Below are 144,179 nucleotides of genomic sequence, written 5' to 3' on the forward strand. Positions count from 1 at the left end.
AAGTTTCGGCTTCCAGAGGAGGTTCAGATGAACCTACAGTGCAGTTCAGATGAGGAGATCTTCTAGGCCACGCAAGTCAATCTTTACTTCTGCAGTTGCAGCTTCAGTTTCAACAGTTTCCGGCTTCAAACTAGGGCAGTCGATATCTTGCAAACCGTTCGTCGAATTGACTTCATTCCACCACCAAAAGTTGCGGCTTCCAAAGGAGGTTCAGATGAACCTACAGCGCAGTTCCAAAGAGGAGATATTCTAGGCCATGCAAGTCGATCTTTACTTCTGCAGTTGCAGCTTCAAATTTAACAGCTTCCGGCTTCACATGTGTGAGAGAGAGAGACCCATTTCAGCGCAGTAGAGAAGAGACTCATATCTGCGCAGTAGAGAGAGAGAGATGTGATGAGATGAGTGAGTCCAAATGAGGAAAAGTCCTCTTATATTTATACACAACGTTGGTGGGTGAATAGATGCGACTGTTGGGCTTCTGAGCCTACATGAGTTGTAGGTCGGCTTGATAATAATTGCATAATCAAAATAAATTCATATCTCCATGAATAATTATCGGAATTTGATGATCTTTATATCAATCCTATACCTCTCGATGAGAGGAATCTAATAAAAATATTATTAGCCATGAATAAGATGACCCACATGAAGTTTTGCCCTGGTTGCCAATTTTAACAGTGCATTTGTTTAATTGTTCCATCTAACCTTGCTCTATTGTCATTGGATAATTTGAAAAAGTGAAATTGTTAAATTGGACGCTATTGGATATTGTTGAAGTGATAGTTGCAGCATAGAACAAATTGATGAAAAATTAATGTGTGGGGGTGTCTGTGTGATGTGGAGCAAGAAAGTATATAAATTTAAACATACCATTGATGTATATATCAAACCACTAATTGAGTGGTACTACCCAAGAACCATGCTAGAAGGAGAAAACATAGAGCAAACAAATAATAGTAACACTATTTTGCTAGAAACCAACATGACTCACCCATCCTCTGTGTTGCATCTACATTGTCTAAGGTATCTTTTCGAGTCGACCATCCAAGACACAACAATTGTAGTCACTCACTACATAAATTAATATTATATATGAGATCACGAATAAACCACGAGAGCTTAAATAACAAATATACAAAACAATGAATTAACCATACACAAACCTGCCCTCCCTTAGCTAATATTATAACAATGGCAATCATGAATGATAAGCCCTGAAGATGTGAATCCCAATATAACTTTTCCATTTCTTTAATATCAGAGTTCTAGGAAAAAACTTGAATCTCACACCCATGAAAAACATCATACTACCACAAAACCATGACAAAATGATAAATCAGTGTGGAAACAAAATATTTCAGTGTATTAGAGAACAATTGTATTCATAGGAGAAAAGTATGGCTCACCCATTCTCTTTCCCACATTCATGGTATGCCTAGTGCATCAAAGAACAATTGTATTTTGTAGGAGAAAAGTATGGCTCACCCATCCTTTGTCCCACATTCATAGTATGTCTAGTGCATCTTCACCACTTGATCTTTGTTGGTTGTACAATTGTAGTTGTTCACTACATAAAGAAGATCAATATAGTTGATTATGAGAGCATATATAAAACATATAATAAATTGAATAGCAAACAAATGGAGCTACAAATTAGCAAAAGATACTAGGCATGTTGACTCACCTTCATTAATAGGTAATAACCTTCATTTTCTTTGTTTGTTTCCTTCATTCCTTTTCCACACCCAACAAACGAAACCAAGACCAATTTATAAAAAACGTGGAAAACAAAAAACAAAGGAGAACAAATAGAACAAATCCAATAAGCGAAACCAAGACCAAACTACAAAAAGTGAGGGAAAAATACAAAACAAAACAAAAGCAAAGGAAAACGAGTACAACAAAAAGCATGGCCATGCTGGACCTCAACAAAACAAAACATGTAGACAAGAACAAAGAAAAAATTCCAAACATCCCCTCTGCACATCATATCTTTTGCAATGTGTTGTCCTCCACTGAAAGGAAAAAAGTAGGTTGAATAAGGTAAAAATACACACACAGTTAGTAATGATAAGCGTATTTTAAAACCAATAATTATTTGTAACATGAAACACACCTTGCTAGAGTTTGTTTTATAATGATGGACATTCCCTTTTGTATTCCACTTGCTCGTGCTCACGAGAATAAGCCCTACCAGAGATACAAAATAAGATATTAGAATCATTATATAAGTTAAACTAGAGAGTTGAATGCAATAATTAATCGAATAAGAAACACACCTTTCTTTGAGATTATTATATAAAAAGGGAGAGTCCATTTTGTATTTCACAAATTCATGCTCTCTTGAACAAGCCATCTGCAACAGATACACAATAACATATTAGATTTATAACAAAAGTTAAATTGGAGAGTTTGAAGGCATGAACTTGTTATACAACTTAGTTCGAGTTGATTTATATTCCATGCTATATCTCAAAAAAATATAAATTTTCTAAACTAGATGTACTTCTACTCAGAATAATGCAAACATTGTTTTCATAAGAGGTCATTTTTTCGAAAAATGAATCTAAGCATATCTAAACATATTGAACACCCAAAATCCTTGGTTCCACAAGGCGGTAGCATTGTATGCTAGCACAATATTAGATTGATTGAAGGGTTAGTATGTTTGCTTGCTCAACCTTACCCACGCCCTCTACAGGGCACGTTGTGTGGGAGTGTCTTTATGATGTGAAGCAAGAAAACATGCAAATTTAAAGATACCATTTGATATATATGTCAAACCAATAATTGAGTAGCATTACCCAAGAACCATGTTAGAAGAAGAAATAGTCTTGCAAACAAATAATAATAATACTATTTTGTTGTAAAACCACATGACTCACCCATCATCTATGTTGCATCTGCATTGCTTAAGGTATCTTCTCCACTAGACCATCCCAAACACTACAATTGTAGTCACTCACTGCACAAAGCAATATTATATATGAGATCACCAATAAACCACAAGAGAAATTGAATAACAAATATACATAGTGATAAATTAGTCATACACATACCTACTTGCCCTTGACCCATTAACAAGATCATACTACCTTGAAGCTAAGACAAAACAATAAATTGTTGTGCAAACAACAAATATTTCAGCGGATTAAAACACTACTAATATGTAGGAAAAAAATATCCCTCACTGATCATCTGCATTGTGTTTGTAGAATCTCTAAAGTATCTTCACCACTTGACCTTCATTGACTATACAACTGTAGTCATTCAGTACACAAAGCAGATCAATATAGTTGAGTATGAAACGACATATAAAACATATCTTAAATTGAATAGCAAGCAAATGAAGACATGAATTAGCAAAAGATAATTATGAATGAAGTGCATTACATATAGTTAAGGTGATTCACTTTCATTTATGAATGATAATTATGAATGAAGTGTATTACATATAGTTAAGGTGATTCACTTTCATTTATGAATGATAACCTCCATCTCATCCAGAGTTCGTTTTATAATGATAGACGCTCCAATTTGTATTCCACTTACTCGTGCTCACTAGAACAAGCCATCTATAATAGATACATAAAAAGATATTAGAATCGTTATATAAGTTAAACTGGAAAGTTGCACGCAACAATCAATCATAATATGAAACATACCTATCTTTGACTTTTGTTATATGAGGGGGGATAATCCATTTTGAATTCCACATATTAATGCTCACTGGAATCAACACTCCATTTTGTATTCCACTTACTCGTGCTCACAAGAACAACCCATTTATAATAGATACATAAAAAGATATTATAATCGTTATATAAGTTAAACTGGAAAGTTGAACGCAACAATCAATCATAATATGAAACATACCTATCTTTCACTTTTGTTATATGATGGGGGATAATCCAATTTGAATTCCACATATTAATGCTCATTGGATTCAACCATCTGCAGTAGATACACAATAAAATATTAAAATTCTAACAAAATTTAAACTAGAGAGTTGAAGGCATGAACTTGTCATCCAACTTAATTCCCTTCGACTTATATTTCATGCCATATCTCAAAATATATAAATTTTCTAAACTAGATGTAATTATACTACGAATAATGCAATCAATGTTATCATAATAGAAATCATTCTTATTGTAAGAGGTATTCTAAGCATATTTAAACATATTGAACACCAACAATCCTAGGGGCCACAAGGCGGTAGTGTTGTTTATTAGCACAATGGTTGATTGGTTGAAGGGTAAGTATGCTTCCTTACTCAACCTTACCATCCTCCTCTCTAAGGCAAGTTTTGTCGGAGTGTGTGTGTGATGTGGAGCAAGAAAGCATATAAATCTAAAAATACCATTTGATGTATATGTCAAACCACTAATTGAGTGGTAATACTCGAGAATTATGTCAGTTGGAGAAAAAGTCAAACGAACGAATACTAATAACACAATTTTGTTGGAAAACAACACAACTCACCCATCCTCTTTTGAGATTGTTATATAAAAGGGGAGAGTCCATTTTGTATTTCACATATTCATGCTCTCTAGAATAAGCCATCTCCATGCTTCCTTACTCAACCTTACCATCCTCCTCTCTAAGGCAAGTTTTGTCAGTGTGTGCGTGTGATGTGGAGCAAGAAAGCATATCAATCTAAAAATACCATTTGATGTATATGCCAAACCACTAATTGAGTGGTAATACTCGAGAATTATGTCAATTGGAGAAAAAGTCAAACAAACAAATAATAATAACACTATTTTGTTGGAAAACAACACAACTCACCCATCCTCTTTTGAGATTGTTATATAAAAGGGGAGAGTCCATTTTGTATTTCACATATTCATGCTCTCTAGAAGAAGCCATCTCCACCTACAACAAATACAAAATGAGATTTTAGAATCATTATATAAGTTATACTAGAGAGTTGAATGCAATAATTAATTGTAATAAAAAACACACATTTCTTTGAGATTGTTATATAAAAGTGGAGAGTGCATTTTGTATTTCACATATTCATGCTCTCTGGAGCAAGCCATCTCCAATAGATACACTAAAATATTAGATTTCTAATAAAAGTTAAAACTAGAAAGTTTGAAGGCATGAACTTGTTATGCAACTTAGTTTGAGTCCATTTATATTCCATGCTATATCTCAAAAAAAATATAAATCCATCTCCAATAGATACACAATAAAATATTAGATTTCTAATAAAAGTTAAACTCTTAAACTAGAGAGTTTGAAGGCATGAACTTGTTATGCAACTTAGTTTGAGTCCATTTATATTCCATACTATATCTCAAAAAAATATAAATTTTCTAAACTCGTTGTACTTCTACTATAAGTCCATTTATATTCCATACTATATCTCAAAAAAATATAGATTTTCTAAACTCGTTGTACTTCTACTAGGAATAATAGAAGCATTGTTTTCATTATGCAACTTAGTTTGAGTCCATTTATTTTCCATTCTATATCTCAAAAAAATATTTATTTTCTAAACTCATTGTACTTATACTAGGAATAATACAAGAATTGTTTTCATAAGAGGTATTCTTTTTCATAAGAGGTATTCTTTTTCAGATTTATGAACAATGAAAATCCTAGGGTCTAAAAGGTGATAGTGTTGTATGTTATCACAATGGTTGATTGGTTGAAGGGTCAAGCATTGTTTTCATAAGAGGTATTCTTTTTCAGAATTATGAACACTGAAAATCCTAGGGTCTAAAAGGTGATAGTGTTGTATGTTATCACAATGGTTGATTGGTTGAAGGGTCAGCATGCTTTCTTGCTCAACTTTACCCACCTCCTCTATAGGGCACGTTGTGTGGGAGTGTGTGTGTGTGTGATGTGGAGCAAGAAAACATACAAATTTAAAGATACCATTTGACGTATATGTCAAACCACTAAATGAATAGTACTACCCAAAAACCATACTAAAAGGAGAAATAGTTGTGCAAACAAATAATAATAATAATAATAATCATACTTTGTTGAGAAACCACATGACTCACCCATTCTCTATGTTGCATCTATATTGCCTAAGGTATCTTCTCCACTCGACCATCCCAGACTACAACTATTGTCACTCGCTGCACAAAGTAAAATTATATATAAGATCATGTATAAACCATGAAAGAAATTGAATAACAAATATACAAAGCAATAAATTTATCATACACATACCTGCTTGCCCTTGACCCATTAACAAGATCATACTACCTTGAAGCCATAAATATGAGACCACATATAAAACATATAATAAATTGAATAGCAAGCAAATTGAGTCACATACCTTCCACATCCTCTTCTCTAGGGCGTGTTTCCTTCATTTAATTTTCCACACCCAACAAAGGAAAACCAAAACCAAACTACAAAAAAAATGGAAAAAACCAAAACAAAGAAAATCGAGTACAACACACCCAACAAACAAAACCAAGACCAAACTACAAAAAACAAGAGAAAAAAACAACAAAACAAAGGAAAAAGAATACAACAAAAAGCATGGCCATGCTCGAACTCAACAAAACAAAACATGTAGACAAGAATAAAGAAAAAATTGCAAACATCCCCTATGTTCATCATCTCTCCTGCAATGTGCACTCCTCCGCTGAAAGAAAGAAAAAAGTGTTTTAATAAGGTTAAAATACACACAATTAGTAATGGTAAGGATATTCAAAACCAATAATTATTCATAATTGGAAACACACCTCCCATAGAGTTCGTTTTATAACAATGGGCATTCTCTTGTTTTCCACTTTCTTGTGCTCATCAAAACAAGCCATTTATAACCGATAAAAAATAAGGTATTAGAATCGTTATATAAGTTAAACGCAATAATTAACGATATAGAATAGCTATAGAGTTGAACGCAAAAATTAATAATAATAAGAAACACACCTTTCTTTGAGATTATTATATAGAAGGGAATAGTCCATTTTGTATTTCACGTATTCATGCTCTCTAGAACAAGCCATCTACAATAGATACACAATAAAATATTAGATTTCTAATAAAAATTAAACCAAAGAGTTTGAAAGCATGAACTTGTTATGCAACTTAGTTTCAGTCGATTTATATTCCATGCTATATAACAAAAAAACATTAAATTCTAAACTAGATGTACTTCTACTAGGAATAATAGAAAATTCATTTTATGCTATATAACAAAAAAAACATTAAATGAGTCTCTGGTAAATATCTTTGATTCTAAATTGAATAGCAAGATATTGGGGGTTTCGAGCGATGGCGTTTATTCAAGTTTCAGAAGGTCAGGCCGCCGCTGCTGCTCTCAAAGATCCGCACTGCGCTGAATCGGAGGGATGCCGGGCAGAGGGACGCGCTGCGCAAGATCTCTCCCTGTGGAAGGGGGCCGGATCTACCATCGGAAAGCAGCTCCAAGAACTGGAACAGAGTATGCAAAAACTGGAGTATAACCACTCTTTCTTGGCTCAGGTTTTTTCATACATGACGGATCTGGGTAATTTTTATCACTGTTCTCGGTTGCTTGCAACAAATAAGCTGGATCTCAATCAATATCGAATGGAGGCGACAGCGATGGCGTTTCTCAGAGTTGCAGCAGATCTGGTTTGTGCCGCCCGATCCGGCCCAGATCTGGGGAATACAGGACTCCCACAGCCGACGAAGACAGCTGGAAAGCTCCTGAGAGGCATAAAGGGTTTAGAGGAGCAGAGGGAAAGTATTCAGAGTGAGCACTTAACAAGCAGCCCAAAGTCCGTAGCTGCTCGCGAGAAAATGCATGATAAGGGAGCGGCCTGGAGCAAGTATGGAGCCCTCCGCCTACACTATTCAAGGTATGAAGAAAATCTTCAGATCATGGCTTATCAAAGCATGGATCCGTATTGTTATGATACAGATCTAGAAAACAAAATGTCGTGGAACCCCAAAGGGGCATTAAATCCACCGATCCGCGATATGGAGAACAGGCAGCGTCCCAGACCCCTAGATACAGACCCTCTCGCGGTAGATCGGTCCTCTAACAGGCCAGATCGGGAAGCTACCACACCAAGCAAGCTGTATCAAGGCGAGGAAAAGGAGCAGAGCAGAACTACAGGGTTAGATCTGCCTGGAAACCTGGTAAGAGATCAAAGATTTCAAGTTTTTATAAAAAACCTAGAAGGAAAATCGCACTTAATCTGGGTAAAAGACACAGATACTGTAGAAGAAATGCAGGACATTATTATGCAACAGCTGGGTTATCCCATCGGAGCCCAAAGCTTGATACATGGGGGCAAAGTACTACAAGAAACAAAATACCTCTGGGAATATAGAATAATACCTCTGTCAACAATCATCCTCAACCTGAGGCTAAGAGGAGGAGCAGCTAACAACAACAAGAATTCAGACAGGGCGGGAGGAAGTGGCACTGGTTCAATTGGGAAAAAACCAGGCAACATTTCCTTCAAAAACGTCCTACAGGGGAAAAACACAGAAGGAACAGGACCGAACCAAACAGGTATGGACGCAAGGCCATACATAGTGGAACAGCTGGAACACACTCCCGAATACAACATAAATACACCAGAAATAGACCAGCAATGCACCATATACGAAAGACAGGCAATAATATGCAGATTTAACTGCTATTGGCCCAAACCAGCGGATCTATTCATTTGGATCTACACGAACTGGACCACGGAATGCGAAGTACACCTATGCTCCAAGGGATTTTTTATTGTGAAATTTTTATCAGCAGCAGACAGAGATATAATAATACAGGATGGGCCTTGGTTTTGGGGATCCACTGGACTCTTCATCACGCCATGCTTCCCAGGATTTGATGCAAACACAATGGTTGTCACAAAGATGCCAGTGTGGGTGAGGCTACACAACCTCCCAATACATCTCTGGAACCAGCAAGTACTCACTGGAATTGGAAACACAATTGGGCGCTACATTAAAATGGACACCCAGCGAATGGAGGAAAGAATATTCACTTTTGCACGAATATGTGTGGAAGTAGACCTTAGCAAAGGCCTACCAGACCAAATCCAGCTGAAGCATAGACAGAGCAGTTGGACACAAGTATTAGATTATGAAAAAACTGCATTTAGATGCCGAACATGTAGACAAACAGGACACTTACAAAGTACATGTCCAGCAGGCAAAAAAGACAGCCGCAGAAAAAAGAAAACGGAAAAACAAGCTCCACCACCTCCCCCGGATGATGAGGAGGAAGAGGAGATGGAATATGACAACCCAAAAGAGAACAATCAGATGAATCAAGAATCAGTTATAGAAGACACAGGTGCACAGGACAATATAGAGGCAGCTTTGGCAAGAAGAGCAGAAATGGACATGGGAAGAAATAAACGCATACACACATCAGACACATCAGATTCTGATAACCCACAACCTGTGGCTGAAAATGCATTAGCACTCATAACTCCCACAGAGCCACAGGGGATTTGGAGAAAGGTTGAGAAGAAAAAAGGGAGAAAAGTCTGACTTTTCCCCAACTATTTAACTTTTTGCATATACCAGCTTATTTCATGAAATCCATACACCCTGCGAGGTGTGCAAGGATCAATGCATCATTAGAGCAATTTTTTTTTACAGAATAACACCTTGAGGAGGTGAATTTTGTATGAACAAACCAGCAATGCCTCGGCATCTACTTATGTAATTTTCAATATTAATGAAAGTTACTGATTTTTCCAGTGGAAAAAAAAACAAAAAAGACATTAATTTTAAACTAGATGAAATTCTACTAGGAATAATAGAAAAATTATTTTCATAAGAGGCGATTTTTTTCGAAAAAAGGAATCTAAGCATATATAAACATATTGAACAACCAAAATCCTACGGTCCACAAGGCAATAGTGTTATATCTTAACAGGATGGTTGATTAGTTGAAGGGTCAATAGGGCACATTGTGTGGGGGTGTGCGTGTGATGTGAAGAAAAAAACATACAAATTTAAAGATACATATATGTCAAACCACTCATTGAGTAGTACTACCCTAGAACCATGTTAGAAGGACAAATAGTCATGCAAACAAAGAATAATAATGTTATTATGCTGGAAAACCACATGACTCACCCATCCTTTATGTTGCATCTACATTGCCTAAGATATCTTCTCCAATTGATCATCCAAAACACAATTATAATCACTCACTGCACAAAGTAATATTGTATATAAGATCATGAATAAACCACGGGACAAAATTAAAATTAAATAACAAATATACAAAGCGATAAATTAACCATACACATACTTACTTGCCCTTGACCCGTTAACAAGATCATACTACCATGAAAGCATTACAAACCAATAAATCGTTGCACAAACAACAAATATTTCAGTGGATTAAAGCACAATATTATTATGTAGGAAAAAAATATGGCTCACCAATCGTATGTGTTGTGTTTGTAGAATTTCTAGGGTGTATTCACCACTTGACCTTCATAGGCTATACAACTATAGTCACTTAGTACACAAAGCAGATCAATATAGTTAAGTATGAGGCCACATATAAAACATATAATAAATTGCATAACAAGCAAATGAAGTCACACATTAAAAAAAGATAGTTTTGAGTGAAGTGCATTGCTTATAGTTAAAGTGATTCACTTTCATTTATGAATGATTACCTCCATCTCATCCCTTTCATTTTCTCTCCCTGTTGTTGGCTTCCTTTCCTTTCGCACACCTAAAAAACAAAACCAAACCAAACTAAAAAAATGAGAAAAAATGCAAAACAAAGAAAAATGAATACAACACAAAGCACGGTCATGCTCAAACTCAACAAAAACAAAGCATGTAAACAACAACAAACAAAAAATTGCAAACTCCCACTTTGCACATTATCTCTACTGCAATGTCCTCTCCTCTGCTGAAAGGAAAAAAAGTGGGGTGCATCAGGTTAAAATGCAAACACAGATAGTAACGGTAAGCATATTTCAAAACCAATAATTATTCATAATAGGAAACATGGAAACATACCTCCTCTAGAGTTTGTTTTATAATGGTAAACACTGCATTTTGTATTCCACTTCCTCGTGCTCATTAAAACAAGCTATTTATAGTAGATACATAATAAGATATTAGAATCATTGTACAAGTTAAACTGGATAGTTGAATGTAATAATAAATCATAATATGAAACATACATGTGTTAAAACGAAATAATCCTTTATGTATTTCACGTATTCATGCTCACTAGAATCAACCACCTGTAATAGATACAAAATAAAATATTAGAAATTTAATAAAAGTTAAACTCAAGAGTTGAAGTTATGCACTTATTATCCAACATAACTCCAATCCATTTATTTTCCCTACTATATCTCAAAATATATAAATTTTCTAAACTAGATGTAATTCTACTAGAATAATGGAGTTAATGTCATCATAAGAGAAATAATTATTTTTCTAAGAGGTATCTAAGCATATTTAAACATATTGAACACCCAAAATCCTAGGGGCCATCGGGCAGTAGTGTTGTCTATTAGCACAATGGTTGATTGGTTGAAGGGTCAATATCCTTGCTTTCCCCCTAGGGAACATTGTGTGCGGGTGTGCGTGTTTGAACACCAAAAATCCTAGGGGCCACCGGGCAGTAGTGTTGTCTATTAGCACAATAGTTGATTGGTTAAGGGTCAATATGCTTGCTTGCTCCCTAGGGAACATTGTGTGCAGGTGTGCGTGTGATGTGGTGCAAGAAAGAATATAAATATAAACATACCATTTGATGTATATATCAAGCCACTAATTGAGTGGTACTCCCTGAGAACCATGCTAAAAGGAGAAAACCAGTGTTACAGGAGTCTCCGATCACTCGCGAGTACTCACGATTCCGACTCTGATCTTCAACCAAACGAGCCGATTTGAATCTCGGCGAGTCAAACTCATGTTGACCAAGTTTGACTCATGGTTAACATGAGTTTGACTCGCGATTTCAGCGATTTGTAGAGGACTCAACGAGCCACTCAGATTCATAGGTTAAAAGTCCGCAGGGTTTTATTTTGTGGTTTCAATTTCACTTCTTCTTGCCACCTGTCGCGCTTGGAGGTCACTTTCATTTCTTCTTGTTGCCTGCCTATCCAGATACGTCGTGGATCAAACGACGCCCATCACGTTCTTTCTTCACTAAGTGCAATTTGGCTTCAATAAACATGAACCCTTTCTCTAATTCATCAAGATCGCAATGGGTTTTGCTGGTCGACTTCATGTATTAGGCAAAAACTTTAGCATTGGTTGGATCGCTCGTCTTACTAGACTACGCTGCTTTCCAGGTTTTCTATGCCTTAGGTCCAGCCACGCCGCCTTCACCCCGCCCAAAGAGTCACCTAAGTGAATTATGGGTCTACTTATCAAACACGACTTACTTGCCTCGATGCTCATGCAAGTAACTATTGACTTGGTTCAATGGTTGGTATACGTACATATTTGTGGCTACTCCCCAATGGTCGAGCAACGTTCTTTTCCTTTAAAAATGTCATTTTGAATAAAAGAAACTAGTTGGAGTATGTTAAAGCTCTATATCATTTTGAATAAAAGCAAATCGTTGCAGAATGTTGGAACTTTACAAGGACCTATAATAATGAAACAATTCCTTAAATTCATTTGTTGTCGTCGAGTGTATAAGTGATCTACCAATGGGTATAATGCACTACCAATGCAAACTTAACCCAATTTAGAAGTCATGCTACTGTAACCCCAAGTAAGATTTTAGTAGGTCAGTGGTGTTGGTTGACAAAAACTTGGAAGTTGCTTGTGTCGTTTGAATCTTTGTACCTGTTTTTAAATGTTTTCCAATAATAAATATATTTTATACTTGAAGTATACACATTGCCCTCATGATTTTTTGGACATCTGTTGATATCATGCATTGTTTGGACATGGCTTTATTGAATATCAATGAAATATGTTTTTTTTTAATTCAATATATGTGTATATATTTATTTATTGTATCCACCGATTTTTTTCTCGATTCTTTCCCTAGGGAACATTGTGTGCAGGTGTGCGTGTTTGAACACCAAAAATCCTAGGGGCCACCGGGGAGTAGTGTTGTCTATTAGCACAATAGTTGATTGGTTAAGGGTCAATATGCTTGCTTGTTCCCTAGGGAACATTGTGTGCAGGTGTGCGTGTGATGTGGTGCAAGAAAGAATATAAATATAAACATACCATTTGATGTATATATCAAGCCACTAATTGAGTGGTACTACCTGAGAACCATGCTAAAAGGAGAAAACATTAAGCAAACAAATAATAGTAACACTATTTTGTTGGAAAACAACATGGCTCACCCATCCTTTGTGTTGCATCTACTTTGTCTAAGGTATCTTTTCCACTCGACCATCCAAGACACAACAATTATAGTCACTCACTACATAAAGTAATATTATATATGAGATCACAAATAAACCACAAGAGCTTAAATAACAAATATACAAAATGATGTATCTGCCCTCCCTTAGCTAATATTATAGCAGTGGGAATCATGAACAATAAGCCCTGAAGATGTGAACCCTAATATAACTTTTTCATTTCTTTCATATCAAAATTCTAGGAAAAAACTTGAATCTCACACCAATGAAAAACATCATACTACCGCAAAATATTCAATGTATTAAAGAATAGTCATGAACAATAAGCCCTGAAGATGTGAACCCCAATATAACATTTTCATTTCTTTCATATCAAAGTTCTAGGAAAAAACTTGAATCTCACACCAATGAAAAACATCATACTACCACAAAATATTTCAGTGTATTAAAGAACAATTGTATTCATAGGAGGAAAGTATGGCTCACTGTTAAAATTGGCAACTAGGGCCAAACTCCATGTGGGTCATCTTATTTATGGCAGCTGATATTTTTCTTGGATTCCTCTCTTCAAGAAGTGTAGGATTGATCTAAAGATCATCCGATTCTGACATGTATTTATGGAGATATGAATTTATTTGTATTATTGACAATTTGTCAAGGTCGGTCAGCAACCAAATTACCCCAGCTCAACCTCAACATGGCATTATAAATAGAGGAGGCCTCAAGTCATTTGTCACACACACTTCTCTCATGATCTCTCTCCACTCGTTTCGGTTTGGTGGCAAGAGAGGTCAAGAGGGAGAAGCCCTAGCCGCAGGTGAAGAGGAGACTAAGGGAGAAGCCCTAGCCGCAATTCAGATGTGCCCTAGCCGCAGTCAAGGGAAGGCTCCTTTCCGTTGTCTAGAGGAGCTCCAATCTGTTGTCCAAAGGGAGCCCTAATCTGCTGTTAAGTAATGCCCTAATCCGTTGTCTAAGAAGGCTCTTAGACGCAACTAAAGGAGACTCTAATTCGTTGTTAAGGAGAGGCCTAATCCGCAATAAAGGGAGGCCTGATACGCAGCAAAGGAGGCTCTCATCCGCATCAACAAGAAGGCCCTAATCCATAGCTTGAAGAAGGCCCTATCCGCAGTTCAAGGGGCCTAATTCGCAACTAATGAGAGATTCTAACCACAGCAAAAGAAGGCTCTTATACACAGCATAAAGATGCCAATAAGGACAGCATTGAATTTCGGTTGTTGTAGATGATATCATGGTGAAAGAAGCATGGTGACAACACAGTGATAAGGGTTGTTCCTTAGGACTGTTTTCAAGCTTGATAAACCACAATCATAATCTGCCCTAGACTAAGATCAGATCAGCATATGTATACAGTTGGGTGTTAGAAAGTGCTGACAGTAACGCTGAGTCCTTGTAGGACTAAATACTGTTGTGTTGATATTATTGGTTGCTGCTTGTTTGAGGATCATAGGCCTAACCTGTTGCTGGGCTATTCCGCATGCCATAGCCAGTAGCATACGTTGTTCTATCAGTCTTGGACAGCATGGGACATTGCTGCCTTGAAGGCCTACATTATTGACTATGTGAAGGATAAGGACTAAAGCAGTGACAGCTAGTGCAGCAAGAAGACAACAGCATTCTGGGAGTCAAGGTTAACCATGTTTGGTGCCATATGAATGATCTTCAAAGGAAGATTCAGTCATGTGTGACCAACATTGTCTTCTCTGGTCCAGTCTTTACTACTGCTGTCATAAATATCAGTCTTGTATATTTGTACTATCTCTCTCTCTGCTGAACTATTGAAGAATATAAGAATAATTGATCAAAGGTTTCCCCACATTGGGGTTTGTCCCTGGCTGGTGCCACATCTTGTGCCCTCTTGTCTTGGCTTGTCTTCTACTGGTTATGTTTATGTTCTATTTGCATTTTACTGTCATGTTGATGTGATTGCTAATCTGGATATTGATATTGAACTAATACGAAAATTGAAGTAAATTGCTCCAAGCATAGAACATACCAAAATTTAACATGGTATCAAAGTTGAGGTGAAGACAAAGCCCAAGCAAGAGTGAAAGAGCATCACCGAAGACAGTTGGAAAGATCAAAGGCTCAATGGGTTCCTCATCCCACTTCTTCATGAAAAGTCTCACTATCACGGGTGGAAGATGTCTCTTGATCTGACATTGGAAGAACAAGAAGTGTTGGATTATGTGAAGGGTAAAATCCCTGAGCCTCCATCAAATGCACCCGCTGCTACAAAGAACAAGTACACCAAGGGTGAAGTCAAAGCGAAGAAGATTATCAGAGATTCCATTGACAAGCGTCTAGTGGCTTACATCTTTGATCTAAACACCTCCAAGGAAATCTACGACAAATTGGTAAGCATGTTCAAGGTTAGTGATGCAAATCAAATTTTGTTCCTCAAAAATAAGCTGAAGGATATTAAGAAGGGCAAGGACGAGGATATTCAATCCTACTTCTTAAGGATCACTGAGATCAAGAATGATCTTCTATCGATTGGAGAAGGCATTCCTGACAAGGAACTTACTATCACTACTCTTGGAGGGCTCCCACCCGAGTGGTATATATTTAGAACCACTATTCTCAATAATGATCGAATTCTGGGGTTTGAAGAATTGATGTCGAGATGCATTCAAGAAGAAACTAGGATGGTGGAGCAAGAAATGCCTTCTAATAGAGGCAACCCTACTGCTTTCTCTGCTCATGCCAAAAGGAGAAATAATGCAGGGTCTAAAGGTCATTTCAATGGAAAGCCTGGATCTAAGGGTGGAAGGAAAGGCAGGTGCTTTGCTTCCAATAAGTTTGGCCACTATGCGAGGGAGTGTCCAAATAGAAGGGACACGTCACATGATGATGATCACAATCATTCCAAGGGCAACTTCAATAACAATGATCGAAGGAATGACAGGTACAATGGCAAAGGAAAAAGGAATGCGGGACATCAAGGAAATGGTCAACCCTCCAAGAAAGTAAGGAACTCCAGGTATGAAGAATCAAATGTTGTTTCTGACAAGCAAAAGGAGTATTATCTTATTTCGGCACTCTCCACTACCTCTCTTCCGGACACTGGGAAATTGGCTTATTGATAGTGGTGCTTCAAGGCACTTCACCGGATTCAAGGAAACTCTCTCTAATCTGATAGAGAAGGAAACAAACTTGGAGATTATTCTTGGAGACGATGCCACCTATCCCATAAAGGGTGTAGGGAATGTTACCTTTCAATTGAATCAAGGTAACACGATTCATTTACAAGAAGTTCTATATGTACCTGATCTCAAGAACCTGTTCTCCATTTCGGCAATGGAAGACAAAGGTTACAAGGTGGCATTCATCGATGGAAAGGTACGTGCTTGGAAAAGGAATTTTAAAGATGCTTTTACTCTTGGGTTCAGTGTTGGCACTTTGTATCAAGTTGCAGGAAGTCCATTGGGGACCATGTCGTGTGACTCATCTCTTCAATGGCACCGGAGGTCTGCCCATCTTCATTGTAAGGCCCTACCCGATGTGAGACAGATGGTGACAAGGATGCCTGAGTTCAAAGAAGAGCATGAAGGTATATGTCCGGGATGTACCAAGGGAAAACTTACAAGTAATAGCAAGACCACAGATGTGGAACAACCCGAGAGGCTTGAGGTTCATGATCAGGAATCTCATATAAGCCAGATGAAGAAAGCTCTCTATAGTTTGAAGCAAGCACCCCGGACTTGGTATGAGAGGATTGATAGCTATCTGATGAAGTTGGGACTCACTGGGAGTGAAGTCGATCCGAACCTTTACTTTAAGGTTAAAGGTGATAGATCTCTCATATTGGTGCTTTATATGGATGACCTCTTTCTGACAGGTGCAAACCCTCTCATTTACAAACGTAAGAGGGAGTTGGATTCTGAATTTGGAATGGTGGACTGCAAGCCTGTGACTACCCCGATGGAGCTTAACTTTAAGAAGTTATGCGGTAGTGTTTCCGGACCTGAATTGGGAAATGCATCTGAGTTTCGTCAACTCATAGTAGCATTGATGTTCTTGGTGAAATCCTGTCCAGATATATGTTTTACAGTGATCACATTGACCCAATATATGGTTAAGCCGCATCATTGGATTGGTGCCAAGAATCTTCTGAGGCTACATGGTTATTCTGATGTTGATTGGACAGGCAATGTGGTGGATCGCAAGAGCACTTTTGAGTGTTGTTTCTCTTTGGGTTTTGCTTTGATATCCTGGATGAGCAGGAAGCAGAAGTCAGTTGCTTTGAGCACCGCTAAGGCCGAATTCATAGCTGCGAGTATGGCCTCCTGTGAATTTGTCTGGTTGAGGAAGCTCTTCAGTAAGTTGTTTGGACACGTGCTAGATACCATCATGATCCTCTGTGACAACCAGAGTGGGATTCGATTGCCAGAGAATCTCGTGTTTCATGATCGCTCCAAGCTCATAGACATCAGGTACCACTTTATCCGAGATATGGTACAGCGAGGAGCAATAAGGCTCCTTCACATTGGGTCTGATGAGCAAGTCGCCGATATTCTGATGAAGCCCCTGGGAAAGGTCAAATTGTTGACTTTCCGAAAACGACTAGGAGTCTTGGAGAGACCCTCTCTTGAGGGTCCTGTATGATATGGATATTGAGCTCTAGGAGCTCCGGGGGGCATGGGGTACTTCTTGAAGCGATGAGAAACCATAGGTTGAGTGGTTCAGCCTTCCCCTAATGGTTTGCTACGTAGGTAGGATGAGTGGTTCATCCTTCTCCTGCTGAGACACAATCATAGGGTGAGTGGTCCATCCTTCCCCTAGTGATTTGTTGTGTACAGGGTGAGTGGTTTAGCCTTCCCCTGGGATACCCCATGGCAACATGTAGGCAGGATGAGTGGTTCATCCTTCTCCCGCTGAGACATCCTACCCATGCAGTCTTGGACTCATGGGAAGTACCTCTCATCTGGCAAATGAGCAGGGAAATGAGGATAGGGACCATAGTACTACCGATGGACACATCGTGTACTACCATACTCCCTATGCTAGGATGATATTGATCTAGGATCAATTGGAACTGACTTCGGGTCAGTAAGAGTGGTATGAGACACTCGCTTTATTTGGAACTGATTTCGGATCAGTAAGAGTGGTATGAGACACTCTCTTTATTCGGAACTGATTTCGGATCAGTAAGAGTGGTAAGAGACACTACTGTACTCCCTATGCTAGGATGATATTGATCTGGGATCAATTGGAACTGACTGCGGGTTAGTAAGAGTGGTATGAGACACTCACTTTATTTGGAACTAATTTCGGATCAGTAAGAGTGGTATGAGACACTCTCTTTATTTGGAATTGATTTCGGATCAGTAAGAGTGGTGTGAGACACTCTATTTGGGACTGACTTCGAGTCAGTAGAGAATGGTATGATACATTCTCGATCACTTCTTCTTCTTCATAGTTCAGCAGAGCAGAGTAGAGCAGAGCAGTGCATTGATGGCAGAGATAGTATCGACTGATAGATGGATTAGCCGATGGAGTTCTCCCTAGTTGAGAGCGAGTGTTAAAATTGGAAACTAGGGCCAAACTCCATGTGGGTCATCTTATTTATGGCAGTTGATATTTTTCTTGGATTCCTCTCTTCGAGAGGTGTAGGATTGATCTAAAGATCATCTGATTCCGACATGTATTTATGGAGATATGAATTTATTTGTATTATTGACAATTTATCAAGGTCGGCAAGCAACCAAATTACCTCCAGCTCAACCTCAACATGGCATTTGTCACACACACTTCTCTCATGATCTCTCTCCACTCATTTGGGTTTGTTGGCAAGAGAGGTCAAGAGGGAGAAGCCCTAGCCGCAGTTCAGATGTGCCCTAGCCGCAGTCAAGGGAAGGCTCCTATCCGTTGTCTAGAGGAGCTCCAATCTACTGTCCAAAGGGAGCCCTAATCTGCTGCCAAGTAATGTCCTAATCCGCTGTCCAAGGAGGCTCTTAGACACAGCTAAAGGAGACTCTAATTCGTTGTTAAGGAGAGGCCTAATCCGCAATAAAGGGAGGCCTGATACACAGCAGAGGAGGCTCTCATCCGCATCAACAAGAAGGCCCTAACTCGTAGCTTGAAGAAGGCTCTATCCACAGTTCAAGAAGAGGCCTAATTCGCATTTAAGGAGAGACTCTAACCACAGCAAAAGAAGGCTCTTATACACAGCATAAAGAGGCCAGTAAGGACAGTGTTGAATTTCGGTTGTTGTAGATGATATCATGGTAAAAGAAGCATGGTGACAACACAGTGATAAGGGTTGTTCCTTAGGACTGTTTTCAAGGTTGATAAACCACAGTCATAATCTGCCCTAGACTAAGTTCAGATCAGCATATGTATACAGTTCGGTGTTAGAGAGTGTAAAGTTGAGTCCTTGTAGGACTAAATACTGTTGTGTTGATATTATTGGTTGTTGCTTGTTTGAGGATCATAGGCCTAACCTGCTGCTGAGCTAGGTCGCAGGCCATAGCTAGCAGCATAAGTTGTTCTATCAGTCTTGGACAGCGTGGGACATTTTTGCCTTGAAGGCCTACATTATTGACTATGTGAAGGATAAGGACTGAAGCAGTGACAGTTAGTGCAACAAGAAGACAACAGCATTCTGGGAGTCAAGGTTGACCATGTTTGGCTCAGTTTGATGATCATCCTGTTGGCGCCATATGAATCATCTTCAGAGGAAGATTCTGTCCTATGTGACCAGCATTGTCTTCTCTGGTCCACTCTTTACTACTGATGTCATAAATATCAATCTTGTATATTTGTACTATCTCACTCTCTCTGCTGAACTATTGATGAATATAAGAAGAATTGAAAAAGGGTTCCCCACATTGGGGTTTGTCCCTGGCTGGTGCCACATCTTGTGTCCTCTTGTCTTGGCTTGTCTTCTACTGTTTATGTTTATGTTCTATCTGCATTTTACTATCGTGCTAATGTGATTGCTAATCTGGATATTGATATTGAGCCAATAAGAAAATTGAAGTAAATTGCTATAAGCATAGAACATACCAAAATTTAACACTCACCCATCCTCTTTCCCACATTCATAGTATGTCTAGTGCATCAAAGAACAATTGTATTTTGTAGGAGAAAAGTATGGCTCACTCATCCTCTGTCCCACATTCATAGTATCTCTAGTACATCTTCACCACTTGATCTTTGTTGGTTGTACAATTGTAGTTGTTCCCTACATAAAGAAGATCAATATAGTTGATTATGAGAGCATAGATAAAACATATAATAAATTGAATAGCAAACAAATGGAGCTACAAATTAACAAAAGATACTTTTAAGTGAAGTGCATTGCATATAGGTATGTTGACTCACCTTCATTAATAGGTACTAACTTTCATTTTCTCTGCTTGTTTCCTTCATTTCCTTTTCCACACCCAACGGACGAAACCAAGACCAAATTATAAAAAACAAGGGAGAACGAGTAGAACAAATCCAATAAGCGAAACCAAGACCAAACTACAAAAGTGAGGGGAAAATACAAAACAAAACAAAGCAAAGGAAAAAAAGTATAAAATGGCCATGCTTGAACTCAACAAACAAGAACCAAAGAAAAAATTCCAAACATCCCCTCTGCACATCATATCTCTTGCAATGTGTTGTCCTCCACTGAAAGGAAAAAAGTGGATTGAATAACGTCAAAATACACAGAGTTAGTAATGATAATCGTATTTCAAAACCAATAATTATTCATAACATGAAACACACCTCACTAGACTTTGTTTTATAAGATGGACATTCTCTTTTGTATTCCACTTGCTTGTGCTCATCAGAACAAGCCACCTACCACAGATACAAAATATAAGATATTAGAATCATTATATAAGTTAAACTAGAGAGTTGAATGAAATAATTAATCATAATAAGAAACACACCTTTCTTTGAGATTGTTATATAAAAGGGGAGAGTCCATTTTGTATTTCACATATTCATGCTCTCTGGAACAAACTATCTGCAATAGATACATAATAAAACATTAGATTTCTAATAAAAGTTAAATTAGAGAGTTTGAAGGCATGAACTTGTTATACAACTTAGTTCGAGTCGATTTATATTCCATTCTATATCTCAAAAAACAATAAAAAAATTTCTAAACTAGATGTACTTCTACTTGAAACAATGCAAACATTGTTTTCGTAAGAGGTACATTTTTTCGAAAAATGAATCTAAGCATATCTAAACATATTGAACACCCAAAATCCTAGGGTCCACAAAGCGGTAGTGTTGTATGTTAGCACGATGGTTGATTCATTAGAGAGTTAGTATGCTTGCTTGCTCAACCTTACCCGTGTCCTCTATAGGGCACGTTGTGTGGAAGTGTCTATATGATGTGGAGCAAGAAAACATACAAATTTAACGATACCATTTGATATATATGTCAAACCAATAATTGAGTAGCATTACCTAAGAACCATGCTAGAAGAAGAAACAGTGTTGCAAACAAATAAAAATAACACTTTTTTGTTGTAAAACCACATGAATCACCCATCATCTGTGTAGCATATACATTGCTTAAGGTATCTTCTCCACTCGGCCATCCCAGACACTACAATTGTAGTCTCTCACTGCACAAAGTAATATTATATATGAGATCACCGATAAACGACGAGAGAAATTGAATAACAAATATACATTGTGATAAATTAGTCGTACACATACCTACTTTCCCTTGACCCATTAACAAGATCATACTACCTTGAAGCTATGACAAAAGGATAAATCGTTGTGCAAACAACAAATATTTCAGTGGATTAAAACACAATATTAATATGTAGGAAAAAATTATGCCTCACTGATCATCTGCGTTGCGTTTGTAGAATCTCTAAGGTATCTTCACCACTTGACCTTCATTGACTATACAACTGTAGTCACTCAGTACACAAAATGGATCAATATAGTTGAATATGAGACCACATATAAAACATTTAATAAATTGAATAGCAAGCAAATGAAGTCGTGAATTAGCAAAGGATAATTATTAGTGAAGTGCATTGCATATAGTTAAGGTGATTCACCTTCATTTATGAATGATAACCTCCATCTCATCCCTTTCATTTTCTCTCCGTGTTGTCTTCCTTTCCCTTTCATTTTCTCTCCATGTTGCCTTCCTTTCCTTTGAAACACCCAACAAACAAAACGAAGAAGACCAAACTACAAAAAATGCAAAACAAAGGAAAACAAGTACAACACAAAGCATGGTCATGCTCAAACTCAAAAAAAACAAAACATGTAAACAGCAACAATAAAATATTACAAACTCCCCCTTTGCGCATTATCTTTACTACAGCGTCCTCGCCTCCGCTGAAAGGAAAAAAAGTGGGATGCATCAGGTTAAAATACAGACATAGATAGTAATGGTAAGCATATTTCAAAACTAATAATTATTCATAATAGGAAACATACCTACTCTAGAGTTTGTTATATAATGATAGACACTCCATTTTGTATTCCACTTACTCATGCTCACTAGAACAAGCCATCTATAGTAGATAAATAATAAGATATTAGAATCGTTATATAAGTTAAATTGGAAAGTTGAACAGAACAATCAATCAAATATGAAACATACCTATCTTTGAATTTTGTTATATGACGAGGGATAATCCATTTTGAATTTCACATATTTATGCTCACTGGAATCAACCATCTGCATTAGATACACAATAAAATATTAAAATTCTAACAAAATTTAAACTAAAGAGTTGAAGGCATGAACTTGTCACCCAACTTAATTCCAATCGACTTATATTTCATGTTATATCTCAAAACATATAAATTTTCTAAACTAGATGTAATTCTACTACAAATAATGCAATCAATGTTATCATAAGAGAAATCATTCTTTTTGTAAGACGTATCTAAGCATATTTAAACATATTGAACACTAAATATCCTAGGGGCCACAAGTCCGTAGTGTTGTATATTAACACAATGGTTGTTTGGTTGACCACAATGGTTGATTGGTTGAAGGGTCAGTATGCTTCCTTGCTCAACCTTACCATCCTCCTCTCTAAGGCAAGTTTTGTCGGAGTGTGCGTGTGATGTGGAGCAAAAAAGCATATAAATCTAAACATACCATTTGATGTATATGTCAAACACTAATTGAGTGGTACTAGTCGAAAATTATGTCAGAAGGAGAAATATTCAAACAAACGAATAATAATAACACTATTTTGTTGGAAAACAACATGACTCACCCATCCTCTGCGCTGCATCTACATTGCCTAAGATATCTTCTCCACTTGAATCTCTCAGACACAACAATTGTACTCACTCACTGCACATAATAATCTTATATATGAGATTACAAATAAACCAGGGGAGCTTAAATAACGAATATATAGAGCGATGAATTAACCACACACATACCTACGCTCCCTTGGCTAATATTATAGCAACAGCAATCATGAACAATAAGCCCTGAAGATGTGAACTCCAATATAATTTTTCCATTTCTTTCCTATCAAAGTTCTAGGAAAAATCTTGAATCTGATACCCATGAACAAGATCATACTACCTCGAAACCATGACAAAAGGATGAAACAAATATTTCAATGTATGCAAGGACAATTGTATTTTGCAGGAGAAAAGTATGGCCCACCCATTGTATTTTGTAGGAGAAAAGTATGGCCCACCCATTCTCTATGCCATGTTGATAGAATGTTTAGTGCATCATCACCACTTACCATTGTAGACTGTAAAATTGTAGTTGTTCACTACATAAAGAAGATCAATCTAGTTGATTATGAGAGCATAGATAAGACATATAATAAATTGAATAGCAAATAAATGGAGCCACAAATTAGCAAAAGATATTTTGACTCACCTTCATTTATGAACAATAACCTCCATTTCCTCTGTTTACTTCCTCCATTTCTTTTTCCGCGCCCAACAAATGAAACCAAGACATAGCTACAAAAAACGTGAAAAGAAAAGGCAAAACAAAGGAGAACAAGTACAACACACCCAACAAATGAAACCAAGACCAAACTACAAAAAACAAGGGAAAAAAAAGCAAAACAAAGGAAAACAATTTCAACACAAAGCATGGCCATGCTCAAACTCAACAAAACAAAACATGCAGACAAGAACAAAGAAAAGATTGCAAACATCCCCTCTGCACATCTTCTATCTAGCAATGTGTCGCTCTCCTCCGCTAAAAGGAAAAAAAAGTGGGTTGAACAAGGTTAAAATACACACAATTAGTAATTGTAAGCATATTTCAAAACCAATATTTATTCATAATAGGAAATGCACCTCTCCTAGAGTTTGTTTTATAAGATTTTGTATTCCACTCGCTCGTGCTCATCAGAAAAGCCATCTACAATAGATACCAAATAAAATATTAGAATTGTTATAAAAGTTAAACTACCAAATAAGATGTTAGAATTGTTATAAAAGTTAAACTATAGAGTTTAACACAATAACTAATCGTAATAAGAAACACACCTTTCTTTGAAACTGTTATATAAAAGGGGGGGTCCATTTTGTATTTCATGTATTCATGCACTCTAGAACAAGCCATTGACAATAAAGACATTAAAATATTAGATTTCAAATAAAAGTTAAATTAAAGAGTTTGAAGGCATGAACTTGTCATGCAACATAGTTCAAGTACATTTACATTCCATTCTATATCTCAAAATAATACAAATTTTCTAAATTGGATGTACTTCTACTAAAAATAATACAAATAAGATGTTAGAATTGTTATAAAAGTTAAACTATAGAGTTTAACACAATAACTAATCGTAATAAGAAACACACCTTTCTTTGAAACTGTTATATAAAAGGGGGTCCATTTTGTATTTCATGTATTCATGCTCTCTGGAACAAGCCATCTACAATAAAGACATTAAAATATTAGATTTCAAATAAAAGTTAAACTAAAGAGTTTGAACGCATGAACTTGTCATGCAACATAGTTCGAGTACATTTACATTCCATTCTATATCTCAAAATAATACAAATTTTCTAAATTGGTTGTACTTCTACTAAAAATAATACAAATAATGCTTTCACAAGCTAGGTAATTTTTTTTAGAAAAAGGAATCTAAGCATATCTAAACATATTAAACACCCAAAATCCTAGGCTCCACAAGGCGATAGTGTTGTATGTTATAATGATAGTTGATTGGTTGAAGGGTCAGTATGCTTTATTGCTCGACCTTACCCACCTCCTTTATAGGGCACATTGTGTGGGGGTGTGCTTGTGATGTGGACAATTCCCCACAATCTCAGATTAAAAGATAAGTACTTTATATCTTTCTTCCTTGATTATTGCTCATTTTTTAGACAACATCTTGTCTTTGTATCTTTTGCTTGGTTATAATCATTTCTTCCATGACTCCCTAATGAGGGTTGCAGGTACATCGTAAAGGCTACGAAGGCTCTGGCCGCAAATGGAAGCATCGGGAAAACGAAGCAAAGTTTGTGGCAAGAGGACTCTCCCAGGATTGAGCTATGCTACTAGAGTGATTTTTGTTCAAGAGGGAGAAATTGTACCAACATCTAGAACTAGGCTAGATGATTGAAAGAGCTCCTAGTTCAAAGGGAGTAGGCAGTACAACAAGTTTGAAGGATGTCATGATGGAGAAAATTGTGTTGAAGAGAATTCAGTGGTGACTTCCAAATAGATCTACAAGACCAAGTATGCGGTAGTTGGCAACATAGAGAAGTGCAAAGCGGGATTTGAGGATTCTCCCAGAAAGTGGGAGAGGACTATGAGGAGATATTTGATCCAGTTGTTAGGTACACTTCTATCAAAACTATTATTTCTATTGCTTCTATTGTGGGTTTGAAATTACATCAGGTAGATGTGGAGATTGCCATCCTTGATGGAGTAATTGAGGAGAAGAAGTGTACATAAAGCTTAAGGCTCTGAGGTACATGAAAGGAAATCACATGTCTGCAGACTAAAGAAAGCTTTGTTCGCACCTCAGGCATGGTATTCTTGGATTGATGGATATTTGACGATTCTAGGTTGATCTTGTTATCATATAACTTGTTTCTGACAAGAATAGAAGGAATCACGTGACAAAGGGAGTAGCATTGGCAGGAAGATTTGCTTCCATGATAAGAGGGGCCAAATTCCACTTTGGGAAAGCTCGTATGATGGAGATGATTATTGCATTGGTTACTTCTTTTCAAAAGGTCCAAGATTGATATAAATATCATCTCATTCGAATAAGCAAAATCCCAATAAATGTGTCTCTTCACCCACAACAAAGTGTATAAATAGAAGAGACCTCACACCTCATTTGGACATCATTCACTCACACATTCTTCTCTCTTCATCATATTGGTTCGTACAGCTTGGGCATCTTCTCTCTCTCACACGTGCAGCTAGGAGGACAATTTATGGGCTAAAACAAAACCGAATTTCACACTGTTTGACCAACGTTGACTGAGGTTGTTTTCACCGAATTTAACTGCGATTTTGGAGGCCAAATTTTGGTTTCACTAGGCCACATTCTCTGGCACAAAAAATGAGGAATTTGGGGTTGTTTGACCACAGGGTTGGTTGTTGTTTGACCGAGTTTGACCAGAGTTGTCGGGACTGTTTTGGGTTAACTTTGACCTTTGTTGGAGGTTGAATTGGACTGCCTTTAACCGAGTTGCAAATGGCGTGTTTTGTTGGGACTGTTTTGGGTTAACTTTGACCTTTGTTGGAGGTTGAATTGGACTGCCTTTAACCGAGTTGCAAATGGGGTGTTTTGATGTTGCTTTGACTAGTGTTAACTTTTTGGTTAGCGTTGAAGTTTGACTACAGTTGACTTCAGAATTTAACAGGGTTGATTTGACTTTGTATTAGGCTAGTCTATTTGACTTTTGTACTCTCTCTCTCTCTGCTGAACTATTGAATAATAATAAGAATATTTGATCATAGGGTTTTCCCCACATTGGGGTTTTTACTGGCATCTGCCAAATCTAGTGTTCGTTTGTCTTGGCTTGTCTTCTGCATTTGTTTTTATGTTCTATCTGTATTTACTGTCAATGTGAATAATGGTTGATGTGATTGCTACTGGATATAATTGGATATTGTTATTGGACTGTTAAAGGAACATTGAACTAAATTGTGCTAAGCATAGAACATACCATTGTTAACTAAAATTAACATGGTTTCAGAGCTCAGGTGAAGACAAAGCCCAAGCAAGAGTGAGAAAAGCAATTGCTAAGGGAAGCTATTGGACAAGAATTTAGAGCTAGCCTCAATGACGACGACATCTTACTTCAAATCTGAGGACAAGCTTAAGGACAAATTTGATTATCATGCATGGAAGATGTCTCTAGATTTGACTTTGGAAGAAAATGATGTTATGGACTATGTCAAAGGAAGAGTGGTGGAGCCTCCTTCAAATGCACCCGTTGCTGCAAAAACAAAGTACAAGAAAGGTGAGGTCAAAGCTAAGAAAAATATTGTTGATTCTATTCACAAGCCTTTGGTTGCCTATATTTCTAATTTGGAAACATCTAAGGAGATGTATGACAAGCTGGTTGGGATGTTCAAAGTAAATAATGCAAACCAAGTTCTCTTTCTCAAGAACAAGTTAAAAGACATCAAAATGAATAGAGGAGAGTTCTTTCAATCCTACTTCATGAGGATTACCAAAATCAAGAATGATCTCCTATCTATTGGAGAAGTTGTTGGTGACAGGGAGCTCACTCTTATTGCAATTGGAGGCCTTACAAGAGCATGGGATGTGTTTAACACTACCATCCTCAACAAGGACAGGATTCCGGGATTTGATGAATTGTTGGCTAGATGCACTCAAGAAGAAATAAGGATGATGGAAAGAGATAAGCCCTCAAATGGAAATAATCCTACCGCTTTCTCCACTCATGCTAAAAGAAAGAACAATGTTGGTCCAAGAAAACAAGGTCAAAGGTTTAAGCCAAGATTCAAAGAAGGAAGAAAAGGAAGATGCTTCAATTGCAACAGGTTTGGCCACTTTGCTAGAGAGTCTCCTCACAAGAAGGATACTCCAAGGGATGATGACAACAACAACCACAACAACTACAAAGGAAATGGCAATCAAAGGAACAATAATTTCATCAACAAAGGAAAGAGGAAAGGAATGCTCATGTTGCTCGATATGGAAATGGTCGTCCTCCCAAAAAGTCAAGAAACTCCAGGTATGAAGAAACTAATGTTGTAGATAAGCAAAAAGAATTTTATCTTATTTCTACCCTCACCGTCGCCTCTCCTCCGAATACATTGGATCATTGATTGATTAATAGTAGCCTTAAGGCACTTCACTAGGTGCAAGGAGGCCCTCTCAAACTTGGTTGAAAAGAAGACAAATTTGGAGATTATACTTGGGGACAATGCTACCTACCCCGTGAAAGGGATTGGGACTGTCACTCTTCACTTAAATCAAGGTCAAACCCTTCATCTACAAGAAGTATTATGTGTACCTGATTTGAAAAAGAACCTGGTATCTATTTTTGTGATGGAAGACAAAGATTTCAAGGTGACATTCGTTGATCGGAAGGTTCGTGTTTGGCAAACAAAAAAATCTAGATGCATCTAGGAAGAAAGGAATGTTTGTGGGCTATAGTGAAACTTCGAAGGCATATAGAATCTATGTATCTGGTCAAAGAGAAGTGGAAATAAGTCATGATGTCACCTTCAATGAAGATTATGCCCTTGGGAAAGTCCGAGATCTTCCTATCCCTGGGAAGGATAATGATGATGATGTAGGAAAGAAGGATGAATCTCCGACAGATGATCTGATGCCCGATGTTGAAGGTCCGATGGATCCCATTGATCCACCTCCTCGTGAGCCCTCTACTTCAAGAAAAAGACCCTTGTAGCTCAAAGATACTCTTGAAGATGTTGAGAGACATCTTGCACCAAGGGGGGCATTTTGTGAAAGCAAGAAGTCGAACAGGTACCAAGGGTACTTAGCTGCTATGAGTACCATAGTTCAATCTGAGCCATGCACATTCGAAGAAGCCATGAAGCACCAAGTTTGGAAAGATGTGATGAACGAGGAATATGAGTCGATCATGAAGAATGATGTCTGGGATGTGGTTCCTATACCCAAGGACAAGTCAGTGGTCACTTCAAAATGGCTTTACAAAATCAAACATGGAGCTGATGGAGTGTTAAAAAGCTCAAAGCCAGGTTCATTGCTCAAGGCTTCTCTCAAAAGGAAGGAGTAAACTATGATGAAATATTTGCACCGGTTGCTCGATATACCACTATCCGTTCAATTATAGCTCTTACTTCCTCTCAAGGATGGAGCCTACACCAAATGGATGTCAAAACTGCTTTCTTGCATGGCTCGCTTAAGGAGGAAGTTATGTAGAACAACCTGAGGGGTTCAAAGTTCAAAACTGAAAGACACATGTATGCAAGTTAAAGAAAGCCCTCTATGGGTTAAAGCAAGCAACCCCTCTATGGGTTGAAACAAGCAACCCCTCTATGGGTTGAAGCAAGCCCCTAAGGCTTGGTATGAGAGGATTGATAGTTATCTTATGAAGTTGAGTTTTACAAGGAGTGAAGTTGACCCCAACCTATACTTCAAGGTTGAAAAGCACAAGACCCTCATTCTGGTCCTTTATGTGGATGATCTCTTTCTGAGAGGTGATGACCCTCTCATTTATCAATGAGAGAGGGAATTGGCTTCCAAATTCAAGATGAAGGACCTAGGACTGACGCACTACTTCCTAGACCTTAAGATCTGGCAAAAGCCAGGTGAGATTTAAGTTGCTTGAGAGATGTGGGATGGTGGATTGCAAGTCCGCGTCTACTCCGATGGAACTCAACTTCAAGAAGCTATGTGGAAGTGTTGTTGGGCCCGGACTAGCGAACCCTTCCGAGTATCGACAACTTGTGGGGGGCTGATGTTCTTGGTAAACTTTCGTCCTGACATATGCTTCATTGCGAACACGTTGAGTCAATTTATGGTCGATCCCCATCACATACATTGGATTGTTGCCAAGAATCTCTTGAGATATCTTTGTGGCACAATCAACTATGGTTTGAGATACACTGCTAGGAATTTGTGGTTGCATGGATATACATGTGCTGACTGGGTTGGCAGTGTGGTGGATCGTAAGAGCACGTTTAGATGTTGCTTCTCATTGGAATCTGCTTCAATATCTTGGATGAGCAGGAAGAAGAAATCGGTTGCTTTAAGCACTGTCGAGGCCAAATACATTGTTGCTAGTATGCCCTGTTGTGAAGTTGTTTGGTTGAGGAAGCTCTTCAGGGAGCTATTTGAGCAAGTGCTATATACCATCGTGATATCCTGCGACAACCAAAGTGGGATTCGCCTTTCAGAGAATCCCATGCTCCACGACCGCTCCAAGCACATTGATATCAGGTACCACTTTATCTGGGATATGGTTCAATGAGGAGTAATAAGGCTCCAACACATCAAGATGGATGAGCAAGTCGCAGATATCCTCACGAAGTCTTTGGGAAAGGTCAAATTCTTAACATTCTGAGAGACTTGGAGTTGTGGAAAGACCCTCCTATGAGGGTCCTGCATGGGTTGGACACTGAGCTTTGGGTGCTCTTGGGGGCTTGGGGTACTTCTTGGAGCTATAAGCGACCATAGGGTGAATGGTTCACCTTCCCCTAGTGGTGCGCGATGTACAGGGTGAGTTGTTCACCTTCCCCTGTGATACCCCATGATGGTTGACATGTGTGTAGGGTGAGTGGTTCACCTTCCCCTACAATTGACATATGCATAGGATGAGTGGTTCACCTTCACCTATGGCATATAAGCAGGGTGAGTGGTTCACCTTCACCTATGGCATATGAGCAAGATGAGTGGTTCACCTTCTCCTGCCAATGCCCCAGCATACATCCTACCCATGGAGTCCGGGACTCATGGGAAGTACCTCTCATTTGACCCATGAGTTGGGAAAAGTGGTTAGGGACCATAGCACTACTGATGGACGCATCAAGTACTATTGTACTCCCTATGAATAGGATGCATGGTGTTCAACAACTTGATCTGGGATCATTTGAGGTTCTACCTCTGGACTGACAAAAAGTCAGTCGAGAGTGGTAAGGTCTTATGACTCACTCTCGATCACTTCTTCATTATTACTTCATGGTTCAGCAAAGCAAAGCAGAGATGACAGAGATGGTACATGACAATAGGATGGCATGATGATGACAGGTGGAATTATCCCTAGTTGAGAGGGAGTGTTAAAATTGGCAACTAGGGCCAAATTCCACCTTGGGACAACTCATATGATGGAAATGATTATTGCGTTGGATTCCTCTTTTCGAGAAGTCCAAGATTGATATAAAGATCATCTCATTCGAACAAGCAGAAGTGTGATTTTGAATTTATTCTCTCACATGTACAAATTGTTCAAGTTGGCCTCAACATAATGTAGGCTCAAGAAGCCCAATAGATGTGTCTCTTCGCCCACAACAAAGTGTATAAATAGAAGAGGCCTCACACCTCATTTGGACATCATTCACTCACACATTCTTCTCTCTCTTCATCAGATTAGTTCGTACAACTTGGGCATCTTCTCTCTCTCTCACACGTGCAGCTAGGACGACAAAATTTCTGGGCTAAAACAAAACCGAATTTCAGACTGTTTGACCAACGATGACCGAGGCTATTCTAACTGAATTTGACTGCGGTTTTGGAGGCAGAATTTCGGTTTCACTAGGCTGCATTCTCTAGCACAGAAATTGAGTTTGGGGTTGTTTGACCTGCACTGACCGCAGGTCTGTTTGACCATAGGGCTGATTGTTGTTTGACCAAGTTTGACTAGAGTTGTTGGGATTGTTTTGGGTTGACTTTGACCTTTGCTGGAGGCCGAATTCGATTGCCTTAAACCGAGATTCAAAGGGGGTGTTTTGCTGTTGCTTTGACCAGCGTTGACTTTCTGGTTAGGGCTGAAGTTTGACTATAGAATTTGACAGGGTTGATTTGTCTTTGTATTGGGCTAGCCTATTTGACTTTTGTACTCTCTCTCTCTACTAAACTATTGCATATTAATAAGAAGATTTGATCACAGGGTTTTCTCCACATTGGGGTTTTTCCCTGGCATCCGCCAAATCTGGTGTTCTCTTGTCTTCTGCGTTTGTTTTTATGTTCTATCTGCATTCACTGTCAATGTGAATAATGGTTGATGTGATTTCTAGTGGAAATAATTAGATATTGTTATTGGGCTGCTAAAGGAACATTGAAGTAAATTGTGCTAAGCATAGAACATACCATTGTTAACTAAAATTAACAGGGGAAATCAAGACCAACTTCAATGTCAGAGGGAGTTCACCTCTGAGTTCGAGATGAAGGATCTTGGTTGGATACATTACTTCTTAGGACTAGAAGTGTGGCAAAAGCCGAGAGAGATCTTCCTTGGTCAAAGGAAGCATATTATTACGATCCTTTAGAAATTTGGGATGATGGATAGCTAATCCATAGCCACTCCCATGGTAACTAATATGAAGAAGCTAAGTGGCAGAGGGAGCAACCAAAATTGCCACAACAGGATATGTTTTAATGTTAGAGGGAGCACCCAGTCAAGGTGACCAGAAAGTAGCTATGGCACAACATGTGTTGAGGTACCAGCATGGTACAGTTGGATATGGATTAAAATATGTCTCAAATAGTGAAGTACAGATGCAGGCATTCACTGATTTTGATTGGGCAAGAAGTACTAAAGACAAGAAGAGCACATGGGGATGTTGTTTCAGTTTGGGTTCTACTATGATATCCTGGATGGGCAGGAAGCAGACATTTGTCGCACTCAACACTGCTAAAGTTTAGCATACTACAGCTTGTTTAGCGAGTTGAGAAGTAGTGTGGCTTTGGTACAGTGTTTGGATTTAGAATTATTTGATCAGGTGCAAGAGATGATCGTGATGACAAGTCGAAGCACATCGAGATCATGGTACCACCACATCTAGTACATTGTACAGAAGGGAGTGGTGAGGCTCCAATGCATTTCTATGGATAGGCAAGTTGTTGACATTCTCACAAAGCCTCTATCACAAGATGAAGTTCGTATACTTCAAGGAAAAGCTTGGAGTGGTTGAGAATGCTTCCCTTGGTTAAAGGGAGTGTTGATGTTGTATCATCAAGTGGCATAGATTCTCCCTAGGTCAAGGGTATTGACCAGGTCATGGGTAGTGATCGGGAGCCATGTAATGTGGTTAGGGAGATTGGCCTAGTTGCTTGAGTGAGTGCCTTATAGCATCAAGCGAGTGTTTTACCATTCAATAGCATGTGACGACATGTGGGAATGGTAGATGGGCCCAGGGTTTCACCATTTTTTCAGGAGGCACCTGACATGGTTCCAAGTGACAATTTGGTGGGTTGGTGAAACAAGGACTAGTCTTGTGTCTCGGGGTACTTAACTAGCCAATGGGTAGTTGGCTTGTGGGTGACTAGATCCTTTGCAAAGGAGATGTGACTAGTGGGTGACAAGATCCCTTTGCACGATGTTGATGTTGGATGCTTTCCACATGTAGTGGATGGATACATCAACATAGCGGGCTCTTCCAATCTTTTTTCTTGGGATGGGGAAATTGTTTCATCAAAATGTACATCTGAGAAAGTCGAGAGAATACCTCCCTAGCTAAGAGGGAGTGTTGAATTTTGGTAGTTGTAATCGATATTCCTTACGTGTTGGCACTAAAGAAAAATGAAAAGAAATTTAAATTTTAAATTTTACCTCCAAAAGTAAGGTCGGCTCCAAATTGTTTAAGTCAACCTAACATAAGGTCAAGTTGGCCCAACCATAAAGACACACCTATTCGGGCACCTTAAACTACTATATATTCACACTCGACCTCCCTCACTTGGAGCAATTCAGATCTCACCAAAAAGCATTTGTTCTCTGTTCACACATGCAAAAGAGAGAGAGGAGAAGAATGTAGAAGTTTGACCTGCGTTGACTAAGACTATTTATGTTCTATTTGACCGAGATTTTGGGAAGTTGACCGAATTTGTTTTTGGGCAATTTGACTACAGTGGACTAGAGGCAATTGCTAGAGGCCAAAATTTTGCCCTGTTGAGCAAAGTTGACCAAATTTTCGAGGAGTTGCAAGAGGTCGAAAAAGTGGTCTATTTGACCAAGTCTGACCTATTGAATTTTGTGGTCAATCTGACAAATTTTGATTGGGAAAAACCAGATTATACTTTTGATGAATTGAATAATTTCTCCTAAGAAAAGATTGTTGGGTTTTTCCATAGTTAGGTTTTTCCTAGGGTAAAAATGTTGTCTCTCTTGTGTTTGGTTCTCTCTCCATGAGCTCGTTGTCATATTGCATTGTAGTTGAGATTTTCTATGTATAATTGCTTAATGATGAATGTGACATAGGATGAATAAATTAAGATATCATTGGAAAGTAATTATCAGATTAAAAAGTCATGAAAAATCAACATAGTGCCTGTGTGATTAGGCCAAAGAGCTTGTGTGGTAAAAGTTCAATGGGCCTAGCATTCTTATTATTGTTGTGGATCGAGGGACAAAAGGAGTATGGACAGTTGAAATTCCACAACAAGAAAAGCATCCTAATATGAAAGTATATTATAATATTATAATATATTATTATAATAAAAAGTAAGGGGACACCATGCTCAATGAAGGGACAGGTGTCCCTAAGTAAGAACGTGGAGGGTACCTAGAGACTCATGAGGCCAACAGGAACTCCTAGAACCACAGAGCTTTGGACGTCCCTAGCCATTAAAGATAAGGGCTAATGGGGGATGTAAACCTATTGGTTGCAGGCTATCGAGTTTGCACCGGGGCTTCACTGGGGGAGAAATACCATACCACATACATTCATATTGAGGGATATATATTGAGGGAAAAATGACATAATATATTGAGCATATAATAGGGGGTAAAGGGTTTTTATATTGGCGGGTATAAAAAATGAAGCTCAAAGTTAATGAAAAAATATAAAGGGCTATAAAAAATATTAATGAAAAAATGGATACCTACAATATCTAGTGAAAGTAGGGGTTTTTGAAATTGGGAAGGTGCATTGGGTTTGTATTGGTAGGGGGTTAAATAATGTGTCTTTTAGAGATATTTTTCAATATGTAGTAAAATTAAAGGTATTGTTTAGTATGCCACAAATGCACGTGATATGTCAGAGGTTCATTAAGTGAAGCCCCCTTGTGAGTTTGGTACCTTCGCTATGTGAGGGTCTGGAGGGTACCTGGAGACCCGTGAGGGTAGCAAGAACTCTTGGAGTCACAGGACTCTAGACATCCATGTCCAGCCGAGATAGACACAACTTGGGTGTGGGGCTAATAGGGGATGTGAGTCTACTAGTTGGAGGTTGTTGAGTTTGGTACCTTGGCCCTGTTATGTTTGGTATGAGGCATGTACCTAGCTTGAGAAGTCGAAGCCAAGTGGAGCCATTTCCCCAACTCGAGGGTGATCGGCTACCGAGAGAACAAGAGAAACATGGTCTACAGCTAGGAGGATCGTCCGAGGTCCATAGCTAGCCCACAAAGTTAACAGATAAGTTCTTGAAACATGTTATGTGCTTGTTTATGAATTATTGTGGCATGTCTTTTGCTATGTTCTTATACAATTTTTGTTATTATGGCTTCACTATGCACATGGTGAAATGTTCTGTTTAAATTATGCAACATTTTTCAATTATGTCTTGTTGATATATTTGTTGTTGATTTGGGGTAGCATTGGATGTGCTCTAGCCATGAAAATTGGTGGAGAGGCTAAAGCACATGAGATCTCCAAGACCCAGAAATGGTTTACGGAAATTATGCTCGGTGAAGGAGATATTAAAATAATTAATATTTTTAATGGGTTCCTAGGTCTAAACTTAGGAAAATAAAAATATTAATGGGTATTAATATAAAATTGGGTTAGAAGGTTCTAAATGACATGGATCAAGCCAAATCTAATCTTAGTCGTTGATTAGAGATGTAATCTCGGCCATTGAAGACTCAACAAGAAAAGTATAAGAGGAGGCTTGAGGGTCAGTTGGAGATACACCAGTGAACAGTGAGTTCGATTTTCTAGAGCGCGGTTTGCTAAGAGAAATCGAACCAGTGATTAGAGTTGCAGCGAGGGGCAATGAGTGCATAGCAAAGAGGCAGAGATAGTGTCGGAAGACAACGCAGAGGCAAAGAGGCAGACGCAGAGCCAGAAGGAGCCATGCAGAGGCCAGAGTCACTGCGCAGAGGGCCAGAGGGCCTGCGTGAGTGACACAGAGGCCTAGAGAAGCTGCACAGAGCCTCACAGGGCTGACGCAGAGGGTTTCAGGTTGACGCAGAGGCCAGGAGGGCTGACACTAAGCCTCAGAGAGGTGCTAGAGAGAGTTTCGTGGAGCAGACTTTCAGAATATCTGCTTCCGAAGAGAGGTATTACTGCCAGATTATTTTCTATGTCGGGTTAGCCAATTTGGCACCCAATGTACTCAAGAAAAGCTGCTAAATAGTAAAACCTTCAGAATTGTTGCACCAGTTTTCCCAAGTTGGGTTTTTTCAGGGACAATTGTCCAAAAAATAACGGTATCCCTTGTGTGTTTGTCTATTTCTTTCAGTTGTTGATCTGTAGATGGTTGAGACTGTATTGTGTTTATTTCAGTGTTTATATGGTTAAATAACTTGTTAGTAATTAAACAAGTAGGCGAAATAAACCAGAGAATACAGATAAAATTTCTAACGGCTAATACTTAGAAATTTCAACATGGTATCAGAGCATTGCAGATCACAGGAGAGTTGAAGGCATCAGCTGAATCAAAGAATTTGCAGCAGAAACAACTGTCCCGAGTGACAGAAGTTGTTCCTAGGCAAAAAGCAGCAGAGAAGGGTTGATGCAAAGGGCCTGCGTCATCAATTCGAGCCAGAGAGAGGCCAACGCAGAGGCAAAAGAAGGCAGAAGATGCTCACGAAGAGCCACGCAAAGACCAGGAGGGTTGACGCAGTTGGCCAGGGGAGCAAATCAGCCTTCCTGAAATTGCGCAGAGCCTAGAGGCTCAGTTCTTCAGTTGTTGAGGCATAGGGAGTTGTGGGCAGATTACGGAGAGTGAAGTTGGTGGGGTGTTGTTGCTGTCGAGGCAGAACAGTACCTAACGGGACAAAACCAAGGTAGAAGGGGAGTCGCTACCTAAGCGGATTTCTAGCTAAGAAATCCAGATTAGTGTTGCAGGAGCATAGGAGATCAGAGAGGTGCGATTCGACGGTTGGCAGGAGAACTTCCAGGAGGGAAGTAGAGACTCAGAGGGAGTCGAAGAGAGAACTTTCAGGAGGGAAGTAGAGACTCAGAGGAGTCGAAAGGAAGAGCAAAGAGATGGCCATGAATGAACTGAGGGATCAGGACAGACTGGACGGGGCGTCCAACTTTGTCATCTGGAAGGCCAAGATCATGTCCGTTCTAGATAGACATCGCATCAAGGCCTTCGCCTTGAGAACCGTGGCTATCCCAATCGACCCAGCTGATAACGAAAAGTATGAGGATGTGATGGCCAAGGCGAAATGCATAATCCTTGATGGGGTCAAGGATCATGTGGTTCAACATATTGTCGAGAAGAATACGACAAAGGAAATGTGGGACACCTTGACGACATTGTATTAGGGCACTTCCGTGCAAAGGAAGATGCTACTTGAGAATCAGCTGCAGTCGTATCAGATGCAGAAGGGGGAGCAGGTAGATCACTTCCTCAGCAGGTTGCAGGAGATCCGGGACCAACTGACTTCCATAGGGGCCGCGCCGAATCAGGAGTTAATGGTGAGGACCGCCCTGAAGAGTGGGATACATTCGTCCAAAGCATTTTGGGCAGAGCGAATCTTCCAGATTGGGAAGAACTGTGGGCAGCTCTTTGCCAAGAAGAGATCAGACAGTTGACCAAGGCAGGAAGTAGTGGCAAAGGAGCCCGAATGAAGAAAGAGGAGGAAGAGGATGCAGCTCTGGCATCTGCGAGGCAGCAAGGGAAGAGGAAGAAAAAGGACCTCTCCAAGATTAAGTGCTTCAACTGTGGGGAGTTGGGCCATTATGCAACCCAGTGTCCTAGGAAGAAGAATAAGGGAGAGGCATCCGACTCCAAGGCAACACCAGCGAAGGCGGAAAAGGAGGTAGAGGATGATGACGATTGTGCCATGAGTACTCATGTACCTCTAGAGAAGAGATGGGGAGACATCGAGTTGTAGTCAAGAGGACTACAGGAGATGAGAAGCAAGATCCTTGAGGTACCCAAACTCTTGGATCATACCTGGCTACAGGAGCCCCGAAGTGACAGTAACAGGATGGCAGATATCGGTAGAAGCGGATGCGGATGAAGCAGCAAAGAGTGCTAGAGTGCAGTAGTCCCAGGCAGCGCAGAGAGGGTTGCAGTAGTGCGAGAGGCACAAAGGAGGTAGCAGCAGTGCAAGAAGGCACAAAGGTGTTTGCAGCAGTGCGAGATGCATAGAGGTTGTTGCAGCAGTGCAGAAGCAGCAGAGGGAGCACAGGATAGCAACAGAGAGAGCTTCAGCATCAGGACGATTTCTAGCCTGGCAAGGATGTCAGTAGTTGGGTAGATCAGTTACCATCGTCTCGGTAACTGAGTTGCAATGCAACAGTAGCAGTGGTAGTGCTATGGGCAGCACGATGCAGCATGATGAGAGAGGGTTGCAGTGCAGATGCAGTGTTGGGAGGAAGGACCAGCAACAGCACAGATGTAGAGGAGCGGCCGTACAGATGTAGCAGTGGCAGTAGTAGAGCCATGGGCAGCAATACAGGATGCAAGAGTGCAGTGGATGTTTGGCAGGAAGGCCAAGCATTAGCACAGGTACCAGTGCTGGATGATCAGGGTGATGCTCAATGATGGAGTATTACTAGAGCACATTCCTCGCTAAGAGGGAGTGTTGATTTGGGGTAGCATCGGATGTGCTCTAGCCATGAAAATTGGTGGAGAGGCTAAAGCACATGAGATATCCAAGACCCAGAAATGGTTTGAGGGAATTCTGCCTGGTGAAGGAGATATTAAAATAATTAATATTTTTAACGGGTTCCTAAGTCTAAACTTAGGAAAATAAAAATATTAATAGGTATTAATATAAAATTGGGTTAGAAGGTTCTAAATGACATGGATCAAGCCAGATCTAATCTTAGCCATTGATTAGAGATGTAATCTCGATCGTTGAAGACTTAACAGGAAAAGTATAAGAGGAGGCTTAAGGGTCAATTGGAGATACACCAGAGTGATCAATCAATTCGATTTTCTAGAGCAGGGTTTGCTAAGAGAAATCGAACCAGTGATCAGAGTTGTAGCGAGCGGCAAGGAGTGCATAACAGAGAGGCAGAGATAGTGTCGGAAGACCAGTGCAGAGGCAGAGAGGCAGACGCAGAGCCAGAAGGAGCCACACAGAGGCCAGAGTGATTGCGCAGAGAGCCAGAGGGCTTGCGTGAGTGACGCAAAGGCCTAGAGAGGCTGCACAGAGCCTCAGAGGGCTGACGCAGAGGGTTTCAGGTTGACACTGAGCCTCAGAGAGGTGCTGGAGAGAGCTTTTTGGAGTAGAAATATCTGCTTTCGAAGAGAGGTATGACTGTCATATTATTTTCTATGTCAGGTGAGCCAATTTGGCACCCAATGTACTCAAAAAAAGTTGCTTAATAACAAAACCCCAAAACTGCTGCACCAGTTTTCCTAAGTTGCGTATTTTCGGGTACAATTGTCCAAAAATAACGTTGTCCCTTGTGTGTTTGTCTATTTCTTTCAGCTGTTGATCTGGAGATGGTTGAGATTGTATTATGTTTGTTTCAGTGTTTATATGGTTAAATAACTTGTTAGTAATTAAACAAGTAGGCGAAATAAACCAAAGAATACAGATAAAAATTATAACGGGTAATACTTAGAAATTTCAACATGTGTGAGTAGTTTTGCCTAGCAGGAGGGTTGGGGATGTCATAAGAATTGACTCAAGGATGCTCGAGTTATGACAATGTTCAAGCAAGGGGAGTGTACCCAAAGGAGTACATGGCTTATGAGGAGCAATGGAATTTGTGTAGGCTTGTGATGGAAATGTGTGGACACTCCATCTATAGCTACATCCTCTCGGAGTTGTTAATGTGTACATCACCTTAGAGCATCACATATGTAACCTTGGAGTGGAGCATTTCACTTGTGTGGGCCTACAAGTGTTTATTATAAGTTGCGTGTAAAGGCTTAGACCACATTGTATTGTTGGCATCCCTTACCTCTCATATATATAGAGGAATAAGATATTCATTTCATCATTATCATCATTATACTCTACTCTTTGTACTTGTCTTCTTGGAGTGGTTCAATAGAGTTCACGAAGAAACCCTAGGACAAGTGATACATGGGAGAAGGAAATCTTTATTGGAGATTGCACTTGTGAAGAAGATGTTGGAGACGATTATTATGTTCACTCTTATTTCACTATTGTGTAGATATGTGATCTAGAGCAGGAGCACACTAGTCATCTCCTCTCTCGTACCTATCCATTTATACTTGGTCTCTCTCTTGCTTCGAGTTGCTAGGGTTTTGTGATCTTCTTGAAGCATCTTGAAATCTAGTGTTAAGGTTTCATCCCTTCAAGGATAGAGATTAGGGTTTTGTGACGAAACCCTAGGCGTATTTCATCAAGAAGAAGAGAAGACATCTCGCTTTGAAGGACCTATTTGAACTCCTCGGTTAAGCCAAGGTTTTCATTGTTTTCCTCATCTAGGGTTTTGGGGTGTTAGTGGATTGTACTAGCCTTGTGATAAGGATATGGTATGTACTACATACAACATCTTATGTATACCAATGAAGTTTTCACTATCCAATTGTTATGTAAATTGCAGATTTGAATTTTAGCCATCTACGTTTTTCATGAATTGTTATTTACAACTATACTTTGTCTTGCTAGATTGACTTAAGTGATTTAACATCGTAATCAAAAATAAGAGTTGTTTTACTCCTATTATAACTATTGTAAAAATGGGTTTTCAAATATGGTTTGTGCATTATAAAATTGCCTTAAAGGGTTGAAACTTATCAAGTTACTTTGATATCTTTTCTCCCTTGAGTTGATTCAGCATACCTTTAAGTTTGGTTATGAGGAGTATCATCCTCCCCACCTAGGTTTAATTCCTGCAAGCGACATGTTAAGCAAGTATATTGTTGTAACAATCGTTACCCTTGTGTTGACAAAGCCTTGAGTTTCTACAAAATCAAGCTTACACTCAATAGCATCCTTGGAATAAGCAGATGTTGCCAGTGTTTTAAAAAACGAAACTAGTCTTCGAACCAACCACCCATCAATCCAGGTTTTGAATTAGAATAGAACCAAACCAGATTCAATGGACCGATTTAAAAAGAAAAACATAAAATGATTATTTTTTAATTGAAAAAATTAGTTTTAAGATTCCAAACCATTAGAGATGAAATACACAAAGTTTTCTCATCTAACATACCATGAAGGTGAATATATCAAAATGGCATCAAGTACAATACATATCAATGACAAAATGCATAATCAATGACCGTCTAAATGGCCTCTAGTCCAAAATCCATGCTACAAGCTATTAGATCACTAGCCTACTACAAATCACTTCAACTTGATTACTCATCAAATTCATCACCACTACTAGAAATGGGATCATCGATAAGAACAACATAGACATCATCTAGCTCAGAGTCTACAAACTTATTATTGTTGGAGGATCTTTATGTTATTTGCAAACTTTTCCACCTTCAAATAATAGATGAAACGGGCCGCATATACTATTTCAAACCCGATAATCAGCCAACAAATTGGACATTATCAAAAGGATTGATCTAATGATGCACCACTAGCACGTTTGGAATCAAGCTTGTTGTATAGAGGCAAATGTTGATCCAAACTAAAAAACAACACCCTCAACCACTTGTATCATAGCGTCAAAATTACAGAGAGTGCAATATGATTATAGGATTCAAAATAAGCATGTTTGGAATCAAGGCTTGTCGTATAGAGGCAAATGTTGATCCAAACTAAAAAACAACACCCTCAACCACTTGTATCATAGCGTCAAAATTACAGAGAGTGCAATATGACTATAGGATTCAAAGTAAGTGGCTCTCTCTCTCTCTACATTATATATATATATATATATATATGTGTGTGTGTGTGTGTGTGCGCGCGCACATGAACACACACAAATGTTGGAAAAACAATATTAGTCCAATAGACCTACTATATACTATAGGCCTTGGGTCAACCTATAAAATGCAATGGTATTGCAAGGTCGACTTAAGGTATAATATTTGAAGTAAAATGAATCCAAGTTGACAAACCTTTTAGAGCTCGACTTTTCAAGAAGTTTGATTAGAGTTGACCTTTATAGGTTTAGATATTAATATTGGTTTAAGGGGCACCCCTTTGAAAGGTTTTCTTTATCATCGTATCAAGGGGGTCATCCATCCTTTAGAGGTTTTATTTGAATAAATGATGAAAGATTGGCATGTTGCATCTCTTGGAGGCTTTGACACTTCATCTTGAAACCACACTTGATGAAGACTTGGGATTTTTCTTATAAAACGGGTGAAAGGACCAATCCCTTTTGGAAACCCCTCTAGATGATGCATTGGATGTTTTGGGGGCTTATGCACCCACATTTGAGGAAGACTAGAGGATTTTCGTGGCAGGTTGAAGGATTTTTCCAACATTGAAGGGCGGGCCTTTGGAGGCTAGATGTTGTGCTAAAGGCCCCTATAATCCCCTCATTTATGGAAATGGGTCACTTTTTGACGACTTTTTCCAACATTGAAGGGTGGGCCTTTGGAGGCTAGATGTTGTGCTAAATGCCCCTATAATCCCCTCATTTAAAGAGATGAGCCACTTTTTGACTGCTTGTGCCCCTTCACTTTGTACATGTGGCATGAATGCCCTTTAAATTATGTATTTTGGTTTAATTAATTGAATAATAAGGCCTTTTGCCCCTCCATAGGCTAGATTAGGAGCTTTTAGCCTAGGAAATTAATATTTTAATGTAGGGGAAGTTGAAAACCTCTATAAATAGTGGTGCACTTCCTCTCATTTTCTCATGGTTGGATGATGGCTGAAATCCCTACAAGTCTAAAAATTTTGAAATTTTCTCTTGTTTCTTAATTTTGGCTATGGATGGATGAGTTGAGCGACTTCTTGAGGAGTTTTTGCTGGCGTGGATAGTTTTCTTTCTTAATGGATATTGGTAGATCTTGATGAGGAAAGCCTTGTTGACGTGGATAGACTTCTTTTCATGGATGATTATAGGTGAATTTTGATGAATGCATGATAAATTGAGTAAGCTATTTTTCGTTATCTTGTTCAAGTTTATTGATAAGGGTTATTAAATATTCACCATATTTTTGCTGGTATATTATCTCATTCTTCCTTCAGCAAGATTTTTATCAACTTCCTTTGACGTAACCTAAATGAAGCTCTCTCTATTATTTATCCTTGAAAATTGTAAGGTTGTAAGGTCCTTATCCCAACTCTCTAGGGTACACGAACTAGTCTACTCAGTCCTTGAAACTAAATCTACTCCAAGCCTCTTTGGACTTCTCTTCAAGCTCTTGTGAGATGACCTCCCATCTTTGAAGATTGAAGGATGCCTAGGTCAAACCTCAAGGGCACACAAGTTAGTTTCTCTAGTCTTTGAACCTAAATTGACTTCATTTCAATTTGATTGTGTTGTTCATTGACCCCATACACTACAAAAAATATATTGGCAGTTTGACTGCATACACTCCAGAAAATATATTGGCAAGTTAAGGAATTTATCTTCTATCCTCCATCACCCTTTTTATCTCTAAACCATTTAAACTACTTTGTTGGTGTTTTACTCTCCTAGTGATTCCTTGGTCGTATGTGTTTGGGGACCTTTCCCTTTGAACTCAAATCTAGAAATTTCCCCAAAAAACCCTATCAATCCTATCCACCTTAAACCTTAATGGTTCAATCCTTTGATTGGTGGTATCTGAAGTAGAAGCCTTAGGGGGCTCTTGACATGGTTTGATCACAACATTAGGTCCCTAAGGTAAGTTAAGGAACTAATCTTCTATCCTCCATCACCTTTTTTATCCATAAACCATTTAAACTATTTTGTTGACGTTTTACTCTCCTAGTGATTCCTTGGTCGTATGTGTTTGGGGACCTTTCCCTTTGAACTCAAACCTAGAAATTTCCCCAAAAAACCTAGCAATCCTATCCACCTTAAACCTTAATGGTTCAATCCTTTGATTGGTGGTATCTGAAGTAGAAGCCTTAGGGGACTCTTGACATGGTTTGATCACAACATTAGATCCCTAATTTCTATTAGGGAGAAGCTCTAAGGGGGAGAAGCCTTAGGGGGCTCTTGACATGGTTTGATCACAACATTAGATCCCTAAGTTCTATTAGGGAGAAGCTCTAAGTCCCCCTTAGCGCTGGAGAAGTGACAAGAGGGTTGGTGAGGTGACACTTAATCCCATCTTGAGTACAAAAGATTCTAGACTTTATCTTTTGGACTATATGTCAAGAAGTGTGTGAGATTTTATTGTAATAGTTTATTGTCGTTGTTGGGGATAAAGTCCATTTCTTGGAAGAAGACATTGGATGAAGCTCAATCTTGAAAATCTTTCCATCTAGGTGACTCCATGGGAAGAATGAAGTCCTTATTCTTTGAAGACTTAGGTGACTCCACTGGAAGAATAAAGTCCTTTTTCTTTGAATACTTTGAAGACTTGCTTGTGAGGCAAGATAAGCATCATTGTGAAGGCATTTAACAACTCACCTTGCCAACGTCACTATGAAAAAGGTATAAAATTTCATTTACCATCAATTTTGAATTTGCATGGATGCAAGATGGCTCCTTAGGTTTTGTATGTTTTATTTTCAATTCTAAACATTGACAAGATACGCAAATAGGCCTCCCTAAAAATCGATGAGAGGCTTCCAAATTTTGATGGTGCCTATTTAGTTGTTGTCCCACATGCATTGGCATTCATGGGAAATATTTCAACATTCAAGGAAAACATGAAAATATCATGATAGATAATTTGTTCGTTCTTTGGGACAAGGAAATAATGATTGGTTTAGACACTCTTGCAGTCCAAAGATCATACCCTCGTTGGCAACCCTCGTTGAAAGTTTTCTCAAGTGTTGGGCACAAGATTGCCAAAGTTCTGAAGACAGTTACAGAGAGCTATTGGCATCCCTTAAGGAGGAAGATCTGTTGGTTTCTTTTGAAGGTCATAAAGGCATTTCTGAGTATGAAGATGAAGATGAAGCACCACAAGGGAGAGCTCTTTTTGTGCCCTTTGAAGAAATTGAATCACATGATAATATGTCTGTGACTCTGTTGTCCCAAAAGAACAATTTTGTGGCAGCAATAATAGAGATGAAGACATTGTTGAAGAGTTTGAAGAAGACAACACTACCGTTGTTATTGAAGAGTATGTTTTTCACAAAGAAAACTTGTTTACTGCTCCAGTTTATGACAGGTGGGTAGTTGATGAAAAAAAGCCAAATTTTGACCCATGTCATTTGCATGAATTCATCTCATCTCACGCAAGAGAAAAACCTTTCTTTGTATTCTTTAATGAGGACCCTGATTGTGATAAAGATAGTGAAGGTCATGGTGAATATACTAGTCTGTGGACTAAGCATCCTTGTGAAGACTATCCATTTGTCAATTTCCCTAGGCAGAAAATAAGAAGCAACAAGCTAATAAGAGTCCTAACTGTGAAGGAAAATAGATTAATCATGGCCTAACGTCGACAACCCTGGGTGCTGTAGTGATAGTGCTGCACAAACTTTTGGCGATACCCAGGCTATTACTAATTTTAATGTGTAAGAGGGTGATGTTAATAATAGTTCTCCAGTGGGAGTACCACAAATCTGGAAGAAGATTTCTTTTATAGGGAAATTTTATTTGCTGCCCCTAAAGACAGTCCATGTGACAACCATAATAGTCTGAAATATAACTAGCAACATAACCAGTATGACAGAAATTTTTGGCCAAATTATGGTAGCCCAGATCATAATGAAGAGGATGCCCATCCTTTTCAAGTGGTATCAAGCAATTTGTAGGTTGTTGATTCTGCACACTTTTAAAGCCAATACCTAGAGGTTACAGAAAAGGTAGGTTGAGAAAAGGCAACTTATAACATGGGAAAATCATGCTAATAACAACATTGGTGAAGTAAAACTACAACAAATCTCCGAGGTTGAAAGGGAAAATTCCAACCATAATGGTGAGCCACCACAAATCAAGCAGATCCCTGTAAATTGTGATGAGGACAGAACTAGGGTAAGAGATGAGCTGGAAACCACTGAGAAATGTGCTAAAACTAGAACAGATCTCTGAGGTTGAAAGGGAAAATTCCAGATCTTTGTGGGCTAAGCATCCTTGTGAAGACTATCTATTTGCCAATTTCCCTAGGCAGAAAATAAGAAGCTAATAAGAGTCCTAAATGTGAAGGAAAATAGATTAATCATGGCCTAAACGTGGACAACCCTGGGTGCTGTAGTGATAGCGCTGCACAAACTTTTGGTGATACTGAGGCTATCACTAATTTTGATGTGTAAGAGCATGATGTTAATAATAGCTCTCTGGTGGGAGTACCACAAATCTGGAAAAAGATTTCTTTTATAGGGAAATTTTATTCGTTGACCCTAAGGACAGTCCATGTGACAACCATAACAGTCTGAAATGTAACTAGCAACATAACCAGTATGACAGAAATTTTTGGCCAAATTATGGTAGCCCATATCATAATGAAGAGGATGCCCATCCTTTTCAAGTGGTATCAAGCAATTTGTAGGTTGTTGATTCTACACACTTTAAAGCCAATACCTAGAGGTTACAGAAAAGGTAGGTTGCAACCTATAACATGGGCAAAACATGCTAATAACAACATTGGTGAAGTAAAACTAGAACAGATCACTGAGCTTGAAAGGGCAAATTCCAACCATAATGGTGAGCCACCACAAATTAAGCAGATCCCTTAAAATTGTGATGAGGACAGAACTAGGGTAAGAGATGAGCTGGAAACCACTGAGAAATGTGCTATAAACCTAAAGCTTTGCAAAGGATACACTGAGGCCAGCCCTAGTAGTAGTAATGAGGATTATAACTTCATTCTCGATGAAATTAAAAAGGCTACACCTGTTGAAAAGGATTTCTTTTCCCAATTGGATGGAGAAGAAGATAACAAGATTCACTCGATAGAGCGAGTGCATGGGGCAGAGTTTGGGCATCCATTATATTCCAGCACTTTGCTTTTAACAATTGGCACTGCCTCTGTTGTGACCGACTGTGGTTCATGGGGCAGAGTTTGGGCATCCATTATATTCCAGCACTTTGCTTGTAACAATTGGCACTGCGTCTGTTGTGACCGACTGTGGTTCTACTACCAATGAGCCATTAGGGGTATAGATGATTAAATTAGTCCTCATTATGATGAAGTTATGGGCTTCATGAGAATTTATTCAAAACATCAGATTTGCAGCTCAATCACCCACATAGGAACCTTTTTGTCAAATCTTAACACATTCCAGGCTAATGATGGTTGTGATGAAGCTCATTCACGAGCTCAGTTCAAGGTCTGTGCCACTGCAGGAACTTTAAAAAAGAACTATGTGAATATATTATGCATGCTCTTCTGTTTTTGTTAAACATGGATGAATGTGAATATATTATGGATGCTCTTATGTTTTCGTTAAGCATGAAGTTCATCCTATTCTTTTTTAAAAGTCGCATATTCATTTCTACTTGGAGATCTTTTGCAAAGGCAACAAGGAAACTACCCAAAAAATAAAAACAAATGGATCTCATAAATTGTTCGGAAGGTTCATTGGCTCTGTGTCATCTCTAATGACATTCTTGAAAAAGTTGATATCACTGTTTTCATCCATGTATTTTGCAATCAGCACATATTAGATCAACTTAGTCAGATGATACCATTTGCCCTACTCCAGGCTGCAAAAGTCATCTGAAAAATGATTCTATGTTCTCTAATTGCCTTTAAGCATTGCACTTCAAGTTGATCTCATCAAGTTTAGAAGAGTTCAATGCACTAGATATTGTATCTTGAAGGCAAAACAATCCATTCAAACTTACTCAAGGAGACTGATCCCTACCAATTTTTGACCTTTAGCTGATTAAAGCAAGCTACTGGTATAAGCCAAACATGTCAAGGAAACAATTTGTATTCTTTTATGATGTCATCATTATTTTAGACAAATATTTAGTTGTCCCTTAAAAAACAAATACAAATGCCTCTTTGAGAGAGAAGCCAGCCTACAAGCAATCACATTTTGACATGGCTTTGTTTTCTTTAGCAATCAAACATGGGGAAAATGGTCATTACACCTTGGAGATCTTGAGGTGGCTTCACTGGATTACACCATTCATTTTAGCAACCACATGTTGAAGCAAGGATGAGATTTTGGGGTTCCCAAGTGTTCTCAAAAGGACCACTAGTCCCTAAAGTTGGAACCAGATGTTACCCATCATTTTGTTGGATAAGCATAAAGGGTCCTGGACCATACCCAACAAAAATGAAACATTTATTGTGGCTATGTGTAACAGAGCCGTGGGTAGGCAGACTTGAACATATATGCTATACATGGCCTCAAACTATAGATGCAACTATATATAAGGATGGAAGTGCCTATAGTAGATAAGGGACAGATGTTCATGCATAGGGACTATGTCAGATTTCTTGTTAATCTTGCAAATGGCAAAATGGAGTCAAATAGAAAGAGGGATGAGCATTTTTTAGAGTTTTCCATCATAACAAAATGACACATTGATGTTGGACCTTAAGCAGCTGGTTTGGAGGCATGTTTCTATTTCATCAATCAATGATTTTCTTTGGTATGAACTATTGTTAATGTAGTTGGAGATGACTTGATTATTATTGGTGGAGGATCCTTGGGACGAAGTTCAATGAGCCCCTTACACTAGGCTTAAGCTAATTGAGACTTTTAGAGCAGGAGCACGAGCATAATAGAAAGAAAGTAACTGCACATCATGTTGAAATTTTGCAAACAGGTGCCACAACAAAGAATGTAATAGCACAAGAAAGAAGACAGAAGACCCATAGTAAAATGGCAGCTATCCTATATGTTATTTACAGATCTTTCTACCTTCAAATAGCAAATGAAAGGGGCTGCATACACAGTTATCAAACCGGATAAGCAGCCAGCATATTGTACACTGTCAAATGGACTAATCCAATGATGCATCACCAACACATTTGAAGTCAAGGCGTGCTATATAGAGGTAATCATTGATCCAAACCACAGAACAACACCCTTAGGCACTTGTTACATAACATAAAAAATATAGAGGGTGTGAACTGACTGTAACAGGGTGCCTAGAACAATAATAATTGAATGAATTTGAAGACTACCTAGAACATTAGCTTGTTAGGGATTGAAATATTGCTCACTTGCCATTTTTGTTTTGTTCTATATACCATAATGACCCTGAAGCTAAAAATTCACAGGATTAGGATCTGGGTGAAATTTATGCTTTGCATTCCCCCGATGGGGGATCAGGGTGTTATGACAGAGGGAGCAGGGTTTGGGGCAATGTGTCCACTACCCTTGAGTTAGTAATTGTGCATTGATGAGGAAAGGATGCACTTGGCATCTTGCATGCATGAGCATGCAGTCCATCAATTGGCAGAGGTGCTATGTAATGGAGGGGATGGGTGGCAAAGTCTTTTGCGAAGGTTGGGTTTGGAGAGAGGCAAGTCCCATGATGCCATGGAATTGTCTGAATTCAAGGTCTACTTGTGGTGAGGTTCTAGTGCAGTGGGATGCGTCGTTATGGCCTGAGGGAAAGGGAATTCATCGAGCTGCTCCAATTTGGGAACCGTTAGTGAAAGTTTTATGCTTGGCATGGTCTTTCTGGAAGGCAGTGGCTTTCAATCAGAGGTATTTGTTGCGTCTGAAGTTGGTAAGCTCCAGGAACTCTTGTTGCTCTTGTCTTGGTTACATTTGAATTTCTTGCCTAGTTTTTTTTAGAGTGTTTGTTTTATGGGTTCAATGTCTCAGTCTCTAGGTGTGGGTTGTGTCCTTCGGGCTGGGGAAATTGTTGGGTCTGCGAAAGTGGTTTGGCATCAAGCATTGGGTCAGTCTCTTCTCTTGGGAGTGGTAGTTGGATTTCTTTGCAAAGTGTGGCCTAGTTAGTTTTAATTGTGGGGTTGGCCAAGTGAAGTGTGTTGGGTTTGGTTAATTGTTGCAGGCTCTAGGACGCGGAAGCTTCTGGGGTCTAAGGTGGCGTCGTGTGTGCTCAATGGTTAAGGGGATAGAGTCTCGAGCAAAGGAAGTGTTGTCCTCGGCCCTCTCTTGTGGTTCTTTGTCAAAAGTCGGGTCATTTGTCTAGTGCTTTTACGACGAGGTTATTTGTTGGTATCTTGGTTTTGTTGTGGAAGGGTCGAGTCAGTCTTTGTGTCCTTTTGCAAGAACACAGCCCATGTAGAGAAATTGAGGAACCATCATGTGACTCTACAATGTCACTAAGGCAGGAGGGAGAAGCAAGAGGGGAGGAGGCAGCAGATCCCAACCTGGGTAGCATGGGGCGAAGCTCTTTGCCCATGACTCTGTGGCGACTTATTTTAAAGTTCTGTAGAGAAATTGAGGAACCATCCTGTGACTCTACAATGTCGCTAAGGCAGGAGGGAGAAGCAAGAGGGGAGGAGGCAGCAGATCCCAACCTGGGTAGCATGGGGCGAAGCTCTTTGCCTGTGACTCTGTGGTGACTTATTTTAATGTTATTCCACCTGAGACTCGTCAAGAGATCTGTGAGCTTGAGATAAAAGTTGGGGAAGAGAGACAATCCCTATCGAACTCAGAACTGCTAGAAGACATGTCTGGTTGGGTGCTAGACGTTTGGCACACGAGGGGAAGGCGTAAACAATATCTAAATTCGGTAGCACTCCATTGGCAAATGATGGCAAATGAAGACGTTACTGGGTTTGGTCTTGAGAGATAAGGAGGTGGAAAAATATAATATTTCCACCTCCTTAGAGTACATGAAAAGAATGCTAAGGAACCTGAGGCTTGGATTGGATAAAATTGAGGCTCGACTAATGCACGTGGCGAGTCACATAGCATGTGACTCAAATGGTGGGGAGCAGTTGGCAGTTGGATCCCCTTGGCTCTAGCGCAAGGGTTTTTGCCAATATTTTCTCCTCAGACAATGAACAGTGAACAGCGCCAGTGGGTGGCGAGTTCCCGGTCTCTCCTGAAGCTTTTGGCTATCTCCTTTGGTGGTCTACTTCACTACAGATGACGACGATATAGTTGATTCGCAGTCGTGTGTTCATGAGGTTTACTTATGGCTTCCAGTTTCGGGCTTTGACATTTTCTTTTTATCTTTGGCTTTAAGTGTATGGTGCAATGCATATGCTATGAATTTTTGGTAAAATGGCTAGTTGTTGGGCCAATGACGGCAGTCTCTCCTGTCATGGTGTTTTGGCCATTTATTTGTGTGTTCCGAGGTGACTACGAGGGCAGGCATTAGTTTAAGGTTCTCTCTTGTAACTTGGTATCTTGTATCTGGTTTTAACTTGTATGTGGTGGCTTCCAGGCCTGTTATGGCAGTAGTGTATATGTTTTTTATTCTTGATAGTATTTGTAGATCTTCATGGCAACAGAGGTCGAGCTTTGTGTTCTATTTCTCCCTTTGGGTATCAGTTGTCTTCAATGTAATCTAGGTTTTTTGAAGTAATATAAAGTATTTTAATTCACCAAAAAAAAATGTTTTGCATTTAGTTAGTTTGCATTGGAAATTTCCACACTAACTGAATGGAATAACTCTATAGAGCATAATCATTTATACCTATAGGTATCCAAACTCAAGAAGGGTCCAAGGAATTGTAGAAAGTTTTTTCCTTCATCGATATTTACGACCCATATGGAGATAGAAAGGCATTCTAAGACAATTTCATATTGAAGAATGCGGTCAAAAAATGTCATCATAGGGGGTGATCTAAATATGGCAATGAAGGTTGGAAAGGTTTTTTTTTCTTTAGGGGAGGGTGGGACGAATACCAAACAAGACCAATGTTGATGTTTTAGGTAGCATTGGGAGTATTCTCACATGTGGGGAAAGTAGGCAAAGTGATGGGGCTTTGCACTGATAAACCCATGTTATTTTGATGACCCATGGTATTGGACCCTTTGGAAAAGTATAAGTACAGGGGTGAGTGATTCATTCTTGTTGTCGAAAAGAGAGCTTCTTGTGGAGTAGAGGATGTTAATTTTAGGCAAAATGGTATGTTCTATGCTTTAGAGCAATTTTACTTCAATTTCTTTAATAGCCCAGTATCAATATTTAGATTAGCAATCACATCAACATGATAGTAAAATGCAGATAGAACATAAATATAAACAATAGAAGACAAGCCAAGACAAGAGGACACAAGATGTGGCACCAGCCAAGGACAAACCCCAATGTGGGGAAACCCTTGATCAAATCTTCTTAGTCTTCAATAGTTCAGCAAAGAGAGATAGTACAATTTACAAATCTGATATTTTGTAACAGCAGTAAAAGAGCCCTAACCATAAAAGTCAACGTTGGTCAACAAAACAGTTTTGACCCTCAACAATTTGGTCAATTCAGTCAACTTCGGCCTCCAAACAGCAAGATGAATCAACCCTCAAAACAGTCCAATCAAACCTAGTCAAACAGTTAACCCTGCGGTCAGCCCTAGCTGCAGTCAATGCTGGTCAAAGTCAATGTTTGACCTCGATTTCTGTGCCCAAAAATGCGGCCTGCCCAAACAGAAATATCTCACCCAAAAACACAGTGAAACATGTCAACGTTGTTGGTCAACGTATGGTCAAACTGTCCAAAAATTCGGTCTCCTGAAATTTCGGCGTCTTGAAATTTCGCTCCTAAAATTTCAGACGTGTGGAGAGAGAGAGGCCTAGAAATCCACACCCAATCAATGAGGAGAAAGAGAGAGAAGTGTGAAGATGAGTGTGTCCAAATGAGGCTAAGGCATCATGTAGTTATAGCAAATGTTGAGGATGAATAGACGTGACTGTTGGGCTTCTGAGCCTACATAAGTTTGTTGGCCGACCTTGACAATTTGTCCATAATCAAAATAAATTCATAACTTCATTTGTACATGTCGGAATCGGATGATCTCTAGATCAATCCTACACCTCTCAGAGAGAAGAATCCAAGAAAATATCAGCTATCATAAATAAGATGACCCATGTGGAGTTTGGCCCTAGTTGCCAATTTTAAAACTCCCTCTCAACTAGGGAGAACTCCATCTGCTAATCCATCTGCCAATCTGTACTATCTCTGCCATCAATGCACTGCTCTACTCTGCTGAACTATGAAGAAAAAGAAGTGATCGAGAATGTATCATACCATTCTCTACTGACCTGAAGTCAGTCCCAAATAAAAGAGAGTGTCTCATACCACTCTTACTGACCCAAAGTCAATTCCAATCAAAAGAGAGTGTCTCATATCACTCTTACTGACCCGAAGTCAATTCCATTGATCCCAGATCAATATCATTCATCCTAGCATAGGGAGTATGGTAGTACTATGGTCCCTATCCTCATTTCCCTACTCATTGGCCAAATGAGAGGTACTTCCCATGAGTCCCAGACTGCATGGGTAGGATGTCTCAACAGGAGAAGGATGAACCACTCATCCTGCCTACATGTCGCCAAGGGATATCACAGGGGAAGGCTGAACCACTCACCCTGTACACAGCAAACCACTAGGGGAAGACTGAACCACTCACCCTATGGTTGCTCATCGCTCCAAGAAGTACCCCAAGCCCCCCAAAGCTCCCAGAGCTCAATGCCCATATCATGTAGGACCCTCATAAGAGGGTCTCTCCACGACTCCAAGTCGTTCTCGGAAGGCCAAGAACTTGACCTTCCCCAGGGGATTTGTCAAAATATTGGCGACCTACTCATCAGTCCCAATGTGATGGAGCCTTATTACTCCTCGTTGTACCATATCCCAGATAAAGTGGTACCTGATATCTATATGCTTGGAGGGATCATGAAACACATGATTCTCTGATAATCGGATCCCACTCTGGTTATCGCAAAGGATCACGATGGTATCTAGCACATGTCCAAACAGCTCACTGAAGAGCTTCCTCGACCAGACAGCTTCACAGGAGGCCATAATAGCAACTATGTATTCAGCCTCAGCGGTGCTCAAGGCAACCGATTTTTGCTTCCTGCTCATCCAGGATATCGAAGCAGAACCCAAAGAAAAACAGCATCCAGAAGTGCTCTTGCGATCCACCACACTACCAGCCTAATCAGCATTAGAATAACCATGCAGCCTCACATCTCCGGCAGTGTATCTCAGTCCATGAGTGATTGTGCCCCGAAGATATCTCAGAAGATTCTTGGCACCTGAAAATTTCACCTGCCTTTTGCCAGACCTCCAACCCTAGGAAGTAGTGCATCAGTCCTAGGTCCTTCATCTCAAATTCAGTAGCCAACTCCCTCTTACATTTGTGAATGAGAGGGTCTGCACCTGTCAAAAAGAGGTCGTCCACATAAAGTACCAAAATGAGAGGTTTATCATTTTCAACCTTAAAGTAAAGGTTCGGATCGGCTTCACTTCTAGTGAATCTCTGCTTCATCAAATAGCTATCGATCCTCTCATACCAAGCCCGAGGTGCTTGCTTCAATCCATAGAGAGCTTTTTTCAACCTGCATACATAAGATTCCCGATCATGAACCTCAAACCCCTCGGGTTGCTCCACATAGACTTCCTCTTTGATCGAGCCATGCAAGAAAGCGATCTTGACATCCATCTGATGTAGGTTCCATCCTTGTGAGGCAACAAGGGCTATGATCGAGCGGATGGTGGTGTATCGGGCAACAGGTGCAAATAGCTCATCGTAATCTACACCTTCCTTTTGAGAGAAGCCTTGAGCAACAAAGCGAACCTTGAACTTTTCTGCACTTCCATCAACTCCATGCTTGATTTTGTAGAGCCACTTAGAGGTGACAACCGATTTGTCCTGGAGTCTAGGGACCACATCCCAGACATCATTCTTCATAATTGACTCGTATTCTTCATTCATAGCATCCTTCCATACTCGCTGCTCCATGGCTTCTTCAAATGATGAAGGCTCATTTTGAATGATAGTGCTCATGACAGTCAAGTATCCTTGATACCTGTTCGACTTCTTGCTTTCACGGAAGGTCCCCCTTGGTGCAATATGTCTCTCGACATCTTCGAGAGTCTCCCTAAGCCATGAGCGTCTCCTCTTGGAGGAGGAGGGCTCTTGAGGAGGAGGATCAATAGGACCCATAGGTTCATCAACATTTGTCATTGTTTCATCTTCTTTTGCACCCTGTTTTCCGGTGTCAGCTTCTTTATCCTTCTTTGTCCTTCCTTGGGATAGGAAGGTTGTTGATCTTCCTGAGGGCCATATCTTTGTCGAAGGTGACATCATGACTTATCTCAACTTCCCTTTGACCAGCCACATAAATTCTATATCCCTTAGAATTTTCACTATAGCCCACAAAGATTCCTTTCTTCCCAGATGTACCCAATTTGCTTCTTTTCTCTTTCAGCACATGAAAATATACGGGGCTTCCAAAAATTCTAAAATGAGAGACATCGGGTTTATTACCAGTGAACATTTCCTTGGGAGTCTTGGAGTCCAATGCTTGATGAGGGCATCGGTTTTGAACATACACAGCGGTATTTGCAACTTCAGCCCATAGGAACTTTGGAAGCCCTTCATCATGAAGCATGGCACGAACAACTTCTACAATAGTGTGATTCTTCCTTTTAGCCACACCATTCTGCTCATGAGAGTATGGTGTTGTAGTCTCCCTCTTAATGCCAGCTTCTTTGTAATAATCTTGGAATTCATTGGATTCGTACTCTGTCCCATTATCAGTCCTCAATATCTTGATTTTCTTCTCGGATTGGTTTTCGATAAAGGCTTTGAAGTGTCGGAACCAGGTGAACACTTCATCCTTCTTCTTCAAGAAGTAGATCCAGGTTTTGTGAGAATAATCATCCGTAAAGGTGAAATAATATAAATATCCTCCCAAAGAGTTTACGGGCATCATACCAAAAATGTCGGAGTGGATCAATTGCAATATGTATGTGGTCTTGTTATTACTTGAGGGGAATGGTCCCCTTGTAAGTTTTCCTTCGGCACATCCTGGACATACACCTTCATGCTCTACTTTGAATTTGAGCATACATGTCACCATCTGTCTCACATCGGGTAGGGCCTTATAATAAAGATGGGCAAACCTCCAGTGCCATAGTTCAGATTGTAGAGATGTGTCGCAAGACATGGCTCCCAATGGACTTCCTCCAACTTTATACAAAGTGCCAACCCTAAACCCAAGAATAAAAGCATCTTTAAAATTTGTTTTCCAAACACGTACCTTTCCATCGATAAAAGCCACCTTGAATCCTTTATCTTCCATTGCCGAAATGGACACAAGGTTCTTCTTGAGATTGGGTACATATAGTACTTCTTGCAAATGAATAATGTTACCTTGATTCAATTGAAGGGTAACATTCCCTACTCCCTTCACGGGATAGGCGGCATCGTCTCCAAGGATGATCTCCAAGTTTGTCTCATTTTCTATCAAATTAGAGAGGGCTTCCTTGTATCCGATGAAGTGCCTTGAGGCACCACTATCAATCAGCCAATTTCCCAAAGTGTCCGGAGGAGAGACAGTGGAGAGGGCCAATATAAGATAGTACTCTTTTTGTTTATTATTAACAACATTGGATTCTTCATACCTGGAGTTCCTTGATCTCTTGGAGGGTCGACAATTTCCTTGATGTCCCGCATTCCTTTTTCCCTTGCCATTGGACCTGCCATTCCTTTGATCGTTGTTGTTGAAGTTGCCCCTGGAATGATTGTGATCATCATCATGTGATGTGTCCCTTCTATTTGGACACTCCCTTGCATAGTGGCCAAACTTATTGCAAACAAATCACCTGCCCTTCCTTCCTCCCTTAGATCTAGGCTTTCCATGGAAATGACCTTTAGACCCTGCATTATTTCTCCTTTTGGCATGAGCGGAGAATGCAGTGGGGTTGCTTCTAATAAAAGGCATTTCTTGCTCCACCATTCTTGTTTCTTCTTGAATGCATCTCGACATCAATTCTTCAAACCCTGGAATTCGATCATTGTTGAGTATAGTGGTTCTAAATACATACCACTCAGGTGGGAGTCCTCCAAGGGTGGTGAGAGTAAGTTCCCTGTCAGGAATGACTTCTCCAATCGAAAGTAGATCATTCTTGATCTTAGTGATCCTTAAGAAGTAGGATTGAATATCCTCGTCCTTACCCTTCTTAATATCTTTCAACTTATTCTTGAGATATAGAATTTGATTAGCATTACTAACCTTGAACACATTGATCAACCTGTCCTAGATCTCCTTGGAGGTCTTCAATTCGGAGATGCAGGCCACCAGATGCTTGTCAATGGAATCCCTGATAATCTTCTTTGCTTTGACTTCAACCCTATTGTACTTGGTCTTCACAGCATCTGATACATTTGAAAGAGGCTCAGAGATTTTACCCTGCACATAATCCATCACTTCTTGTTCTTCCAAGGTCAAATCAAGCGACATCTTCCATCCTTGATAGTCAGATTTATCATGGAGCTTATCTTCAATCGAGAAGTGGGATGATCCAGGGGCAAACCCCAATGTGGGTAAACCCTTGATCAAATTTTCTTATAGTCTTCAATAGTTCAACAGAGAGAGATAGTAGAATTTACAAATCTGATATTTTGTAACGGCAGTAAAAGAGCCCTAACCAGAAAAGTCAACGTTGGTCAACAGATAAGTTTGACCCTGTTATATACCTAGGGGGGATAATATGGGGTACCAAGGGAGGTACCCAAGGTAATAATGTAATAACGGGATGGGCCATAGTAATAAATAAGGTGGTTAACCCATGTCATGTAAGGGACCACAAGTAGTTAATAATAATGTAATGGGCCCATGGTATTAGTTGATGGTATGAGGGAACCATGGTAATGACCCATGGTATTGTATATATGAGGCCTATATAAGGGTTAGAGACTCCACATGGAGAGAGAGTGAATGATTATTGTATGAAGAGGCATATGGCTTGTGGAGTGTTCTCCTTCCTTAAGGAGTGAATGTATGGTGTTGCCCTACCTTAAGGGTCTTGATCAGTAAAGAAGCATTTCTATCTTATTTCTGGGTATATTGTGTTCTCTTATATTTTTAGATCAGATCTACAACAAGTGGTATCAAAGCACTTTCTTGGGCAAACCGTGGAGAAAATTTTTTTTTTGCAAGGTTTCGGGGGCGGCGAGTTTGCAGATCAGATCTGTAAGTTTTGGTGCAATATCTGTAAATTCTAATTGCAGATCTGGATTCTATGTGAAAAAATACCCGATTTGAAAAAAAAAAATCGGTCGAATCGGAGTCCGGATGAAGGAGATATCGCTGATTTAAAATCAGTGGGGTTGCAGACAATTTTTTAGGGCAGCGAGTTTGCGGTGCAGATCTGGATGTCCTGGTGGAAGATCTGAAAAATATAATTGTAGATCTGGATTTTTTGAGAAAAATCACTCAATTTCAAAAAAAAATCGGTCGAATCGGAGTCCGGATGAGGGAGATATCGCTGATTTAAAAGCATCTATTTTTGCAGAAATTTTGGTGACGGCGGGAGAGTTGCAGCGCAGATATGAAATTCTAGTGCCTGGATCAGGATTTCGATCACATGGGCAAGATGCAGAATGATTGTTCCATTTCTAAAAATAGGTTATAATAGCGATTCTGAGCAATATTGACGAAATTGTGACCATTTCAAATTTTCGCCAATATTTTTGTGATGGCGTACCTAGATCGGGCTTTGAGGGACTTGTATAAATTTGATGGCTCTCATCCAACTAGATGGATAGCGCAAATGGAGCAGTGTTTCAATCAGAATCGCATCTATGATAATGAGACTCAGCTTATGGTGGGAAGCATGTACTTGGACTATGAAAGACGACAATGGTGGCAAGAGCATCAATGTTCCAATAGAAAGTTTTGGACTTGGGACATGTTTACAAAAGCTATTATGGACCTCTTTGGCCGAAAAACTATTCTTGTTGATAAGCTCACACAGACAAACACTTTGCCCAGCAAAGAGCTTATTTTTACAGAAAAGAAGAAAACCATGGAACCTAAAGGGTTATTTTCTACTGATTCTTTCTTATTGCAGGTTCATGGATTGATTCAGAAGGAGAAAATCGTTGTGACTATAAATCCTAGTTGCAAGCAAGATCTTATAAGTGTTAATTTGGCAAGAAGATTGCAAGTTCCAGCAAAACACATTGAAACTGCACAAGTTGATAATGAGGATGTTTAAGTGTACAAGGATTTGAAGATTTCTATGGATAAATATGTGTTGCATGGTGATTTTTATGCTTCAGAAATGGATAATATGGATGTTGTTTTGGGATATCCTTGGATGGAATCCGTGGGTACTATCAATATTAATGTGCAGAAGAAATTCCTGAAGCTCTGGTATAAAAAGAAGAAAATTACATTACAGGATATTTCCATCAATAAGCAGGTAGAGCACATGGAGGCTGAAGCGGAAGATGTTCCAGGGACTGACATATCAGATGATGAGTCTTTGATGATCAACAATCAAACACAAACAGAGGCTGAAGAAGAAAAGGTTACAGGTGATGATACATCAGAGGAGGGCTCAGTGGTTGAAGTCATATTGAAAATGAAGACACCACAACAGGCACCACAGCAAGGTGAAGTAAAGAAAAAGCCATTGTGGGTTAAAACTTCAACATATCATCACCCACATCACCCCGTAAGACAACCATCAAGATGGAAACCAAGTAGTCACATGACGGATAGCGAGGAGAGAAGATCCACCTACTACACATCAACACAGAAGAGCTGCCACGGTCAACTTCCATCTCAAGCGAGCGAGGCACCAACGAGATCGAGGGTTCACCTTTCTCTTGGATGGCTAGATGCACGTGCATGGTATCAGTGGACTACTCTTTTGAGTAGATCTTATTATTTGTGTTCTTCCCATGTTTCGGGAATGAAACATGCTTAGGGGGGTGGAATGTTATATACCTAGGGGGGATAATATGGAGTACCAAGGGAGGTACCCAAGGTAATAATGTAATAACGGGATGGGCCATAATAATAAATAAGGTGGTTAACCCATGTCATGTAAGGGACCACAAGTAGTTAATAATAATGTAATGGGCCCATGGTATTAGTTGATGGTATGAGGGAACCATGGTAATGACCCATGGTATTGTATGTATGAGGCCTATATAAGGCTAGAGACTCCACATGGAGAGAGAGTGAAGGATTATTGTATGAAGAGGCATATGGCTTGTGGAGTGTTCTCCTTCCTTAAGGAGTGAATGTATGGTGTTGCCCTACCTTAAGGGTCTTGATCAGTAAAGAAGCATTTCTATCTTATTTCTGGGTATATTGTGTTCTCTTATATTTTTAGATCAGATCTACAACAAGTGGTATCAAAGCACTTTCTTGGGCAAACCGTGGAGAAATTTTTTTTTTGCAAGGTTTCGGGGGCGGCGAGTTTGCAGATCAGATCTGTAATTTTTGGTGCAATATCTGTAAATTCTAATTGCAGATCTGGATTCTATGTGAAAAAATACCCGATTTCAAAAAAAAAATCGGTTGAATCGGAGTCCGGATGAAGGAGATATCGCTGATTTAAAATCAGTGGGGTTGCAGACAATTTTTCAGGGCAGCGAGTTTGCGGTGCAGATCTGGACGTCCTGGTGGAAGATCTGAAAAATATAATTGTAGATCTGGATTGTTTGAGAAAAATCACTCAATTTCAAAAAAAAATCGGTCGAATCGGAGTCCGGATGAGGGAGATATCGCTGATTTAAAAGCATCTATTTTTGCAGAAATTTTGGTGACGGCGGGAGAGTTGCAGCGCAGATATGAAATTCTAGTGCCTGGATCAGGATTTCGATCACATGGGCAAGATGCAGAATGATTGTTCCATTTCTAAAAATAGGTTATAATAGCGATTCTGAGCAATATTGACGAAATTGTGACCATTTCAAATTTTCGCCAATATTTTTGTGATGGCGTACCTAGATCGGGCTTTGAGGGACTTGTATAAATTTGATGGCTCTCATCCAGCTAGATGGATAGCGCAAATGGAGCAGTGTTTCAATCGGAATCACATCTATGATAATGAGACTCAGCTTATGGTGGGAAGCATGTACTTGGACTATGAAAGACGACAATGGTGGCAAGAGCATCAATGTTCCAATAGAAAGTTTTGGAGTTGGGACATGTTTACAAAAGCTATTATGGACCTCTTTGGCCGAAAAACTATTCTTGTTGATAAGCTCACACAGACAAACACTTTGCCTAGCAAAGAGCTTATTTTTACAGAAAAGAAGAAAACCATGGAACCTAAAGGGTTATTTTCTACTGATGCTTTCTTATTGCAGGTTCATGGATTGATTCAGAAGGAGAAAATCGTTGTGACTATAAATCCTAGTTGCAAGCAAAATCTTATAAGTGTTAATTTGGCAAGAAGATTGCAAGTTCCAGCAAAACACATTGAAACTGCACAAGTTGATAATGAGGATGTTCAAGTGTACAAGGATTTGAAGATTTCTATGGATAAATATGTGTTGCATGGTGATTTTTATGCTTCAGAAATGGATAATATGGATGTTGTTTTGGGATATCCTTGGATGGAATCCGTGGGTACTATCAATATTAATGTGCAGAAGAAATTCCTGAAGCTCTGGTATAAAAAGAAGAAAATTACATTACAGGATATTTCCATCAATAAGCAGGTAGAGCACATGGAGGCTGAAGCGGAAGATGTTCCAGGGATTGACATATCAGATGATGAGCCTTTGATGATCAACAATCAAATACAAACAGAGGCTGAAGAAGAAAAGGTTACAGGTGATGATACATCAGAGGAGGGCTCAGTGGTTGAAGTCATATTGAAAAAGAAGACACCACAACAGGCACCACAGCAGGGTGAAGTAAAGAAAAAGCCATCGTGGGTTAAAACTTCAACATATCATCACCCACATCACCCCGCAAGACAACCATCAAGATGGAAACCAAGTAGTCACATGACGGATAGCGAGGAGAGAAGATCCACCTACTACACATCAACACAGAAGAGCTGCCACAGTCAACTTCCATCTCAAGCGAGCAAGGCACCAACGAGATCGAGAGTTCACCTTTCTCTTGGATGGCTAGATGCACGTGCATGGCATCAGTGGACTACTCTTTTGAGTAGATCTTATTATTTGTGTTCTTCCCATGTTTCGGGGACGAAACATGCTTAGGGGGGTGGAATGTTATATACCTAGGAGGGATAATATGGGGTACCAAGGAAGGTACCCAAGGTAATAATGTAATAACGGGATGGGCCATAGTAATAAATAAGGTGGTTAACCCATGTCATGTAAGGGACCACAAGTAGTTAATAATAATGTAATGGGCCCATGGTATTAGTTGATGGTATGAGGGAACCATGGTAATGACCCATGGTATTGTATGTATGAGGCCTATATAAGGGCTAGAGACTCCACATGGAGAGAGAGTGAAGGATTATTGTATGAAGAGGCATATGGCTTGTGGAGTGTTCTCCTTCCTTAAGGAGTGAATGTATGGTGTTGCCCTACCTTAAGGGTCTTGATCAGTAAAGAAGCATTTCTATCTTATTTCTAGGTATATTGTGTTCTCTTATATTTTTAGATCAGATCTACAACAAGTGGTATCAAAGCACTTTCTTGGGCAAACCGTGGAGAAATTTTTTTTTTGCAAGGTTTCGGGGGCGGCGAGTTTGCAGATCAGATCTGTAAGTTTTGGTGCAATATCTGTAAATTCTAATTGCAGATCTGGATTCTATGTGAAAAAATACCCGATTTCAAAAAAAAAATCGGTTGAATCGGAGTCCGGATGAAGGAGATATCGCTGATTTAAAATCAGTGGGGTTGCAGACAATTTTTCAGGGCAGCGAGTTTGCGGTGCAGATCTAGACGTCCTGGTGGAAGATCTGAAAAATATAATTGTAGATTTGGATTGTTTGAGAAAAATCACTCAATTTCAAAAAAAAATCGGTCGAATCGGAGTCCGGATGAGGGAGATATCGCTGATTTAAAAGCATCTCTTTTTGCAGAAATTTTGGTGACGGCGGGAGAGTTGCAGCGCAGATATGAAATTCTAGTGCCTGGATCAGGATTTCGATCACATGGGCAAGATGCAGAATGATTGTTCCATTTCTAAAAATAGGTTATAATAGCGATTCTGAGCAATATTGACGAAATTGTGACCATTTCAAATTTTCGCCAATATTTTTGTGATGGCGTACCTAGATCGGGCTTTGAGGGACTTGTATAAATTTGATGGCTCTCATCCAGCTAGATGGATAGCGCAAATGGAGCAGTGTTTCAATCGGAATCACATCTATGATAATGAGACTCAGCTTATGGTGGAAAGCATGTACTTGGACTATGAAAGACGACAATGGTGGCAAGAGCATCAATGTTCCAATAGAAAGTTTTGAACTTGGGACATGTTTACAAAAGCTATTATGGACCTCTTTGGCCGAAAAACTATTCTTGTTGATAAGCTCACACAGACAAACACTTTGCCTAGCAAAGAGCTTATTTTTACAGAAAAGAAGGAAACCATGGAACCTAAAGGGTTATTTTCTACTGATTCTTTCTTATTGCAGGTTCATGGATTGATTCAGAAGGAGAAAATCGTTGTGACTATAAATCCTAGTTGCAAGCAAAATCTTATAAGTGTTAATTTGGCAAAAAGATTGCAAGTTCCAGCAAAACACATTGAAACTGCACAAGTTGATAATGAGGATGTTCAAGTGTACAAGGATTTGAAGATTTCTATGGATAAATATGTGTTGCATGGTGATTTTTATGCTTCAGAAATGGATAATATGGATGTTGTTTTGGGATATCCTTGGATGGAATCCGTGGGTACTATCAATATTAATGTGCAGAAGAAATTCCTGAAGCTCTGGTATAAAAAGAAGAAAATTACATTACAGGATATTTCCATCAATAAGCAGGTAGAGCACATGGAGGCTGAAGCGGAAGATGTTCCAGGGACTGACATATCAGATGATGAGCCTTTGATGATCAACAATCAAACACAAACAGAGGCTGAAGAAGAAAAGGTTACAGGTGATGATACATCAGAGGAGGGCTCAGTGGTTGAAGTCATATTGAAAAAGAAGACACCACAACAGGCACCACAGCAGGGTGAAGTAAAGAAAAAGCCATCGTGGGTTAAAACTTCAACATATCATCACCCACATCACCCCGCAAGACAACCATCAAGATGGAAACCAAGTAGTCACATGACGGATAGCGAGGAGAGAAGATCCACCTACTACACATCAACACAGAAGAGCTGCCACGGTCAACTTCCATCTCAAGCGAGCGAGGCACCAACGAGATCGAGGGTTCACCTTTCTCTTGGATGGCTAGATGCACGTGCATGGTATCAGTGGACTACTCTTTTGAGTAGATCTTATTATTTGTGTTCTTCCCATGTTTCGGGGACGAAACATGCTTAGGGGGGTGGAATGTTATATACCTAGGGGGGATAATATGGGGTACCAAGGGAGGTACCCAAGGTAATAATGTAATAACGGGATGAGCCATAGTAATAAATAAAGTGGTTAACCCATGTCATGTAAGGGACCACAAGTAGTTAATAATAATGTAATGGGCCCATGGTATTAGTTGATGGTATGAGGAAACCATGGTAATGACCCATGGTATTGTATGTATGAGGCCTATATAAGGGCTAGAGACTCCACATGGAGAGAGAGTGAAGGATTATTGTATGAAGAGGCATATGGCTTGTGGAGTGTTCTCCTTCCTTAAGGAGTGAATGTATGGTGTTTCCCTACCTTAAGGGTCTTGATCAGTAAAGAAGCATTTCTATCTTATTTCTGAGTATATTGTGTTCTCTTATATTTTTAGATCAGATCTACAACAGACCCTCACAATTTGGTCAACTTTAGTCAACATCAACCTCCAAACAGCAAGATGAATCAGCCCTCAAAACAACCCAAAATAGTCCAATCAAACCTGGTCAAACAACCAACCTTGCAGTCAGCTCTAGTTGCAGTCAACGTTGGTCAAAGTCAATGTTTGAACTTTGACCTCGATTTTTGTGCCCAGAAATGCGGCCTGCCCAAATAGAAATATCTCACCCAAAAACACAGTCAAACATGTCAACGTTGTTGGTCAACGTATGGTCAAGCTGTCCAAAAATTCGGTCTCCTGAAATTTCGATCGTGTGGAGAGAGAGAGGCCCAAAAATCCGCACCCAATCAATGAGGAGAGAGAGAGAAGTGTGAAGATGAGTGTGTCCAAATGAGGCTAAGGCATCATGTATTTATAGCAAACGTTGAGGATGAATATACGTGATTGTTGGGCTTCTGAGCCTACGTAAGTTTGTTGGCCGACCTTGACCACTTGTCCATAATCAAAATAAATTCATAACTTCATTTATACATATCGGAATCGGATGATCTCTAGATCAATCCTACACCTCTCGGAAAGAGGAATCCAAGAAAAATATCAGCTATCATAAATAAGATGACCCATGGGGGGGGGGGGCGAATACCAAACAAGACCAATGTTGATGTTTTGGGTAGCATTGGGAGTATTCTCATGTGTGGGGAAAGTAGCCAAAGTGATGGGGCTTTGCACTGATAAACCCATGTTATTTTGATGAACCATGGTATTGCACCCTTTGGAAGTATAAGTACAAGGGTGAGTGATTCATTCTTGTTGTCGGCAAGAGAGCTTCTTGTGGAGTGGAGGAGAAGGTCGAGTAAGCCTCAAACCCCTTAAGACCAAGAGGGCCTGTGGAAGGTGGTTGACAAGAGAGCATCTTGTGGAGAAGTCGAGTAGGCCTCATACCTTTGGAGTGCTAAGAGGGCCCATGGAGGATAAGGTCCAGTAGGACTCAGACCCCTTTGAGGGCAAAGAGGGCCTATGGAAAGTGGTCAGCAAGAGAGCATCTTGTAGCGGGGTATGTTGAGTAGACCTCAAATGTTTCAAGGTCAAGAGGGCTTGTGGAAGGTGGTTGGCAAGAGAGCATCTTGTGGAGGAGAAAGTAGGCTAGGCCTCAAACTTGGAAGGATCCAGTTTTTTGAAGTAATATAAAGTATTTTAATTCAAAAACAAACAAACAAAAAATTATGTTTTGCATTAAGTTAGTTTGCATTGGAAATTTCCACACTAACCAAATGGAATAATTCTATAGAGCATAATCACTTATACCTACAGGTATCCAAACTCAACAAGGGTCAAGGAATTGTAGAAAGCCTTTTCCTTCATCGATATTTACGACCCATATGGAGATAGAAAAGTGTTTTAGGACAATTTTAGATTGTAGGCAGTGGTCAAAAAATGTCATCATAAGGGATGATCTAAATATGACAATGAAGGTTGGAAAGGGTTTTTTTTAGGGGAGGGTGGGGCGCATGCCAAACAAGACCAATGTTGATGTTTTGGGTAGCATCGGGAGTATTCTCACATGTGGGGAAAGTGAGCTAAGAGATGGGGCTTTACACCCATAGACCCACGATATTCCGATGACCCATGGTATTGCACCCTTTGGAAAAGTATAAGTACAAGGGTGAGTGATTCATTCTTGTTGTCAACAAGAGAGCCTCTTATAGAGGAGAAGGCCAAGTAGGCCTCAAACCTATGGAGGGGGTATGCGGTCAACAACAGAGCATCTTGTAGAGGAGAAGGCTGAGTAGGCCTCAAACCCCTTAAGGGCCAAGAGGGCGGGTGGAAGGTCGCTGACAAGAGAGCATCTTATGGAGAAGAAGGCTAAGTAGGCTTCATAGCTTTGGAGGGCTACGAGGGCCTATAGAGGAGAAGGCCCACTAGGACTCAGACCCCTTTGAGGGCAAAGAGGGCCTATGGAAGGTGGTTAGCAAGAGAGCATCTTGTGGAGGAGGATGTTGAGTAGGACTCGGACCTTTCCGGGCCGAGAGGGCCTGTGGAAGGTGGTTGGCAAGAGAGCATCTTGCAGAGGAGAAGGTCAAGTAGGCCTCAAACCTATGGAAGGTCGAGAGGGCCTGTGGCAGGTTGGAAAGATAACATCTTGTGGAGGAGAAGGTCGAGTAGGCCTCGAACCTGTGGAGGCCGAGAGGGCCTATAGAGGGCCAAGATGGCCTACAGAGGGTGAAGAGGCTCTAGTTGAAAAAAGAAGATTGAGGAGAAATTTCTAGGGGAGATTTATAGAGAAATTCAAGGGAAGTCGAACAGGAAGAGAAGGACCGAGCTGAGGGGTCTATTTGTTGTGGAGACCGAGTTATTTCCTTGGGCCAATTTGAGAAGTGCATAAGCCATACAATTGCCAAAGAGGTCGCGAGCAGGGAGAGAGGGTAGAAAGCACACCAAGGAGTCCAAGCTTGTCTTGGGGCTGATTCCAGTTCAACATTTGAGTTTCTAGGCAGCCATAATCTCCAGGGGAGCGAGTTACAAGTTCCCCTTCAACTGTTATTTCTCTGAGTAATTTTCTGTGGGTCAAAATAAGGGTTTTTATGTGTAAGTTTTCCCTTGTACTGAGCATTTTAGTGAGCATTGTAAAAGGGTCATTTTCCTTGGTATGGGAACCCTAGGTTCTTGTTGAAGGACTGATAAGAATTATGATTTTGCGCTGAAATTTTGTGTTCATTGTGCATGATCTAATTGTTGGTTTTGTGTGTGTGTGCGCACTAAGTCTAGTGCCCAAAATTCTAACAACTCATTGATAGATTACTTACCTTAGAGGTTTGAAGATTCAGGGCTTTAGGATGTGGAGCCTATTAGCTCGGTTCCAACATAAAGGAACTTTAGAAAAGGAAGGGAATGGGTATCAAGCAGATTAGAAAGGATTTTGGTGGAAAAAAAGATTTTGGAGGATGTGGAATGACTTGAGTCATGGGCAAGGTTAGGGAGACCTTTATACCATCTAGCCATATTGTTACAATTAGAAAAAAAATGAGAAGCATCAAAAACCCTTCAAATTTAAGCATAATTTGCTAAAACAAGGTTACAAAAATTTGATCACCTAGAATTGGAAGAAATATGAACCTTGTACAAGGGAGACAACTATTTATCTATCGGGAATAAATTTGATGAAAGTTTAAAACATAATAGCACAGTGGGAAAAGAAAAAAATCCTAGAATGCTCAACAAAAGCTTACTAAGACCAAGGAATAGATCAAGAAATTGTTTGAAGCATAAAAGGAACGAATCATTACAAAAAAGGAGAATATTAATCTAAAAAATTTAGAAGAAAGAATAGGGCTACTTGGTTTATAGAGGGAAACAAGAATACTAAATTCTTCCAAAACTACATGAAACATCAAAAGAACATCAAAAAATACATGGGAGATAAGTAAGAAAGATAGGAGGAAGCTAAGAAATTTCTCAAAGATGGCATTAAGAGGAGTAAAGCACTTCAAAAATTTATTCCAAGAATCTCGTAAGGCAAACATAACAGTGATTGAAGAACAACAAAATGAAGAACTTGAAGCTTAAGTAACGAAAGAGGGACTCAAATCAATTCTACAATCTTTTAAGAAACCAAATAGACTAAGTCCACATAGTTGGACAATAAAATTTTGTGTTTTTGTGACCTCCTAGAATAGGAGTAGGAGAGGGTGATAAAAAGTTAACATTAATAGCTCTTCCAAAGCAAAATGATCCATAAAATTTTGATGATTATAGCCCTATCTCACTATGCAATTTTGTGTACAAAATTCCAACAATAATTACAACAAATAGGCTTAAAAGAAAGAATTCCCCCACTTTGTCTCAAAAGAGTTGTTTGGTTTTCTTCACAATGTGGTGAGGAATAGCACAACGAGGACTACATATAAGAAAAAGTAAAAAAAATCGAACTATTATGATGAAATCAGACTTAGCTAAGGTTTATTACAAGGTGAGCTAGTTAGATCATGGGATTATTTTGATTCAGATTGGGATGAGATCTTAAGTAGTAAATTAGATTATGGGGTGCATTTTCTCAACTTCCTAAGGGTCTAAAGTGGGGATGCCCTATGTCTCCTTATTTATTAGTTTTGGTTGCAAAAGGTTTGAGCAAAATGGTGAATGCATCTAAAAGGGAAGGTACTATAAAGGGTATTAAAATGAGAACCTATTTCTCCTTGTCCTATTTACTATTTGTAAATGAAGAAAATTTGTTCCCCCTTTGAACAATTGTGGAAGTAGAAAAGTATAAAGAGATCCTTGAGTTGCACAATAATGAAAAATTGATGTATGTGAATGTTCATAAATCCTTTAATGTTATTCAATAGCCTAAAGGAAGGTAGAGAGACAGTTAGCTCAAATATTGATGCAAGGTTAAAATATCTAAGGTTTTTCCTCGAGCCTACTAACTACAGATTCAAGGATTGGAGTTGGCTCTATGAAAAAATTGAAGAGAGGATGACTAATTGGAGTTGGCTCTATGAAAAAATTGAAGAGAGGATGACTAATTCTTGCTACCGACAGTTATCCAAAAAAGGCAAGCTAACTTTGGTCAAATTAGTTTTGGAGGGGATACCTATTTATTGGCATTTTTTAGCTTAGATACCAAAAGGAATGTTGGGGAAAAATAGAAAAAGGTGCTTTAGCTTCCTATGGACAAGAAAAAGATAAAGGGAAGGAATACCATTTTTTAAGAGGAAAAAGATTGCAAAACCGTAAAGAGTATAGAGGAATTAAAGAATATTCATATATTTGAACAAGATTTAGCAACAAAAAATTTATGGAGAATGAAAAGGAATGAAGGCTTGTGGAGAAAAGTGATTATAGCTCTTGAATGGAGGATTGGATTAGAAGTAAAATGAAGGTTTTTCGAGCTCGCAATCACATTTTGACATGCCTTTGTTTGAGACAGGGGAGAAGGTCATTACACCTTGGAGATCTTGAAGGACTATGTCAGATTTCTTGTTAATCTTGCAAATGGCAAAATGGAGTCAAATGGAGTCAAATAGAAAGAGGGTTGAGCATTTTTCAGAGTTTTCGATCATAACAAAATGACACATTGATGTTGGACCTTAAGCAGCTGGTTTGGAGGCATATGTCTATTTCATCAATCAATGTTTTTCTTTGGTAAGAACTATTGTTGATGTAGTTGGAGATGACTTGATTATTATTGGTAGAGAATCCTTGGGATGAAGTTCAATGAGCCCCTTACATTAGGCTTAAGCTAAATTACAATCATGGAAATAATTACAGAGGTGAGATCTAAATCTGTAATTTTGAGGGACTGATCTCTCAAAAGAAAACTGCCATTGCAAGCAACGATGTTGAAACTAGTCAAAATCATTTTGGACTAATTTGCAAATCTGGTGGAAGAATTTATTGTATGAAGAAATAGTTTTCTTATTAAAGAAAGTTGAAACTTCCTAGAAGATAGTTGGTTTTTAATGTTTTGAGTATTATTTGTATTCATGCCAACAATTGTCTTTTGCCTTCGGAAGACTATTTACATGGGCCATTTTAATTAGTGTAAATTTAGTTGGTTAAGTCTGTTTGGAGTGGTAAAATTTGAGGAACAGACAAAAGTGGCAAAGTATATTGGGAGTGATGGAAGGAATCTATATATCTATATTTCGATTTCATCCTAAAATATCAAATATGCACTTGACTTCATGGAATATATATAGGGAAAGAAAGAGAGAAAAAAGACTTTAGGTAGAAATAAGTACATTTTGCAAAAACCAGAAACTATAAACCTTGAATAGCCCCTTTGAATTTCAAAACGGGCATCACATAATTATTTGATAAATTAAACAAGGCATACCTGCTCTTTAGCCTTTGCTGCACCCACTACACCCATGGAGCATTGGAACTTTCATTAGTTGAATTGTTTGGGTTAAGCCTTAATTTCCTGGCCCATTGAACACAACAAAAACAAAACCAGAAAAATATAATGAGAAATATTTTAAAAACACCAAGAAAACAAAAACTCATGAGAAATTTGGGAGCTTACCCTTCCTTCGATGCTTTCCCGATCGATGTGTTGGAATGTGTTTCCTTACTAATGTGTCGATCGAAGGTGTTCTTTCCTTACTAACCCTCTGTTACCCGTGCATTTCCCGAATGATTACTAATGCCGAATGTGTTCGGCGAGATAGCAGGATTTATTGCATCCACCTATCAATTCGATTTTTCTCGCACCACCCCCAAGGAATCGAAAGCCTAAAAGAAATTTTCTGAAAAAAAAAATGAGAGATATTAACCATAAATTGTAAATTACAAGAAAATATTTAACACAAATTACAGGTAGAATTAAGGACATCCTATGCAAAAACAGAAACTAGTAGACCCTACATATATTTCAGGAGAAAATGACGAGGCTTACAGGGGCTTTGATCCGGAAGAGGACTCGCACTCCACCCTTTGCCTCTCTGTGAAAGGCAGAGAGAAATTCAACAGTGCACCTCCACCTTTATTTACCTGCATTACAAGGCACATGAAATAAATTCTTAAAAATGCTTCTGATATAATTATGTAGAAGAATGGGAGTTAAATTTAACCGAAAATACCTCCTCCTCCTCCTCCTTCTTCCCCTGCCTCTACTGCACTTCCTCCTTCGCCTTCCCCTGCCTCCACTGCACCTCCTCCTTAACCTTCTCCTGGCCCCACTGCTAGGGCTAGAGATAATTTCCCACGCATTGAACCTAACAAAAATAAAACCAAAAATTCATGTAAAACAAATATTAAAAAAATAACAAAATTCTCTTAAAAAAGATTAAGGAGCCAGTAACATATTATAAAAATGTATTAAAAGAGACCAAAACAACCTGAGGGCAAGAAGAGATTAACTGTGCTTGTGCTTGAAATGAGGATGATCCATAGGTTTTGGACCAAAAGCTGATGGACCTTTCTCTTTCCTTCTCAGACCACCAAAATATTAAATGTCTCCTTCACATTGTTGGTTCTAAACTTTGGAAAAAATCACATTATAATTTGTGTCTAAAAATGAGAGAAATGAAGCAGTGCCCATTGCATCAGTGGAATCTGCATCGATTCTAAACTTTAAAACAAATCACATTATAATTTGAAGATTTCTAAACTTTAAAACAAATCACATTATAATTTGTATCTTCACCTGTGCCCATTGCATCAGTGGAATCTGCATCGGCTGTTTCGATTCAGATCGGATTGCCAAGCCCAGGCGTGAGATTCTGGCTATTCCTTAGGGCTTTATGCACTTAGATACCTGGCTAGTGACCGAAATAATACGAATCTTTCTGAAAAAAAAAAAAAAAAAAAAGACCGAAATAATACGAATCAGACGAAAAGGCGATGGCATCATTGATCCTTGCTTGGGACTCGGCTCGCACATCTCGATGAGGAAACTATACTTGCGAATGCTCCTTTCACGTGCAATCGGTGCTTCTCCTGCTTATGGAAGAGGTAGGGGAAGTTGTCACTAGCTCAGGTGCCCAGCAGCATCTCCATCCCGCTCGTCTGCTTTTTTGGGTCCGGGTTGGACCGTCTTCATTTCCCATTCATTAACCCCAATGGATAAAACTAGCATTTGCATCTTATGTTGCAAAGGAAACGCCGTAAGGCATAGAGTGGGGAAGAATAGGGACATGTGAATGGACATTGTTGAAAGCAATGGTGGATGATAATGGGTTACAATTGCAATAGCTAGTTATGTGTATTCTGAAAATGGATATTTTGTAAATAATAATAGGTTGTGGAAGAATAGCGACATGTGAATGGACGTTGTTGAAAGAAAGGGTGGATGATAATGAGTTACAGTTGAAAGTATTAGTTATGTGTATTTTAAAAAAGCACAGGGATATCCATAGGCATCATTGGCTGTTGATTCCTTCCTTGTCTGACTTTGGGATGTCATGGCTGAGCTAGCGCTTCATATAAACAAAGGATAGATTCGAAAAATTTATAAAACGGTTCCCTTTTGGAATCGAAAATCATTCGATTTTGCCATTTCCATATGGCCCAGATTGTTAACAAAGAAATGGGCCTCCACTTGCAGTACATGTTGCTCCGTGCTTTGGAAGCCTCATAGATAGAAGGAGCATTGACGATGACGAAACCAAAGTGAGTAGTTAAGTTCTACCAAATCAACTGGGATTGAGGACATTGTAGGAAAATATGCAAATTATTTTCAGAATTTGATCTACAAAGGGGGCATATGGCAGGCCCACACCATTTGCGCTTCTGGAGATTCTCCCAAGTGAGATTCCTGTCATGAAAAACCAGCCAAGAAAAAATAATGATTTTTAAAGGGCATCCAAATTTCCAAAACGCTGGGGGAAAAATATTATGACATGTATCGAACTCTGATAATAAAATTTGGAGATATATATGCTTTGCATATACAACCGATGCACCACTGAGACCTTTCCAAACGAGGCAATCCCTATCTGACGAGCGATACAATCCACGCGATTGCAATGAAATAGTGATAGCATTCCATTGGGATTCCAGAGCACCGGGTAATTGCATTTCTGTAGCAGTTTTCCAGATTGGAATAACACCATCCCATTTTTTTATTGCACTGGCCCAAAAGAAATATCCCCTGCTGTGTAAATTTCTCAAAAGTTGAGAGGAGATATAGATCTTTTCTCCCATACCTGCGAATTCATCAAATCCAATTATAATATTGGATCCGGATTGGAATTTCCAAATCAAATTTTTTCTAAAGAACGACTCCAATCTTTTAAAACCTCTCCATATATATGAGCCGTTGGTGGATCTAGTGGAGCGCTATCTATACCAATATGTCATGTCTTGCTCATCCATGTACTTAGCTCTAATGGTTTTGCTCTAGTTGGATTCATCCATAATCGCTTTCCACATTGATTTACATAGAAGGGCTCTTCTAAAGGAGTGTAAATCCAATATGCCCCAACCTCCCATTTTTTTTGGCCGTGTCAACTTCAAAAGCTTGCTGAGGTGATATTTTATCTTCTCCTTCTGTCCTCCCCATATGAAATTAGCTATCATTCTGTTTAAACTGTTAATAGTAGATGAAGGGATATAGAAAAGGTGTGCCCAATAAACCATGATTTGTAGCAGCAGGGATTGTGTGAGAATGGCGCGACCTCCAATTGATAAGCACCTGTATTCCCATGTAGATATTTTCTTATAGAACCGATTTGGAATACATGACCAGTCGGCCAATCTGTAACCCACAGGTTTCAAATTGAATCCCAGATGTTTGAAGCCCTTCAGGATAGGAAATGCTTTAATGTTGAAAAGATCTGTTAGAAATGTGATTATACCTTCATTCACATCAGCGACATAGAATGAAGATTTTAAATCGTCGATATACATGTCGGTGGCTTTTTGAAATCTCACAAAGATTTCATAGATACATATCCATGTTGATTTGCACAGTATGGCTGACGGAAGGATATCATCAACAAAAAGATTATGCGACATGAATATATCCCTGCAAATGGGGAGAGGCTTGTATATCTCTTGTTGGATCGCTTTCTTTATGTGTAGGCTCAGAGATTCCATAACTAGAATGAAAAGGAGTGGAGATAGGGAGCAACCCTGACGTAAGCCCCTGGCCGCTTTGAAGAAAGGAGTTGGGACACCGTTAATTAGGACTGCATAATTTACTACCACCACATAGGCCATGATCCATTTGATGCACCTAACATCTAGGCCAATCCTAGCTAGTAGGCATCGAATAAAGCCCCAGTTCACACAGTCGTATGCCTTTTTAAGGTCGATTTTAAAAGAGCAACTTCTATTTTCCTGCTATGCATTGAGTGTAAGCATTCTTGAGTGAGAGCCACCGCTTCTAAGATATTTCTGTCTTTAAGAAACCCGTGTTGCTCTGGAGATAGATGTAGAGATAGAGTGTTTCTAATTTGAATAGCTATAATCTTTGATATGACCTTGTATAATACGTTGCACAATGAGATTGGACGATAATCTGAAAATGTGGAGGAGAGATTTTTCTTTGGAATTAGAGCGATATATGTTGAGGAGATTTTTTGGCTTATGAAACCCTGTGTTCTCATTTCCTCGACCATCTTTAGGATATCTGTCTTGAATAATTTAAAGAAGTGGATGAAGAAATCGGTGGTCCACCCATCCGGCCCAAGGCACTTGTCTTTCTGGAATGATTTCATTGTTGCCAATAATTCTTCTTTTGAAACTTCACCAAATAGAGCTTTGCTTAGACTTTCATCAAACATAGTGGGGTATGGGTCTATTCCCCATAGAATATCCTCAATATCACAGACAGAATCCTCACTGTAAGCCCTTTTGTAAAATTTCACAGCTTCTCTAGAAATAGCCTCCTGTGAGGAGTGAGAATTTCCTTCCTCATCCTTGATCTCCCAAATAGCATTTGTATCCCTTCTCTTATTTGCAAACCTGTGAAAAAACTTGGTGTTTTTATCTTCCTCTCTGAGCCATAATGCTTGACTTTTGAGCCTCCAAGAGGCCTCTTCTTCTAATATCTTTTGTTTTCTTTTTTCTAAATCCCATATATGTTTTCTGATGGTGGACGTCATGGAGGGATTTTTAAAAAGTGTAGATAAGTACTCCAGTTTCCTACATATGTCCTTCGGCTCCTTTTTATTGGAGGTCGATTTCTCTTTTTGCCATTTTTTAACCTCCTTTTGAAGAAATTGCAGGCGATCAAGGAATTGCCGGGAAGAGTCATTTTCCTGCATGGGAGATAGCTTCCATGTATCATTTATAAATTTGTTGAATTGACCAACAGCAAGCCATGCACAATTGAACTTGAAAGGATATCCAAATCTGCATCCAGCATATTTCCATTGAAAAGAAATGGGGCGGTGATCAGATATCAAAGATGGTATGATGTTCATGGTAGGAGCCCATATCTTTCTGTCAGTCTTTCATGGCAGATAAATTTGTCTAATCTTTTCGCCAGGAAGGAATTGTTCGATCGCCCATTGTCCCAAGTTGGTCCCTGACCAATAGGCAAGATATCAATAAAATTATTTTGTATAATAGATTCCCGAATGAATCTCCCCATCGGATCATATTTCTTTCCATTGCCCCATATTTCGTCATTACAAAAGGTGCAATTAAAATCTCCACCAATTATCAAAGAGTCAATTTCAAGTAGTTCAGAAGAAAGAAGATAATTCCAGAAAGGGTATTGGTTTTTATATGGAGCATAAATATTCAATATGTGAATGGGGTCTGAAGATCCACAGAAATGGGCCAGCACAAGAATGCCAGCGAAACATTGAAAAGCAGCAGTCGTAATCCATTTAGGGTCCCATAATACAGCTAGTCCTCCAGACATGCCCACAGCATTTGAAGCGACCATATGCCATGTTGGTAACATCCGCCTGAAGTAAGAAATGGTTTGTGAGCTATCGTGCATGGTTTCCTGTATAAGAAGCATTTTAGATTTTGAAGAGACAAAAAGATTTTTTAAGGCCAGAAATTTGGGGTCAGCTCCAAGGCCCCGAATGTTCATTGATAGAATGTCGATCATTTGGGAAAATCATTAGGCCGACATGCTCTAAGAGGCCTTTTAAGAGGAATATCTTCAGCTGCAATTTCTGTAATAGGAATGTCAATTAAGGAAAGATCTCGGGTTGACGATTCCTGTCTTCCCTTCCTACCCCGAAAGTGTCTACTACCACGCTTCTCTTTGCGGCGGACAGTTATGTTTCTAGCTGAATTAGGGCTAATATTGGGCAAGGGGGAACGATTGGGTCGATGGACAGTTAATGGCTGAAATTTTAAAGACGCTTTTTTAAGGAGGTCAATATCCTGATCAAAAGAATTACGGGGAGAGGTTCGAGGGGATAGTGGAGGGGAAATAGGGATATATGGAGCCTTACCTTTATGGTCAGGTACATGTCCAAGGGATGGAGGTTTAGGGGAGTGAGCTATATATGGAGATTTATTATTTATATCAAAAGAGCGACCAAGTGAGGGGGAAGACGGGAATCTTTGGATGGGTGGAATGTGAGAGGAAGGGGATTGGGGTGATGAAGATATGTATTGAATATGGGCAGACGCAGGATCAATACATGGAGGCTTAGAAGATGCAGGAGGGAGGGGAATCTCAGGGTCTGGTTCCAATTCATGAGGTGGAGAAATATTGGAGAAGCCCGTTACTCTGGCCGATAGGTCAAAAAAGGACAGCGAGGGAGTCTTAGAAACAGTGGAAGAATGGGGTCGATCAGAAAAAACAGTTAGAATTACGATTTGTATGGTTCACAGATATAGATCGAGATTGCGGAACACTGGCAGATCAATCTAGGGAACGGCCTTTCGGCGAGGATAGGACGTCATTAGTTATGACTGGAGCCCGATAGACCTCCATGGTGTTAGGCCATTCATATGTCGAATTTTCTCTTTCATATGTCGAAACAGGAATATTTACAGCATGGAACTTTTTCTTCTGTTTACCATTGGGGCGATGAGGACAATTACGAAAAAGGTGTCTAGTTTTGTGACAATTTGAACACCTAAATGGGACGCCCCAATAATCTAATCGTTGTTGAATTTTGGACAGCTCCCAAGTTAAATCAATAGACTCTGGAAAACCCCCTTTGAATTCCTTTTCTATGAGAATCTAGGCCACCTGCTTGTCTTTTGCCCCAATACACCTAGGGTCGACGTATATGAATCGCCCAATAGCATTTCCTATTTTTTCCATAGATTCTTTGGTCCACAGTTCAAGAGGCAGGCCAGGCAATTTTGGCCAAATGTAATTGTTTTGGGGCGTGCAACGAAGCGGTTTAAAACCAATAAACCATCTGTGCAGAGCTAAAAAGCTCTTCTCTTTCACCCAGAGTTTCGAATAGATAATTTCCAAGTAACGTACCCAGAGGAAGTGGAAAGTAGATATTTTATTGAAAATGATTAATTAATTCTTTTAACTAACTTAACATTATTTGATAAGAGAGAAGTAGATTAATTAATTCTTTTAACTATTTATTGTATTGAAATATATTTTTTATAACCTAATATAAAAGAAATATATAATTCCTTCATAATTCTATATAAATAATAAAATAATTAAACATGTATAATTATTTTAATGTTAATATGAAATTTAAATAGAATATCTATAAATATTAATAAAAAAAATAGTAATAAAAAAATATTTTAATTTCTATTTTAATTAAAATATTTTTATTTCAACCTTTTATGTATAAAAATATATATTATGAAAATATAAATTTGATTTAAATTTTAATTTAAAATAATATCATAAAAAAATATTTCATTATTAAAAATAATTAAAAAAAAAATCATTATTAAAAATAATCAAAAAATATTTCATTATTAAAAATAATCAAAAAATATTTCATTATTAAAAATAATAAATTCTCTCAAAATTAAGATTAAATTGATCTATTAATTTTTCACTTACATACAGAAGAATCTCAAGTTATCATTGAGATAAATAAATCTCTATAGTACATACTTGTTATATCTATATATATATATGAATGAAGATCTTTGCTATGATTTATATTACTGTAGCAATGCCATTTTTCCACAACAAATTCTTTTATTAGTATTTAATACATGACCCTTAAATTTTTCATATACTCAATCTTGACTTAAATACACATGAGTGCATTACAGTTCACTTTAGTTACATTTAGAATTAATAACATCATATCAATCCCATGATTATTTTTCATATACTCAATCTTGACTTAAATACACATGAGTGCATTACAATTCACTTTAGTTACATTTAGAATTAATAACATCACATCAATCACATGATTTATCCATGGAAATGGTACATATGATAATTAGATTGCCACCAGGAGGATCTAAATAATTAATTTCCAATGTACTAAGTTAATGTAGGTTCTCCACAAAACATGTATATTGGGAAATGAAATTACAATGAATGATTCTCTATGCAACACACTAGGAATTGGAAATGATAATAATTCTAATAATTCTTTGAATGTATGGTTTTAATCCCATACTGACTCACTAACGTACTGCTCAATCTCCTTGACCTATGTGATACACTAGACTTTGGTTTTTTTTCGAAACTCCTTTGCTTTCTTGATCTCCCATAATCCTCTACCTCTCCTTCCTGGCACAATGTTCTTTAATTTCATGTACCATGTTAACATGTGGTCTAATAGTGGTATACAATTCTGCCACCTTTTTCTATTCATCTAGTACCTATTTAACATTCCAAACTTTCTCACATACAAAAATATTTTGTTTGGGATCCTCCGATCCAACACAGTGAAAGAACGTAATTCGCATAGAAGGATCAACGTCCATTACCATTCTCTACGTAGTTCCACACTATGAAACTTTTGATTGATTTGTTTGGCATCTTAGATCTTGATTGACTACTTCCACTATTCTAATTATTATCACTATTCCCTTCACTATTTGGATTTAATTATAATAACTTACTGGGTGATCTTACTTCTTGATGTAGGTGATAAACTCATCTTAAATAAAATCTCTCTGCTTGTCCTCCATTTATAAGGCCGGCATAGTTCGCCCTAATTTGCAGTAGGTGGTGATATCATACCCAAAAGATTCGCTCTCCTAATGGATATAGATTCTCCCAGATTGGCTGGATCGGGCTACTTTCTAAATTTAACTTGACTCGACTACCTAAATTTAATGTACTTTAACAAATACAACCTCTGTCTGTGCTAAGTTTGCCCTATTTCGCTGTAGGCGGTGATCATACTGGCTCTCCTAGTGGACATAAATGCTGGCTGCTTGGCAAAATCAGGCATTACTTCTTTCAGTCCCTCGGATTTATAGAATCGATCCATCCATGCGCTCAGCAATGGCATTTTCTCTGGATCTATTAAAACGCTATCGGTAGCCTTTGATAATCACTGACAATCACTGACAAACCACCCAATGCGATGTCAAGCAAGAATGCGATGCCAAGCAAGCGGAGACCTCACTTTTTTTTTTCGAGGTAATGAATGCTGTGGAAGCCACCTGTAATCAAGAAATATGTTATATTTACTATCTGTTTTTTTTTTTTTTTTGTAAGCGAGTGCGGGACCTTTACATTTTCTGTTTTTTTATTACATCAATCGCCTGCCTCTGCAGGACTCGAACCTGGGTGGGGGGAGTGACAGCCTCCGCCCCTACCATTACACCATGCACATCATGTGCATTTACTATCTGTTTTTTTTACAAGCAAGCCGAGACCTCACTTTTTTTTCGAGGTAATGAATGCTGTGGAAGCCACCTGTAAGCTGTGTTGTTTCAACAAACTTATTAACGAATTGAAATGCCCCTGGGGCTACATTTTTTCTCTCTTATCTTTGAACCTTTTTCAATTTAATTTAATAATACATCTACAAAATTAGCAACCGTAAATTTTGAGTATTCTGTACAACAACCAAAAAGGGGAAAAAAAGAAGCGTTCTTTACCACACTTTCACTATGGCCCCATGTTTCCAATTCGCCACCGGTCATTTGTAAAGCTCTCAAATTCCGAATTCCAAGACAAGAAGGCAGGGAAGTGTCCGGACACTTACTCCAGCAAAGCCATAGAAGCTGATCCGCTTGTTTCAGAAACTCGGATATGCTTTTCAAACAATCACCTTCGGCCCTCAATAGGTGCAACGTGCTCATATCAACATAAGGCTGCAAAGAGTTGTGGAACGACTGGTCAGGTATTCCTTGAACCCTGTTTATCTCGCGCACCTGAATTATTATCTGAAAACTGTTAGAAAACAATATGGACTTACTCGTAAATCCAAACAGTATTAACAATATATAACTTGTAAAATTTTCAGAACTAACATTTTGATTCAAACACGTACATTTGGTTGTATAACCGCATTACGAAAAAGGCCGTCAGTGGGGCGCCAAAGACGACGATGACATCTCGGAAGTTCTCTATCAGCGAAATCTCTGCCCAAGTCTCTGAGGTGATTGTGCATTTTTATACGGTTTTGACAGTCGATCTCCAGAATACACTTGTACTCTAGGTTCTGCAGATTCAGCTTTCCTCCCCAACCAGATCCGTCCCATATGCTTATGGCCAGATCTTTATCTTCTTCTATGAAGAAACAAGCAATATCTAAGAATATCTCTCTTTCCCGGGTGTCGAGACTGTCGTAACTAATCCTAAGACTGTTTTGTATTTCGGGGGAAGTACTAAACCCGATAATTTCAGCAATTGGGCTTCCCAATACTCTAAATCTTGTTTATAAAGATGAGACCCTAGCACTCTGAGAGACAATGGCAATCCATCACACGCATCCGAAAACTTTGCAACCACTTCTTCAAATCCCGCATGGGGTTCAGGTTCCTGAAAGGCATGCATGCAGAAAAGCCTTTGTGACTGTTCTCTGTCGAGGCCTGACAGCTTGTAAATCAACGAGACTCCGTTGGTTTAAAGAATATCCCTATTGCGAGATGTAAGTAGGATTAAGCTATCGGAACTAAGAATATCTTTAAGAGGTGAAAATAATGCTTTTAACTGCCTGGAATCATTGATATCATCCAAAATTACGAGGGCTTTATAACCCAAGAGACGATGAGAAAGCTCTGATTTACCTTCAACAATGTTACTAACTGTCAGATCCCCTGAAGTCAAGCCTTGGAGGAGTTTATTTTGCACAGAAATTAAAGAAGTTTCGGCTCTCACATCTTCCAAAAAACAAGATCCACGGTAGGCTGACCTGTTGGGGTTAAAGAACTCTAATGCCAAGGTTGTCTTCCCTACACCACCAGAACCCACAATCCCCACAACCTTGGTCTCCCCGCTGGGTCGCTGCTGCAGCATCACTGTTTTCTCAAAATCTTGTAGCTTTTCGTCCAAACCAGTTGGATATTCAGCTACAAACAGTTGAGGCTTTCTAATTTTTTCTTCCACCAATTGATCTACGTTCTCCAATTAAGCTATCGGAACTAAGAATATCTTTAAGAGGTGAAAATAATGCTTTTAACTGCCTGGAATCATTGATATCATCCAAAATTACGAGGGCTTTATAACCCAAGAGACGATGAGAAAGCTCTGATTTACCTTCAACAATGTTACTAACTGTCAGATCCCCTGAAGTCAAGCCTTGGAGGAGTTTATTTTGCACAGAAATTAAAGAAGTTTCGGCTCTCACATCTTCCAAAAAAACAAGATCCACGGTAGGCTGACCTGTTGCGGTTAAAGAACTCTAATGCCAAGGTTGTCTTCCCTACACCACCAGAACCCACAATCCCCACAACCTTGGTCTCCCCGCTGGGTCGCTGCTGCAGCATCACTGTTTTCTCAAAATCTTGTAGCTTTTCGTCCAAACCAGTTGGATATTCAGCTACAAACAGTTGAGGCTTTCTAATTTTTTCTTCCACCAATTGATCTACGTTCTCCAGGAGTTTGCCTTCGTCGCTGGTTATTCACAGTAAAACCAAACGTGAGTGCGAAAAACTTCGTTTATCAATACAATCAAACTATTAGGGACACAGAGACTAAAAGTTCTTACCAATAATATGCCTTTAGCTCCAAACCGCAAGTGTGAAACCTCAAGCAATGCTTTTTTCCAATCTGCAATTCTTTGTTGTGGGCATCTCCTTTTCTTTTCATGACCTCGCAAGGCTTTACCATAGACTCCAGTGTTGCCCGCCGCGCAACCAATAAATCTCAAGATTTGACCCAATAGTCCATGTTGCCTGTCATCTGTCCTGATCCGTAGATCACAAGGATTAACATTATAAAAGATTGGAATAACAGTAAGAATGAACTAAATTACCTTATCGTCTACAAAGGCAGCCCTGAAACGAGCAATGGCTCGGTCATATGGATCTTTGGGAATTCTTGCGAACAGGGTTCGATTTCAGGAGCAGCTCGCTCTTAGCTCTGAGATTCTCTTCCGCGAACTGGTAATCGATACCTTGCTATGCGAACCCGCACAATGAAGGGACTCAGAGTCATACAGAACCGCTTTACCTGCCCCTTTTCTCCCCGTTTTTTTATTTCAATTTTATTTTAGTTTTCGATCAACGATCGAAATTCGTTCAATCGTCTAACACCATCCATCTAAGGGTGAACAATAAGACACGGCGGCGGCTGGGGGAGTCCATTTCAGATGGGAACAACCAGAGTAAAAAAAAAGAGAGAGATATCAAAAAAAAAAGAGAGAGATATCAAACCAAAAATCGGCATGGCCATGCTTAAAATTCAGAAGAGAATAACCAGAGAGCCAACAATACCAAAAAAGATGGAAACAGTAAGCCAAAAATAAAATTATAAAAAACAAAAACAACACAGCAGACACCATTTACAACCAAGAAGGCCGCCATCAACAACACAACAGACGCCACAAACAATCAAGAAGGCCGCCATCACATCGCCTGAACTCTCAAGTCCAACTCTGCTCTGTTCTGCGTCCATGGCCACCGAAGAGACCATCACATTATATGAACTCCCTATGAATCCGAACTCCCTGCTGCGTAATTAACCTCACATTCGCATTCTGAATCTGAACTTAATGCTACAATATGAATGCCACCATTCTTGATCATCATCTCAACTCTAATTTTCTCTGCGTCGCTTATGTGTCATCTTCGCGTCATCCAGCTCACCTTTGCTTTCATTTGAGTTTTGTGTTGCTGCAGGCAGTACATGATCTTGTGCAGTAACCCCGTCCTCCTTTTTCCACAAGAAAAAGGCGTGAATTGCCATTATTTTCGGCTGGAAGGAACGGTGGTGGATTCAGGGCGGAATTATCTCATCATCAACCAATTCCTCTTTCATATAACAGCTTCCCACCGTCTTAACTTTGCCCGGCTTTGCTTCTCAATTGAAAGGGATTCTTCCCAGAGCTGGAGCTCTGTAGTTAATGCCAGAGGAATACCCTGTCCGGAGCCCTGTAGTAAATGCGAGAGGAATGCCTTGTTTCTTCTCGGCTTAGAAGTTCTGTGAAAAACTACGACGACATCGGACCCTGCTTTGTGTCCAGGCCGACCAGCGGACACATCACTCCTCTCTCCCGCCAGGAGTCCAAACTCGAATTGCATTTAATCACCGCCACCGACCACTTGCACCAAAACAACAAATCTAATTTATTTTTTATTTTAAAATGAATAATTTACTTAAAATGCAAAAAAAAAATAAACAATACATTTGATGCATTAAAATTATGGCATTTTAAGTCTTTAAAAATATTTTGAATAGTGTTTCTCACTCATTGCACTAACAATTACGGGATTGAATAAATGTTTGTCTTAATGACATATTTTTTATTAATTAAATTAAATTTGTGAGAATTAATATTATAGAAATTGTTTATATAATGTATATTTATGTGATGAATTTAGATTTATTTTAATTTTAGATTTATAACTTAAACTATGTATTTTTAAAGATGATTGAAGAAATGGTCACTTATGTTAGGTGATTATTTTTCCTACTTTTGAGGTTTAGGTGTTAAGGATAATTTATAGGATTTTTGTATTTGCAAACAATGTTGTACTTCTGAGTGGAAGAACGTGTCATTAAAACAAAGAGAAGAGTTGTCTCTCTTTCCTTTCTTTAACTCTTTTTATGCCTGTTATTACAAAACTTGAGACTTGTTTCCTAGACTACATCACATGATATCATCCATGCTTGGACCTCCCAAGTCATAAAAGAACAAAGGCTTTTAATAAATGCTAAGTTGTAAGTAAACCCAAGAGTTATAGAGCATAGTGAAATGAAATGAAATGGTTTTAATGACATCCATGAGACCTCGCGATGTAAGGGACCACCCACTATCGCTTAATCCATATTCAGATTTTTTTCTAGGTTGATTTTGTTTCTATGGATATTGAGTACGAAATTTGTTGTTTTGTGAAGTCTTGTCTCCTCAAAAAGCTCACTAAGATTGTTCACCTTTAGACTGCTAACAAATTGACGATGGATAACTTCATACGTTACACACTCTTTGATAAAATGCCATTATGTTTCTACCACCCCTTTGTTGCAAAAAATGCAAATTCGTTCTTCCCAATCTTCTTTAGGGACCGCCCATCTACCAGTTTCACATCTTAAATGATGTGAGCTAGTCCTCAGTCGAGCAATTAAAATTTTAGTTGTTCTCTTAATTGAGGAACTCAAATACTCTTTATCATCATGTTTCCACGTTGGGTTAAATTCTTTGACATAATATGCTTTATTTTTTCCTATATGCTTTGTCCACGTGCCAATCCTAAATTTTTCTAACACCCACCTTTTTATCTCCTCATTAGCGTGAGGGAAATCATGTAGATTTATGTCCCATTTGCCTAACCACTTTTTGTTTTGTTTCATCCATGTCTTTTTCCGGTGGTTTAGCTCTTCTTCAACAACCAATTTGGACCACTGGTGCTTATCCATATCTTCAACCTTCATTAGGTAACTTAGCAAATGAATGATTGTTGACACCTCAATTGGAAACATACCAACCTCAGCGAAAAGGACATCATATGGGACCGTTCATTTAACTTTGAGGCTACTTGTGATCATATGCTTTTGAATTCTTTCTATTTGTCGCCATTTGTGGCTTGACATGTTGCTCCCCCATATTTCGCAACCATAGAGGATAACTAGCAACACTAATATACCAAAGAGGGTTTTCTTAGTCTTCCAATCCCATAGTTCTACCTATATACACATGTTCTGAAAGAGGTAAGAAGCTTTCCAACCTCCTTGGATTCTCTTTGATCTACATGTCTCCCAGTTAAGCCTATAGTGAAAGTCAATTCCTAAATACTTATACTCATCTACCACCTCCAAGGGGCTGCCCTCAAAGAGAAAAGTACCCTGATGTTCTTTCTTTTCAAAGAAAAAATCATGACTTTAGTTTTGTTGGTATTTACTTGAATTCCCACCTCTTGACAAAAGAGTTCCATAGCTTTCAAGTGATCTTTCAAACCTTGTACCGATTTAGCGATAGGAATAAGGCCATCTGCATATAAAAGTAGTTTCACCACATATCTTTCCAGCTGGATGCCTTCTCCTTTAGTATTGTTTATCCACTCTTAAAGCTTATCAATATATAAACCAGATAATGTGGGAGAAAGAGGACATCCCTGTTCGACTCTTATGTCACTGTCAAAGCATTCAAACATGCCTTCCTTTGTTCTAATTTTGGCTCTAACCCTCTCATAAAGCTTATGAACAACTACCCTATATTCCTTTGGGACCTTTAGTTCTTCCATTCTGTGCCATAGTTTATCTCTAAGGACGGTATTGAAGGCTTTTTTGAAGTCAACAAAGCAACAAAATGCTTCCCCACCTTGGTTGTCCCAAACTTTTTCAATGAAGTGTCTTAGAGTGATGCAATGATCAATGGTAGAATGTTTAGGCCTGAAGCCAGCCTATCCCTTTGCTCATTTTCCCTCTTTTTCTGCCCATTCGCTAATTTTGCGCTCTAGCATGCTCCCAAAAAGTTTTCCAAGAAGAGGGTTGATCATAATAGTACGATAGTTAGAAGGGTTGATGATATCTTCGATTTTGTGAAGGGGTATAACAACATTGGTTGTCCACTCAACTGGAAAGCTATATTTATTGACTATGTTAAATATCTCCTTGATGTGTGAGGCTAGAGGTTTCATTCCCCATTTTAAAAATTCTGCTTGTAAACTGTCAATGTCTTGCGACTTGCCATTTTTCCAGTTTCGCTATACTTTGTTCAATATTAGCAACCGAAAATAGCTCTATTGAGGAGACAATTATGGGAGGCTTACTTTTCTCATTTGTCCGCTCATACAAAAGTTCAACAACTTGGAAATAGACCTTTGAGAGCATATAACATAGTCTATTGTGCATTGCACGTTGTATGTTTTACAAGTAATATTATTGGACTTCGGCTAATTTTTCATGCCATTACATATAACCATGTCATTTAGGCTACAAAGACCTAATATTTCTACTCCAAAGTGTGAAACCTGCCCTTTCCCATCTTGCGATATCCTCCTCCAAGTGTGCTCTTCATTCTCTCTAAGCCATAATGGATTGCCATCCTCTCCCATATCGTTACCCGACTGAATAGATTGATTGTTTGCTGTTATCGCATTAAAATCACCAATTAGGCATAGTTCTCCCTTAGTACTAAAGTTTGAAATATCTTTTTTTTACACTACATATGGGTCTTCACTATCTAGGTTCCTTTTTTGTATAATTTTAAGCTTTTTGGGGAAAAATAGCAAGTAGCCATCCATATTGTTGCCTCCATATCTGTTATTTTCAACCATATAAATTGTTTATTTGGGTCTTCTTTCTCTAGTTTTATAATCATGGTCCATATTTCTTTTATTAGGATTGTTATTCCTCCATGCCCTTTACCTGATTTTGTTTCTTCATTCCACACAGAGATTTTAGTGTATCCTTCGAAATCTAGAATTCTACATCCATTGTGTTTGTGTGTTTCCGTAAGGCAAATAATGTCTTTACCCTTAGCTATGGGCCCCAACCTTGGTCCTCTTCTCCATGGATAGCATCTGCAATTCCAGTTTACCATGTTTAGGTACTCCCGGGTGGCCCTGTTTCTTATGTGTTACTCTATCAGTAACTTGGGCTTTCCCATTTTTCAACCATGCTCACTTTCTTGCCTCTCTTGCTAACGTTACTGTCTCCAATTTTTTCCTCCTTTCTTCTTGTTAGACAAGTGTTGAGTCTTCATCTAGGTAGATACGAGTGCCTTTAAGAAACCCTCTATTCTTTAAGATCCTCGCCTTGTCCTCTGTGCATCTCAAAGAAACTCTCACGTGTCTGTCCCTTCTTGCTCCCATAATGCTTCCTATCATGTTTCCTTGTTGAATCCCACCTGTCTAATGCAGCATCTCCCTAAGAAAATCCCTTGCTATAATATGTGTTCTCTCTTTTTCCCCAAAGTATTTCAAACCTTTGATGTTGATATTTGTCACTTTTATCTTCTCTGTGCCTTTCCTCTCACATTTGCCTCTTGATTTATTTTTCTATAATTTCCTTTTGTTCACTTGTTGGTTCTTTTATCACCTGGGCCCAAGATTTAACCTCTTTTATTTGCCCCATTAGTTTGTTTTCTCTTATTTCCATGTCTATAATGACTGACTATAACTTTTCCATCTGAATTGTGCCAGCCGCACCCGTTGGCTCTAATCGATTTATTTTATTATTATTATTATTATTATTATTAATTTATTATTATTTATTTATTTATTTATTTATTTTTTATGCTTTAAGTTGATAAGCTCTTACTACCCTTTCTACATTTTGTTTTGTAGGCTTCTTACTTGTTCTTTTAACAACTTGTTTTCTCTTTCAATCCTCCCCCTAACTCTTGTAATTTCTTTTATCTAGTTGCCTTCTTGTTGTACCTTTGCCTCTAAAATTTCAATCTTCTTTTTCACAGTCATGAGCCTGTTTACATATAGTTTTGGAGACCATACTAAAGGTGAGGTTGTGGGACTATATAAGTCTTTGTTGCTTTGATGTACATCCTTACTCTTCCCTTTGTTTAATGCAAAGGTTTCAATTCTGATTTGTTTTGTCTCGTGTATTTCCTAGGAAGAGAGTGCCTCCTTCTTTTTGTCTTTGTTACCTCCCTAGTCAATTTGTTTCACTATTGAAAGGCCCCTTATAGTTGTTGCCCCAATGTTGTTTTTTGTTACCTTTGGTAAGTTCATGATGAGTCTTTTGTCATGCAACTATTTCTTTTTCCTAGATTGTCGGCACTTTAATATCCCCAAATATTGCTTCTCATTTATAAAGATCCACTTATCAGTTGGGTTGTTTGTGTTAACATGTTGAAACTTTGGTAAGAGAGGTTTCCATTTCAAGTCATGATATATCTCTGTAGGCATTTTCACCACCTCACAAAAGTTTGAAGACCATTTTTACTATCCAAGATTGTGAGGAGATATGTTTTCCACTGAAATTTGGTTTTTACTAGCAGCAAAGCTAGAATCCTTTGTTTTAAAACTACCTTGACCCACTTCAGGCGTGGACATGGCTTTAAATGACATTTCGATGTTGTCTAGTCCCTCTATTTGCAACTCTAAATTATTTCTTCAACCTTAACAAGTAGTAAAAAGTTGAAATTTCTATTTCAAAAGAGACATAGAGAAAGATGGAGCAGACATGTTCTCGCAGTTCTGTGATGTGGTCCCACACAAACACTCTATGTCGGAAAAAGCATAACCCTTACTTGTGGCTATAGATCCCTGCTGCTCAAGTTATCAGTATCTTTGCTCTGTCTACCTGTGTATCGTTGTTGAAACCCTTGAGGTCTCATTGCTACGGTTACAACAATTACCAAACATGTTCGTTGCTCACCTGTTCATCAAACCATTTTCTTCTCACCTATTCATTAGATCGTTTGCTGCTCAAACCTATTCGCCAAACCATTTGCTTCTCCCCTATTCGTTAGATCGTTTGTTGCTCAAACCTATTCGCTGCTCATTGTTCGCGCTCAGCCCGTTCGCCTGTATTGAGGCTCACCAACTCCAACCCAACCCACCCTGCGCTCTACCACAGAAAATTCCAACTCCAACCCACCCTGGAGGGAAGGAATCCAAGTCTCCACTATAAAGGCATAATTAGAAGTTGGGATAAAAAAACCTTTATCTGCACAATGCTTCAAATATCCTATCCTAAGCATGTCAAACAAAAGGGCATTCGTGGAAGTGTTAGATGTTACACATAAGCAAGTTTAGAGTGGAAGATGAAATCCTCGAGTACTCGACGGAACATGAATTGTTATATATAACATATAACTTCTAGCATGCAAATGATTCTTTAGGCCTGCTAATATCAACCATGTTCAACTCAATGTCAAGAATTTTTATATTTTATCTCAATGTATGATTCTAGAGGGTAATGTCATCTCATTTATTCAATTGTTGTGCCTAATGACTATTTGAGATGTAGACTTATACAATAGAGGCAAGGTATTCTTTTATTAAGAATAGTGGCAGTGACATGCCTTTCAAAAAATGTAGCATAATTTTGTCTTGGTTGTGATTACCCCATTAGCACATGAATAGTTCGATGACTACAGATAAATGCCTCATATTTTTGGAAGGTGAAAAAGACGATGTTAGAGGGCCACTACAATATTGGTCATCATTTAATTCCCTCATCATTTCAGCCAATAGATTGAGAGTTGTGTTATTTAAAGACTTCCAGGAAAATGCCATGTTGGGAGGGAGTTGTTGTTAGCAACTTTCCTAGTTATCATGGGATAACTCATCAATTCAACTAATCTTTGAATAGTGTTAGATATATTGTCCATTATGTTGCAAAAAATTGCACCATTGTATATAATGTGGATCTAGGGATATATGTCCACTAGAAGAGAGTGTGAGGCATGGGATACACCATTATGAGGTTATTCATGTTCCCCGGGGAATTTCATTCATTAAGAAAATGAAGAATTGAAAGTGTACATAGGATGGTATTGCCACCTTACTGGACTTTGTTTTACAAAATGTTCCTTGTAACGAAGAGGGTACAAACAATTATCTTATGAGTTATGTGTTAACGTTGTAAGTTCTATATTCTTAACTCAGGAATGTGTTACTCCCTCAAGGTAGGATGTAATATTCCAAATAGAAATTTTACAGGGATAATCAAAGACATGCACAAAAATAACAACACAATAAATTTCAGCAAATGCCTATGAACATAAAAATGCTCCAGAACACCCAAAATGGGCAATTTTATTAAAAATAAATTGTTGGAGTATAATAAAATTGGGAGGAGCGAACTTGGGCTTGCTAAAGGCAAGCTACAAGCCCCAAGTGATCAATCTCCCAATGCCCAACTGCTGCAATAGTTTTTCCCTCCATAAATCTTCGTTGACCCAGTTTTTTACACTGCTAACTGACTTGAATCTCTTATTTGGCCCCTCAAAACTACCTAGAAAATTATCTAAATTTGGGGATGTGATACTTTTCAAAAACCCAGAAAGGGTTTTCTTTGGTTTTGAACCTCCAAATTCGACCCCTAAATCCTCTTGGCCCTCCTCAAATACCAAAACGCTTCAACTATAGTAGAAAATGATTAATTGTTGCTCCAAAATGCTAGCAATATCCCTCCAAATGAAATCCTAGTATCTCAACCCCTAAATCCTCCAACAGACACTCCACACAAGAATTACCCAAGAGAATTGTGCAAGCCTGTGAGAGATGACATAGTAGCAAGCTTCAACAATTCGTACAATAGTGAGGGACTCCCTATTGCCTCCCAAAATCTCCCTCCTTTGGTTGGAATATGATCAAGAACACCTTTGTAATAATAGAGACCCCAAATTCTAGCACCAATTCTCCCAATGACTGTGTGGCCACTCCCTCTGCGTCCTAGTTAAACAAGAATGGCGTAGTGTTGTGTGATGTTGATCTGAATGGGAAAATTAATTTTGTTGTGCTAAATTCATCTTCAGAATATGTAAAAGTGCTTAAGGATTCATGAGGTTAATTGCAAGTTTAAGCATAGTTTTTGAGTGTCTTTTTTATGTAAATTTCATGTACAAATTAACCTAAACTAATGACTGAACAACAACATATAATAGACATGAACATCACCAAAAATTATCACAACAACACATGATGAACGAGCTCACCCCGCTTGGGCTACGTCTTCTTGGTTCAACTTCCAATGGCTTGCCGCTCTCTATTATGCTCAAAAGTGTGAGTACATCAGTTTACAATGCTTAGATAGCTCTAAAACCTGTTCCAATGGCTCCAAAATGCCCAAAAAAGTTTGTCTAGCCTCTTTCTGCTCCTGATTTGGTCAAGAACTGAAGAAGTTATGGCTTCCCAAGTCTTTCTGTTCGCTCTACAAACTCGCCAAATTTCGGCACCATCCTACAAATTTGCCCTAAATTGTGCTAAAGGAGCACCGATTTCGCCGAAATCTAGGCCAAATTTTCGGACGTGTTAAATAACTTATAAGGCCTTAAATCCTAATTTTATGGACATGTTTGGGACCACATGCCCGGGGATAAGGACAACGGCCTGCCCTCGCTAGTCGGGCCCCCACTACGCTTCGATGGTGGTCCCGTGGGTGGCACGTGCCGAAGGGCTGGCCCCCATGGCTAGCCCTTTCCCTGGAATGGCGCAGATGAAGTCTTCAAATAAATGTCGAACACATAGTTTGTTAAGAACCATTCATGTGGCGTGTTGGTAGGAGCTCTGGACTTGTGCTTGGAGGTCACGGGTTCGACTCCCACTGTTGTTGCCTAGACCTTAACCAAAATTTTGGTGGCCCCCGGGTTGCCACGTGGTGGCCTTTGGTTGGGTCAAGTGTCATCCTGTGGTTGGCCACCTTCCAACCTACCAAATTCGTCCAAATCAGAACCTAGGTACCTGCCACGTTTCAGCACACCATTCGCTGAAGGATCTCGTTGACCAATCAACCCTGCCATGTTAGCATGCACAGTATGCACCATATCAACATTACAGATTGCTAACTGGGCTGTCACATTTTGCAACAATTCGCCTGTTTGGGAAAGTGAACAAAACACATTTTTGGGAGCATATTGATCAGGTGCTCATGTCCTAAGTGTCGTAAAATGCTCAAAATTTAAAATGCTCAGAACTGGTTCAAAGTTGAATGACTGGAAAGTGCTCGTCTTCCTGATTCCGGCGCCACAAACGGTTCGAAAAACGGTCGCCGTATGAGAAAGTTATGCCAAAAACAAAATCGCCCAATAACCCTTAATTTTTGAATTTAAAAAAAATAAAATTAAAAAAGAATATTCCACGGAATATTCCTTGGAATATTCCAGGGAATATTCCTTTTGGACAGAGAATCAATGGCTGCCACGTGGCAAGCCTGGAGGCTGCCACGTGGCTGGGATGACGTCAGCAACAATGGGCGCATATAATCAAAAGTTGGGTCGAACATGGTTTGAACCCATGACCTATGTAACAACACTCCCACGCCTTACCGTTAGGCCACGGTAGTATTTCTTGTTAGATGGGCGCAAAAAATGTTATATGAAGTTTAAATGTGATTTGGGCGGGGCCCGAAGGGGGCCAGCCCCCATACCATGTGACCTTGGGCCCGGAACCTAGGGCTTAAGCCCCAACCGCCAGCACACTAACCACCAGCGCGCAATCCGATGCAAACGGCCAGCCGAAATTTTGGTCACATGCGCATTTATTAACTGCAGTTAGCATGGCGGAATATTTGGCGGAGCGCCAAATTTGGCGGCCGCTCCAAAATTGGCGGGCTTATCTGGACTCCAACTAAAGTTAGCTGGAGTGTTTCTAGGCATAACTAGAGGAAAACTTTAATGGGCCATAACTTTGGCTAGGAAAGGCGGTTTTGGACGAATTTTTTTTTTTATTTTGGGTATTTTCGACCTTCTGAAGCCATTGGTGCAGGTCTTACAGCCATCTGAGGTCATTTGCAGAGGTTTTGGAGCCGTGAAAGTTCTAGGAGCCACCAGGGCCCAGTATTGGGAAGACTGTATAGGGTTGCAGGTATCCATTGGAGGTGAACCAGTAGTCAATCCTGAAGGATTCAAGTGTTCTGAATCCGTTTTTACCATCTATTCCACCTGTAGATGCTTCTATTCAACTGTATATTCAATTTGAGCATTTAATTAAAACAAGGACAGGCCCATTTGGGGGTTTTGGACCCAGCAGACGTAGCCCAGGAGGGGTGAACTGCTTTATCAACTTCTTTTGCATCTGTGGTTGATTTATTTTGCAGAACAAATTCGTTTTAGTGTGTTAAACAGTAAAATGAAATAAATCTGCTATGCTTAAATGGGTCATGAACAGCTGAAATTTTCATTTGTTTTCTTTCTGCAAGACATGGACATCTTTTAAATATGTATATATCTGAATTGAATACCTTGCAAACCATTTACAAGTAGTTTCAAATTTAGATCACATATGGAGTTTGTTTCATGCGAAACGAGTTGCACCAATTCAGGATGACGAGCACTACACGGTCGTTCAGGGTCCACATCGACCCGACAACTTTGAATTTTGAGTTATTTTTTTAGCACCTGACCATTCCTCCCCACTGGAAGCCTTTTGGACCCCAAAATATCACTTTCAGTTGTCCAACAGGTGAGGGTACAGTTCCCTCACCTTTCCAATCTCAATCCATTTGGCTTTTGAGGGATTTGTTCCTTTGAGCCCCACTCGAAGGTAGTCCACACTCCCTCATTTTGAAGACCTTGTTCTTCTATCAAGAATGGTGTCTTGCTGTAGTTAATCAAGGTATTCAAGAGAAAAATACCCAATGGAAGGAATTTGGACATTTTCTCCTGTATCTTCAATCAAAGGAGGCTAATACAACCTTAAGTTCTCAACATTAACAACAACATAAATTTGCATATATGAAGGCAAATCCAACCTGAAGGCATTGTCACCAATCTTTTCTAGAATTCTGAATGGACCATATTTAATTGGTTTCAGTTTTTTACCTTCTCCTTGGAGCCTCTCTTTGCTAATGTGAAGCCAAACTTCATCACCGATTTGGAACTTTTGATCTACATGATTCTTGTCATGCCTTGTTTTGTACTTGCCTTGTCTCTTTTCCAATTGTTCTTGAACTCTTTGGTGTACCAATTGGATTTTTTCAATGAACCTTCTTATTTTGTCTATGTCACTATCACCATCAATAGCAACATATTTTCCAAAAATGAAATCCAAAGGTGTTAAGTTATGGTATGTTCTATGCTTATAACAGTTTACTTCTTTTTCTTATTATATTCCACCGATTAGCAATCACATGTACATAAAGTAAAGTGCAGATAGAACATTAAACGATCGACATAAAACAAGCCAAGACAAGAGACACAAGATGTGGCGGCTAGCCAGGGACAAACCCCACAATGTGTGGGGAAACCCTTTGATCAAATCTTCTTTTATCTTCAATAATTCAGCAGAGAGAAATAGTACAATAAATCTGATTCATATCAGCAGTAGCAAACCCTAGATCAGTAGCATCAACATTAGCGGCTTCATTATCAAACTAGGGCAGACCATATCTCACAAACCGACAGTCGGATTGACTTCATTCCACCACCAAAAGTTTCGGCTTCCAGAGGAGGTTCAGATGAACCTATAGCACAGTTCAGATGAGGAGATCTTCTAGGCCACGCAAGTCAATCTTTACTTCTATAGTTGCAGCTTCAGTTTCAGCAGTTTCCAGCTTCAAACTAGGGCAGTCGATATCTTGCAAACCGTTCGTTGGATTGACTTCATTCCACCACCAAAAGTTGCGGCTTTCAAAGGAGGTTCAGATGAACCTACAACGCAGTTCCAAAGAGGAGATATTCTAGGCCACGCAAGTCAATCTTTACTTCTGCAGTTGCAGCTTCAAATTCAACAGCTTTCAACTTCACATGTGAGAGAGAGAGAGAGACCCATTTCAGCGCAGTAGAGAAGAGACTCATATCTGCGCAGTAGAGAGAGAGAGATGTGATGAGATGAGTGAGTCCAAATGAGGAAAAGCCCTCTTATATTTATACACAACGTTGGTGGGTGAATAGATGCGACTGTTGGGCTTCTGATCCTACATGAGTTGTAGGTCGGCTTGATAATAATTCCATAATCAAAATAAATTCATATCTCCATGAATACTTATCGGAATTGGATGATCTTTATATCAATCCTACACCTCTCGAAGAGAGGAATCTAATAAAAATATTATTAGCCATGAATAAGATGACCCACATGAAGTTTTTCCCTGGTTGCCAATTTTAACACTCCCTCTCAACCATGGAGAACTTCATCTGCAATCTGTCTATCGATCGTTACTATTCATCCATCAAATGCACTGCCTTGTACAGCCTGACCCTTGCCTTGCTCTACTCTATTTTGCCTATTCTGCTTTGTCTTGTTCTGCCCTGCACTGATTTGTACTGTTTTGTTCTGTTCTGCTCTGCTCTTGCATTGTTCTGTTCTACTCTGCTTTTGTCCGAATTATGAAGAAGAAGAAATGATCGAGGATGTATCATACTGACTCAAAGTCAGTCTCAGAGTATGTACCACTGGTCCCAGACCAGTCTCAACCAACCCAAAGTCAGCGTCATAGTGAGTACAACTCCAATGGTCCCAGACCAATATCATCCTCCACTGACTCAAAGTCAGTCTCAGAGTATGTACCACTGATCCCAGACCAGTCTCAGCTGACCCGAAGTCAGCGTCATAGTATGGTACAACTCCTACCACTGGTCCCAGACCAGTATCATTGATCCCAGATAAATGGAGGTCATCCTAGCGTAGGGAGTACGGTAGTTACAACGATGCATCCATCGGTACTACTATGGTCCCTAACTTCATTTCCCTGCTCATTGATCAGATGAGAGGTACTTCCCATGAGTCCCAGACTGCATGGGTAGGATGCCTCGACAGGAGAACTAATCAATCATGTCCTCACAGGAGAACACATCAATCCTGCTACAATTGCCATGGAGAACACATCAATCCAGGCCTCACAGGAGAACACATCAATCCTGCTACAACTGCCATGGAGAACATATCAATCCAGGCCTCACAGGAGAACACATCAATCCTGCTACAATTGCCATGGAGAACACATCAATCCAGGCTGCCATGGAGAACACATCAATCCAGGCTCCCATGGAGAACACATCAATCCAGGCCTCACAGGAGAACACATCAATCCTGCTACAATGTCGCCACGGGGTGTACATGTATACCACCAGGGGATAGTGAATAATCCTGTGGTCATATGCTGCTCCAAGAAGCACCCCGCACCCCCCTGGAGCTCTCAGATCTCAATGCATCATACATGACCCTCATTGGAGGGTCTTTGAACAACTCCAAGTTGTTCACGGAAAGTCAGAAATTTTACTTTCCTAAGGGGTTTTGTCAGAATGCTGGTGACCTGTTCATCTGTACCGATATGATGGAGCCTTATAGCTCCCTGTTGCACCATATCTCGAATATAATGGTATCTGATATCAATATGCTTGGAGCGATCATGGAATACGGGATTCTCTGTCAAACGAATCCCACTTTGGTTGTCACAAAGGATCACAGTGGTATCCAATGTGAATCCAAACAACTCACTGAAGAGCTTTCTCAACCAAACTGCCTCACAAGAAGCCATGCTAGCAGCAATATACTCTGCTTCGGCGGTGCTCAAAGCCACCGACTTTTGTTTCCTGCTCATCCAGGATATCGAAGCAGATCCCAAGGAGAAACAACACCCGGAAGTGCTCTTACGGTCCTCCACATTGCCTGCCCAGTCAGCATCTGTGTATCCAAATAGTCTCACATCTCTGGCAATGTATCTTAACCCATAAGTGATAGTGCCACGAAGATATCTTAGCAGATTCTTGGCACCAATCCAGTGTATGTGGTGGGGTTCAACCATATGTTGGCTCAACGTGATGACTGCAAAGCATATATCTGGACGGGAGTTCACTAAGAACATTAATGCTCCAACGAGTTGCCGATACTCGGTAGCATTTCGTAAAACAGGTCCAGCAGCACTACTGCTTAACTTCTTGAAGTCAAGCTCCATCGGAGTAGTTACAGGCTTGCAGTTCACCATTCTGAATTTTTCCAATATCTTCACCACATATTTTCCTTGAGATAGGAAAATTTCTCCTGGCTTTTGCCACACTTCAAGTCCTAGGAAGTAGTGCATCAGTCCTAGGTCTTTCATTTCAAATTTAGAGGCCAGCTCTCTCTTACATTTGAGAATGAGAGGGTTTGCACCTGTTAGAAATAGGTCATCCACATACAACACCAGTATGAGAGGCTTGTCATCTTCAACCTTAAAGTAAAGGTTAGGATCGGCTTCACTCCTAGTGAATCCCAGCTTCATCAAGTAGCTATCGATCCTCTCATACCATGCTCGGGGTGCTTGCTTCAGCCCATAGAGAGCTTTCTTCAACCTGCATACATGAGATTTTCGATCATAAATCTCAAATCCTTCGAGTTGCTCCACGTAGACCTCTTCTTTGATCGAGCCATGCAAGAACGCAGTCTTGACATCCATCCGATGTAGGTTCCATCCTTGTGAAGCGGCAAGGGCTATGATCGAGCGGATGGTCGTATATCTGGCAACAGGTGCAAATATCTCATCATAGTCTATACCTTCCTTTGGGGAGAAACCTCGAGCAACAAAACGAGCCTTATACTTTTTCGTGCTTCCATCTGTTTCATGCTTTATCTTGTAAAGCCATTTGGAAGTAACAACAGTCTTGTCCTGGGGTCTGGGAACTACTTCCCAAACATCATTCTTTATGATAGACTCATATTCTTCGGTCATAGCATCCTTCCATACTTGATGCTTGACAGCATCTGAGAATGATGAAGGCTCATTTTGTATGATCGAGCTCATGATGGTCAGGTATCCTTGATACCTATTAGGTTTCTTACTTTCACGAAAGGTTCCTCGGGGTGCAGCATGTCCTTCAACATCATCAAGTAACCCCTTAAGCCATGAAGGCCTCTTCCTAGAAGAGGAAGGCTCATATGGAGGAGGATCAATCGGATCCATGGGTTCTTCTACATCAGGCATTGATTCATCATTCTTTTCTTTCGGTTCCCTGGTGTCGGCTTCTTGAGAGTTCCTCAAAGTCAGAAGATTGATCACCTTGTTGAGAGCCATATCTTCGTCAAAGGTGACATCATGACTAATTATGACTTCCCTTTGACCGACTACATAGATTCTATAGCCTTTAGTATTTTCACCATATCCCACGAAAATTCCCTTCTTTCCAGATGCTCCCAATTTATTTCTTTTCTCTTTCGGCACATGAAAGTATACAGGGCTTCCAAAAATTTTAAAATGAGAAACATCAGGTTTCTTACTGGTGAATTTTTCTTAAGGAGTCTTGGAACCCAATGCTTGATGAGGGCATCAATTTTGTACATATACGGCAGTGTTTGCAGCTTCAGCCCATAGAAACTTAGGAAGACTTTGATCATGTAGCATGGCCCGAACAACTTCCATAATTGTGCGGTTCTTCCTTTCTACCACACCATTTTGTTCAGGAGTATATGGTGTAGTAGTCTCCCTCTTGATGCCATCCTCTTTACAAAAATCATGGAACTCATTAAATTCATATTCAGTCCCATTGTCAGTTCTTAAGATCTTGATCTTCTTTTCGGTTTGATTCTCAATTAGGGCTTTGAAGTGTCGGAACCAAGGGAACACTTCATCCTTCTTCTTCAAGAAGTATATCCAGGTCTTTCGAGAATGGTCATCTGTAAAAGTGAGATAATATGAGTATCCTCCCAAGGAGTTCACAGGCATCATACCTGATATGTCTGAGTGAACTAGTTGTAATATATCAGAGGTCTTGCTTTGACTTGAAGGGAATGGTCCCCTTTTGAGCTTTCCTTCGGCACATCCTGGACATACACCTTCTTTCTCTACTTGGAATTCAGGCATCCCTGTTACCATCTGTCTTACATCGGGTAGAGCTTTGTAATGAAGGTGGGCAAACCTTCGATGCCAAAGTTCGGACTGAAGCGTTGTGTCACAAGACATGACTCCTAGCAGACTTCCACCGACTTGATATAAAGAATCAACTCGAAACCCAAGAGTGAAAGCATCTTTAACATTATTTTTCCATATGCGTACCTTACCATCGCTGAAGGTTACCTTATAGCCTTTGTCTTCCATTGCCGAGATGGATACCAGGTTCTTTTTGAGATCAGGTACATATAATACATCTTGTAAGTGAATCGTATTACCTTGATTCAGTTTAAGAGAAACATTGCCTACACCTTTCACTGGGTATTTCATGTCATCTCCAAGGACAATTTCCAGGTTAGTTTCTTTCTCTACCAGATTATAGAGTACTTCTTTGTAACTAGTGAAGTGTCTTGAGGCACCACTATCAATGAGCCAAATTCCCATTGAGTCCGAAGGAGCGGAGGTAGATAGAGCAACTGGTAGATAATATTCAGCCTGCTTATCGTCAACAGTGTTAGATTCATACCTGGAATTTCTAGCCTTCTTGAATGGTTGCCCTCTTCCTTGATTTCCCACATTCCTTTTTCCTTTGTTGTTGAATTTTCCATTCCTTCGATTACCATGAGAGGGATTTTGATCATCGTCACGGTGAGAGTCCTTTCTATCAGGGAATTCCCTTGCATAGTGACCTGATTTATTGCAAATGAAACATCGTCCTTTTCTTCCACCCTTAAATCCAGCCTTTCTTTTCGATTTAGACCCAGAATTATTTCTTTTCTTAGCATGAGAAGAAAAAGCAGCAGGAGGACCTTTAGGCAAGGGCATTTCCTGCTCTTCTACCCTTGTTTGTTCTTGAATGCATCTAGCCATTAATTCCTCAAAACTAGGAATTACATTATTGTTCAGAAGAGTAGTCCTGAACACATACCATTCAGATGGTAATCCTCCGAGAGTTGTGAGTGCCATTTCTCTGTCAGTAATGGTTTCCCCAATAGATAGGAGATCGTTCTTGATCTCGGTGATTCTTAAGAAGTATGCTTGCATACTTTCATCTTTACCCTTATTGATTTCCCTCAACTTATTTCTAAGAAACAAAACTTGATTTGCATCATTAACTTTAAATAAACTCACCAGTCTGTCGTAGATTTCCTTGGAGGTGTCTAGATCAGAGATGTAGGCCACCAAGCGCTTGTCGATAGAGTCCCGGACGATCTTCTTTGTTTTGACTTCTCCATTTTTCCATTTGTTCCAGGCAGCAACAGATGCATTTGATGAAGGCTCAACAATATTGCCTCTTACATGGTCCAGCACTCCTTGATCTTCAAGGGTTAGATCGATAGACATCTTCCATCCGTGATAGTCAGCTTTCTCACGGAGCTTGTCTTCGGCAGGAAAGAGTGTTGAGGACCCCATAGTTCTTTTAGGATAGCCTTGCCAATCTTCTCTTCAATGATTGCTCTGACTCTTGCTCGGGCTTTGTCTTCACCTCAGCTCTGATACCATGTTAAGTTATGGTATGTTCTATGCTTATAACAGTTTACTTCTTTTTCTTATTATATTCCACCGATTAGCAATCACATGTACATAAAGTAAAGTGCAAATAGAACATTAAACGATCGACAGAAAACAAGCCAAGACAAGAGACACAAGATGTGGCGGCTAGCCAGGGACAAACCCCACAATGTGTGGGGAAACCCTTTGATCAAATCTTCTTTTATCTTCAATAATTTAGCAGAGAGAAATAGTACAATAAATCTGATTCATATCAGCAGTAGCAAACCCTAGATCAGTAGCATCAGCATTAGCGGCTTCATTATCAAACTAGGGCAGACCATATCTCACAAACCGACAGTCGGATTGACTTCATTCCACCACCAAAAGTTTCGGCTTCCAGAGGAGGTTCAGATGAACCTACAGCGCAGTTCAGATGAGGAGATCTTTTATGCCACGCAAGTCAATCTTTACTTCTGCAGTTGTAGCTTCAGTTTCAGCAGTTTCCGGCTTCAAACTAGGGCAGTCGGTATCTTGCAAACCGTTCGTCGGATTGACTTCATTCCACCACCAAAAGTTGCGGCTTTCAAAGGAGGTTCAGATGAACCTACAACACAGTTCCAAAGAGGAGATCTTCTAGGCCACGCAAGTCAATCTTTACTTCTGTAGTTGCAACTTTAAATTCAACAGCTTCCGGCTTCACATGTGTGAGAGAGAGAGACCCATTTCAGCGCAGTAGAGAAGAGACTCATATCTGCGCAGTAGAGAGAGAGAGATGTGATGAGATGAGTGAGTCCAAATGAGGAAAATTCCTCTTATATTTATACACAACGTTGGTGGGTGAATAGATGCGACTGTTGGGCTTCTGAGCCTACATGAGTTGTAGGTCGGCTTGATAATAATTCCATAATCAAAATAAATTCATATCTCCATGAATACTTATCGGAATTGGATGATCTTTATATCAATCCTACACCTCTCGACGAGAGGAATCTAATAAAAATATTATTAGCCATGAATAAGATGACCCACATGAAGTTTTGCCCTGGTTGCCAATTTTAACAAAAGGAGACTTAGGCAAGTATCCTAAACATGCTTCAAATGTAGATGTTTGAGTTGAAGAGTGCTTGGCCCGGTTGTAAGCATGCTGAATGTAGTGAAAATGTTCATCCCACAACTTAGGATGCTTGTTGTAATACCCACGAAGAAGATGTATCACTTTCTTGTTCACCACCTCGGTTTGACCATCTGTTTGCGGATGAAATGTTGTACTCTTTTTCAATTTGGTGTCCATGAATCCCCACATGCTTGACCAAAAATTCCCAACAAAGTGAGAATCTCAATCACTAACAATGAATGTGGGCAATCCAAAATGCACCCATACATTATGAAAGAATAATTGAACAGTTTGTTCAGTTGTAATTTGCTTTTTACATGGCATCAAAATACATATTTTGTTGAACCTATTCACAACTACATACAAATAATCACGACCTCTTTTTGACAATGGAAGGCCTCCTACAAAATCCATAGAAACACTCTCCCACGGTCGTGAAGGTACTGAAAGTGGTGTGTACAAACCCAACTTCCTATTGTTAGGCTTACTGACTGCACATAATGAACATCCTTCAATAAAATGTGACACACTTTCAAGCATACAGGCCAATAACAATACCTCTGTAGATGTGCCACTGTCTTACTTACAGCAAAATGACCAGAAATAAGAGAAGTATGTGCCTCTCTTATGATGTTGACTCTTTCTCCCTGTGGAATACAAAGCTTACCAAGATGGTACAACAAGTTATCATGCAAATTATAATCCAATTCCTCTACTTGGTTACCTCGACTCAAGCTTGCATAAACATCTTGAAAGTCATTGTCTAATGCATACTGCTCAATAAAACTTTCATGCAAAACAAAATTATGCTTGAGTAAAGTAGTTGCCCTAATAATAGGCCTAGAAAGCATATCAACAACTTTATTGTAGATACCTTTCTTATGCCTTATTACCAAGTGGAATTGTTGAACAAAACCCATCCATTGGAAGTGGCTTGATTGCTGCAACTTAGATTGAGATTGTAAGTATTGCAATAGCTGATGATCAATGTGAATTATTATTTCCTTACCCATCAAGTAGTGTTTCCACTTTTTCACACTTTGCACCAATGCATACAATTCCTTGTCATATGTAGGATAATTAATCACTGCACCATTGAAAGTTTTTGAATGAAAATAGATAGGCTTACCATTGTTATGAAACCAGCTCACAAAAAGATAGAAAAGATAGATCAATGACTTAGAAATCAATCTCTTTGAAGGGGAAACCTCATTTGCATTACACAAATGAACAATTCTTGGATGATACAAATGACAAGACCTCCTTTCATATATAGGAGTCTAAGGGGTCATAGTATAATCAGAGCTGACATAACAATAATAATATAAGGGCACAACAATAATAATAGTGGGCTTTTGTGGGGCACAATAATAGCGATATGGGGACTACATGGGCACAACAATAGAATAAGGGGGTTGCACTAATAACAATAAGGGGTTACACTAGTAGTATAGGGACCTAACATGCCCCTCTCCTTCAAAAAGTGTTGTCCTCAATGTTTGAGTAGTTTTGGATGCTTCTGTGTAAAATTCTTGTCCTCCCATGTGGAATCTTCAGCGGGTAAGTTCTTCCACTTGATGAGATACTTTGAAATTGATTGATTTTGTAGCTGTAGGGTTCTTGTTTCTGTGACTGCTTTAGGTTCCAATATGATTGTTCCTTCCTCGTCAAGTTTTGACAATATTGTTTGAACTGGGAGGTTGTAACCTATAACCTTCTTTAAGCATGAAACATGGAAAACTAGGGGCACTCGGGAAGATGCAGGAAGCTCCAATTTGTATGCCACAGTACCAATCTTTTGCAACACTTTATAAGGACCATAGTACTTTGGTGATAATTTATTATCCTTCTTAGATTGCTTAAGGGACATTTGTTTGTATGGTTGTAGTTGTAGAAATACCCAGTGATCCAGATTTAAACAGGAACAAAACAAATTACAGAGATAACCATAAACACAAAGATGCAGCAGAAATAATACTTCATTTCATGAATGTAAAATATTGAAATATGCTTACAAACAAAAATGGAAATAAACTAGCTTGGGCGATGGTAGCTTATCTCTTAGAAGAGATGTGGCGGCTACATGCCTCTGAACTCTGTTAAAGGCCTATTTATTGTTGAGAAACAATGGAAAACCCTAACATAAAAAAACCTAACCCTAGAAGATGAAACACCAAACTGTGGGCCTTGTTTGGGTAAATTGGTACATCAACTTCCCGAGGTTGTAACTTTGGCATACTATCTCTGTTTGACACGCACAATATCTCATTAGAAAGATCTATCCGGGAACTACAACTTTGGGAAGAGAAACATCAGTCCATGGACCCATGTTGCTCCCAGTTTTCCCAAAAAAACGTTGTTTAGGGCCTCAAAACGGCTCCAGAAGTTCAGGACTCGAAGAACTGCTAAAAATAGTAAACTATGCTATAATTAAGGAAACTGAAAAGCTAAAAGAAATAGTTGTGGGGGTCCAAATGGGATAGGTGGGTGGCCACCGACATCCACCTGGACCACCTAGTCACCAACATCAAAACTTCTTTTGCTGCTTTGTTGATTTGCCTGTTGTTTCATTATATTCTGCGCCAAAGTGAGGTTATCCTTTAAGAGTTTGAGAGCTTGTTGTCGATGCTCGATGTGATCCTCCACTGCTTGAACCTTAGAATTTTCTTTTAAAGATGACGTGGACGGTGGATGATATCCATAAAGTGCCATAAATGGGGTCATTTTTGCTGCAATATGGAAGGAAGTGGTATAACACCATTCAGCCAGAGGAAACCACTTGACCCATTGTGTCTATTTATCATATACAAAGCAACAAAGATATCCTTCCAAACATTTGTTCACTATCACAGTTTGCCCATCAGATTCAAGATGTTAAGATGAGCTATGAGCTAACTAAGTACCCAACTATTCCACCTCTTGTACTCCAAAGAAACAATTGGAGATTTTTGCATATAATTGTTTCTCTTCCAATAGTTTGAGCACCCTGTCAACATGTTGAACATGATCCTTCCAAGACGACGTAGGTTAGTATATTATCAAAAAATAATAACACAAATTTTCTAAGTAAGGGTTTGAAAATGGAATTCATCAAACCTTGAAATGTAGAAGGTGCATTGGTAAGGCCAAAAGGCACGACCAAAAAATCATAATGATCCTCATGAGTTCTAAATGTTGTTTTTGGAATGTCTTCAATCTTCATTCTGATTTGATGATACCCTGGACGAATATCCAACTCAGTGAAGTAAATTGCTCCATGTAATTCATCCAATAATTCATCAATGATAGGAATGGGAAATTTTTCTTTAATAGTGAGCTTGTCGAGCTCCCTATAATCCGTAAACATGCGCCATGACCCATTCTTGTTGTGTACCAATATCGCTGGAGCAGAGAAAGAACTTTGACTAGGTTGAATTATACCAACCTCTAACATTTCTTCAACCATACTTTCAATTTCACTCTTTTGGGAATATGGATATCTGTAAGGCCTGATGTTTGGGGGAACACTTTATGGAATCAAATGAATAGCATGATCATGATCACGAATAGATGGGAGGCCTTTGGGAGTCTCAAATACCTTGGAATGATTGTCCAAAACTTTTTGGAGATCTGGAGAAATAAATGATTTCGATGTGGGTACCTCTAGTGAACATAATTGTGCAATTTCGCCCATTGTTCTTTCTTTACAATCTTTGTCATGTTGTTAGAGCTGATTATCTTTCCCAGTTTCCCTGCGATACCCCTTAACTCAACCTCCTTTCCTTCCCAAAATTTTTCAAGAAAAGTTCTTGAAAATTAAAAACTATCATACCCAAAGATTGTAGCCATTGAATTCCTAGTACAACATCTGCAACGCCCATTGGAATGGAAATCATTGTACTATTCAAGACATATTCTCCCATGGATAGCTTGATATTATGGCACTTTCCAGAGCAATTTATGGTTCCTCCATTTGCAACCATTACTTGACACTCTAGTGCTGGATATAGGAAGTAATTCAATTCCTTAGCTATCTTACAATGAATAAAACTATGGGTATTACCCAAATCAATCAACACTATTACCTTTTTCTTCTTGATAGGCCCTTCTATCTTGAGAGTTTGAGGAGTGGTAATTCTTGTCAATACATTACAAGATATGGTCATTTTCATTTCTTCTTTCTTTGGGATTGGTTCCTCGTGTAAATCCTCTTCTTTTGATGTTTCTTGTTCCTTTTCTTACTCCTCTTCCCCATCTATGTAAATCAATTTCTTCTCAGCACACTTATGACCTTTAGTGTGTTTTCTATCACAATTGTAACAAATCTCTTTTGCTATTTTTTCTTCCAATTGTTGTGGTATCAACCTTGTAGGTGGTAAAAGGCTAGGAACAACAACACATCCATCTTTATAGTTATGAGTGGTAGGTTTCCTTGTTGCCAAAATTTTGCTTTCAATTTTTCTTGCCAACCTGTATGCCTTCTCCAATGAATCAGGTTCCCAAAGGCGAACCTCAAGTTGAATGTTATCCTTTAAATTCCCTATGAAGATATCAATCCTCTACTTCTCTAAAATATCATTTAACCTTATATTCAATTCTTGGAAGTACTCAATGTGCTTTGCCATTGAACACATTTTGTTTGAGATTTATCAATTGTCTAAAGAAGGTGTTTCTCTCTGTATCCTCATAATGTGCAATCATTTCCTCCGTGAAAATTGACGAGGTGACAAGTGGGTATGAGAACAAAGCCCTTTATACCATAAAAATTGATTCGATTCTAAATATAAAGATGCAATACATACCTTTTGTAACAGTTGCACATCATGTATATCAAAATATTTCTCCATCTGTAGTATCCATGTTATGGGATCCTTGCCATAAAACTTCCTCATATCGACCTTTGGAATATGGTGGGTCTTCAATCCAATGTTAGATTCTATGAAATCATGATTAACATTTTTTTTTCTCATCATGAGTTTCCTCTACTACCTTTTTGTCATTAAGAGATCTTTCTTGTAGTAGCTTTCTCCCACCTTCCTTCAAACCTTCCATGTCTTTTTCCAAATCTTCCATGCCTTTCTTCACATATGCTTCCCTACCATCGATATTAGCTTCCATAGAACATATAAAACTATTTATATTATCTTTGATCGCATTCTTCAAATCATCCATCCAATTTTGCTTACTAGGTGTTTCTATTTTCTTGATTCGAGTCATTCTTTTTCTTGCTTTTAACAACATGATCTTGAGTCTGGTGTATCTCTAAAATTTCATACCTCCAAGGTCTTGTTGTGCTCTACAACAACCCCCCATTTCATATCAAGTTTATTCTCAAAACTATAATATGAAATGGGCCCCTTTTTATTTTAATTGGTATCAACTTAGTATTATTCAAAAAGATCCGAAAACAAAATGAAAACATTACAAAACCTTTTTGATAAACCAATTAATTGGTCTTATAATATATAAATGAGTAATCTTTTATCATTGCGATAAAGCGATCGCAAGATCACATGTCGCAATGACAAAGGAGGTATAACTTAAAGACCCATTGGTTTTCTCCGACGCGACAACACGCAAAAGGCTATCAGATATTGGAAATAACGAGTTATCATAACAAAACTCCCTTTCGCTCCGATGCGATGCGATATCGCTATCAGCGATCAGAGATGTACCATGCATGCTTTTCAAAGTTCTCATTTAATACTCCCGATGCGAATTGGCGATATCGCTATCGGCAATCGGGGATTCCAAAAGGAACCAATATAACGATTTAAGTTTTCCCTGACGGCCGATTGCGATAAAGCTAAAAGCACGAATTTCAAAAAATTGATAAAGCAGGGATATTACGATTAATTCGTATCAAAGGCCTTATCTTCCCAATAGCGATTCACTTGCGCTTAACTGCCAAAACATCCAAGGCATGCTTAAACGAATCATTCGGCCAATAAACGATATGATGGGCATTTAAAGGATTGATAGATTTTAACGGCCATTTAATGAAATAGTAAGTCTAAAAAATCTTTTCACAGATTGTATCCGCGGCCACTTTAAGTTATCCTTCATCATGCATTGATTAATATATCTCGCTCATATTTGGTTTGCACTACCAATTCTCTGTATTACGTTCATTTTCACTCCTGTGCAGAAATCTTCTGAAGCAGTAGACTTAAGCATAATGGGGAAGAATTCTAAGAAGACTGCAATAGCCTCCGCTTCGCCAGCCACATGACAACTCATCACTGATCCAGGAACTAAAAGAAAAGGATTGATATCCGACACTACATGTCTAGGACTCGGCAAAACTACTTGGCAAAGTACCTATAATTTGATTGAGGCCGAAGAACCCGAGGTGACAGCAGTACAACGCACAGCAGATACGACTCAAAAATCTGATGCTACTCTAAAGGATTTAGCCGACTCTTTCCTTCATCGGATAGCAGCCCGGGAACAAATTCTCCCATATACGGATGTAGTGAGGTGGGCAATTGAAGAAATCCCAATTACAGACAGAACCTTTTGCACCATGGATGGGAGAATCTTCAATTCATTTCAACCTAATGATTTGAGGCAAATGTATCATTTGCCTGTACTGGAGAAGAAGTACAACAAGGCATTCCTAGAGAAATTCAGAGAAGAAAACGAAATTGAATCCGAACCCATTCGGGATTGGAGGCAAAATCCAACAAAACACAAGCATGAGTCTTCGGGTAAGTACTCTGTTGATTCTCTATGTTCTCCTTATTGTTATGCTGGGATAATGATGTGTAGATTGTGGGGGTTACATGATTCTGCAAATTTCACTATAGAAATGGTTCCTTTGATGGAGGCAACATGTAATAGTGAAATAATGGATTGGGCAACTGTACTGTCAGATAAGCTAGCAACCGCAATTCTTGATTTTAGAAGCAAAACCCGCATCACTGAAAGGTTTATTCCCCCATTCTACTATAGTGCTTATATCTTGGATACCCTGTGTTTTAATTCTGAATTTCCTGTGCTTGGATGGAGGTGGACTCCACAAGACCCCATGCCCATTCATATATACCATCAGAAGTTGTGGAAAACTTACTATAAGCACCATTTATATCAAGTCTGCAATGGTTTTATGTTACCCATTCACTACTCTATTTTTGATAAACCTGCTCCTAAGATTTCCTACCAAGCAGGGGTTGATTTGACATCCATAGGAAGATGGTTCGGAGAGGAAAAAATTACTTATATAAAAAATTTCGGCAGCCAAGCCAAACCTCATGTCCTCCCTTTGTACGTACCTGATAAACTGTTGGCTAGGGAGATAGCCTATCAGATTATGTCCGAAGGAGTTACACAAACTCTAAAGAACAAAAAGGAGCAGGTTTGGCCCTCTTTTCCTCTAAGATGCGGTGTCTACGCTTTGCATGACTTTAAACATGCAGAGAAAGAAGCTGAAAAAATGAAGGCATTAAGTCTAGCAACTCTTCCTAATAGGTGATTTTATCCAAACAAAATCACCTATAATGCACTTGAACAGGAAAAATTTACAAAGTTTGATCATAAAGAAGATATGTTCGATGACCTGTTCTCCTCAGCCGAGTCAATGTCCCAAGTTAAATCGCTAGCCAGAATGGAATATAAAGATGACGGGTTAGTTGAATTCAACAGACTTAGAGAATAGAGGTTGCAAACTTTGCCTCTAGATCTGTTAGCAACAACCCCAACGACAGAATCAAGCGAGCATGAGCAGCGACTCACTAAGGAACCTCCTATTACATCAAAAGAACAGGAGGAAGTGCATATGAAAAAACAAGAGGAAACCCAGACAAAAAAGCAGGAACAGAGCAACACAGAAGTGAATGTAGATGCCCAGATTGACCCGAAATTTCTCCAGGAATGGTAGCAATTCGACTCAATCATCAGCAATCTTGAGTGCTCGAAGGAAGCCGAAACATCAAAAGCGGCTGACACACAGGAGACAACTTCAAAACAGGTTCCAAGTGGAACCAGCGGCCTACCCAGTTCTAAAGAAGTAGAGATAATCCCTAAGGATCCCTCCGATCATATTATTTTGCAAGTAGAAGAAATTCCTCCCTTAGATGTCTTTTACAGCCCAAGACACAAGGTTGTGGTAAAACGACAGCGGAAAAGGAGAAGGTCTGATCAACCTTCCCTATTCCCTGAACAAACAGTGACGGGCAACGTGGTTTGGACAGAGGAATTTGATCCCTCTGATGACCTAAAAAAACTATCCCAATATGCTAGAGCCTATTCAACAACTACAATAGACAAGGCATCAGAGGTGAGTAATTTATTAAAAGGAAAAGACCAGGAGATCTTTTCACTACAAGTACAACTATCGGAGGCACAACAGAAGGTAGAGCAAGCAGAACGGCAATTGTTTACACAGCAACAAATAAATAATCAATTGACTAAACAATTGCAGGAAGAGAAACAGAGGATTGATTATAGTGCAGCTCAAAAGCAGAAAGAGTTGTCTGAGGCATTGGCACAACTAAAAGCAGTGAATGAACAAATGCTGAAGTCGAAAGATGAGCAAATTGCTCAACTATTAGCCCAGCTAGAGAAAACAAAGAATCTTCCACAGCTAGCTTAATTCAGAGCTGAGGCATTACAGATAAACAAGGCATTGATAACACAGATAAAGTTTTTATGTCAACAAATCGCCCAGGCGGAACCTTTATGCGACTTGACAACATCAATAGGTGAAAAATCAGAAAAAGCTAGAACAGACTTGGATCAAGCCGATGAAACACTAACTAAGTTTCTTGAGTGGCAAGACACCGATGAGGGACAGGCGGCTAATTTGCCAAAAATCCTAGAATCACATAAGGAGATATTATTTACGGAATGGCAATCCCAGTTAATGAAAGTAGAGAGAGCAATTTCAAGATGCAAATTAACCACAAGTAATTTGGTTGAATTGGTTAATTGTTATGCTCTTACCCTGCAAAATGATACCCAAATACAGAAGATGCGAAGAAAAGATACCCAGAACATAGAATAGTAATGATTTTATTATTCAGAGAGTAATGTTCACTTGCCTCTTCGAGGGGGCAACCTCTAATAGAGCAGAGCTCGACTACAAAATAAGACATGATGCTCCTCGTAGGGAGTCTCTATCCTTTATATATGACTCATACATGCAATACCACGGGCCAATACCGTGGGTTTTATTAATACCATCTATCTAATACTACGGCCCATTTGCAACTAACTATGGTCCCGTCATTAATTGCGGGTTAACCACTTACAAATATTAATATGGGCTTTATTGACTCTTGACTATGACGTGATCCCATGACATAAATAAGGGGGTTAGGGTGGGACCCTAACATGCCCTCCCCCTTAAGACTAGCCTTGTCCTCAAGGCTGAAGCTGCAGAAACTGCTGAAGAATAGTGGCTGGTTCCCAAGTTGCATCTTCCGGAGAGGTGTCTTTCCATTTGACGAGGACTTCCTTAATCATGCGGTCGCGTAGGTGCTTGTCTCGTATGTCTAGAACCTGTTCAGGTTGAAGCCAGATTGACCCTTCTTCGTCTAATTCAGGTAGACTGGTTTGAACTCGGCAATTGTTCCCAATCACTTTATTGAGGCACGATACATGGAAAACTGGATGGATTTTTGCAGTAGGTGGCAAAGCCAACTTGTAAGCCACTTCTCCAATGCGCTGAAGTACTTGGTATGGTCCGTAGAATTTTGGAGAGAGCTTTTGACAACCCTTGTCTTTGAGTGATGTTTGCTTATATGGTTGTAGCCTCAAAAAGACCTGATCCCCTTCTTGAAATTGACGCTCTAAGCGATGCTGGTCGACCTGTTGCTTCATGCGATTCTGAGCTTGATGAAGATTCTCTCTAAGATGGGCGAGCATGGTTGCGCAGTGTTGTAGGAGTTGATCCACTGCTTGTACTTTGGAGCACCCCTTGAGATAAGAAGTAGGGAAAGGCCGAATTTGACCATATACTGCTTCATAGGGAGTCATTTTGGTGGTGGCATGATAGTTGGTGTTATACCACCATTCAGCCAAAGGTAACCACTGTACCCAAAGGTGTTGCTTTTCTGAAGTGAAACACCTAAGGTAGGTTTCTAGACATTTGTTGACGGCTTCAGTTTGACCATCCGTTTGCGGATGATAGGAAGTACTGAGTTTTAGTTGAGTGCCTTGTATCCTGAAAAGTTCCTGCCAAAAATTACTGGTGAAGATCGGGTCGCGATCGGACATAATAGAAGTGGGCATGCCATGCAATTTGAAAATCTGATCCATGAAAGATTGAGCGACCAAAGTTGGTGTAAACGGATCGGGTAGGGCGCAAAAATGAGCATACTTCGACAGTCGGTCCACAACCACCATGATGATTGACTTGTTCCCGGACTTTGGAAGACCTGTAATGAAATCCATAGAAACCTCCGTCCAAATTGATGTCGGAATGGGCAATGGTTGTAATGTGCCTGGTGTGTTGACGGTTTCCCCTTTTTGGCGTTGACAGACATCGCATTCTGCTACGAAAGTAAGGATGTCCTTTTTCATGCCTGTCCAAAAAAATGATCTTCTGGTGCGAGCATACGTCTTCTAAAAGCCCGAATGTCCTGCAATGGGAGACAAGTGCAATTCTGCCAAAATGCGATTTTTGAGGGTGGATGTTGGTGCTATGACGACTCTGTCCCTATAGCGAAGAATATCATCCTGCCATGAGTAGCCCTTGGTGGAATTTGGATCTACCTGCAATTGAGAAATGAGTTGGGATAGCCTGGGGTGTGAAAACCATTCCTTGCGAGCCTCTTCAATCCACTATGAAATGGGGAGGGAAATTGCTAGCAGAGTACTTTCTTCCTCGAACTGGCGAGATAATGCATCTTCTACACTATTGTCTTTCCCTTTCTTGTAAATGATCTCATAATCATAACCCAGCATTTTGGCGAGCCATTTATTTTGTTGTGGGGAGGATAGGCGTTGCTCCAAAAAATATTTAAGACTGTGATGATCTGTGCGGATTTGAAAACGTCGCCCCAATAAGTAAGGTCGCCAGGTCTTGACTGCATGTAAGATGGACATCATTTCTTTTTCGTAGGTAGATTGGCCCAGATTCCTCCCACTTAGTTGTTGGCTTGTGAAGGCCAAAGGTCGCCCTTCCTGCATTAAGACCGCCCCAATACCTGTCCTCGAAGCATCACATTCAATGACAAAGGATTTGGTGAAGTCAGGTAGTGCTAGGACTGGAGTGGAACACATGCCGTTTTTTAGAGCAGTAAATGCTTGTTGTGCTTCCTCGTTCCAGAAGAAGGAATTTTTCTTTAGGAGTTGAGTGAGGGGCTTCGCTATGCGGCCATAGTTGCGGACAAATTTACGATAATAGCCTGTTAGACCCAAAAATCATCTCAAGCTCTTCAAGGTCTTAGGTTGAGGCCATTCTTGCATTGCCTGGATCTTTTTGGGGTCCACCTTGACACCTTCACGCCCCACAATGTGGCCCAAATACTCAAATTCTTCCATGCCAAACGAACACTTGGAAATCTTGACAAATAATTTATGCTTGCGGAGCAGTTGCAAGAGTAGATCTACATGCTGAAGATGTGCAGCCCAAGTGCCACTATAGATGAGGATGTCATCGAAGAAGACAAGGACAAATTTCCTGAGATATGCTTTGATAATGTGATTCATAAGGCTCTGAAAAGTAGAGGGGGCATTACAAAGACCAAATGGCATGACCAGGAACTCATAATGGCCTTCATGAGTTCTGAAATCAGTCTTGGGAATGTCGACTTCCTTCATGCGAATTTGGTGGTAGCCTGAGCGAAGATCCAACTTAGTGAAGAATTGAGCCCCATTAAGTTCGTCCAGCAAATTGTCAACCACCGGGATGGGAAATTTATCTTTGACTGTCAACTTATTGAGGGCCCTAAAGTCGGGACACATCCGCCACTCCCCATCTTTCTTGAGCACCATGACCATTGGGGATGAATAAGGACTAATGCTGGGACGAATGACACCTGCTTCCAAAAGTTCCTTGATTATTTTTTCTATTTCATTCTTTTGGGTGAATGGATATCTGTATGGCCGCACATTTGGGGGTTGGGCCCCTGGAACCAAGGTGATGCCATGATCATGTTCCCCTCACGGGGGTGGAATCTCATGAGGCTTGTCAAAGACCGGCAGATGGTTATTTAAAATCTATTGCATCTCAGGATGAATTGGCAGAGACTTGGTTTCGACGACCTGGATGGCATTAAATTGAGCTACCACTCCATGATGGCCCGTTTTTAACAATTTTTCCATCCTATGTGAGCTGATGATAGAGGGGGCTCCCGCCTGGAGTCCACGGAGGGTATGTGTGGAGTTGTTCTGCTTAAAATTCATATATAACTCCTGGAAATCCATTGTGATTGGCCGAAGAGTGCGGAGCCATTCAGCGCCGAGGACAATGTCGCAACCCCCCATGTGTATGGCAAACATGTGGGTTTTCAACTGATAATCCCCCATTTGAAGTTTGACATTTTCACAGCGGCCTTCACATTTCATTGTGCCCCCATCCGCAATTTGGACTTGGAAGTTAGAAACTGCTCGTACAAAACAATGCACTGCTTCTGCGACTTTTTGATGGATGAAATTATGTGTACTTCCACTATCAATCAAGACTACTACTGGGCGATGTTTAAGAAAACCTCTGATTTTGAGAGTTTGAGGGGAAGAAATCCCTGCCAACGCATGCAACGAAATAACTGGTTTGTCAGAGACATTGTCCTTTTGGTTGTCTTCTTCTAGCGCCTCATGTTCCTCAAGTGGTGGATCTTCCTCTGTTGAGCTGTAGTCAGTGGCATCTATTTGAAAAAATTTGGGCTCCTTGCATTTATGACCTGGGGAGTATTTTTCATCACAGTAGTAACATAGTCCTTGCTTTCTTCTTTCGGCCATTTCCGTAGGTGACACCTTTTGGACCTTAAGTGTTTGAGTCGTGTTGTGAGCTTGTGGGGGGCGACCTTTAGTGGAGAAATTTGGGCGACTGTATTGGGCTGCTAATGCACGTTCCACGTTACGGGCTACCTTGCAAGCCTCTGTCCATGTGGGAGGGTGGTGCAATAAGACTTGAGCTTTGATGGCTTCTTTAAGACCGCTGATAAAACATTCCGTGTAGAACACATCTGAGAGACCCCAAGTGCAGAATGCTAAGGCTTCAAAAGCTGTAATATATTCATCCACTGTACCCGTATGTCGAAGCTTAGTAAGACGACCCAAAAAAGAGGTTTCCTATTCAAAGCGGTCTTGAAGAGCTTTCGTAAATTAGGTCCAAGTCCTAAAAGGTCCATTGCAACGTTGATGCCATTCCCACCATTGCCACCTTTCATTGTCCAAGTACATGCTCCCCAACATAAGCTAAGTCGCATTATCTAAGATGCGATTCAGTTTGAAATACTGCTCCGTTTGTGCTATCCATGCCGACGAGTGAGAACCATCAAATTTATGCACATCCAACTTGGGAGGTCGTTGACTGGGTTGTTGGTGGGTATGCCAGACGTGAGGAGAGTGGCTAGACTCACCCTCATTGTATTCATTGCCATTATACGCCTCCTCGTGGGCTTGCTCCTTGCCCTTCGGGATTAATTGCTAGACCTGGATACATAGTCCATTAAGCTGATTGGTGAGGGTTTGCATGGATTCTTCAAGTTTGTCCATCCTTTCATTGGCCATCGCTTGGGCTCTAGTTTCTACCATACACCAACCTGATGAATAATTGGGACCGCCTAAAATTTTTTCACTAATAATTGAATGTTACCATTGTGATTAGCTCGTCGTCCTGATTCTGATGGGCTAGATCACCAATAAGCGCCCCGGAAGATCTCAGACTTTTTTTTTTTTTGAAAACTCGTAACGGAGTTTTACTCCTTCCTGATCAATACTGCAGTCACCAAATCCTCAAAATGTCAACGCGGCCAAAAGTCCTGCGAAAATTATACCCCGGTATAGGAACCCTTCACAAAAACTCTGATCTGGTGGATCTGAGAGATCTGAATGGCTGATCGGATAGCTCTGGGCGGCGGAACAGACTGCTGCTGCGGATCGGCTGGATCTAATAGATCAGAATGACTGATCTGCGAACTCGAGACTGCAGGACTGATGTCTGCTGCTGCTACTGCACTCCTTTGCACAAGCGGATCTGATATAGATGATGTGCGATCCCCCGATAGAAAAGGGAACTATGGTCTTGAGGAGTGTCAGGTGCTACAGATCGCAATATACATAAGGGTCTGGCACTAGTACTCGGCCCAATGTTTCAGGGCTCTAACTAAGGAGGATCTACCGTACCCTTAGCCGTACAACCCGACTACCCTATCGTATGGGCGAGTAATCTCTCCGAGTGCTGTTCTCGGTGTAGTGTAGCCACAAGACGGCCGACGGTTTATCTATGGCGAGGTTTCACGGGAGCCTAGGGGGCTTCCGATATACCTAGATGGTACGTGGAAGGCAGTCCGTGCGCGGTTCTGTCTAATGCGCTACTACTCGAAGGGGTACCCACAGGGGTTACAAGGGAGTCTAACAGACGTGACCACCTCTTGTATTTCCTGCGTGCATGCCTCCCCAAATCCGCAGGTTTATGCGCTCAACAACAGATCCCGTGGTTTAAAGATGCCGGAACACATCTTTAGCCAAAAAAATTTTTTTGCTAAGAATTGGAGATCCCACCGGCCCTGGAAAGTGCTCTGATACCACTTGTTATGCTCTTAACCTGCAAAATGATACCCAAATACAGAAGATGCGAAGAAAAGATACCCAGAACACAGAATAGTAATGATTTTATTATTCAGAGAGTAATTTTCACTTGCCTCTTCGAGGGGGCAACCTCCAATAGAGCAGAGCTCGACTACAAAATAAGACACGATGCTCCTCGCAGGGAGTCTCTATCCTTTATATATGACTCATACATGCAATACCACGGGCCAATACCGTGGGTTTTATTAATACCATCTATCTAATACTACGGCCCATTTTCAACTAACTGTGGTCCCGTCATTAATTGCGGGTTAACCACTTACAAATATTAATATGGGCTTTATTGACTCTTGACTATGACGTGATCCCATGACATAAATAAGGGGGTTAGGGTGGGACCCTAACATTAATGATACTCTCTACTTGTCTAACATGATTTCTCAATGTACCCCAGGTAAATTGACAGCGGCTAAAACATTGGAGCAGTCATGTTATCCGAAACTAGAGAAAAATGGGAGATTAATCGTAGGAATTAACAGTTTGACATGGGACACCTATTGGTTCTTCTTAGTCAAACCATACAGCAGAGAGCCACCCTCAAATACCTAACATATGCAATCGGGTATATCATTCCCGATATACAGGATGCCACCTATGCTGCCCAACTCAATTCTCGTCTCAACAGACCACCAGAAGTGGAACCAATGCTTGCGATATGCCAGCTCAGGTCTAAAGGCAAACAGCCTAAATGATGATTCATGCCGCCGACTGCTAGATTGCCGTGAAGGAGATATTCAGAATCAAGTTATACCAATTAAGTAGGATTTTAGTTTCATAGGTAGTTAGCTTAATCAAGTCTTTATAGACCCTTTCATGTATTTAGAAAGGGTCGTAAGTTTTGTATATGACTTAAAACCTGAAGTTGCACTACTGTACTTCAGGCATATTCTTTTATAAAACTGGGCCAATTATTCTGATTTTGACAACGAAGCTTTTATGCGTATGTGCACTACTGTCTTTGTTTGAAAGTATTTCTGAGTCGGAAGAAGAATTCCAAATAGCGATTGATATTGGGAGTGATTAGCAGCTCATATGGTACTATTATCTGTGTCTGAGTTCATTCTGTTTATGTGAATTGTTGTTTGATCGCTTTTGCTATTATCGGATATATGCATGTGTTTTTAACAACATTCTTTATTCCTTCCACTATTGGATGTTTAAAACACGCTTTCCTTTTGATCATATATGTATCGATAATATAAATGATAAGTGTAGCAATATTGTGTTAATCACTTTGTTTAACTATTTAAACAAAGTAATCATTGAATGAATAAATGTCTATGTTTATTAGATATAGTCATCTATATGCCTGTCAATAAACAAAGATCATCAAGCGCTACATTTCAAAGAATAATAGTTCCTGGGATTAGTAGTAGTTCTTTTATTTTTGCTAATATATTAAATTATTCACCTATCGTTAGATTAGATAATCAATCGTTCATCCACCCATTTTATTCATTATTGGGAAACTGATCCCATTATACCCAGTCGGAGCCACCATTCCAAACGGAAAAGGAGCTGTATTAAGGTCCGGACCGGGTGGTTATCCCCCAATGTTGATACAATGATTTTCGGGGCATCAACAGGTCTGAACTTGCGACCTATTGTAACTTTCTGCGTCCTCTTATCAATGCCACCAGTATGATTGAAATTGGATTCTCCAAGAAAGTGTTAGCCCAATCTCCCAAAATACCTTCAGACTTGAAAACAATACACAGAAAAGTATAATCCTTCCTCTTTCTGTAACTTCTTACGAAATTTCAATATGATGCTCAGAGAGAAAGTTATGACGATTTTCCCAAGGTCACCTATTTGGGATGTAATTCAGGAGTCTGCATAAACCTTAAATGTCTTCAATCGTATCTCCAAAAATATAGTGAAAAAAGATATGAAATTTGAGCTCGATCTTCACCAAGATTGTGGCTCAAATGGATCTTAATTTCAAAGTCTGAACCTTTGTAGAAAAAAAATTATAGCGAAAATTTCACAATGACCTGTTTGAGATGGAATTCTGGAGCTTGCAAAAACCATAACTTCCTCATATCATATCCCTGAAAATATAGCGAGACAAGATTTGAAGTTTGGAACCGAGGTTCAGAAAGATTACGGTTCAAATGGGTTTTTTTTTAAGCTTCTGAAACTTCGTAGCGAAAACGTTATAGCGAAAATGCCACGATGACCTGTTTGGAGCAGTGAAACTCGAGAATCCAAAGCTCCGATACCAAATGTTATGAAACCAGCTCACAAAAAGATAGAAAAGATAGATCAACGACTTAGAAATCATCCTCTTCATGGGGACAACCTCCTTTACCTTAAACAAATGAACAATTCTTAGATGATACAAATGACAAGACCTCCTTTCTGTATATAGGAGTCTAAGGGGTCATAACATAATCAGAGCTGACATAACAATAATAATGTAAGGGCAAGACAATAACAATAGTGGGCTTCTATGGGGCACAATAATAACCATATGGGGACTACATGGGCACAACAATATAATAATAAGTTGTACTAATAACAATAAGGGGTTACACTAGTAGTATAGAGACCTAACAACCATGTTGCATGAGAAATGCACCCATGGTGTAGTCACTAACATCAATCTGGATCTCAAATGACTGTCTCAATTCTGGAAGTGCAAGTACTGGGGTTGAATTGATCTTTTCCTTCAATGCATAATAGGCCTTTCATTGTTTTTCTTCCCACTGAAAAAACCATTTTCACACTAATCAATGCATGCAAAGGAGTTTCTATAGAAGAAAAGTTAGCAATGGATTCCCTCCAATATTGGGTTTCTCCCAAAAAACTTCTTACCTCAATAATTGTCTTGGGAATTGGCCAATTCAAAATGACATCAAACTTGGAGGAATTTATTTTCAACTCACCTCCTCCAACAATATGACCCAAGTAAACTAAAGTTTTTCCAAACCCACACTTTGACATCTTTAAATACAACTGTTTTTTCTTTAAGACATCAAGTACTTTTCTCACATGCATGACATGTTCATCACGAGATTTACTAAAAAATAAGATGTCATCTAAGTAGATTATAACAAACTCATCAAGAAATAGCCTCAACACATCATTCATCACACGCATGAAGGTAGAAAAAGCATTACATAAACCAAAAGGCATAACTAGCCATTCAAACAAACTTTGTTTGTCTTGAATGTTGTCTTCCAAATGTCTCCTTCAGCAATTCTAATTTGATGGTAGCCACTCCTTAAGCCCAACTTAGTAAAATACTTTGCATCTTTCAATTGATCAAGTAAATCATCTATTTTAGGCAGTGGGTAACAATTCTTTACCGTAATCTTGTTCAATGCATGAAAGTCTACACACATGCGCCATGTTCCATCCTTCTTCAGCAACAAAACAATAGGTGACCCACATGGCGAAGAACTTGGCCTAATGATCCCTTTATCCAACAACTCTTGAATTATTATTTTTTATTTATGCACTTTCCATCACTGACATCCTGTACATGCCAATGTTAGGAAGAGGACTATCTTGTTGCAACTGTATCTCATGTTGGATTACTCTCTTGGGAGGCAATCCTTTTAGTTCCTGAAACATCTCATCATATTGGTTAACAACATCAACCAATTTAGATTTCAATCTTGAGTCACAAGCCTTAAAAGCTTCATTATCAATATCATTCTTGGGTTTGATCATTAGAAGCACAAAATTCTTGCTATAATTTACCAGTCTTTTCATCTACCCTGCATTTACAAGTGAAATATTTAGTGTCTTTCTATGGGCTCTTACAATGTATTCTACTCCATCTTTGAACAAATGGTGTTTGTTTTCATGTTTATGGAAGATAGCTTTTCTGACATAGAGATACGGGTTGCCCAAAACTATACCACATATGTCTAATGGCACAACATCAAGTTCCACTTCATCTATGAAATTTGCAGTAATGGCGAATTTCAATTTACACTTTCTAGTTACTTGCAATTGTGCATTGTCACACATCCATCCTAATGGATATGGTTTATGATGTGGAATGGTTTCCAAGTTTAAATTTTTGACAATGTTTTTAGAGATGAGATTGGCTTGAAAGCCACTATCAAAAAGAGTATCAATTTTGCTATGTTTTGATACCCTTATGTGAAAAGGTTTTATCCTCTTCTTTTCATTTGGAGTTTCATTGTGTAAATTTGAAGTACTAGTGCTAGTAATGGATTCTTTTCCTTTCATACCCATGGCTGTAATTTTAGTTTCATCACCCAAATCAGATCCCAATTCCTGTTGAGTGGTTGCAATTGTTTTTTGTTTTCCCTTGTTGTTGAATTTCTTTGGTTTCATCTCGGGATGGAGCTTCCAACAATGAGCTTCATTGTGACCCTCTTTGGAACAATGGTTGCATGTTATTTTCTCTCCTTCCCTCTTAATAGATGCATTTTTCTTTGCTTTCCCTTTGAAACCCTTTTCTTTTCATTTACCCTTATATGGCTTTTTACTACCCTCTTCTAGAGTATTTTTTCCTCTTGCCTCAAGATGAGTGGCTTGCACACACATCTCATCTAGATTATTGGGATTAAACATAAGGATAGTATGCATAAGGAAACTGTGTAAACCCCCTATATACTTTAGCAACGTGTTTTGTGATTGCAAATCTACACCTAACATTAGAGACCTTTTTTTAAATTATTGGGTGTAATCTTGCACATTTTGACATTTAAGTTGTCTAAAGTTCTGCCAATTCATGATGGCTTTCTGCATATATGCTAGAGGGTAAAACTATCTTTTAATTGCATCAATGAAATCAGACCAATAAATTGAGATCTTACCATGTTTTTTTATCTCTTCTTGTGTCTTAGATTCCCACCATACTAGTGCTGCACCCTCTAGCCTCAAGGAAGCTAGTTGAATCTTTATGTCATCATCTTGAAGGTTTTGAATTCTACAATAGACCTCCAATTGATGAACCCAATTGTCAAGCTTCTCTACATTCACTTCACCATTATACATGGGCAGTTCAAATTTAACATCAAGTTTTAGCAAGGGTGTTTTACCAGTTCCTTTTGAGGTATGTTGACAAGTATGAGTAAGGGTTGTATTAGTGGAAGAGAGTGAAGATGCCTATGAAGATGAAGATGAAGAAGATAGTGGAGAGGGTGGAGGTTTACCTCCATTTCCATTACCTCCTCCTTCTGAAGAACCTTCTCCTTTTGGAGGCTTGGAGCTTTCACCCTGTAGTTTGGTATTCCTCTCTTCATAGAGGACTTTCACCATCTCTATCATGTCAAATAAATCCTTCCTAAAGACCTTCTCATCCTCTGTCATATTTGTAGGCTCTCCTTCATGTGACATGCTCACTAAAGCCTCAACTGCAACTTGAGGAAGAATTGGTGGTGGAGATTGTGGCAAACTTGCACTCCTTCTCCTTGGCCCAACTTCAAGACTTTCAACCAACTTCCCTTCTCCTCTCTTGAGCTTCAACATTGTAAGCATGACATTCACTTGCAAACATTTAGATCCTTATTTCACAAAGAAAACCAAGTGCTTTAATACCAAACTTGATATGAATGGGAAAATTAGTTTTGTTGTGCTAAATTCCTCTTCAAAATATGTAAAAGTGCTTAAGGATTTATGAGGTTAATTTCAAGCTTAAACATGAGTTTTTGAGTGTTTTATTATTATGTAAATTTCATGTACAAACTAACATAAACAAATGACTAAACAACAAAATATAACAGATGTGAACATCACCAAAATATTATCACAGCAACCCATGATGAAGGAGTTCACCCCACCTGGGCTACATCTCCTTGGTCTAGCTTCATGGCTTGGCCCTATCTATTATGCTCAAAAGTGTGAATACATTAGTTTACAATGCTTAGATAACTTTGAAACTTGATCCAATGGCTCCAGAATGCCCAAAAATGCCTGTCTAGCCTCTTTCTGGTCATGATTTGGTAAAAAACTTAAGAAGTTATGGCTTCCCCAAGTCTTTCTAATATTCGCTTTACAAACTCCCCAAACTCGTCGCCATTCTACAAATTTGCCCCAAATTGTGCTAATGGAGCGCCGATTTCGCCGAAATCTGGGCGAAATTGTTGGACGCGTTAAATATCCTATAAGGCCTTAAATTCGAATTTTATGGACATGTGGGGGGCCACGTGCCCAAGGATAAGGACAATGGCCTGCCCTCACTAGTCGGGCCCCCACTGTGCTCCGATGGTGGTCCTGTGGGTGGTGCGTGCCCAAGGGTTGGCCCCCGTGGCTAGCCCTTTCCTCAAAATGGCACGAATGAAATCTTCAAATAAATGTCGAATGCATAGTTTGTTAAGAAACATTCATGTGGTGTTTTGGTAGGAGCTTTGGACTTGTGCTTGGAGGTCAAAGGTTCGACCTCTGCTGCTATTGCTTGGAACTTAACCAAAGTTTTGGTGGCCCCTGGGATGCCACGTGGCAGCGTTTGGCTAGGCCAAGTGTTAGCGTGTCGTTGGCCACCTTCTGACCAACCAAATTCGTCCAAATCAAAACCTAGGTACCCACCACGTGTCAGCACGCCATTCGCCAAAGGAGCCCATTGACCAGTCAACCCTACCACATAAACCTTCAAATTCAACACCACGTCAGTAGTACGGACTGCTGATTGGGCTGTCACATTTTGCAAAAATTCACTTATTTGCGAAAGTGAACATAACATGTTTCTCGGAGCATACAGAGTCTGTTTCGCATGAAACGAGTTGCGCTAGATTCAGTATAACAAGCACTACGCGATCATTCAGGTTCAACACCGATCCAACAAATTTGAATTTTGAGCTATTTTTTGAGCACCTGATCAGATGCCTCTTTCCCAGCCTCCAAATAAAATAGAAATCCTTCTTAGAGTGGCACTCAAGGTCCACCAAAGAGAAGGTTGAGCTTCACTCCTTGGGAAGCTCTTGTGCTAAGTAACACTTGTAACTCAGTTGAACAACTAGAGTAACAATGGACAATAAAATGTCAAAAAGTCCCTAAAACGAGAGCCTCACCTCCAATTTATAGCTAGTCATCCCTCATGCTGCTTGTGGGCTCCACCCATCAAATTCCCTCTCTCACCCAATTTGAATTCCTCCAAGGAGAGCATATCCCCTTGGAGTGGCCCCCACTCTCCACTTCTCATCGAATTTTTTGGCTTTTCTAATATTTGGTGGTGGCACCTTTATAAATTTTCCTTTTTCACCCACCTTTCCTAAGTTTATATGCCAAATATACATTAACTGCCAAAAATTGCAAAAATGAGGACTCCCTTAGCAAAATTATTAATTGGGGACATTACACAGGACTACGCCCACAAGCTTATTTCTGACTCATATTCTTCACCATAATCCTTGTAGAAATTCAAGCTGAAGATTGTAATATGCTAAAACAATTGACTCTAATCTACTCTACTAATTAGCGGAAACAAGAAATGATCAATGAAATCACAAAACATATAAGAGAAATAATTTAGTCACATATTACACAATGATTTTCTGGGGAAAGCCACGACTAAAATCCCCTGCTATCTATATATTACATTAATAAAAAAATATGAGAATATTACAATGTTTTGCTTAAGCCCGAGCAACCTCTACACTATCTCTATCTGTCTCACTGCTGCCCAGACAAGCTCAAGCCAATACTTAGCCAAATTCTTGCTTCCCCAAGTCCCTATTTCCTTACAATGTTCAATGAGGAATTAAGCCCATATTTAATAGGAATTTTCCTCCATTGGATTGCATAGTTCTTACTGCATGCACCATCTATACAATTTGGATGATTATACAACTGATAGTACATTATCCGTAAACTCTAATCTCAACTGGGTCTTTCTCATATATGTCATGCATGAGTTAATTATGAGTGAATCTTCAGTTTATTGGTTGATCACTTTAGACAAGACGACAGTGCACTGCAGGCAGCGCCACACTGCACTTCAAGCAACACCACATTGCAATTTAGGCAACACCACATTGGACTGTAGACAACACCACACTACTAGACCTCCCACTAGTTCGTCCAACAATTGGAACTAGTTTAACTAACTTTAACTCGGCAAGATTGAAATAATTAATTACAATTCAAAATAAACTCAACCAGGGATCCTAATTGTAGCAAAAACTCTACATGACTCTAATTAGAACCTCAACTCGAATTAACCGAGCCAACTAAGTCAAATTAACTTAGTTAACTATTACAAGTTGTAATGAGATGTGGAATTACAATTTTATTCCCAATTTAATTAAAGGACAAATTAAATTAGGATTTTTCTTGATGTTATTTTTAACATTTCTTGTTGTTATTTTCAACACTTCCTCTCAACAATAAAGGGATTCACATTGATCCCAATCCAATACCTTTGGAATGTTCTGCATGCAAATCTTGTCATTGTTGTTGCTATTGCAACATTTGCAACCAAAAAGCATACAAATAAAATAAACTATGTCTACAACTATCTACTAGGAAAATTGTGCTACTATTGACTCTGCTACTGATCCTCCTACTTTGTTGTCAACATTGCTTTGCACTTCTCAATATCTGACTGACATTAATCCTCTTGCTACTCAATAATGTGGCCCCCCCATAGCAAGTTAATGATCCATGAGACAAAAAACTCCTTAATGGATCCTGCCTAATTTCTGAAACTCTTGGACTAAGGTTTCATATCGCCCCACCTCTCGCCTAGAGGTATGGCTGAATGTAACCCCTCTACCCACTTGGCTTGAAATATTCCCCTACTAGAGGTCTTTCTTGAGTGGATGTCTCCACTGGGCCTCCTCTTTGCTTCTTCAATTGTGGTTGCTCCACAACTTCCTGAGGTTGCTTCTGAGGCTGCATGTTGAGAGGTAATTCATGCTCCCTCTCAACCACCAAGTCTCTAACATTTTCCTTACTCCTCAAGGCTTTGCATGCATGAGCTAAATTTGATCTACTCATGCCTTTGTTGCTACTGCTTCCACACTATTGCTACAACTGCTGCAACAATGAGTCTGATCTTCCCAGATCCTGAAGTACTAGCTTCCATAGGGTTGATCCCTCTAAAATTATACTCCCTATGAGTCTCAATCTCCCTGTGGGAACTCTCTCTACTTCTCATTCTGCCAATATTAATGATCAAAACTCATTTTTGTGTCACTAAACATTGGCTCATTGATCTTCCCACTAGTAACCTTCTTGCCCCATTAAGAAGTATGCACACAGGGTCTTCTGGATCACCCTGAACTATAGTTCAATCAATTTGGAAGGACAACCTCGAATTCTTCTCTTCTAGAGTGATTTCTACTTTGATACCATGTAGAAATTCCTTGTCGATTCAAACTGCAGATTGTAAGATACTAAAATAATTGACTTGAATATACTCTACACATAAGCAGAAACAATAAACGCTCAATGAAATCAGAAAGCATATAAGAGAAAGAATTCAATCGCACATTATACAATGATTTTTTGGGGAAAGTCACAGATAAAAACCCCCGCTATTTGTATATTTCATTAATCATAAAATATGAGAATATTACAATGCTTTTCTCAAGCCTGAGCAACCTCTGCACTATCTCACTGCTTCCCAGACAAGCTCAAGCTAATACTTAGCCAAACTCTTGCTTGCCCAAGTCCCTATTTCCTTGCAATTTTCAACGAGGAATTAGGCCCATATTTAATAGGAATTTTCCTCCATTGGATTGTGCAGTTCCTTTAGGATCTTCCTCTAACTGCATGCACCATCTGTACAATTTGGATGAGTATACAATTGATACTACATTGTCCCTTAACTCCAATCTCAACTAGTTCTTTCTCAAATCTGACATGCATGATTTAATTATGAAGGAATCTTCAGTTTACTGGTTGATTACTGCAAGCAGCACCACACTGGACTGTAGGCGACACCACACTACTAGACCTCCCACTAGTTCCTCCAACAATTGGAACTAGTTTAATTGACTTTAACTCAGTTAGACTGGATTAATTAATTACAACTCAAAATAAACTCAACTAGGGCTCCTAATTGTAGGAGACACTCTACGTGACTCTAGTTGGACCCTCAACTTGAATTAACTGAGCCAACTAAATCAAATTAACTTAGTTAACTACTGCAATTTGTCGTGAGATGTGGAATTACATTTTATTCCCAAATTAATTCAAGGACAAATTAAATTAGGATTTTTCTTGATGCTATTTTTAACATTTCTTATTGCTATTTTCAACACATTATGTTGCAAAAAATTGCACCATTGTATATAGTGTGGATCTAGGGATATATGTCCACCAGAAGAGAGTGTTGGGCCTGGGATACACCATTATGAGGTTATTCATGTTCCCTGAGGAATTTCATTTCATTAAGTAAATGAAGAACTTAACGTGTACATAGGATGGTACAGTCGCCTTACCGGATTTTGTTTTTTACAAATTTTTCCCTGTAACAAAGAGGGTACAAACAACTACCTTATGAGTTATGTCCTAACGTTGTAAGTTCTATATCCTTAACTTAGGAATGTGTTACTCCCTCAAGGCACGACTAGACCCACAAGCTTATTTCTGAATCATATTCTTCACCATAATCCATAACACATATCATACATGGTTTCATGGACGTAGCATAAACTACATACAAAACATTATAACATATGCACCATGTTATTTCAAGATAACATTACTTAACCCAGTAACCACATTCCAAGTATGCATAACAAACATGATATATCATAGTTACATATGACCATGACACACACACAACATGAGAAACCCATTATTCATAATGGACCCGGGTGATTTCATTTAGCAAGGAAACTTACTGTACACATTGTCACAAACGTAGATTAGGCAATTGTGTTTGGGACATAACTCACCACCAAGCTATAAACTTGTTCCAACTTAGTTTCTTATGTAGTTGTCAGCCCTGAACTTGATTCCAAGCTTGAAAATATTGTTCAAGGACCAAGCTGCCAAATAAACCAAGGATTCTAGAGGTCTAGTCTACCTCCACCTTGTAGGCATAATAATTCTCAAGCACAGGCTATTCCAGGGCTCCAAAGGTATGTTACCTTCGCCCATGAGCCAATGAAGGAGTCCAAAGGTCTAATCCACCTCCATCCTTTAGGCATAAGAATGCTCAAGAATAAGCTAATTCAGGGGTACAAAGGTATGCTACCTCCACCCGCCAACCAATGAAGGAACGAGGGGTATAATGTACCTCCATCCTTTAGGCATAAGAACGCTCAAGCACAAACTAGTCTAAGGCTCCAAAGGTATGCTACCTCCACCCACCAGCCAATGAAGGAATACAGAGGTCTAATCTACCTCCATCCTTTAGGAATAAGAATGATTAAGCACATACTAGTCTAAGGCTCCAAAGTTATGCTACCTCTACCCACTAGCTTATGAGGGACTCCAAAGGTAATGTCCTCCACCTTCAAACAATCCATGGAATCAAAATATTTAATCTCCACCCCAATTTGTTTTTACATTAGTTCACAATAAGTAGATGATTTCATTGACCTTGATATTCCATAAACTGTTTCTACTAGTTATTAAGAGTTGGACACTAACTTCTTGGGCATCAACTGTCTAATCCACCAATCACTAACGAGTGCTTTTGATGACAGAGTCCATCTCTTGTGTTAGTAATTTAGCCTCTTGGATTACTCTGTGATTATCAACAAGGAAGTCTCCAATCATTGTATAAGGTTGCACTAGTGCTACAACTACACCTCAACTCTACATGTACGATTCTCATTGCATTCTTGGATTACCTTGCGCTCATACCCTTTCAACTAGGAAATCTTATTCGTTGTATAATTCTACATTGATGCTACAACTATACCTCGACTTCGCTTGCCAGATTCTCTTTGCCACGATTTTATTCTTGTTTTTAGGCACATTTGTGCTCCTCATCCTAATGTACAAGGTCAATATCTTGATTAAATTCCTACCCTACTAACTCCATAACCCGTATATTTTGACCCTCCTCCTTTAATGATCATTCCCTGATTCCCCCAATGTCTCATGTATGAATTCTACCTCTTGGTAGTTAGTGCCCAATCTGACCTAGACCCTATGGACCAATCAAACGCGTCCCATCTATCCTATGTCTCTAGATTTTTGTGGTGATTGGCTAAGTCATCACCGGTTGGTTTTTGTGTCTACCAACCTAGCCTTGTAGGGTGATCAACTCAATTCCACTTAGACTTTTGTCCCCTAGCCTTCCATTTGTCAACCTCCAAGACCTGTGCTACAACAAACAAAATATGTTCATGTAGAAAAATCTTCCCAAGCCTGGAACCAATTGTCCCTTTCCCCTGTCGATGTGTCTATGTTTTTCTTTCAAAATATTTACAACATCGATAAATGTGAAAGGTGATCGATCCAACACAATTCCTATCAAACTTATTGTAAGAAATAGTCTCTTCCCTATAGGATTAACTTACTTTTACAAAAGCTTTGATAATCCTTAAACAACAAATGGACTTGCTGTAAAATGTGCTTTCTCTTTAGCCTTGATTTCAAAACATCAAGGCGCATATGGCTTATTCATTAGATCTTAACACTTGACAAAATGCTTGTACATAGGTCATTAACCATACTAAGAGATGAGGGGGTCATAGATGTAAGAGGGATCATTCTTGATGTTAGAGGAAACCAAGAAACAAATTTTGCATGGGGTCTTAGGGAATCTTCAAATAACAAACTAAAGCTTGCACTCTTCTTTAGGGGCTACTTCTTGCATCTGAATTGGGAATAATTTTTTTAATAGTTATCTAGGATACAAGTTTAATAATCATACAATGGTTTTGAAATCTGTCCCTTCTAATAACAGGATTGTCTCCATTATAGCTTGATCTCGTGAGGAAGATAATCATCTCAAAGAGATCCCATTCTTTTAAGTTCCTTGAGATCAGAATTTGTTAAGTAGGTAATCAAGCTAATCAAGCCTCACAACTTTGAGAAAGGGTGCTAAAGAAAAGAGGGATGTTATATTATCACCCCATCCATTAGTCCATCTCATTATGAAATCATGATTGGTGCCCTCACATTAGGTAACCACTCGGTGCACAATCAATATAGATGGGTTGAACTTGAGGTGAAGGGATTGGATAAGACTTGTGTATAACACTTTCACATGCACGGTATTAACTCTCAACTACCTTTGAGCTTGATGGATATTCTTTGGAACTTATGCTGAGAGGATTCAAACTTAGGGTTACATCTTTGGTTATTGGATATTAACTCTTGTGTGTTGAATTCTCCTATTGGATTATAAGAGTTTATTGCATCTTTGAGGTTAAAGGTCCACTCTATTCATGTGTCATCAATAATGTGGATGATTTTCTTATTTGTTAGTGATATTTATTTTTTGGAGGTTCTAGTGCCCCTATTTTTCTTTAGGTCCTTTAGTATAGGTTTTCCCTTAGTTGATTGGGCAAGCAACATGGTGTTTCATGTGTCTCAGTCTACTTGCTTTTCAAAGAAAATTTAGCAAGCCCACACATTTACTAGTATTATTGATTATAGGGAGGCCTAAGACATTTGGAGAGCACTTCATGGGGACAAAGACCTTCATTTTCTCAATCTTATCAAAGCTTCATGAGAATGAACATTAGTGTTCAACTTAGAATTCATAATTATGAAAACCTTGGCACAACAGAAACTGTAAATCAACTTCTCGACATAGAGTGTACGATGCTCAACAAGTTGGTCCACAATTTGAGCAAAAGTAATCAATCAACGACCTCAAATTTGAAGATGTTCACCAATTCTATACATCTATATACCAAGAGAATAACAATATATACCATATGCTAGATGACATGGACATTGGCAACTAGGAATCAAAAACAACTAATTTGAGGTTGGAAGAGGCGTAAAATTATCATTTTTCTCATGAAAATATTATATATTGCAAAGTAGTTTGTATACTAGGAGTTTTTTGAGAAAATTTACCAGTGACAATATCTAGGATGTAATTCCTAAAGAAGTTTATAAATGTAGAAGATAACGAGTTGGATTTTTATCTGAAAGTTAAGGCCATCAAGTTTTGTAACTTTGTTGTTTAGCCTCACCTACAACCTTTTATATAAAAAAATACTTGTACCTTTTTTTATTCAAAAAAAGTATATTCGAGTAGATGCATTACAAAAAAAAAAATTAAGCAAATTTGACCAACATTAAGGTTATGCATATTCATAATGTGAAAAGAGGATGAAGACATTCATTGTGCATGAAAAATATAGGTTATTTCCATAAAAATTGTGCCTCGCATGGAGGAGGAGTAGCTAGAGATAAGCATCAAGAGGACAATATTGGAAATTGATAAACTTGCCACAATTCTAGTGTACTATGCATGCCCATATGCAATTGAATAGTTACTTAAACAATAAGATGTAGTTGAATATGCCATTTTGCAACTTAAAATGTGAAGTTGTGAGGGAGAATTAGATACTAGTTTCACTGTCTTGCCTCATCCCACTATCAGTAAGAATAGTATTTGTTGCAAGAAAAGAATTTTTTTTTTTTTGAGACTTCCTCTTATGCCTTTAAAAAGCATGTTAATGATTTCTTCCATCGTCACTGACATGTGCATATTCAATTGGATTAATATGTTGGAGTCTTTTAGAATCTTTGAAATAAAAGCACTACAAGCATGTAAGTTGGTGAGGCTTGGTTGTTGCAATTTCAAGAGGGAAATATCAATATATATATTGATGAAGTCGTTAAGTAGTATAACAAGTCAAGGTGACATTATTACTTTAGCATGTGTTATAGGCCATTTGATCCAGGTGGATAGTGGTGGCCACTCGCCAATTCCACTTGGACCCCCAACATTATTTCTTTCAGTTTTTCAGTTTCCTTAATTGTAGCATAATTTACTATTTTTAGTAGTTTTTTGGGTCCTAAACTTACGGAGCCGTTTTGAGGCCCTAAACGACGTTTTTTTGGCAATCTACCGCTAACGACTTTTGTTAATTCATTTTTTTTGTCATAGTCCTCGAAGAGATATTTCGAATGGGATATCATGTGCATCAAACAGAGATAATATGACCAAGTCACGACCCCAAGAAGTTGGCTGCCCAACTAACCCCAACGAGACCCATAAACTCTTGGTGTTACATCTCCTCAGGTTAGGGTTTTCGTTGTTTAGGGTTTAATCTTATTGTTCAATAATAAAAAGGCCCTCAAGCTTCATTATAACATAGTTCAGAGGCATGTAGCCACCACATCTCTTCTCAGAGATAAACTACCATCACCGAGCTAATCTTGTAGAAATTTTGAATAATTTAACACATATTCAACAGAGATTATCCTGATCATGTACTATTGCGGAATACATACACAATACATAAGCTCCTTTACGTTGATCATCAATATAGCAGCATCAATAACAATAAAACATCAAGAGCATTCACACATTAACACAGTATGTAACCCGGGGAAAGCATCTCGCTAAAAACCCCACACTATCTGTATATTAATGATTGAGACCATGTAACATTACAAAGTACAATGCTTATCACAAGAAATCCAGTACCAGCTCCACCTGTTACACACAATACAGCTAAGATCTGATCTCCAAATCTATTCCACGGCTTGCCTGCCTCCACTGCTCAAGAATGAATGAGAATGGTCTACCAAACTCATATTTCACCTCCAAAGAATCACTCACATTGTGTAAGACGTGAGCAGAAGCTACAAACTGGGCAAATACATGAGAAAACTTATTGGCATACTCAATCCCTTGATTGTGCAAGATCTGATGCACAACTATAGTCACAACTGATAGCAATCTGATTCTCTAACACCTGTCCCTACTGAACTGAACATGCACTGACATGCAACTGAATTAACTGATGTATTCTATAGTTGTATTATGAGTTAATAATTATTTTAACAACTCATCATTAGTCTATTTGCAGTTAGACTAACTACAACTAGTTTAACCAAGTCAAACTGAACACAACTTCATCAACTCCATAATCAACTCCACCAAACTCATCTGATTGAGTTCTAACTGAAGTCATGCATGCAACAACTCAACTGACTCATAAGAAAAGCGTACTTCCTTCTGACAGCTACATGGGCCACATCTGTAGCTCAAACTGAAGTGCTCCAAGAGAATAAGATCAAGTTTATAGTCCAAATATTATTATGAGACAATAATATTTGACTTTTCTATTTTTGACAGCCAGTCTAAAAATAGACTTTGATCACCCACACTGTGGTCACCCACACTTTGGTCACCCACATTGTGATCACTCACACTTTGATCACTCACACTGTGGTCACCCACACTGTGATAAAAACTAGAACTTGCGCCATAATTTGCCTGCGGGCCCACTTAGTGAAGGCGACTCTTTTCACTAAGCTCCATCATCTTGTTGCAATCTCAACACTCCCTCTCGACAAGATATGGATTATCAGCAACCCCTATCCTGCCTCGGTGGTACTCAAATTTGCTCCTGGTGAGAGCCTTCGTCAGAATATCAGCATCCTAATCCTCCGTTGGAATGTATGAAAGCAACATGATCCTCCACTGCACACAATCTCTGATATGATGGTACCTGATGTCAATATGCTTAGATCTATCATGAAATACAGGATTAGCCGAGTGTTTAATGCAACTCTGGTTATCACAGTAAATCACAGTAGGATCCAAATGAGAACCGAACAAACCAACCAGGATCTTCCTCATCCATATAGGCTCGCATGCAGCCAAACTTGCTGCCATATACTCGGCCTCCGCTGAACTGAGTGCCACGGATCTCTGCTTCCTGCTGTACCAAGAAACTGTTGTCGATCCAATACTGAAGACCCCTCCTGATGTGCTCTTTATGTCCATTGGGCTCCCTGCCCAATCTACATCTGTGAAGCCACATAGCTTCACCTCATCCTCCTGTCTGTACCACAAACCATATCCCGATGTGCCTCTCAAGTAGCGCAATACATGCTTGCCTGCCTTCCAGAAGAGCTTGGTAGGCTTAACCATAGCTTGTGAAAGCTGGTTAACTACATAGCATATATTAGGTCGTGTATTGACCAAATACATTAGCGACCCCACCAATTGTCGATAAATAGTGGCATCCACTTCTTCTCCCGAAGTGGCATCCTCCTTCCTCCAACCTCCAGGAAGAGGAGTATCAACAGGCTTGCAGCCATGCATGTTGAACTTCTCCAGTATCTCCCGAGCATACTTGCCCTGAGAAACAAATAGTCCACCACTGCGCTGCCATATTTCCAATCCTAGGAAATAGTGAAGGAGGCCCAAGTCCTTCATCTCAAACTCTGTAGCAAGATCCTTCTTGCATGACAATATCAACAGCTCATCACCCGTTAGAATCAAATCATCAACATACAGTACAATGATAAGCAACTTACCCTCCACCACAATCTAGTATAGGTTGGGATCCACCTCTCTCTTGGAGAATCCAAGTCCTATGAAATAGTTGTCTATTCGTGTGTACCAAGCACATGGTGCTTGCTTCAACCCATACAACGCTCTCTTGAGCCTGCACACATGCGATTCGCTGCTGAAGACCTCAAAGCCTTCGGGTTGCTCAATGTACACATCCTCCTCAATGACTCCATTGAGGAACGCAGTCTTCACATCCATTTGATGAATGTGCCATCCCATCTGTGCTGAGAGAGCAAGAATCGTCCGTATGGAAGAATACCTTGCGACAGGTGCAAAGGTCTCCTCATAATCGATCCACTCTATCTATGAAAAGCCTCAGGCAACAAATCTTGCCTTGTACTTCTCCACACTCCCGTCAGCTACCTACTTGACCTTGTAGATCCATCTCGAACCCACCACTGATTTCCCTTCCAGTCTAGGAACAATCTCCCATGCACTGTTTCTGACAATAGAATCATACTCTTCCACCATGGCGTCTACCCATGCGGGATCCTCCACAGCTTCCTCAAAATAGGATGGCTCAGTCACAACACACTTGCTCATCAGAGCCATGTATCCAGTGTACCGATCAGGTGACTGTCTCTGCCTGCGTTGGGCTGTAGGTGGTCTTACAACTTTCTCTGCATCTTGAGCCAGTCGCTCAGCTTCTGTCAAGCGCTTTCACCCTCTGACGGTTGGCGCTGCATGAGTGGTCTCTTCCAATCCATGAACCTCGTCCTGTGGCTGATCCACGTCGTGAAGCTCATCCTTAGGAACTAATAGCTCCTCATCTGCATGCAAGTGTAGCTCCCTCTCAAGCGAACACTTCATGGCTTTCTCCTCCTGAAATTTTATATCTCGTCGCACAACAATTTTACCACTGTCTAGAAAATACACATGATAGTTGTGGGGCGTATTAGTGTACCCCACAAATATCCCAACCTCTACGGTCGGCTCCAACTTCTTCCTGGCATCCTTCGTCACATGCATGTAAACGTTAGCACCAAAAATCCTCAAATGAGAAAGATCAGGCTTCTTACGAGAATAAGTCACCTCAGGTGTACTCAGGCCAAGTATCCTATGAGGACAACGGTTCTGCACATAAACTGCTGTATTACATGCTTCCGCCCACAAGTGAAGGGGTAGGCCCTGATCATGCAACATTGCCCGTGCAGCACCCACAATCGTTCTGTTCTTCCGCTCAACTACCCCGTTCTGTTGTGGGTTATGGGGAGCTATGAGCTCTCTACGAATCCCTTCTGCCTCGCAGAAATCCTTGAACTCGTCCGAGATGTATTCACCACCATTATCGCTCCTAAGAGCCTTCACCTTCTTCCCCGACTCCTTCTCGACCAGTGCTTTGAATTCACAGAACTTTGAATATGTCTCGCTCTTCTTCTGCATGAAGAAGATCCAGCACTTACGAGAGAAATCATCAACAAAAATCACATAATACCCGTGTTTTGCTGTCGAAGCAGCTGAGAAAGGTCCACACACATCTGTGTGAATTCTCTTAAGGATTGTCGTGGCGCGACTATCCTTCTCGTGAAAGGTGGCTTTCACAAACTTCCCCAAAGTACACCCCTTGCACTGATCTGACTGTGCAAGTGTGCCTTTAGGAAGCCCTGTAGTGATCTACTGCAGTATCTTCAAGGCTCCATGGTGAAGGTGACCTAATCTCCTGTGCCACAACTCGCCATCATCCCGGCTCACCAATCCTTCTGCCTAGCCCGCCATTGCTGTGCATCCATCTACATGCAACTGATAAAGGTTCCTCACTCAAACCCCTATCTTCCGGGTCTCACCAGTTGTCTTACTGCGTAGGAAAGCCTTTCCCTCGCTGAAAACAACATCATACCCCTTGTCTTCTAACATCGCCACTGAGATGAGATTCTTCTTCAATCCTGGAACATGCATGACTTCCTTCAATATGAAGGGTTTACCAGACTCCCTGTCAAAGGAAATGGTACCGATACCGGTCGCACTGTATCTACCATCATCGCCCATCTCGATGTGCACTCCAGGATCTTTGTCCTCCAGATCAGAGAACAAATCTCTATCTCCCGTCATGTGAAAAGATGCACCACTGTCCAAGAACCACACTGGTCCCATCACACTTGAAACCAAGCATGCGATCAATGAAAAATCAAGCTCAAACTGTGAGGCTAGAGCCTCTCATGCTGAAGGTCCAGCAGCCTGCTTGTTCTTCTTCTTCTGCGGATAATTAGTGGCATAGTGTCCATGCTGGTGACAGTGAAAACACTTCACCTTGGACATATCCTGCTTCTTGCCTTTCCCACCAGACTGAGAAGCTTTCTTGCTCTTCCCTTTCTTTGCTTTGGCAGCCAAAGCACAATTCTCTTCATCAGCTCCCTTTGACGAAGATCCGTCCCTAGTACTCCGCCTGATCTCCTCCTGCACAAGATCTGACCATAGTCTTTCCCATCCTGGAAATTTCTCCCGACCATTGACAGAGTCCTGATAGGAATGCCAACTCTTCGGAAGACCAATGAGAGCCAAGCTCACCAAGTCCTCATCATCGACAATAACCCCCACACTTCCCAGCTCATCTCGACACTGAGTGAACTTCGTGAGATACTTGGGAATACTGTCACCCTTCTCGCATTTGATGTTTCTAAGTTTATCTTTGAGCGCCAGCTTCCTCTGATCACTCTTGCTTTGGAATAATTCTGTTAATGATTTCCACATCAAATATGGAGTAGCCTTTCCATGGAGGTTGGACACAATGTGATCCTTCACGCCCTCCAACAGAATCCTTCAACATTTTGCGGTCTTCTTTTGCCAAACTTCCGCCTTAGCAGCATCAGTAGGCTTTGGGATATTCGTATCTATGAAATACTTCAGCCCATTATCATCCAATACTGCCTCCATCCTGTCCTTCCATGCAATATAGTTTGAGCTGCCCTCAAGAGCATACTCCAATCGCAATCCGTTGAAAGACATTGCTACGTTGTCACCAAGAAAACACTGCTGCAAATTCGAATTGCACCAGCAACCAACTCAACTGCTTCCGATCTAAAATTCGTGAGAACACAATATTTCTCATACAGAGATTGACTGTATGGGCATTCACCGGATATCTCACCTTCCAAAGGAAGGATGAATCCAGAGGCTACCTGGCCCGATTACAGACTTTGCCTGAAGAAATAGAATGTAAACACTTCCTGAATAGTAGATCTGATGATCAACAGCTCTGATACCATGTAGAAATTTTGAATAATTTAACACATATTCAACAGAGATTATCCTGATCATGTACTATTGCCGAATACATACACAATACATAAGCTCCTCTACGTTGATCATCAATATAGCAGCATCAATAACAATAAAACATCAAGAGCATTCACACATTAACACAATATGTAACCCGGGGAAAGAATCTCACTAAAAACCCCACACTATCTGTATCTTAATGATTGAGACCATGTAACATTACAAAGTACAATGCTTGTCACAAGCAATCCAGTACTAGCTCCACCTGTTACACACAATACAACTAAGATCTGATCTCCAAATCTATTCCACGGCTTGCCTGCCTCCACTGCTCAAGAATGAATGAGAATGGTCTACCAAACTCATATTTCACCTCCAAAGAATCACTCAGATTGTGTAAGACGTGAGCAGAAGCTACAAACTGGGCAAATACATGAGCAAACTCATTGGCATACTCAATCCCTTGATTGTGCAAGATCTGATGCACAACTATAGTCACAACCGATAGCAATTTGATTCTCTAACACCTATCCCTGCTGAACTGAACATGCACTGACATGCAACTGAGTTAACTGATGTATTCTATAGTTGTATTATGAGTTAATAATTATTTTAACAACTCATCTTTAGTCTATTTGCAGTTAGACTAACTACAACTAGTTTAACCAAGTCAAACTGAACACAACTCCATCAACTCCACTATCAACTCCACCAAACTCAACTGATTGAGTTCTAACTGAAGTCATGCATGCAACAACTCAACTGACTCATAAGAAAAGCGTACTACCTTCTGACAGCTGCATGGACCACATCTGTAGCTCAAACTGAAGTGCTCCAAGAGAATAAGATCAAGTTTATAGTCAAAATATTATTATGAGACAATAATATTTGAATTTTCTATTTTTGACAGCCAGTCTAAAAATAGACTTTGATCACCCACACTTTGGTCACCCACATTGTGATCACTCACACTTTGATCAGTCACACTGTGGTCACCCACACTGTGATCATCCACACTGTGATAAAAAATAGAACTTGCGCCATAATTTGCCTGCGGGCCTACTTAGTGAAGGCGACTCTTTTCACTAAGCTCCATCATCTTGTTGCAATCTCAACAAATCTCATTTCCATACTGTTTGTAAGCATATTTCATTATTTGATATTAATCAAAGGAAGTGTTATTTCTGTTGCATCTCTATATTTATGGTTATATCTGTAATTTTTTGCCCTCCTAGTTAAATTCGGATCACCATTTTGTCACATCTGGTCAATAGGCATTCAAATATGATCATTCATATCCTTTGAACACTTTCTCATCTTCCCTACACAAATCCCTAAACATGACTATGTCTAAACCCTAAATGTATGCCCCAAAGCACCTTGTTTTAGTCATTTTAAGGACCAACGCACTCTGGCCCCTTACTAGCCATCATTGGCTACCAGGTTTCCCTACTATCCACCTGCGCTTATCACCAACATGTTGCTCAGTGTTGGGCGTGCGTTGATTCTAGAAATTCTGGAAAACAAAAAAGAAGCCTGAAGCTTCCAAGATCTGTTGTAACTATTTACCTCAGATAAAAGTCTTGAATCCTATCCTATCATACCTTGGAGTTTTAATCCCTTATCCCTTAAGGTCATCCTCCCATCAAGATTGGAGCTCAAGCTCAGATTGGTAAAATGATAAGAATTCATGAACTACATCCTTCACCTATATATTTACTGCCATCCATAGGCAAGGGGTTGCCTTTTGGAGAGTGATTCTACCCTTATGCTGCTAATGTGATAGATATCATTCCATGTATTAGGGTTATTAGAGGTGCACTTTGTGACAAGTAAAGGACAAGTAAACTTGGAGGAGCTCTTCTACAAGATCAACACCTATTTTTGGTTGTAACTCACTCCATTTCTATTAATGCAAAGAGTTCTTTGTTTTCCTATATATGATGTTATGGTTTCATATATTTCAATACCATGTTGATCAATTGAATAAAGTAATTAGATGATGCTATATAGATTTCATAGATCGTTGGCTTATGTTATCTGACTATGCGGGTTCTAATTATAGGGATCATAAGAAAGGAGCGAAGCATACGTCAAATTCCAGGTAGGCTTCATCCCGTTAACTATTTACTTTAAGGAAAACATTAGTCTCCTTGTATTTCTATTGTTCTAGGTTAGTCCACTAGGCCTAGGGAAGATACTTATGTATGTAGTCGTAGATTCCGCATAAAAAATTGGTGACGATACTAGGGAGCGTTGTATTCCCTTGGTGGTTTCTTTCTCCATTGTGCTTTCCTTGTCTCTTATTCAAACCTTTACTATCTTATTCAATCAAGAACAAAGCTAGGAAGACCTTTCATTGAGTCTCAATTGCAATCCTTGTGTCAAAACTTTGCATCTGTAGACCAACACACCCTATGGTCTTGTGACAGAGCGTTGCACCCCAACCGAGACTTCTTTGTGCCTGCTTTGCATAACATTGGTGCCTCCTTTGCACCTGCATTGGCCCCTGTTCATGCACAAGTTTGATTTTGTCTTGATTTTCTCTCTGATCAACCTTGTTCTAGCTGCTCTTCCTTGAGTCTTTGAGTGTCTTGTGGTCTCTCTGAAGCTTCCATTTTGGTTTTCTTTCGTTTTTAGTGCCTTTGGTAAGGATTTGTTTAAATTTTCGTTTGTTCTTATCATTAGGTCATTTGAAAACTAATTTTGTTTGATCATTGAGTGCTTAGATGACTTGGTGTTCTAGTCATTGTCCTGAAAAGTTTGTTTGAATCAGTGATTAAACTTTGCATCTTAGTTTTCTTCATTTTCAAAAATTAAGTGACTTGAAAAGAAAATTATTTGCATTGGCATTTAGGTCTTTGTGTGTGCATCAACATTGGAATAGTTGCATTTAAAAGGGAATTGCATTTTTCACATTGCTTGTTGCATAGTCTTTGTCTCTTCCCTTCCTTATATTTTCATTGAATGATAAAGATTTCATTTCCTCACGCTAGTTTGCATTTTAGGATATTCAAGTGACATTCATGGTGAGCCCCAAAACTAAAATTTAATTGAAGATAAACATTAAAATTTATTGAAGCAACCTAAAAAGCATTTGTAACATTAACACAAACATTTATAGGTCTAGGCTAAAGATGTGTTATGGCGTCATTAAACGTAGGAGTTGTCATTGTTTTTCAGCATTGTATCTCAAGGGTGAAATATTTTTCCACGTACATAAGTGTGTAGGATCGTTCTCCATGTACCTTTCGGTATATTAGACGACGCTCCACGCACACAAAGTATATGGGAACACTCTCATCATACGGTTACACTTTAGACAACACTACTATAGATTGCACTTCCACATACCATTAGGTCTATTTTGGAAGTCCCCTATAGGTTGTTATCCTCACCATAGGTAACCGAGTCATCCACCTTGTGTACTATGATACACCGAACACAAAATTTGGGGAGATTGTCTGCACATATGTTAAGTCCTTGGTTCGCCAAGGCGTATATTGCAATTCATGGTTGCTTGGTAATCCTTTATGCCTAGATTACCCTCTTTTTTATTTATTTTTGCGTTAATTTGAAAAAATTTTATGCAACGTGGAAGAACAAAATCCCCCACTCCATATTTTGCGTAGAATGCAAAATAAGCCTCATCTTCCATTAGAGGCTACTCCTGGTCATCGTCGGAAGCACAAGAAGACCCAAAGTACTGAATCAGGAATTCAGGAACTACTTCTGTTCCTCCTAAATATTATCAACTAGAATCATCTCTCTTTGAGTATTAAGCTCGAGATCACCTCTACTTTTGTTGGTGAATCTGACACACTCGAAACAAAAATCCCTAAAACCTTATTGCCTGAGGTTATTGAACTTGACTTTCCTAAGTCAGAAACTTTCTGTCCTGAGGTCGTTGAACCTAAGGAACCTCAACCATCTTCACCTCTTACTTTAGGACCTTTCCCTTGTGAGTATTGAAGATATCCTGCAAGAAAAGTCATATCCTTCTACTCTTGTTTATTGAAGTGGACTTCATTTTTATTAGACTGATCCTTTTCCTCCTCTTTATACTCCAACACAAACTTCTTTACCTGATTCTTTTGACTCGCCCCCGGATTTCTCGCAACAATCTTCATTGGGATTGTTAACCATGACTAGATCCAATTTGACTTCCCAACCCTTTTCCACCACTATGGTTGAGACATCAAATGTTGCTTCCTCATCAATGTTTACAACATTACGAGAGGCACACATGTATGGTGGCCTGTCCATCCCACCCGACTATCAGTCTTTATCTGGTACCTTCTCTGGTGCAACTTCCAGTCCTTGGACCTCTCCCATGTGATTCGTTTCCGGAATTCTGTCTAGCACTTCCCTTATGAACGTCACTGAGCGTACTCCTTCTCCCCCGCCTACACCTATGGTTGAACAACATGTTGTCCCTTATGTTAGTGGTCAAGGTTATCTTCAACAACCTAGATCTCCTTATGTTGGGTGCCCTCCATCTGGGTTGTAGTTGCCTCCATCATCTTCTCCTCCTATGGCATGGGGGCAACCTCTTGTTGGTATACCTCAAATTGATAATAAACCTGATTATAATCCTCCTTATCCTCGGATGGCTTCCAGTGTTTGGCAACCTACTTTTCTTGTTCAACCTAGTTCGTTTTTGGATCGATTGTTGAATCCTCAACATGTGTCGTCTTCGTCTCAAATTCCTACCCATCAATCTGTACCCCAACAAGATCAAATACATGTTGTCAACCTTTACAGGTTTTTATTCCATATCAACCTATTCCGGTGGTATGTGGGACCCCTCATGTTCCACTTACCCAACCTTTATAAGCTACCTTACAATTTCAACAGCTTGGGAAAGGTACTCCTCAAATTCAAGTAGGAAAGACTGTGTATAACATGGCACAGACTCAATCGAACACACCTTATGCTGGGGTGATGTGAAATCTCGCGAGGAAATAATATAGACCTTATTAGGGTGTTCCTTAAGTTCTTTTTCAAGGGAAACATATCCAAACCCAATTGTTCCAACCTTCTGAAGGTTATCCTAGAGCTCACTAATAAGGTTATGCGTATGCTTCTTACCAAAATCCTCCTTATTATGGTGCCCATGGTCCTCTTTATCATAACCCTCCTCCTTCTTATCTAGGTTATCCTCCACTTGATTTTAACTGGAAGTTACCTTTTGTGGCGACTCTCGAATTTCCAGACTTGACTCGGCTCACCAATGATCCTATTGCTCATTCACCTTGGTGACTGATAATTCCTACCAAATTGCCTTATGATATCCCAAAATTCAATGGGAATCCTAGAGAAGACGAGTCGACCCATGTCATGATGTATCATCTATGGTGTTCTTCGAACTCCCTTAGTGATGATTCCATATGATTACGTCTTTTCCAACGTACTCTTACAGGTATTGCATCTAAATGGTACATTGAGTTACCTAGAGATTCGTTTCACGATTTTAGTTCCTTATTTACCACCTTCCTCACACATTTCCAGTTACACATCTGATATGAAACTGGAACACAATTTTTGACAAACTTTAAACAAACTAAAGATACTCACATATTTTATCACATTCATAAGTGGCGTTGTTGTCGTCGATTGGTTAAGACCTATGCTCCAAATCAATTATTAGCGGAATGGTTCATTAAATCCCTATTGCCATCTATCACATAAGATGTAGCTAAAGGTGGGGTCATGATTGTAGAGCAAGTAACTGCTCGTGTTCAGTATTTGGACCTCATTTATCCCCAATCTGGCACGCTCTATGAAAATACACTAGATGCTCCGAGATCTTTGAATGTTGTTCCTCCAACTCTTGGTAAAGAATCTCATGCTACTGATGGCATCATTGGTTCTACCTATTCACAGACAGTGAGTAAACCATCTGGTGCTACTCTCACTTCATTTGCCTAAAAGTCTTTATCTAATGCTCCCTTGGCTTCTTCTTCCAAGATAAATGTCATTTCATTTGATAAAGGTAGATCTCAACAGCAACCAGGAATCAAGAAGAAAGGAAAATTGAAAAAGGATAAATATTCTTCACTACAAGATAAACAAAAAAATCAGTCCTCTAATGAGAAACGAAAGCCTCTCTACCCATGCTTGATTTGCAATGAGGAGCACTTTACTCGTGACTTTCCTCACTGTGCGTAAGTGAACCAGTTTATGAAATCCTCCACTTCTCTTGCTATGTTGACCGACCTGTTTCCTAATTAGGAGACCCACATGGTTGCTCAGGACCCTTCGTCCTATAACACTATTTTAATGCTTTCCTCCATGAAACCTAAATCTGATGTTATGGTGGCTACTCAGAATGAGGACTATGGTAACAATAATCCTCTGAATGGTCAGGCTACTGATCAAACTACCAGTTCGGCATCAACTCCATCTGATCCATATCTACCCACGATTCATATGGAGTTAACTATTAAGCCTTTGAAGGGCATTATTCATAAATTTGCTTTTGACCCTTGTGCCAGGGCTGCTGAAAATTATAACGTAGTTAAAGACTTGGCTTAGTTTCCATCAGCTATGTCGACCCTCGAGGTGTTGCAAAACTTCCCCACCCATAAGAAGGCTTT

At 39.5% G+C, this 144,179-nt stretch overlaps 3 long non-coding RNA genes across 5 annotated transcripts; all 3 read right to left on the bottom strand.

Annotated features, from left to right (window-relative positions):
* Positions 1–1,412: 1,412 nt before the first annotated feature.
* LOC149236645 (uncharacterized) lies at positions 1,413–4,571 on the bottom strand. The gene is made up of 8 exons (XR_016246239.1): positions 4,486–4,571; positions 3,666–3,954; positions 3,453–3,575; positions 2,886–3,260; positions 2,280–2,356; positions 2,117–2,190; positions 1,685–2,015; positions 1,413–1,567 (listed from the first exon to the last, which is right to left on the bottom strand). It is a non-coding gene; the product is annotated as an uncharacterized LOC149236645 (long non-coding RNA).
* A 1,422-nt stretch (positions 4,572–5,993) lies between these two features.
* Positions 5,994–10,460, bottom strand: LOC149236646 (uncharacterized). 3 transcript variants are annotated; one of them, XR_016268423.1, is made up of 6 exons: positions 10,381–10,460; positions 10,069–10,145; positions 6,907–6,983; positions 6,717–6,767; positions 6,302–6,616; positions 5,994–6,098 (listed from the first exon to the last, which is right to left on the bottom strand). It is a non-coding gene; the product is annotated as an uncharacterized LOC149236646 (long non-coding RNA). The 3 variants fall into 3 exon arrangements; XR_016268422.1 differs by having other exon boundaries at positions 6,024–6,616; XR_016268424.1 differs by lacking the exon at positions 6,717–6,767 and having other exon boundaries at positions 6,024–6,616.
* An 11,664-nt stretch (positions 10,461–22,124) lies between these two features.
* Positions 22,125–71,516, bottom strand: LOC149236647 (uncharacterized). Its single transcript, XR_016268425.1, has 8 exons — positions 71,300–71,516; positions 71,111–71,197; positions 25,104–25,177; positions 24,786–24,847; positions 24,163–24,657; positions 23,534–23,613; positions 22,352–22,637; positions 22,125–22,198 (listed from the first exon to the last, which is right to left on the bottom strand). It is a non-coding gene; the product is annotated as an uncharacterized LOC149236647 (long non-coding RNA).
* Positions 71,517–144,179: the final 72,663 nt, after the last annotated feature.

This window comes from Pinus tabuliformis, chromosome 8, assembly GCF_031772625.1.
Source record: "Pinus tabuliformis cultivar Carrire ecotype Pingquan chromosome 8, CPIR1, whole genome shotgun sequence".
Taxonomy (NCBI): domain Eukaryota; kingdom Viridiplantae; phylum Streptophyta; class Pinopsida; order Pinales; family Pinaceae; genus Pinus; species Pinus tabuliformis.